The 144,179-nt window shown below is 46.2% G+C and overlaps 1 protein-coding gene and 1 pseudogene across 2 annotated transcripts; one reads left to right on the forward strand and one right to left on the reverse strand.

The window, feature by feature from the left end:
* Window positions 1-54,549: 54,549 nt before the first annotated feature.
* On the reverse strand, window positions 54,550-105,472 carry LOC146856496 (nuclear receptor subfamily 1 group D member 2-like). Of its 2 annotated transcripts, none has more exons than XM_085654662.1 (8): window positions 104,695-105,472; window positions 75,025-75,315; window positions 71,206-71,294; window positions 69,600-69,744; window positions 60,376-60,881; window positions 59,310-59,495; window positions 56,343-56,553; window positions 54,550-55,153 (listed from the first exon to the last, which is right to left on the reverse strand). In XM_085654662.1, the coding sequence occupies exons 1-8, from the start codon at window positions 104,708-104,710 to the stop codon at window positions 54,957-54,959; spliced, it is 1,641 nt and encodes a 546-aa protein (XP_085510788.1). In that variant the 5' UTR covers window positions 104,711-105,472; the 3' UTR covers window positions 54,550-54,956. The 2 variants fall into 2 exon arrangements, with proteins under 2 accessions (XP_085510788.1, XP_085510789.1); XM_085654663.1 differs by lacking the exon at window positions 104,695-105,472 and adding an exon at window positions 79,344-79,728.
* A 3,933-nt stretch (window positions 105,473-109,405) lies between these two features.
* Window positions 109,406-109,562, forward strand: LOC146856497 (U2 spliceosomal RNA; annotated as a pseudogene).
* Window positions 109,563-144,179: the final 34,617 nt, after the last annotated feature.

Below are 144,179 nucleotides of genomic sequence, written 5' to 3' on the forward strand. Positions count from 1 at the left end.
CTCTCTGAGCTGATCTTTACGGTATGGGGTTCCCCATTCAAGCCTAGAGACCTTCTATTAGTCTAATAATACTATTAGTGTTTTAGAGAAAGGAAGGTGGCTTAGATCCACTGTCATTTTAGTATGATTACTCCTTTCATTTTCTATGGTATTGTAACTATGCTGATGGTTTTGATTTTAATCGTTTGTCTGCTAATGTTAGCCAAGCTGCTGCATCTTAGGACACGAGGTTTATAAAATAAACTCTTTAAACTTTTACCGTGTCTCTGTTTATTCTGTTGTGGACTGGTACGAGAATAATTACGAAAAGGTATTTCTGATTCCCACCTTTCCTGAGAAATATACTAAGTCGCTTGTTCTGGGTTGTCTATACATTGGGACCGCCGAGCTAAACCTCGGATAACGAATGGGACACTGATGCTGGCCGGATAAGGGGTTCTGGGTTCTGAGGTGGGTTTTTGGTACACCGCAATTCACTGAGGTCCTGGGTCCCTGTGCATAGTTCTGCGCATAAGCAGAATCCCTGCAACAGCAGCAGTCATACGGACAGCGAGATAACTCCTACTCGCAATCAAGAAAGAAGCCCTCCTACCGTGGACGGGATTCAACTAAAAAATAGTGAGATCCGCCACCTGCCACCATTTCTGCCGTTCCCCCAGTCAGAAGTTGAAGGAAGAATACCCCAATTCTACTCGAACTGGTCCGCAATTACAACAGACAAGTGGGTTCTGGATATAGTGGCCAGAGGCCATGTTCTAGAGTTCATAAAGATTCCCCCAAACTCTCCTCCCAAAGGACCACCTCCTGCTCATCTCAAGGAGCTTTTTTCCCAAATAAATCTGATGATTCAGAAAGGAGCAATTGAAAAGGTCCCTCCTTTACAAAGAGGAACAGGATTTTATTTGAGATTTTTCCTGATACTAAAAAAGTCGCGAGAATGTCGCCCCATTGACCTTCGCGCCCTCAACAAATACCTGAAAAAGTTATCTTTCCGAATGTTAACACTTCAAGAAATCCTTCAACTGCTTTCGGCGGGGGATCACATGGCCACCCTCGACCTCCAAGACGCTTATTTTCAAGTGCCAATCCTACCCAGACACAGAATATTTTTACGGTTCAGAGTGGCTGGCAGGGACTTTCAATTCAGAGTCCTTCCGTTTGGACTACAATCAGCACCCCGTGTGTTTACAAAGGTCCTAGCACCGGTGGCCGCACACCTTCGTCTGGAAGGAATTCAAATTTTCCCATACTTGGACGACTGCCTTATCAAGGCGAATTCTTTTCAAACCACAAAAGCACATGTTCAGAGATGTCTGTCACTGTTCCAATCTCTGGGTCTCTCCATAAACTTTGAAAAATCTCATCTGATTCCATCACAGAGAAAGACATTTTTGGGAGCCACATTGGACACCCAGCTAACTCAGGCCTTCATCTCAAAAGAAAGACAACTCAAGATATGCAAACTAGCTCGCTTATTGCTATCAAAAAGGTGCATTTCAGTCCGACTGTACAAGCCTTTCCTAGGGATGATTTCTTCCTGCATCCCTTTGATACCCAACTGCCGTTTCAGAATGAGACCATTGCAAGAAGGAACTCAACCTTCAATGGTTGTAGATTTCGGGGTCTTTCGACGATATCGTTCCCATCACTCCTCGGATGCGAGAAGCCTTCCTTTGGTGGACTCAAATAAAGAACGTAAGGGAAGGATGTGCATTCCTGGTTGAACTACCAAATTTCACTATAACCACAGATGCTTCCCTCGAGGGATGGGGGCGCACCTTCAAGGGATGACGGTCAACGGCAAGTGGAGCATCCAACAAAAGAAGTGGCATATCAACCTTCTGGAGTTGCGAGCCATTTTCTTGGCCCTGAAGTCATTTTGAATCGTCATTCGGGGAGCCTCAGTACTAATTCGAACAGACAACACTACAAGTGTGCATTACTTAAACAAGCAGGGAGGGACGAAGTCAGCCCTACTGTCTCAACAAGCTCAAGAGATCTGGGACTGGGTGATTCGTCACAAGATCAGCCTTTCAGCTATTCATGTTCCAGGAGTCTTCAATGTTTTAGCGGATTCCCTCAGCAGGTCAACAATATCCAATCACGAGTGGGAGCTACATCAACCAACTTTAAACCGAGTCTTTCAGGAGTGGGGCCACCCCGATCTAGACCTGTTTGTGACCAGCCAGAACCACAAATGCCCATCCTTTGCAAGTTGGGTTCCCGACAACGACTCATGCGGGAATGCGTTTTCGATGAATTGGTTGTAGATATATGCCTACGCCTTTCCTCCGAGTCCGTTGGTTCCCAGAGTTCTCCGCAAGATCAAGAAACAACCTTGCCGCGTGATACTCATTGCTCCCAGATGGCCTCGCCAATACTGGTTCACCAAACTTCTCCTTCTCTCGGAGTGCGATCCCATACAGTTTCAACCAATACCGAACCTTCTGTCCATCCAGAACGGACGGATCTGTCACCCGGACCCAGCATCTTTGAGATTAGCAGCATGGCTCCTCAACACCTTGAATACGCACACCTAAATATTCCTGCGGACTGTCAGGAAGTTTTAGCTAATGTTCGAGCGCCTACTACTATTAAGACATACAAGCTAAAATGGAAGAGATTTTGCATGTGGTGTCAATCTGTCAATATACATCCGATTCATGCAAAACCAGAACAAATTTTACCGTTCTTTCTTCACTTGGCAATATCAGGCCTATCCCATTCTACTTTGAAAGTGTTCTTGGCTGCGATTTCAAGGTTTCAGCAGGATGGATCTAATTCTCTTTATTCAAATAGAGTCATTCAGCAATTCTTCAAGGGATTGTTTCGGATGTTTCCCCCTATTCCGGGCCACCTCCATCCTGGCATCTTAATGTAGTACTTACACAACTTATGCAGCACCCCTTTGAACCTCTTCATAAATTGGACTTAAAGTTCCGTTCATGGAAAGTTTCTTTGTTATTGGCTCTGACATCAGCAAGGAGAGTCAGTGACATTCAAGCTTTCACTAGTAAGCTACCTTTTCTTCAATTCACCTCAAAATCAGTAGTGCTACGCACCAATCCCAGCTTCATTCCAAAAGTACCTGCGGACTTCCACCTTAATGAACCAATAATTTTAAAGACATTCTTCCCAAATCCGCTGACAACTGCCGAAAGGGCCTTGCATTCCCTTAACATCAGAAGATGTCTCAAGTTCTATTTACAATGGACTGCAACAATCCGTAAATCGGACCAACTGTTTGTGGCCTATGGTAGATTACGTCAAGGATATTCTGTTTCCAAACCGACCAGAGCTCGTTGGATTTCTGCTGCAATTTGTCTATGCCATCTACAGACGGGAAGACCTTTGCAGGCAACCCCAAGAGCGCATTCTACGAGAGCAATTTCTTCATCTACTGCTCTCTTTGCCGGTGTGCCTCTTCATCAAATCTGCAGAGCGGCAACTTGGTTCAACAGACACACTTTTACTAAACACTACTATTTAGGGGCCTCAAGCGATGAAGATGCATCAGTGTGACAAGCTGTTCTCCGCAATCTTTTTAAAAAAGGTGAGCCTCTGTTCTCCCTCCTCCACTATGCTCTTTTTTTAGACACTTATTACATACTGTTTCTATGTCTTGAAATTGTTCTGCATATGTTGAACACAAATGTATTTATGTAGGATTATGACAATATTAGTACTTCATTGCATGATATATGTATTTATATACCATTTTTACATATATATATATAGATATATATATACTATGGTACAAAGGGCGTCTTATGAGCATTATGTTCTGTACTGCTATCTACTCTGATTCAGGCATGTGAATCTATGAAAGACACCCTAATACTGGAGAAGAACAATAGTTACTTACCTGTAATCTGTGGTTCTCCAGTATTGGTGTCTTTCATAGATTCACATGCAACCCGCCCACCTCCCCTCAGAGGCTGGTGTAGGCTATCATGCTTTGGTTCACTCCTGTGTGAGAAAATCTGAGCGCCTGAGCCTCTGGGGAGAACATTCTGGTGGGTGCTGTCGCCTGATTGGCTGCAGTTTGGACTATACATAATGACTATGATAGTCATAAGTGTGGAAGTTTTTTCTTGTAGCTTAGGGCTACTTTACTTCCTGGTTTTATGTTACTTGGGGGCATATCAACAACAACCGGCGATAATTATCGCTCAGCGCTCTTAGCGTGAGGATAATTATCGCCGGCTAGCGTGAATTTTAATCGCTGAGATAGCGTGCTATTAGCAACGCTTATCTCAATAGCGATAAAAATCTACACGCTAACAGGCTAACGTGAGATTATCGCTGGAAACCCAGCGATAATCACACGTTACCTTGTTGATAGGGACAGGCAAACTTAGCCATGATATCCTCCTTCCATAGGATATCATGGCTAAGTCTGAAAATTAGCAGACGTAAAAAAGCAGCGTTAACCGCGGTTAGCGCTGCTTTTTTTGTCTCTAACAGGGTTAGCGACATTCTTGATAATAGGAGAAATGTCGCTTAGCGACATTTCTCCTATTATTTTACTCTGGAACGCCCCCTTTGCATCTCATTAGAGATGCAAGGGGAAGCGTAGAGTAAAAGGGTGCTAACATGCAAATTTGCGTGTTAGCACCCTGTTGTTGATAGCGCGCTAGTTTTATCTCTGCTTTTTTGGCTTTTAAAGCCAAAAAAGCAGAGATAAAGCCCTTGTTGATATGCCCCCAAGGTTTTTATGTGCATAATTATTGCTTTTTATGTTCCGTGGGACTCCCACTCAGACGACGGGAATGATTCAGGCATGTGAATCTATGAAAGACACCAATACTGGAGAACCACAATTACAGTTAAGTAACTATTGTTCTTCTCCTTGTTTTTTCCTCTTTCTATGTGTGCTGCATTTTACAGCACACCTAGAAAGAGGAATATGCCTCCCAGGATTGTTTTGTCCAGGAGGGTGTCCCTTCCAGCACAAAAACAATCCTGCATTCAAAGCAGGCACCCTTGTACCTTGGTGATGTGGTGTGTCTGTTTTTTCCGATCTACGAAATGATAGTGAATGGGAATACTTATCTCGTGTAGTGAGTGCTGCTGCATTTACTCACAGGCATTCAGGTGAACATAAAAAATGTGTAAGTGAAAAGCAAGTCGCTATCTATCTGCAGAGGAGCACTATACTATCTAACCCCTATTAAATCTTACGGCCTAATTTAGGGTGTGGTGGACGGAGTAAAGGCAGATAGGGTGGCAGAGGACTTTATATCTGCAACCCTGCCTTTACTCTGCCTGCCAAATTTATAGCTATCCAACAGACCCGTGGACATCTCTGTACATCGACAGGTTCTTGTCAATGCAGGAAATGTTTAACAGATGGCTCTGTCAAACATGACGGCCATCCTGCAAACTTTTCAAGAGTTTTTTTATTTTTAAACCAAATTTGCCAAGCAGGAGTTTGTTTTTGTAAAATAAAAAATGATTGGCACCCACACCATATAGTTTTATCCCATGGTGTGGGTTTTTATTCATTTTTTACTGTCCCATATAGCTAGGATATACCATGTGGTGACGAGCAGTAAACAAAAGTGATTCAACCGCCCACTCTAAATAGTGCTGACAGTCGGATGGCTTGTCTCTGATGACCCTTTCTCCCTTGGACTTAAAGTTTCCACCTTTCCCAGAGAAAAATAATGGCTGCCTTTTAACGTTTAAGACTCTGCAAAGGCCCATATATGATTTTTAAAATAGAACTTTATATGAAGTCGTCTGTATTAATTTTTGACATGGCCTTTCTGTCTTTGTGTACTTTATCAGTTAGAGTCATTAAGACAGCTGCAGAACACATTTTAAAGTGATTTTTTGTAACATTTACTTTTTAAAGAATGTACGGATAAGGGAAAAATGTATCGGTCATAGGAAATCTTTGTTTTGTAATTTCTTGTACTGGCAGGACATTAAAAGACAGTTCATGCCGGCATATAACTGGCTAGACCACGTGGCAAACCTACTTGGGTCCTTGGAGAAAGGTTATCCAAGACTGAGTAAATTTTGTAAGGGTGGGCGTAGTTGGCAGAGTACCACTACACGAAACTCTGCGGAGTTGAACAAATACTCTGTGACCTCTACTCCGCTCCCTCTCTCATCTCAATTAATAAAACTAAAACCTCACATACCTTCAAGTAATTCTATCTTTACATGCAAAAATGCATATAGCTATCTCACAAAAGTGAAAATGGCAATATAGCAAGCAGTGAGAGAGGTGATGATTTTGGGGTCCTCCCTAACCTAGGGAGAGAACCAAGGTTAGGGGGAAACCCCCAAATCATCAGCTCTCTCATTGCCTAATATTTTTCAAAGTTCACTTTTGGGAACTGGTTATATGCTTTTTATCATGTAACGGTTAAGTTGTTTTATCAAAGGAGGGTGGGCACAGTATCTAACTCTGCTACGTGGCGTTTTGCATGAATTAACAAATCTCCGCTAGCAGAGTGGAGTTCATTGTCCTTGCTTCATCGGCATAAAATGTAATGTTGCCAGGTGGACCCTTCCACTGTCGTGGGGGTCCCTGGCCAAAGTAAAAGCATGCCCCCGTGCGAACGTGCCTCCAGTGGACGTGCCTGACGTCCAGGGAGGAGACACGTGGCGTAAAGTAATAAAGAGCCCGGAGCACCGGGCGTGGCAAGCAGTGTTCTAGCCACCAGTTGAAAACACGTGTGTTGTGGCCCCCTTGATTTCTAGGCCCACGGCCCCGACACTACACTGGCGACGAGGTGGTCTCGCCACCCCATCGCGTGCATCGCCTCGCTGCGCTCTGGCCCAAGGAGCGACTTTGATTTCCTCACCTCGTGAGGAGTTGTGCCCCCAGCGTGGCCCCCAGCTGCCCCCGGACCGCCTACCTGGTGCCCAGCCGTGCTGCGCCCATCCTTCGCCTAGCCGGGTCCTCCGCTGCCCCCTCGGCCTCCAGCGCCTGCCTCCTGGCTGCCCGAGAAGCTTCTGAGCCCGCGGAGCCTGCACACGCGGAACACCGGACCCGCCTGCCGTTTCTCACGCATCTCGCGTGCACCGGGTGCTCCAGCCTTGCCGTTTCTCACACATCTCGCGTGAGACGCGTTTTTGACCGTTCTGCAGCCTGGAATTGCCCCTCCTGCCTCCCAGGACGCCCCTGGATGCCGGGAAGGCCCCAGAGGGTCAGTACACGACGCCCGAACGACGAGTGAGCCGGCCCCGAAAGGGTGAAGGTGAGCCTCTCCCCGCTGCTGCGCCCGCCCACGACAACCATGGCCAATGTGCCCCCCCTGGAGCCGTTTGCAGTCACTGGCACACCCCCGTCGCAGGCGGCACGGTGGAGGAAGTGGGTGGAACGACTCGAGAACTACTTTGTGGCGGCGGAAATCGCGGCAGAGCGACGGCGCGTCATGCTGCTACACTTAGGAGGTGAAGCAATCCACGACATATCGAAGGACGTGACGGAGGCTGGCCCGCCCAGGACGTATGCCACGCTGCGCGACGCTGTCACTGGATACTTTGAGCCATTTGCGAGTGCCGACTATGAGCGATTCCTACTGCGACAAGCCCGCCAACTCCCGGAGGAGTCAGTGGACGTCTTTCACGCCAGACTAAAGAAGCTAGCCAGCACATGCACACTCCCCGACGTGGACGACGAGATCCGCGCCCAATTCATACAAGGTTGCGCGTCATCAAAGTTGCGCGAGAGGGTGTTAGAAACGGACAACATGCCCATGAGGGACATCCTCGCGCTCGGGCGGTCAAAGGAGTTGTCTAAAGCACGTGCCGCCCACATGGAGCCAAAGCCGACGGTCGCAATCAAGACAGAGCCAGTGTGCGCCCTCAAGACCGACGCCGGCGAGAACAACTCAAAGCAGCCTCGGCGGAGGAACCCAAGACCGGCGCAAGACCGGCGCAAGCCCCCCCCGGCCGCGCGTGCGCGTGGTGCAGAGGAGCGACACCCCACAGAGGAGCGTGCCCAGCACACGGCAAAGTATGCAGCGCATGCGGAAAGGCCAACCACTTTGCGTGTGTATGTCTGTCGGCACCCCGGAAGAAACAGAGTGGCCCGCCCAGGAGGGTAAGGCAGGTAGAGCCGCTACCTAGCACATCCACCAGCAGCGACATGGATGACGATGAAGCGGACGTGGCCTCCGTCCATGTCGTGAGAGTTCTACACACCCTGGCGACCTCTCCATCCGCAGAACCCATGTGCACAGTCAACGTACAAGACCAAGCCGTGGCGGCCCTGATCGACACAGGCGCATCAATCAACCTGATGGCTGCCAGCGTATACCGGACGTTAGAGAATGCCCCGGCGCTCCATCCCACGAGGGTACAAGTGTACGCCTACGGCACCAGTCGCCCACTCCGCCTGTGCGGGATGTTCCGGACGGACCTGTCCCACGACACCACTCGATTACAAACCAAGATCTATGTGTCGCAAGAGGGATCAGGATTCCTGCTTGGTTGTCGAACAGCCCAAGACCTCGGGTTGATCCATTTCGCACTCACCGTCCAAGCCAGCAGCCTCGACCACCTAGTTCGGAACCACACATCTCTATTCGAAGGGATAGGCTGCCTGAGAGGACCTGCTATTCACCTCCACATAGACAAGTCGGTCGCCCCGGTGGCCCTCCGGCACCGACGCATTGCATTCCACCTGCGACCCAAGGTGGAAGCAGAACTGAGAGTACTCGAGCGGGCTGGCATCATCGAGAGGGTAAGCGGGCCCACCCCGTGGGTGTCACCCATCGTGGTGGCAAAGAAACCGAAGCAGCCGGACGCGGTGCGAATATGCGTGGACATGCGCATCCCCGACCTCGCTATCAAGCGCGAACGCCACCTGACGCCAACTATTGATGAAATAGTCGGAGAGCTGTCCGGCTCAAAGTGGTTCTCCAAGATGGACTTGAGGTCAGGATACCACCAGATTCCCCTGCACCCAGATTCGCGTCCAATCACCACCTTCTCAACGCATGCGGGCCTCTGGCGCTACACCCGACTCAACTTTGGAATATCGAGTGCCGCGGAGGTGTTCCAAAACATCATCCAGAATGTACTACAGGGACTCGAGGGAGTTCTGAATGTCAGTGATGACATTTTGGTTCACGCACCGACTTTGGACGAGCACATCCAACGCCTCCAGGCCGTGTTCACCCGACTCCAGGAGCAAGGGCTGACACTCCACCGAGAAAAATGCGGCTTCCTACGCAAGGACATCAGTTTCTTCGGCTACCGGTTCTCAGACCACGGAATTGGGCCGGACCCAGAAAAGGTCAAGGACATCCACGCTGCTCCAGCCCCCACGTCGGTGACCACGGTCCGCAGTTTCCTGGGGATGGTCACCTACTGCGGGAGGTTCATCAAGGACCTGTCCGACCTCACCGGCCCCCTCCGGGACCTCACCAAGGCGGCCGCCACCTGGGAGTGGGGCCCGGCACAGCAGGAGGCGTTTCAGAAGACCAAGGCGGCGCTCTCGGCCGACACCACCCTGGCCTACTTTGACCCCCGTAATGAGTCGCAACTCGTGGTGGATGCCAGCCCGACAGGCCTAGGGGCCGTGCTAACAACGACAAGCATGCGGGGAATGGGCCCCCATTGCATACGCGAGCAGGACCCTCACACCAACGGAGCAGCGGTACTCGCAAATTGAACGCGAGGCTATCGCCATCCTATGGGGGTGCCGGCATTTCCACATCTACCTGTATGGGCACCCCTTTGTGGTCATCACGGACCACAAACCTCTAGTCCCGCTGTTCCAGGGTTCCTCCACTCGCCCCCCTCCGCGCATCGAGAAATGGGTGCTGCAACTCCAGGAATTCCAGTTCACGGTGGAGTATCGACCAGGCACCCGGAACCCTGCTGACTTTCTGTCGAGGCACGCACGTCCTGCCACGGACTTAGAGGCTGCTGAAGCCACGGCCACGGAGGAATTTGTCAGGATGATCGTGGAAAGGTCACGGCCACTACCAATCTCTTTGGAGGAAGTGGCGCGAGCCACCAAAGATGATGACTGTCTCCAGATCGCCATCCAAGCCGTCACGTCAGGCAACTGGAAAGACCTCCAAAGCCCAGCGTCGTTCCGCACATCGGATGCCCAAGCAACCCTTAAAGCCCTACATCAAGTCCGGAACGAACTGTCCGTATCCCCGGAAGGATGCCTCCTGAGAGGGCCCCGTCTGGTACTACCTAGCTGCCTCACCCAACAGGCAGCCCTTCTGGCACACGGCGCGCACCAAGGCATCGTGAAATCGAAGAACCGCCTCCGGAGCAAGCTCTGGTTCCCCGGCCTCGACAGGGTGGTGGAGACAATCGTCCAGCGGTGTCCCGTGTGCCTAGCGACCAGCCTACCCAACCCTCCAGCACCTATAATCACTGAGGAAGGCCCAACGGCTCCATGGGAGCGAGCCAGCGCAGACTTCGGCAGTCTCCCCGGAGGGAAGCACATGCTGGTAGTGGTGGACGATTTCTCGCGATACCCCGAGGTGGAGCTCCTGTCCTCGACAGCCGCTGCGGAAGTGGTCCCCAAGTTGGAAAAGATACTTGCCACCCACGGCCTCATCGGGGAGCTGCGCACGGACAATGGGCCCCCATTCAATGGCACCGAGCTGGCAGAGTACCTGCAGTCACACAGCAAAAAAACACCGACGCATAACCCCAAGGTGGCCGCAAGCTAATGGAGAAGTCGAGAGACTAATGAGGACTTTAAACAAGACAATTCAAATCGCACTGGCAGACGGCCAGAGCATAGAGCTAGCCCTCTATCAATTTCTACGGGAGTACAGAGTGACGCCCCACTGCACCACGGGAATTTCTCCGAGCCGCCTCTGTTTTGGCAGAACGGTCACCGACACTATTCCACACCATCCCCGGTGGGCGTCAGCACCAACCCCGCCCAACCGGTCGATGGAACAAAGGACAAAAACTAATTGCGAAGCATCACGGAGAAGGAGAGCGGCCGACAGCACTATCCAAGTGGGTGACCGGGTGCTGGTGAAAGACCGCCACCCCGGGGGAAAGTTCCGACTGCCCTTCGAGCTGGACCCTTGGACAGTCACGCGAGTCAGCGGAACCCTGGTCACGGTGGCCAGGAATGGTGAAGAGGTCACAAGAAACGTATCGTTCTTCAAGAAGGTCCCGGATGGTGGAGAGGAAGAGTATCCCGAGCAGGAAGATGACTGGCCAATGGCGCACCCGAGCCCCAGGAGTGCCACGAAGCAAGAACCAGCGGCAGCTGGAGTGACTCCCCGCAGCGCCGAAGAAGAGGTGAGCGCCCCGACCGCCTCAGCCCAAGGAGGTCAGGAGTCGCAAGAGACACAGAACCGCCCACACGGAGCAGGTGCAGACTGTTCGGAGGACATGCGTCTCACCCCTCCCGAAGGGCGCAGCCAGAGCAGGTACCACCTACGCCCATGCCCGCAGCCATCCCAGAGATACCGAGACTTTGTGGCCCGCTGTCATCTCCCGAAGCCGAAGTGAGCTGCGCCAAGACCAAGTAAGACTGTTCTTTGTTGATGTTGTGTCTGGAAACCTGCAGAGACTGTGCTAGAGACTCTAAAAGAAATGTGTGGCCATGGTCGCTGTGTTTATTGTTGTTTTCAGGTTTTTCTATTTGTGGGTAAAGGAGGAATGTAATGTTGCCAGGTGGACCCTTCCACTGTCGTGGGGGTCCCTGGCCAAAGTGAAAGCATGCCCCCCTGCGAACGTGCCTCCGGTGGACGTGCCTGACGTCCAGGGAGGAGACACGTGGTGTAAAGTAATAAAGAGCCCGGAGCACCGGGCGTGGCAAGCAGTGTTCTAGCCACCAGTTGAAAACACGTGTGTTGTGGCCCCCTTGATTTCTAGGCCCATGGCCCCGACACTACATAAACCTAGCAGTCTGCCCATTTCTAAATCGGTCAGGCAGGCAGACCGAGAGTTTGGTGAAGAAGGTACTCGTCGCCATCAGTCCTGCCAAGTGCCACACATGTCGTGTTAGGGTAACACAATTTAATTTAAATTCCTGCATTACTGCATGATCGGTAATTTTTCACTCAAACAGGATAAATAGAAAGCTAAGCGGCATATCTCTTTTTTTGCTGCCTTGTTGTGGGTGTCTCTACTCTGTTAATTAGCTGTCAGACAGTGACATCTAGTGGCAGCCAGCTCTATTGATAAAAACAGCCGTAAGAGCGAGCTGTGCTGGCACATGGCCAACTTACATAAGCACCTGAAAAGAGGTGCCCTTACCCAATCTAGCCAGAGAGTGTCCCAGAACTATGCTGCAGCTGCTGGTAAGAGTATTTAGGTCAAGTAGTTGGGGTGGTTTAACACATGCTGTAGTGCGTGGGTGGCAAAATAAATCCAATATATCGATGTTTACAGGTCCAATTTAAGTAAATGAAAAAGATTTGCATATCTGAAGATCCTGCAAGTTGGAAATGCCATTGAATGAGAAACACCATTTATATTTTGCAGGGTTTGTATTTGTAGGCGAGGCAGTGGTTGCGCAGTTCGGACTTTGCAGTCCAATTTATTACCTATTCACCATATCAGACTAAAGCCCTTTCAGATGGCTACATTAAATGCGTGTTTCACAACGTCCTCACTGCATTAGATCACATGCCTTATTAGCATCATTGAAAATAAACATGGTTTAACAACCTTGTGAATTGCATATATGTGCAGGAGCTGGTAAATCCAACAATACCGTCAATACATTTTGGCCCATCGCAGGCATATCTACACGATTTAGCTGAGCTGCACATATGTTCAGCGTGTGTACCGAGTGGTGCTAGGGTCATGCACTCATTAAATGGACAAAACTGCTTGACTACACTCATCATAAAATATCACTCAAAGTGTCACACATATGCAATCAAATGTCACACATAAACAATGAAATTACAGAAATGTAACACTTATAGAATCAGAAAACATGGCAGATATGCCATGCTACTACTAGGTGTGGGTGACAATATACAATTTCGAGAGAAAATGTCACTCATAGTCGTTGAATGTCACTCACAATTACACTGAATTTATGAAAATGGCACACATAAGCAATCTGAAACCTTAGCAGCTAAACTGTAAATCTGCCTATTAGAAACGAGATGACTGTTCCCTCAAGCTGCCCATGGATGCATTACAGAAATTTGCCCACCAGATGGCAATATTGATGTACGTTTGGCCTCTGACGAAAAAGTTAGCAATCGGACTTCAGCCTAAACCGTATTTCACCTATACTTTTGTTTAGTCCAGGTCAATGATCTGTCAGGGATTTGAGGACGCCTGGCCATTTTTCATCATTTGAGGCCACTAGATCATGAGGCGGATAGATAGCCGGGCCCACTGGTTGCCCTCATGGGGCAGCATCTGCATTGCGCCTCAGAGAGTTGTTTGCAGGCATGGTACCTTGAAGACATGCCAAACTACGTCCTGAGGCTGCTGGGCTCCAGAAGAGCTGTCAGCTGAGAGGATTCCTTTTCTTGTGTCTCTTGAGGCAAGTTCAGCTCAGCTGCTGCTAATCCCGTGAAGGGTGTCTGTGTGAGTATCAGAGTCAATCCATTCTCTGGTCTTTTGGGGATTTTTTGATTTTCTTTTTGATTTTAGAGGATCGTGAATGATAGCCTATTAGCAGTGGGATGTTCACATTCACACATGAACGGCAAACTAAGGGGCATATCAGCAAGGGCCGGCGATAATTATCGCTAAGCGCACTTAGCGCTAGGATAATTATCGCCGGCTATCGTGGAATTTTATCGCTGAGATAGCGTGCTATCAGCAACGCTTATCTCAGAAGCGATAAAATTCCTCGCACTAACAGCCAAAAGTGAGATTATCTCTGGAAATCCAGCGATAATCTCACAGATTTTGGCGTTAGCTTGCTGATAAGGCAGGGCATACTTAGCCATTATATCCACCTTACATTGGATATAATGGCTAATTTAGGGTGAAAGCAGGCGTAAGGAAAGTAGCGTCAACTGTAGTTAGCGCTACTATTCTTATCTCTATGCCTGTTAGCGATTCCCTTGATAATTGGAGAAATGTCGCTTAGCGACATTTCTCCAGTTATTTTGGGACGGAACGCCCACTTTACATCTCATTAGAGATGCAAAGGTGGGTGTTATGGGAAAGGGAGCTAAAGCAAGGAATCACGCGTTAGCGTGACCTTGATGATTAAGCGATAAAATTATCGCCGCTTTTCGTCCGATAAACGGACGCTAAAGCGGCGATAATTTTTCATCGCCAGCTTGCTGATATGCCCCTATGCCTTCTCCCCTAATGGACTATTTAACCTGTAATTGCCTACCAGAAAAAGACAGAAAATCATAAACTGAATTTTATTGTGCTTTTAATAACCCTGGGGCATATTATCAAGCCAGGCGACAAAATTATTGCCGCTTTAGCGGCAGAAAACTGCCGCTAAAAAGGCGATAATGAGCTTGATAATATGCTCTATGGAATTCCAATTGAAGCCCATGTTAGATGTGAAGGACATCTAACATGGGCTTCAATTGGAATTCCATAGAGCATATTATCAAGCTCATTATCGCCGTTTTAGCGGCAGTTTTCTGCCGCTAAAGCGGCGATAATTTTATCGCCTGGCTTGATAATATGCCCCATTGTTTCTGAACCACACCAACGCTTTAAATCTCTTTTTCGTTCATAAGCACTCACATCCTCTCTCACTGAAGCTCTCCCCGCCTCATACACACAAACACAGAATTCCCTTTTTCAAATCCTCCTGTCCTTCACAAACTCCCTTTACTTGCCCTTCTCACACACCATAACCCCTTACACTATGCGCCTTTCTGTTCGCATCTCTCTTTTGCGCCTCCGGTTTGTCACATGCACGTTCACCTTTTGCTCTCCATCTCACACAGATCCATACACGCCAGGGATGACTGTATTTTTTGTGCTTCCCTTGACTAGTGCAAACATTGAATACTAATTTTTCAACCTTTCACTGCTGTAAAATGAGGGGCATATTTACAAGGAGCAAACACCGCAGCGGCGTCACTTTTTTCACGCTGCAGTGTTTTTTTTAAGCGCCATATTTACAAGGTGACGCTAGAGCCCTTTAGTGTCACTTTTCCCCTGCTAGATCCTATTTTTTTAATGCCAGATTTGCTAGCAGCAGTTTTTGGTAATGACATGCAATGTAGGCATTCCCTCGGAAAAACCATCACAAAACTGACGCAACCATATGTACAAGGATTTTCGGAAATGGCACTAATTTTGAAAAACAGGTGCTGAGTCCCATTTCTATCACTAATTAAATACAGGTCTAAAAATGATGCAAGCACACTGGTATTAAAGCAGAACATACCCAAATCACTTTGGAAAGCTCAACTATGCCATGGGTCTGCTATTGCAGCTTGCAGCACCAAGGAGATGTCCACCAGCACCACAAAGGCAGCGCAGGAGAATGGAGTGGACATGCCACCAGAAGATAGCCCTCATTGACCTCATGGAAGAGGAGGTCATTGCCCATTTCAGGCTCAAGAGGGAATCCATTGTCTGACCCATACAGCAGATTGCACCAAGGGTGCAGACAACATCCCAGCGCTGCACCAACATACCTCTGCAAGTCAAGCCACTGCCTGTTCTCCACATGCTGGCGTCTGGAACTTTCCAACCCACCACAGCCCGAGTGGCAGGAGTATCCCAGGCATCCTTTCAAGGTTCCTCCCCTCCATCCTAGATGCAATCACAAACCTCACACCACAGTAACTCTGCTTCCCCAACACAGCGCAGCAACAACAGGAGAACAAGCAAGGCTTTTATGCTATTGCAGGTTTTCCACGTGTTGGGGGCAATGGACTGCAACCATGTGCAACTTGTGCCTACAGCGGCAACATCACACATCTACCGCAACAGGAAGCACGCCTATTCCTTGAACATGCAGGCAATTGTGGACCATCCGGGCCTCTTCATAAATGTCCTTGTGAGGTACCCTGACAGTGCTCATGACTCCTCCATCTTCTGGCATTCCACCATCAATGAGCGCTTCAACAACGGGACCTATAGGAATGGCCTAATGGTTGGTAAGTACTTCTCAAGCACATGACCAACAACATGGCAGTCAATTATGTGGGAATACGCTGACATATCTGTCTTGGTTTGAATGAGACAGTGCATGCATAGTTTTTGTGTGCCTGCATACTTAAGCCATACTACAAGGTATATGCGCAACACAATCCTACAAGTCACACATGTCGAGACCGCCTATGCCACTGTGGGCCACATGTACAAATGAACTGTGCTAATGAAGTATCACTTTTCATGATGCTTTGGTGGAGCAGCTCCCCAAATAATATCAATGTCACAATGCACAGTCTGTCTGCATGACATTGCATGGCCTCATAGGTATACAGTAAGGCAAGCTACAGCAAAGTGCAGCATTCATCCACCCTACGTTAAAGATGTGTACCATGGGCCAATGAAGATCTCACACATTTCCACCCATCCTATGCCCAGGGACCCTGGGAGTGTGTGTGTAAATAGTGTGCCTCCCAAGGGGTAAAAACAATATGGATACATGATTACATGGCTCTATCTCATGTTCAATTACCATGCGTCCTGCATTTCGCAAGACACATAGTAGGAGGGAATTGCATAGATTGTGGGGTTTTGGTGCTGGAATGTGTCACTAAAGCATGATGTCATGTGAGGACACTAAGCTGACACACGCGCATCATTGTGCAAGGGGGGTCAATGGCACTAGTTACTACCATGTGATGGTGCGTATGCAGACAAACAGTGGATGTGCTGTATGTTTGGAATATGGCGCATTCCACCCCTTCACTTTGGATGCAGGTCAGCGCAGCCATATAACATCCATTGCTGCCCAGTGGCAACAACTGCTACATCAGGCCCTGTGTGCGCATGCAATATTGTCAAACAGCCTCACTAATGCAACACCATGTAAAATGCAGCGTCCAGACACCCTGTTGAAGCAAGGCAATCCCTGTCGCACGTTTGTGTGTCCATGTGTAAATCCCATGGTCATGAGGTATGAGATGTATCCCAGACCTATGAAACAGAGAAATATTGTCATATAGGAACCTCACAAGATCATGTCTACCATGCTACATTACATCACTCATCATATCCTATGTGCACACCGTTTTGTAGCGCACATCCACTCTCTGAGTCCTCCAAGGCCACAGACTGTGCAGCAAGGTGCAGCCTCATGCACAAACTACATCTCCCATGACAGCCAACAACACATTCATCTTGGGATTTATCTGCCTCTCTTGGAGCAATGCTGCACATGTTCCCAGAACCCTGTACACTGAATCATGTGGAAAATATAGCCTGCAGTTTTCCAAAGCAGTGTGGCACTGTAGTGTAGTTCGTCTACCATTTGCACTGTGCAGCTCACGATTAACACATATCTCAAACCCCTTGTGCACTGTCACCATAGTGGACACTGTGCACTGCCATGTGTACACTATCAAGTCCCACATTGATATCCTCTCACTATCCTTCCCATGACCGTACACATTTACATTTACTCCAACTCTCAATGCCAAATATATGTGACCGAAGGACCCCACATCACCTGCTCCAGTCACATGTTGTTGAATCAGACAGTTATCAGTTCTGGTATGGCAATAGTATCCAATAATAGACCCATTAAGTGATTGTGAGACGTGTCTATTCAGTGGCGAAATTGACTCTCATTGCTGGTGAAAAATCATCACCTGCATGACATTGGTTCTCACCAGTATGATAAATAGTGAGAGAATTACAGAAGACAGCACAGCTCTATGTGTAGCACAGTGTCAGTCATTTCCAAACCTACATGCATGTATGCCACACAATTTCATAGCATGCCTCTTACAGAAAGCAAGGTACATGAGTCAATCATAACACATAACGGAATGGGCATGAATGTAAGGCCATCTCTTGTCATGGCTCTAGACTAATTGTACACCTCCTCTCTTTGCAGCTGACCAAGGATATGCTTTGATGCCGGGGGCCATGACTCCTCTAAAAAACTCACAAATGGAAGCCCCAGCTGAGTTACAATCATGCCCTAACCTGCACCCGGTCCATCACTGAGCATACATTTGGAGTTCTAAAATCCTGTTTCAGGAGCCTTGACATCTCTGGGGGCTTATTGCTATACTCACCACCTATGGTGTGCAAAATAATATTGGTTTGCTGCATATTGCACAACATATGTGTGAGGACAAATGTGCCATAGGCTGATTACAATAGGCAGCAGGAACTGCCGGACTATGAGGAGGAGGAAGATGAGGCGCCTCATAGGGCTGGACTATAAGTTGCCGCAACACGGTGGAGGGACCACATAATAAACAATTTTTTTAATGAAGCTTGAGTGCTGAACATGAGACCACACAATGATGACAGATATAACATTGTGCATTTGTATATAGTTGTCTGAGCACTACCATTGTGTATTTATTTTGATTACATAGTCACAGTAAACACCTAAACATTCACAGTTGACCTGCTGCTAATTGTCACCTAGATAATGTATGTAGCTATGTGTAACAAACAGCATGGAACATCATCTGGTACAAATAAAATAGTGTGCATGCCAACTACCTGTACCAGATAGTCCTCCACAGCCAGCCACAATTAACATGGGCCCACATGTATGAAAAAAGTATTTTGCGATTACAAATAACGATTTTTACCGAATCGTTATTTGATAATCGCAAAATGCTATGTATGTAAGAAATCGCCAAAGATTTAGCGATTCCTTAATATTACCGAATTGGGATTTGTTAAATAGCTAATCGCTATTAGGTAATACTACTCCATTTGTTTCTATGGGCCCTTAATGGTTTTGCATTAGTTAATTTGCGATGACCTAATTTGTATTCTCAAATTAGGTAATGCAAAGCCAACGGTGCCCGGGGGCCTAAGTAGGAGCGGCCCGTGCAGGTAAGAGCGGCGGGGCGGTGGTGCCGGGGTGGGTGGGGATTCGACAGACGACTACGAGGGGAAATTAAATAAATATTTTTCCGTCATCTGGCGTAATCCCCCCACCCGGCCCATCGTCCCACTGCTCTTACCTGCATGGGCCGCTGCTGGGCCATAGGTCCCCCGGAAGCACCCCAAAAAATATAAATGTGCACATGTAAAGCACACATAAGCTCTTGGGGCATGTGTGCGCTACATGGCACTTTGAAAAATGCATTTTTGTGCATTTTCAAAATTTGCACATGGTTACCATTGACTTGAAGTCAATGGTAATAGCTTTTTCCTAAATGCACAGTTTGCATTTAGAAAATGCTTGGTACATGAAGTAAGGGAATCGCAAATTGTGATTCCCTATATTTAGTCGCAATTTGAGGTAATAGCTATTTTTGCGATTACCTAAAAATTCAACTGCAAAGCCTTTCATACATCTTGCAAGGCTATTTTGCATTCGCAAATGGCCGAAATTACTGATTTGCACCGTTTGCGAATGCATAATTGTTTGATACATGTGGCCTATGTTGTGGTGACATAGATGGTGTGCAATGACTGTGTGTGTGTCTCTCCTGCTGCTAGCCATTTGAACAGCATCATACTTGTGGACAACAGTAGAGGCCACTCATAGTATGATGACTTTGAAGTGTTCCACATAGTATGTCCATGGGAACACAGTCCTAAAACTACAGTCTACATATGTTACATCAACAACAGTATCCACATGTCAAATCCAAAAGGTGATCTCATATCACACATACAATGCTAAATACTGTACTTTGCTTGTGCAAAAATGTTGCATGCGAATACCCTCACCCATGCACAAGCAGCAACGCCTTGATGCTGAGTGTAGGTATGTTGTGATTTACGTAGCCTTACTATCAGCAATATGTGATCTACCATAGCAAAATCACCATGATTTAGGATCATGTTGGCCACAAATGATGACGCTGTAACATTCCTGTGGGGTATGGCCCTTGGATATGAAATCCAAATACTCAAACAATCAAATGGCACCATCCATACATTCCCTTCAGGTGGGTGCAGCCAATCTGTGCACACTCCCAAATTTCCCCACAGGCTGATGCCTCAATTGTGGGACATGGAGCTGTTTGGCAGTAGGCTGAACTGTTGTAGATGTGATTGCATTGTCCCCATGGTAGTGGTAGTCTCTAGCATCCATGGTGGAAGCTATGACAATGTCAGTAGGTGCTAAGAATAATTTAGCACACAGGGCAGCTCTGGTAAGGTGATCCCTTGTGCTACCAGAGTGCTTGGGCACTATGCATAGTGCCCTGAACAGGAGGAACTCATACATACGTTCACTGATAAACACACATATTAAACAAATGTAAAGACTGTAGACAGGTCAGCTCCACTATTCACACCCAACACTGCAATCCCTGTACATTATTACATATATTGCAAATCCCAATAAACCAAAAAACACACTTTTAACCTCTTACATAAAAAATTATGCAACACCATTAATCGTGATATTTGTTAGCCACTGCGTCAGCCAAAAATGATGCTTCCCAGCCGACGCTTACTAAAAACCGCTTTGTCCCATGTCAGGCCTTGTTTGTAATTGACGCATTGACTGGTAGTATAAAAAAAACACATCAGCTGAAACATTACGTCTCCTCCCAGAAAGTGAAGTAATGAATAAATGGAAGTGATGTAATGAATCCTGCATGCTGCAAACCAGGAACTGTTGAGTTACTTTCATTTTCACTTTAAGTCACATTTTTTCTGGCTGTACTTGGGAGTGGTGGTGTTTTCTTTGTGCTGGAGAATGGTTTTTGTGATGTTGGAGCTGGTGTGACATGTCTGCTGTCCCTGTTGTGTCCCTCAAGTCCTTTTTATGCATATTTTTTGTATATTGTTGTTTATTGTCTTGTGTGCTGTTGGGTGTTTGTCTTTTGGGGTATATTTGCAATAGGGGTAGTAGTGGGTAGTAGTGGGTATTTGGGGGGGGGTTCATTTTGTTTGGGTGTTGTTAGTTTGGTGGGATCATGCCGGGGAGGATTCGTTCTCACCCCATGACCAAGAGGAGTTTGGGAGAATCCTGTGGCTGGTCATGCATTACCTGCCTGCCATGGTTGCCAGTGAGGGCCGTGTTATCAAGGGCTACCCCATAAGGGTCTTGAAACAAATCTGGGAGTGTATATGCCTCCAGATGCAGAGGATATATGGAGTTGACCGTGACACTCACTAATTTAAAAATTGCTGGGCCGATGTGGTCGGCATAGAGTCGGACCTCCTGGATTATGTTGGCATATAAGTTGATGGAGCAACTGGTAAGTACACATGATTTGTCTGCTATCCTATGTGTCTCATGTACCTATTTATGAATTGTGGTAACATTAAGTATGGGTCACATGACTTTTGGCTCAAATTAGCCATACCCCCATGCAAAAGCAGCAAATGCCGTGCCTATAGTGCTGACACGATATGTGCACCAGTGCTATATGTGACATTGTGTGGCCCACACAAGTATTTGTGTCCCTGTAGGTGATACAAATGAGTCCCAGGGAAGCACTGAACTGATTTACATGCCCATAGCCCATTCAAACAACTCATATGATGACAGACCTGGTAGTGCAGATCTGCAAATAGGGACCATAGTGATTGCCGATGATCCTCCGTGGCATACCTCCTATGGGCTGTCAAGCACTTATGAGGCCTGTTATGGCTTACACGGCCTAGGAAACCTCTTAATGTGGTTAAGCACATATCACTGGTTTTGAAAAGCATTTTTAATGTAAACGTTACGGCTCCTTGATGTCCACTATAGCTACGCTGTGCTTTGCACTGGTTTTCCTGACTACATACCTCTGAATGCATAGCGAATCCCACATGCTACCTTTGCATGACCTCATGGAGGTGTTTTAGAGGCCAGAGCCACTGGAGCTGTCCTTACATTAGAAACTCACATAGTACATACCTCTAGTATGTGCTGCCCAATGTATGTACAATGGGAGCCCACTCATATGGTCCTGTATCCAAGGGTATGCTAGCATGAATATGACACATCTCAACCTATCCCATAGTGTTATTGTTCAATTGTGCTAGTTCAAACTTAAGGATACATGGAACATGTGTGAACAACATCATGCCCTCAGCACCACTGACAGGTAAAGAACTCACCTAACTTAGGGAACAAGTACACATGATCTGAGATGTATGTAGCGTACTCATTTCCTTGTTTCCGCATTTAAGAGGGCCTGGGTATTGCAGTACCTTGCTGAGTATGGTATGTGATTTATATATGTGCAGAGATTCATCAGAGTCAGCTACCATAGTGAAATTTGGTTCCACAAATTGGCCAACATGTGCATGTTATGGCTCTTCACATGTACGTAGACTTTAGCCGCCTTTACAAATGTGTAACATTCAGGCATGTAAACTGTGTCAAATTATTACTTATGACCTGAAGGGTTACATAGCCAATAGCTATGCATATGTACTTTGCTTCTGTTGCTTATCAAATATGTGTTCTAAGTTTATTAATGTGTTTTACATGTTATGTATTGTAGCTGGACCCCCATCATACACATGTTTATTTATTTATTTATTTTATTTTATTTTTGGAGTTTTATATAGCGCTTACAAGACCCGGGGGTATCAGAGCGCTTTACAGCATACATGAATAGAAAACATAAACATTAGAGTACAGTGAGTATCATCTAGAATACTGGATGCCCAAAAGATTGAGGTCATTGGCCAGATGCACAGAGATGGCGGTTGAGGAGAAATTCTTTTAGTTGTCTCTTGAAGATCGTGAAGGAGGGATTAGTCCTGATGTGGGTAGGGAGAGAGTTCCAGATTTTTGGGGCATTCCCAGAGAAAGAGCGGGAGAGGGCTTTTTGTTTATGTCTTTTTGGGGGGATTAAGAGGAGCGAGTTGGAGCTTCTTATGTTTCTTGATTGCCCAGCTTTTGTGAGTTTGGCAGTGAGGTAGTCCGCTTTGCCTGTGTGTAAGGCTTTATGGGTGAGACAGGTAGTTCTGAAGGCGCAGCGTGCTTCGATGGGTAGCCATTTTAGGGCCTGTAATGCAGGGGTGATGTGGTCGTATTTCTTGATACCTGTGACCATTCTTGCTGCTGCGTTTATTGTGGCTTTCATGGGGGCTGTATGTGTTTTAGCTGTCACGTTAGTGTGGCATTACCATAGTCAAGTCTGGACAGAACTAGAGATTGGGTTGCAATTTTTAGGTCATTGGGGGTGTGAAAGGTTTGATTTTGTTGAGGAGTTTTAGGTTGTAGAGGGCGCCTTTTGCTGTGGATTTGATGTGGGAGCTCATGTTGAGACTTGGGTCTAGAGAGATCACTAGTGATTTAGCTGAGTTTGCTGGAGTGAGTTTACAGTTTAGGGAGTCAAGGTTGTTTATCCATTCTTGGATCTGAGGAGGTTGTTCGTGATTCGGGTTTTTCTTGGTTGAGTTTGAGGTGGTTGAGAGTTAGCCAATTTTCTACTTTTGAAAGAGTGGAGTTGAGACGGAGGATGTAATTGAGGGAGGAGATCTCGAGGTACAGCTGGGTGTCGTCAGCATAGAGGTGGTAGGCGATGCTTGCTTGTTTTAGAATGGTAGTGAGCGGTTCCATGTAAATGTTGAAGAGTGTGGGGGAGAGGACTGAGCCTCGAGTTTTTAAGTTTATTAATTCCCTCATCTCCCCGCAGGTATCTGATCCCTCAGAGCCTTCACAGGAAATCTGTGACAAAATATCAGATTTTTTTCATGCTAAAATCTCCAATATTTATGCTCTGTTGGAAATAGCGAACTCCAGTATTAGGTCTGGAATAAAGACATCTATCCCCTCTTGTGAGGGCCTCCCCTTGGGGGAGACCCCTAGGCTCTTTACTTCCCCCCCATGTCCTTGGAGGTGACGGAGTGGCTCCTGGACCAGGTCAACTCAGGCTCCCCTTCAGATCCTTGCCCGCTCAAGGTGGTAAAAAGCTGTCGGGAGATCGTGATTCCTTTTTTCATGAAGGTCATGAATGTCGCCATTTCTGAAGGAGTTTACCCTTCATTGTGGAAGATAGCGGTAGTTAAACCTCTATTGAAGAAACCTTCTTTAGACCCTGGTGAATTAAAAGAATTCCGGTCGATCTCCCTGCTTCCCGTCCCTGCCAAGCTCTTGGAGGCCTATTTAAATCTCCATCTCAGCACATACTTAAAAGACCATCATCTCCTGGACGGCTCTCAACATGGTTTCAGGAGATATCATAGTACGGAGACAGCCTTGACGGCAGTCTTTAATAATATCCAGACTCAGGTCGATGCTGGCCGTACTACTCTTCTGGTGCTCTTGGATCTCACCGCGGCCTTCGACACCTTATCCCCTCATAGGCTGGTGGCTCGCCTTCGAGAGATGGGTGTCAGGGGTACAGCTCTGAGTCTCCTGGCCTCCTTCCTTGGTGAACGTGAACAGAGGGTGAAGTTAGGCCAGTATTTTTCAGCCCCTAAAGCCCTGCAGTGTGTTGTCCCCCAGGGCTCTTCTTTGAGCCCTACACTCTTTAATATTTATGTGGCCCCACTTGCAAAAATGGTAAGATCTTTTGGGCTGGAGGTGTTGTCCTATGCGGACCACACCCAAATAATGGTTTCTATAACACATACTGTAAAAGACTCGGCCCTTAATTTTTGGAACTGCATGGAGGGAGTTTCCCTCTGGATGGTGGAAAATTTCCTGAAGCTGAATGGAGAGATCTTTGGGAGTGTTCTGGAAGTCTGGTCCAGTGATTGGTGGCCGGCCACGCTGGGGGTCTGTCCGTGTCCAGTTTCTCATGGGAAGAACCTAGGGGTGATCATGGACAATTCTCTCTCCTTGAGGCTGCAGGTAAACAGGACCGTTTCCACCTGTTTTGGTGTCATCAGAATTCTTAGAAAGATCTCTCACTGTCTTTCTTTTGAAGCACGCAAGCAGGCCGTTGTGGCCTTGATAACCTCAAGACTGGCTTATTGTAATGCCCTTTATTTGGGGATTAATAAAGGTTTTATCCATCGGTTGCAGATGGTGCAGAATGCGGCGGCCAGGCTGGTCTTGAACCTTCCTAGATTTCATTCAGTTACAGCCTCGATTAAGCTTCTGCACTGGCTCCCGATGAATGATAGGATCATTTTTAAGATCCTATGCTTGACTCATGAAGCCTTTTATGACTCTGGTCCTGAGGGCATTAAGTCGATCATTTGTCATTATACTCCCTCCAGATCTCTTCGATCCTCGGACAAAAACCTTCTTATTGTTCCCAGGTTTAAGAAGGCTAAATGGGGTGGCAGAGTCTTTTCCACTATGGCGCCCAGATTGTGGAACTCTCTTCCATTGGACATTTCTAGTGAGGCCTCGCTACCTTTATTTTTTAAGGCCTTAAAGACCTGGCTCTTTCGTGGTCCTTCAGTATGAGCATGATCCTTTTTTCTCTCGTCCCCTGATGTTTTGCATCCAGCGCCTTGACGCCCGTGGGCTAAGTTTGCGCTTTTACAAGTCTCTAAAAAAAAAAAAAGGTGTTGGACATTGAATTTTTTATTTTTATGAGTTGGGAGCGGTTATGTAGAAATGAGGAGAACCATTTTAGTACATTGCCATCTGCTCCGACACGTTTTTACAGGGCATCTTAGTGTAGGTTATGATCAACCGTGTCAAAAGAAGCTGATAGGTCGAGGAGGACAAGTAGGCAGCATCTGTTGGAGTCAAGGGAGTTGTGAATGTCGTCGGTAATGCTCAGTATGGCGGTTTCTGTGCTGCATCCCTTCCTGAACCCGGATTGGTGTGAGTCAAGTAGGTTGTTAGATTCCAGGTGTTGGTTCAGTTGGGAGAGAACACATTTCTCCAGGATTTTGGCTAGGAAAGGAAGGTTGGTGATGGGCCTAAAGTTTTTGAGGTCATTCGGGTCAGCATCAGTTGTTTTAAGAAGGGGGGTGACTTGGCCTTGTTTGAGGCAGTCGGGCATCAGTCCCTTGATTAGGGAGCTGTTGATAATCTCTGTCCACAGTGGGGTTAGGGTAAGGTTGAGGTTCTTAGCTAGGGAGGCGGGTAGAGGGTCTGCGTAGTGGTTGGAGGGTTTGAAGTTGGCAATCACATTGGAAATGTCCTCTTCGGAGAGAGGATTGATGTCTTTCCACCGCTTGGGGGAGGATGGGAGACTAGGGTGAGGGGTGATTTTGGGGGTCAACAGAGGAGCGGTCTCAGCTTCCGGGAACATGTTGTGAGCTGGGGATGGGTAAGGTTTCATTGAGGGTGAGGATTTGCCGTGTTGGGATTGAGGGTGGGGGTCTAGGGGGAGCTCGATATTGGAGATTTTGTCATTGAAGAATTTGACCAGGTTGTTACACTGAAGTTTGGAGGCAGAGGGTTTAGCTTTGGTGGGCTTGGAGGTCTTTTTATGGATGATGTTGAAAAGTTCTTTGGAGCGGTTTTTGGCTTTGTCTAGTGCGTTCCGGAAGAAGGAGGCTTTCTCCTTGATTATGTGGTGAGGTGGAAAACTTTAAGGACCCCAACTTTACCGGTGAGTGTCTTCATCCATGTTAATTGTGTAGTGCAAAGATAGAGTGTGATGTCATATGCTGCTTTGTGACTTGCCAGATTCAATGTGTATCCCTATCACAAATGGACTTTTTAGATAATAGGTCAGGAAAAGTTGGCATTATGTGTTGCATGTCTATCAGCCTCTGACTACTGTCAAGGAGAATACTTTGCCAATCTGGGATGGACCACATGATAGAGGCTTGACAGGAGAGCCATGATCACAGCGGCAGATTATGCAAATATATGTGGCAGTGGATACACATCCGAACATGGATGTGGTTGTGAAGATTACGGAATGCATGTCAGTTACACATTCTATGATATTGGGAGCATGTAATGAGCGGTGCATGGTCCAGCATGGATTTACTACAATTCAAATATGAGAGGTTTCATATGCCTCTGTGTGATGTGAGGTACTTATCCTGCATCCATTGTTGTATGTCATACCTGCCAAGTCATCTGTATAGGTAGCAACGTGTCTTGATATGCGTCCTTGCCATATCAGTTATACTAGTTGTGATAAAATACATATACTTTGCAGACATTGCACATTTTACTATGGCAAATGCCTATGGCATGAAGACCACTGCAGGATTCAGAAGGCACACTAATGTACAGTGAAGGTTACATGATTACGATTGAAATGGGTACCAAAGAGCATTGTTCCCAAGCATACATGTGCCATTGTGTTGCAATTGCATTTTGCAACAATTGATCTGCCTTTGTAATTAGAGCTTAGGACATCTGATGTGATAGATAATAGGCATGCGCATGCTCACTCTAAGCTGTAAGAAGAATTTAGGCGGTAGGGTCTACTACCATAGATGTTGTGTAAATAATGATGCTTCATGATGGAGACCTGTTCCTATTCATCCTTTGACTGACAGTTATCCTCATTTCTTCAACAGAGAACATGACCCCAGAGCAGCTGAGGCAACACAACAACTGCAAGAAGCGCTACCACCACCTCCGATGTGTTGCAAAGCCATGAAGTGGAGGTACGAGGAGAAGGATCAGGGCAAGTGGCGAAGCTTTCCGCTTGGACCACCAACACTCCACAAGGGGAGTTCTGGCAGGAAAGGACATTTTGGTACACATACCTCCCAGCCACCAGCCACTAGTACCCACAACCTCCACCAGCAGGCCATCCCAACCACCTGGACCCACACCTAAGGCCACAGGAGGCACTAACTCTTTTCAAATGGACATTAAAAAGGACATCTCCGACCTGAAGATACGTGTGGCAGTATTAGAAAACAAAATGGACTAGGTGTTGACCATGCTCCAAGAGATCAAGCAGGCAGTGGCCAGACCCAAGAGACCATAGCCACAGGGACCCTTTCTTCCATTCCCCCTGCTTATATAGTTTTAAGTTGTACATAGCTTAGTGTAGTCATAGTGATAGTGTAGTGAAGTATTTTAGGGGTTTTGTATGGGTGGGTTCGGGTTTTAGTGGTTAGGGATACTTTTTGTGTTTTTTGGTGTGTGGGATGATGTCTTTCGTATGTATAAAATATTTAAAAAACAATAAAGGGGAATATTCTCAAGGATGTATCGCCGAGTCATCGGCAATTTATCGCAGCCAAAGTCGCGATAAATGTATCGCCCCATTCACAAGCTGGTGCAAACAGCCGATATCACCAGCTTTCCGGCGATAGCATCCTCAAAAAACATTGCCACAGATGACACCTGCAACTATCACTAATGAGATGCAGAGTAGGCGTTCCCGAGCAAAAATCCGTGACAACACCACACCTCGACATTCTCAACGACCAGCCAGATCGGCCATAAGATCATGAAACATGCAATAAGGCACATTAGCAGCGGGAAATTAACACCTGCTCTCACCTGGTGCAAAGTCGGAAGACAACCGGCACCAGACAAGGGAGCCCAGATCACAGCCACACCTGAAGACCAACAGATGCCATGGAGCCACTGATCATGCAGCTCGGAGCCCCAACAGGGCCGCAACACCCACCGCCACCACCCCCAGGACCGCCCCCCCCCCCCCCTATCCTCAGACCACCACAGAGGCAGCGCGGACAAGGATAGCGGAGCCTCAAGAAACACACCAGCCTCACAGACCTAACACCAGACAATGTCAGTGCCCACTACAGGCTCAAAAGGACAACCATCCTACGCATCCTGACCATCATCGCCCAACAGGCTGACGGCACCAACACAGCGGACAACCAACATCCCACCTCAGACAAAGCTGCTGGCTGTGCTGCACCTGTTGGCCTCTGGTACCTCCCAACCAACAACCACCAGAGTCGGAGGAGTCTCACAGCCAGCCCGATCCAAGTCCTTCACACCTATCCTGGATGCCATCATCAGCCTGGTACCACAGTAACTATACGTCCCCCATAATGTGCAGGAACAGCTGGAGACCAAGCAAGGACTATACCCCATAGCTGAATTCACGCACGTGTTGTGGGCAATCGACAGCGCACAAGTCCTACTTGTGCCCCCTGGTGACACTGCACACAATTACCTCAACGGAAAGCATACGCATTCCATCAATGTACAGGCAACAGTTGACCACCGGGAAATCGCCACCAACATCGTTGCCAACTACCCAGGCAGTGTGCATGATTCCACTTCCACCGACAGTCCATCATCAACCAGCGCTACCAGGATGGCACCCATGGAAATGCACTGCTCATTGGGAAGTACCAAATGAACACACTACACACCTCAACTCCACAACCATGCAACTCACAACACTGGGAATGCACACGTTACAAACTCACATACAACATGCCCAACAACATGCCCACCCACCAGACACGACAGCACAACTCACTGTGGCAACCTGGGCTAGCCATGTATATGAGCCTTCAACGGCACATCAGCCACACAATAGCAGATTGTGGGGAGAGGTGGGACCCAGGCATGTGTGAAGGAGGCAAGTGACCCATGAATGAGAATGTACACAATGCCAAGTGTGGCGTAGATATGATGGCCAGACTGCAGTATGCAGACTACACCCATATCAATGTCGACATACACAGCTGATGTATGGAGTGTAGTGGACAGTGGACGCAACCATGTCCCCGCTGGCAGCGGGTAAGACCTTGGACATGTAGCTTTGTCGTCACCCACTCAATACGTAAGAGGACTGGACTGGGCGGTCGTACGGAGGTACGGCATGGGTGTGTGAAAGTTAATTCTGGGGCTCTGGGCATGGTTCATTACAGGACATGTGCAAATGCATGTGTCTCTGTCGCCAGTGTGCGTCTCCTTTGTGGGGTGTAGGTGGTCCCTGATGGGACTTAGACACCAACGTATGTGGTCCCATTCAGCTTCCATGAGCTCTGACCCCACCCGCACCTGTTCGGCCACCTCCTTTTGTCATTCTGACACCTGGCATTGGAATGCGATGTGTGCCTCGGTGGAGTGTTGGGAGCCAGCCGTGGTGGCGGGTGCTTCCTGCTGTGTGGTCTGTGCAGGGACTGGGGTCTCCTCTATGTAGCTTGACTGCCCTGCTCCTGGGGGTGGGTTGCCTAAGATGTCCATGAGCTTTTGTAGGGCGTCGTTGTCGGAGGTGTGGTGGTCCTCTTCTCATCATTGATGAGTTGTACGGTCTGCTCTGCTGGAGGTGTTGTTTGTCCCTCTGCAATGTGAAGGGGAGATGCATGTTGACATTGTGTTGACATGAATGTTGGCGCATTGTTCTTGTTTACATGCAGACTGTAGGACAATGTACATTGTGACTGTTTGGGAGGTGCTGAAATTTGAGGCGGGACAGTGGACATTTGGACTACATGATGGATGTGAGCTTGTAAACGTACATTTCAATCTCACAGTTTACTGCTATGTTAGATGTGATTGGCCTGTTTCTGTGCATGGGTGGACCCAGTTGTGTCCTCTGCTCTACAGTGTCGGTGTTGCACTTTGTACCACATTGTTGTGGGATGTGCTGTGATTGCTATGTGTGTGTGCTGCAGTGTGTCACGGGGATCAGGGACATGATCCAGGGTCATTGTTGGTGTGTGGTGTGCTACACGTCATTGTGCATGTGTGCCATTGTGCCCATCACCCCCGTCCCCCAAGTCCCTGGTCGTTACTCACCCTGTTGATGTTGTGTCAGGTCCGATCCAGCTGTGTCCGGACTCCCAACTCCTTGCGCCGTCTCCACCCTGATGACTGTGGCCTCCATTCGCTCCTGCTCCTCCTGTGGCACACGACTCCCACCTCCAGTCGCAGTTGCTGCCTTCCTTTGGCTTTTCACCTCATGCCAGCGCCTCTTGTCCTCCTCCATAGACCTCCTCGACACTTCGACTGCATTCACGTTTGTCATATTTACTTTCAGTGGATGGTAGTGTTCTGTCACCTCCTTGACGCTGATCTAGTTTTCCTGCGGACTGCACCCTGTCTGCCTCTCCCTCTTCTCCTTGGCCTTCCCCGACCACGAGGTTCCTTGCTGGTGGTCTGTGGGACTTGTGGGGTTTGCGTTGGCCTTTGCACTGGGTCTGGGTGCATCCATGGTGCTACGCAGTTTCTTTTTTTCTCCCTGGGTTTTTTGTTGCTTTTATAGTGCGTTTTCCCGCATGACGTGTGGGAATTGCAGGCCTGACGCTGGTTTTCGCAGATTTTTGTATTGCGATTGGCCTAATCGCAGCTTTATTTGCATTCGTGTTTCGCATTTTTGCAGCGTAGTGTTGACTTTATCGCGGACATTTGACGCGTTATTGAGGGACTATCGCATGGTGCCGCTGGCTTGAGAATACCACGTAACCACTGTGTTATTTTCCCGAGATAGACTGCGTTGTGCAAAGTTGTGTTAAGCTAATTTTGCAATGCTTATCACACATTCTTGAGAATATCCCCCAAAGTTTTTATACGCCACCAGATTCAAGCTAGCTTGGCTGATGAGGGGTGTTATCTTGAAACCGATTTGAGGATGCTTGTTTCTGGTCCAGGGAAGACCTGGCTTGGCAGTTCGGGTTGGACTGTTCCCAGGATGAACAGGGTTAAGACAGATTTGCATATGGCTGGGTCTAGGCGAGGCATGACATGCAAAAATGAGACAGATTTAACCCAGATCTGTAACTGGTGGTGAATGTTTGATTAATTCAGCATTGCGTGCATCATCTGTTCTTTTTGCATTTGTCGCGGGAAGGGTATGCCCAGAAGTGAGTCCCGATCTCACTACACTACCAGATTCAAGCTAGCCTGGCTGAGGGCTATTACTCCGAAACCGGTCCCAGGATACTTGTTTCTGGTCCAGGGAAGACATGGCCTGGCAGTTCAGGCTGTACTGTTCCCATGGGGAACAGGGTCAAGACTGATTTGCATATGGCTGGGTCTAAACTGGAATGGTGTGACGTTCAAAAAAACTATGGATTTAACCCAGATCTGTGACTGAGGGTGAATATTTGATTAATTCAGCATTTCGTCCATCATCTGATCTTTTGGGATTTTTTGCCCTAAGTGGGAAGGCTATGCCCAGACGTAGGTCCCGTAATTGCTACGCCACCAGATTCAAGCTAGCCTGGCTGATGAGGGGTGTCACCCCAAAACTGGTACCATGATGCTTGTTTCTGGTCCAGGTAAGACCTGGCATGCAGTTCAGGCTGGACCGTTACCTGGGGAACAAGATCAAGACTAATTAACATATGGCTGGCTCTAAACTGGAATGGCGTGGAGTGCAAAAAAAGATGAATTTGACCCAGATCTGTGACTTGGGGTGAATGTTTGATTCATTCAGCATTCCGTCCATCATCTGTTCCTTTTGGTTTTGCAACACAGCAACAACATTGCGTTGGTAGGCAGCCATGGAAGCAAAGTGGGAGTTCTGCGCCCGCTTCATGGACTCCAAGATGATCCTTACTGCCCCCAGCTGGTTGGCCACAATGCTGGTGCTCCTTTGGCAGGGCATTTGTTCATTCCTCTGCCTCATGACACCAGCAATGTCAGCCAAGGACTGCTGGAGGACACGGAGCGGAGAATAGGTGCCTCTGTTGGGAATGAGGCACCCACGGACTCCATCTAGGGTGGCCGCCACGGTCTCCATCCTCACCCCCACCTGCTCTTCCAACTCCCGCTGGACTCCTACCTCAGTGCGTTGGAAGGTAATCTGTGGGTTCTCGGAGTCCAGGGGTCTGGGCGGGGTGGCAGGTTGAGCCTGTTGGTTGGTACACTCTTGGTTATGCCCTGTTCCCTCACACAATAGTTGGCAGGATCTCTTTCTTGTTTATTGCGCCTATTCCCAATACACCAAAGGTAAAAGACTGCACCCATGTGAGTGCAGGGTTAAGTAGCCTGTGAGAGAGTGCAGCACATTGAAGCCAGACCTATTGCCAGTGTGTGTGTTTTTTAGTATTCATTCCCAAGCTACCATGGTCAAACCAGGGCTTAATTTGAGCCTGTGATTTCTTCTGCTCGGCACCAACACTTAATTGCTGGCATCTGCACTAATGACAGCTGCCATATGGTGGCGCTGTCTGTGTAATTTAAACAGCATCAACACTGCATTGGTAGGCAGCCATGGAAGCAATGTGGGAGTTCTGCGCCCGCTCCATGGACTCCAAGATGATCCTTACTGCCCCCAGCTGCTTGGCCACATTGCTGGTGCCCCTTTGGCAGGGCATTTGTTCATTCCTCTGCCTCTTGACACCAGCGATGTCAGCCAGGGACTGCTGGAGGCCACGAAGCGGAGAGTAGGTGCCTCTGTTGAGAGTGAGGCACCCACGGACTCCCTCTAGGGTGGCTGCCACGGTCTCCATCCTCACCCCCACCTGCTCTTCCAACTCCTGCTGGACTCCCACCTCAGTGCGTTGGAAGGTAATCTGTGGGTTCTCGGAGTCCAGGGGTCTGGACGGGGTGGCAGGTTGAGCCTGTTGGTTGGTACACTCTTGATTATGACCTGTTCCCTCACACAATAGTAGGCAGGCTCTCTTTCTTGTTTCTTGCTCCTATTCCCAATACACCAAAGGTAAAAGACTGCACCTATGTGAGTGCAGGGTTAAGTAGCCTGTGAGAGAGTGCAGCACATTGAAGCCAGACCTATTGCCATTGCGTGTGTTTTTTAGTATTCATTCCTAAGCTACCATGGTCAAACCAGTGCTTAATTTGAGCCTGTGATTTCTTGTGCTCGGCACCAACACTTAATTGCTGGCAGTTGCACTTATGACAGCTGCCACATGGTGGCGCTCTTTATGTAATTTAAAGATGAGTGGAAAAACATTTGTTTGTTAATTCAATATACATTACAAACAACTAATACCTGCCACCCAAGCCATTCTAAAGGCTTTGGCGGCCTTGAACAGTCTGAATTGTCACACTTGTAGCAGTGTGATGGTTAGTAGTTGTGTAAGTACAGTGGCAATGTGTGTTGCAAACTGCGAGGGCCTCCTGACTCATGTTTTTTTACAAATTAAGCACTGGGTCAAACGTGTTTGTTGCCGGCAGTTTAAAAAAAATGCGCAGTTTAAAAAAATGTCCAAATGGAGGAATTGGAGCCCGTTCGCATCTCTCTTTAACTATTTTCAACAGCAGAAAAGGAGAAATGGCTTTGTTTTGTCTGCTCTCTGTGTCGTCTCAAGGCTTCCTATCTATTTTCATAAACAAGCATGTTATGTTTAAAATGGCTCACCTTACAACATGGTCTTATTTTGAACTTTCCTTTGATATGTTTTGAGTGAGTGATGAGAATTATATTGTTAAATACTGCAAACTGCATCAGCTCCTCCAAGGATTCCAATGTTGTGATTCACAAGGTATAAAAGGGATTTAGAATCCTTTTATTCTGGTTTAATACTAGTACATTTAGCCACCGGGCTCACATCTTGGAAGACAAGCATTGGCATAGCCAATAGGTCTCGCCTTTGGAACTTTATAAGTGTTTAGCCATGCAACAGTTTATGTTGCACCAATGATATTGTGCTGCATAATTAAATACTTATAAGGTCCCAAAGGCGAGACCTATTGGCTATGCCAATGCTTGGTTTTTTTTGTTTCAGCCATGGCATTTGAGAGGGTCTGAGTGGGCCCTTACCCAACACTGCAGCTTCAGTTATGTTCAGGGCAGAAATATGGCAGTGTGCGGCCACAGTAATTTTCCCATAAATATAGATTTGTCGCATTTGCAACATAACCCACCATCTGCTGCATAATCTGCAGATTCTAACAAAAAATTATTTTGTCTCTAGCTCAAACGGTTCAAAAGTTACTAAAAATGTAGCAACACTTGTTGCTGTGCAGTGGAAGGCCTTTGCAAAGCTGGACTGGTCACCTTTCTATTGCTTATTGCTATATTTGGGTTATAAACTGGTACTAATGAAGTGGAACTAATGCCCAGTCGGGGTTAACAAGTTACATTATGCTGCATAATTTTCCCTCTCTTGCCGCATAATTCCATTGCCCTGGTTTTGTTCCTGGGATGGTGAGGTGGGTTAAAAGTCAGAAGTGGGCCTGTCAGTATATTTTCTAACAGGCTTTTGTATTAGCATACATGTGGAAGGCATAGGCAGAGTGTGATGTGCGAAGATATCACCCTAGGGCCAGTAGAAGTGTGGTAAGGACAGGCCTATACTTAGCGAGCCTAACATAATAATAGAGATGTTTGGACTGTAAGTGGAGATTTTGGTAGTCCTTTTCCTGGTTTGAGATATGTTGATTTATCTTGCTTGCTCGCTTCCTTTTTACTTGGCTGGCAGCTCTGAGAGTTAAAGATTAATTTACAGCACATATAAACATTTACTTCCATCCTGGGAGTACTAATTAATTCATTAGTAAATGGATGGGTCCAGCTCGCCCCCTCTCGGGCTGGGCGCCCTGCTCAGGTAAACAACAGCTTGTGCTCCATAAATCTGGCGGTTATTGGCACACTCTGGCCGGCAGGGCAGCCCCTGGGCGCCGCGGGCTGCGCCGGCCATTACCTGACAGATGGCGCAGGCAGGCCTTATATTCGGGCCTTCTTCGAGGGCGGAGTCAAGGGAAAGAGCTTGGCGGGCTCATGCGTGCCTGCGAGCGCCCTCCTCCTACTCGGCTCAGAACGAGGAGCATATGGGTGCCCCCGCCTGCCCCCACCTGCTGTTATTTTTTGACCCTGCTCTTCTAAGCACCCAGCCTCACCTGCCATTGTCCGCTTCAGGAGTTTCTATGGGAGTTGGTGTCTCACCACGTGCCGGACCTTAATCCTATTGTTTATGGGCGTTTACATTTGTTCTAGTTTGGGGTGGGAAGGGGGTGATTGAGCCGTCTGTGCTAGAAGCGCCCTGTCTTTCCTTCAACAGGTTGGGGTGAGGGGAGAGATTTGCCGCGCTCATATGTCCCTGATGCTTGTCATGGGCGCAAAATCTTTGACAGAAGTGAGCCCAGAAAACTATACTTAGTCGTAGGCATGGAGGACTCGGCACTTGTTCCTGGTGAAAAAAAAAAAGATTTGCATGTTTCCAACCCCGATATATGTGGCGTGCGTCTTGTGTTTTCTGAGAGTGATAGATTGGAATCGGATGCCTTACTTTATTGCAAAAAAAGGAAATTTCAACCTTTCACGCGAAGTGTATAGTACGGACAAGCAATAGATGTAGCCTTAGAAGCGCTCTTATTTACATATTGCTATTGTAAACAAAACCAAAAAAAGACAAGCACGGCCGCGAAAGTTAAAGAGTATTTGAGGGGTGGGGGAAGTGCGGCCGAGAGCAGAGACGCGCAGTGTTTACCTTGCGGAAGCGAGCTCGATAATTGCTAACAGATGGCCACTCGCTCCCGCAAGGGAATCGCCAAACGTGCACGTGTTGCCATTGAAAGCACTGCAACGCGTGCACGTTTTTGCCCGAAAAAGTGAATCAATTCCAAGAGGTCTCTTCCTATGCAACGCATGCGTGCTGCGTAGGCGAGACCTAAAAAACTGTAATTTTTACTCTTTTTAACTTTGCATAGCCGTAGCTTAATTTTAAACTTTAGTTTTGGAATTAAATCCAACAATTAATTGCCGAAAAGTGTGCTGATTAACCTGAGGTATGTTTACATATTGCTCTCCTTAGCATTAGTTTGTTCCTGTCATACACGACCTCTGACCCGTCAATTATGGCTAAGTAAATGTTTTAAGTCCTCTATGTGCAATAGAGGATCAGCCTGTTTCGGAGATCTACTTATGCCTACTATGTAATTTAAAAAACTTGTAACAGCAAGGAGTATCTTGCAGTGATTCATGGCCCTTTGAGATTTCCGCTGTGAGTCGGCGAACTCCTAGGTTATTCTGATTGGCTGCCAGCAAATGATAAAGGTCTTAACATAAGGCTTTGTTCTGAAAGGCTAAAAGAGGGGCAAGTTGACTGCATTAACAACATCACTCTGGTTGTCTACCTCTTGAGCCTATAATTTCTGTGGGCAGCTCTCTGTGTCTCCTTCCACCACTTTTTGTGGTTTAGGAAGGCACATACCGCTCACCATATATGCTTTGTTCTGAATCAGTGAACAAAATCTAACCTTTTTCTCTGATCCAATTGAAGAGCAGATTTTTAGATGTATAAACCAAATTCCACTTTTAAACAAGTATTGGCAAAACCACTACTTCTCACCCATGAGAGAGCTATTGGCTTTGCCAATGTCTTTAAGCGATGTTGTACAGCAGCGTGGTTGCTGTTCAGCATGGCTAAAAGTTAGTGGAGGGGCATACAGAAGAGTGGTATAGAGCAGAGTGGTGTAGATGAGAGTGGACTGGCGTAGAGCAGAGTAGAGTTGCATAGAGTAGAGTGCCATAGAGTAGAGAATTCTAACATGGAGCGGACTGGAGTGGAATCGAGTATAGTGGCGATGAGCGGAGTGGCATAGACTGGAGTGGCGTAGAGTGGCATAGAGTACAGTAGCGTAGAGTACAGTGAGGCAGAGTAGAGCAACATATAGTGGAGTGTCATAGAGTAGAGAGGTGTAGAGTAAAGCGGCATAGAGTAGAGTAGTGTGGAGTGGCGTAAAGTATAGTGGTGCAGAGTAGAGGGGAGTGGCATAGATTGGAATGGAGCTGGATAGAATTGAATGGAGTAGCATATAGTGCCATAGGGTGGAGTAGCGTAGAGTGGAGTGGCGAAGAATACAGTGGCATAGAGTAGAATGACATAGATTGGAGAAGCGTAGAGTGGTATGGAGTTGTGTGGAGTGGCGTAAAGTTTATAACCACTTTGTCTCCACTTCAGCTACAACCTCCACAGCTCCCTTCTACTGTTCCCCCAACCCCTTCCTGTTACCTTATACTGCAAGTACTGAACGACCCCCCAACACTCAAGGTACCTGTCACCCCATCAATTTTGGGTATTGCTTATTGCTTACCACTATGTCCAGCTTCCCAAGCAGGGACACAGCTTGGCCAGCCCCACTGGTTCAGGCTCCATCTGGGGCATATCCAACCTGCCAACACCACCCCACAGTCCCAAACACCCCCCAGGAATATTTCTGGCACCCCTACCATCAGCTGGCCAATCAAGCAAGCTCGTCTCCTCATCGTCTGCACTAGAGGCAATCGATCTGTCCAGATGTCCACTTGCCCTCAACCAGCTCCCTCTGGAGACCCTGCACCCTGGGCCAGATGGGGGGTGGCGGGGGGGGGTTCGGGGGGTTGGAGAAGGTTCCTGACCAAGTCTCTTCCAGTCTCACAGAGGGGCCCGTCCCTCCTCTAGGTTAGCCAACAGCTCCAAACCGGGATTCGGACCACCGGATCCTCCCCAAGGCCCACTTCTGTGCGCTGCCACGCCAGCAAAGAATATCACAGGCCTCAACCGTCCCCAGCACCGTTTCTCAGTTCATTCATTGGGGCCCCCATGGGGGGCAGATCTGTGCCAGTCCCTCGACGGGCTCCTCACAGGCTTCTGGGCCCCCTTTGGATTCTCTCTTTAGGGACAGCCCCATGCAGCCCCTAAGGCCTCTCGAGTGCGTCACCACCTGGCTCAACAAAACTCACCAGCCATGGTCCTCACAGTGCACCGAATTGGACCCCTCCAGGCCACGCTGGCTTCTCCATGCTGGCCGGCACTCCTCTGACCCGTCTGCAGTCAGCGGCCACGGCGAGGGCTAGGGCCCCACTACTGACCAGTTCACCACATTGGCCTCCACGATGCCTAAGTCCCGGCACGCGGGGGCTCCTGAAATGTGGCTTCAATGCCCGTCTCGGGCTACTCAGATCCTCATCGGCACCCTCTGTCGACTCCTGATCAAATACAAGGGAAGATGGGCCTGGGGTGGATAGCACAGGATACATGCACCAACAGGCCAGCTGTCTCGGAGCTCCAGGCTATGCGTCTGACTCCATTGCCACCGCGGTCATGCTCTGTTATTACACTTCTTGGAGGAGCATCGCTTGGCGCCAGGCTCCCGGCTGCATCTACAGGCTCCAGGCTTTCAATGATCTCTATGGGTACCAGAGTTTGACCTCTTTTGAACTACATTTCATCTGAATTCTTCCCTGGCTATTTTTCTCTTAGTTAAGGTGTACTCTCTGTGGGTCAGACTCAGGCGACCCATTAGACTAAGAGAAACTGTTACCCAAGTTGCCCAACAGCTCCTAGTTTCCCTCTGACCTTATTGCAGGCTTTTCCTCTATGTTGGCCTCGGCGGTTCAGCTTCCACACCTTCTTATATGCTTCAAGTATGGAAACTAAAAGCCAATGATGCCGATGCAGATTCTTCTCCTCAGCATCCAGTGCTGCCAGTGCTGATGGAGAGTGTACAAGAGCTTATGCAGAATCTGGTGCCAGAGGACCATCCCCATTGCAGGGCAATGATGCAAGGTCATAATCGCTCTAGCCTCTTTCATGCAAAAGACAAAGCATGAGGGATCTGGACAGTGCCCGAGACACCTGAACAAGGGACAACGTGAGTCTGTGGTGACCGAGCACTACTATTGTCTTTGCCAAGGCTTGGGAAGGACTAGAGCCCATAGCAGAGAGTGAGGGCATGTTTACTGAGGTAACAACTATGCTTTGTCACCGAAGGCTGCCATGGCTATTGAGAGCAAGGTCCTCCAACATTCTTAGCAAATCTGAGGAAACTGTTCTATAGGACGACAATCTCAAAGTATTTGGACAGTATGTTCCCAGTTCACACATACAGCAAGGTCTTTACCTCTGGGGCCCACCAGCAAAACCTATGGTGATGAAGGACACTTTCCGAAAGGGCAAGGTGTCCTTCTACCACATTCAAAAAGAGACCAAATGTCACCAAAACTTATGGGAAGAAAATGTAACAGTCTGACAGTATCTACCTAGAAAAGGCTAATAATTCATATTCTCATGACCAGGTACGAGTTGCACCTGTTGTAAAAGTGCAACTGCTGCACCCTTTGTACGCAAACTATGCACAGAAAGGTCACAGGTTTATTTTTAATCTTGGCAAAGAAGTCACTGACCATAAATTTGCTTTGCACCAGAGTCTCATCAGTACTGCCCCTAGGAACTGGAACTATGGTCTGCCTTTTCTTCAACAAGCAAAGTATAAGTCGTGGGACCTTAAGGTAAAGGTCTAATAAAAAGTAATTGACTGGAAGAACCTGCTTGCTCCTTTAGCTGATGATGTCCTGCAGTGCTTCGAAATGGAGGCGGCAGGACCAAATGAATAATGAGCAGCATTCAAGCACAAAGGTGAAGAGCACTGGCATCATTCAAGTCTCCCAGCTTTCAAGATAAGGCCAGGTGCTTTTCCTCAAAGCTCCTGGGTGATATACCTCGACAGGTTCCAACCAGCAATTGTGGAAGAGGAGACCTTTCATGAGAAAGATAAAGCCTACTCCTCCCATCAGAACAAAGGCTAAGGAGTCCCAAGTCCCAATAACTTCCACCAGGCTGCACTGTCATTCTTTGCACCAGCTCAGGAGTCCCACTCCACGGGGAGGCAAGGCTATCTCTCTGCTGTCATCACTGAACCAAGATTACCACTGAGGTGTGAGTCTCCTCAGTAGCCTTGAAAGCCTGTGCTCTACTGGTGCCTCAGACGCCATCACTCACACCATCTCAACCACAGTCAGGGGGATATTCACAAGGACTTATCTACGATTTATCTCCACCTGAACACATCAAAAGTGGAGATAGACCTAACACCTCATTCACAAGCTGGTGCAAACTGCAGACATCGCCAGTATTCCCGCGATAACTGCCCCAAAATTTATCACCATGGCGGACACCACCAACTAACCCTAATGAGATGCAGAGTAGGCGTTCCCGTGCAAAAACACAGGTATTTAACACCTGCCTCAAGCAGGTTTAAAGACGAACGACTACCTGCAGTAGGCGACGAAGCCTCGCACACAGCCACATCCGAACAACAAACAACACCATGGAGATACTCATCATGCAGCTCGGAGCCCCAACAGGGCCACAACACCAACCTCCACCACCCCCAGGACCGCCACCACCCCCAGGACCCGGACCTGCCCCCCCCCAGAACCACCACAGAGGCAGCGCAGAGTAAGACAGCGGACCTACCGAAAACGCACCACTCTCACAGACCTAACGCCCGAGGACGTCATTGCCCACTATAGGCTCAAAAGGGCAACCTTCCTCCGCATCATGACCCACATCGCCCACAGGCTGACGGTCCCAACACAGCGGAGAACCAACATCCCTCCACAGACAAAGCTACTGGCTGTGCTGCACCTGTTGGCCTCTGGTACCTTCCAACCAACAACTGCCAGAGTCAGAGGAGTCTCACAGCCAGCCCTATCAAAGTTCATTAAACCTGTCCTGGATGCCATCCTCAGCTTCATAATCCAGTACCTTCACTTCCCCAACACTGCGTAGGAACAGCTGGAGACAAAGCAAGGCTTCTACACCATAGCCGGATTCCCGGCCGTGTTGGGAGCAACAGACTGCACACATGTCCCACTTGTGCCCCTTGCGGATACTGCACGCCACTACCGCAAGAGAAAGCATCGGCATTCCATCAATGTGCAGGCAATAGTGGACCACCGGGGACTCTTCACCAATGTCGTCGCCAACTACTTAGACAGTGTGCATGATTCCTTAATCTTCCGACAGTCCGTCATCGACCAGCGCTTCCAGGATGGCACATATGAAACGGGTCTACTCGTTGGTAAGTGCCACATCAACACATCACACACCCCACAGCCACCAATACACAACGCACAACTGTGGGAATGCACACGTGACCAAACCACATACAACATGTCACACTACACGACCACCTACCAGACACAGCAACACCACTCCATGGTCATCATGGGCTACCCCTGCACCCAACACAGACATTTCATGGCAGCACAGCCACACAACAGCTGAACGTGTGGAGAAGCGGAATGCAGCCATGTGCGAGGATGCAAGTGACCCGTGAGTGGGAATGTACACAACACGAAGTGAGGCGTGGATGTGCAGGACAGACATGGGAATGCAAACAACTGATATGTCCATGCAGACCACAACTGCTGGTGACTGGAGAGTAGTGTGCAGTGGACACAACCATGTCACCCTAGGCCGTGGGACAAATAGCGGAAGTGTTGCACGCTGCATCCACCCCTGTGTGCGTGAGCATAGTGGGTTGGCCCTGAGTATGCCAGGGCTGCGCAGGGGTGTGGTGACAAACACCGTTGCGCAGGGCGTGGTCCACTCCCAGTAAGGCCACGTCACTGACAGTATAGCGCCGTGTGGCCTGCCACGAGGCTGACGCCGTGAGCAGCGGGGCCTGCGACCCTGAGCGCCTGCTGCACCCCAGGACGCTGATGCACAGACCAGGCCTGCCCACCCCAGCGCACCAGTGCCGCACTGCTCACCTGCCGACACCTTCATGTGTCAAAGAGGGCCCAACACGTGCCAGTGCAAGCCCCAAGCCCCAGTCCCGCGACCTCTGCAGCCTCCACAGATTATCGCTGGCCCCCCGACGCTGGTCCCCATCACTCCTTACTAATTTACATGCTCCACCGGCGTCCTCTTTGGCCCAGTAGGTCCCACATGTGGAACAGTGTCCTGAGTCCTGAATGGCAGTGACCCCAAGTCCGTGGCAGCAGCCAAAGCACAAGACTTCCTTTGATCAGATGATTCCATATCGCAGGCCTGTGACACGTGGTGCCACTAACCCTGTGCGCCATGAGTGACCATCATCTTCCGGCGGAACATCGCTGGGGTCTGAGCCTGTGGCCTGGGGATTGTCATCAGCAACAGACAGGTACGAACTTGGTATCTGGCCTGGGTCTGTGGCATTCCTATCCGTCATGTTTCCGGACACAGCTGGCATTTGCCCCCTGCATCATGCCCTGGAGGTAGGTCTCCCACTCTCCCCCGTGACACTCAGCGGAAGGCACCCATGACACATGTAAGGCCCTGCTCTGCCCTCATGACCCTACCCCACTCTCCTGCAGGTCAGCATCCCGTGGCGGTGGGCCCGGGTCGGCCGCTGTGCATCCGGGGCCACTAGCCCTGGTGACTCAAGTCATTCCCCCTTGTTGTACTGACATTGCATTTCTGTGTGACTGATGACTGTTGGAGTTGTTGCTAGCACCAGCTACTCCCTGAGGGCTGGTATACACTCACCCCACACACAGCCAACACAGGCGTCACTGTATTAGTGGGCCTGCCATCACATCTAGCCGAACCAAGTATTGACGCTTTTCTCCCTGCACTGTCACAGGTGATCAAGGATATGCACACTGCCCTTGGATGATGAAACCCCTCCAAGACCCGGACACACCCACCCAGAGGCAGTACAATGCGGACCACATACGCACCAGGGGCATCGTTTAATGCACATTTGGCAGGTTGAAGTCACGTTTCAAGTGCCTGGATGGCACAGGTGGAAAGCTCCTGTACAGCCCGGACATCGTGTGCAAGATGATCGTTGCATGTTGTGTGTTGCACAACATCTGTGTTCGCACCAATGCCCCATGGATCCCAGTTCCAGAGGTACCGGACGATGATGGTGACGATGGGGCAGGTGGTCCATATCCCAATGCTGCTGTGGCAGGAATGGCCTGTAGGAACTCCATCATTGACACTTACTTCTCATGAGCACATCACATTGTGGCCGTCCATGGCACTCATGGGACAATAGTAGATGTCCAATTGTACTGCATGTATGATAAAAATATATTTGCAGGTTAAAGGTTGTACTTGTACATTGTCATGTTACATTTTCCTGCGGTTTCAGATGTGATTTGCCATGTTGTGCCAATTTGCGCATCCATTTGTGTCCTATGTTCAGTTGTGGAGGGGTTGCTGTTTGTACCAGGATGTTGTCAATGTCGAGGTGACCTTCTGCTTATGTGCGTATGCTGCACGGTGGGTGAGTCACTCCTGCGGCTCTGAATTGTCTGCCACTTGTCACTTTCATGCGGTGTGCCTGTCGGTTCTGTTCTTCCACGGTGCTTGGATGTTGTGGTGTACATGTTGTCCTCTGCAGTCGGTCAGGGTACATCCGTGGTACTCCGCTGTTGATGTATTTTTTTTTGTGACATTATCCGTATGCTGTTCTTGTGCTTTTTCCCGCATTACGCGTGAGTATTGCTGCCCTTGCGCTGGTTGTTTTCTTATCGCGCTTTAGGCCGTCGCAGGTTTTTTGGCGTTGGGGTTTGTGTTTTTATCTCTGTTGAGGTGGTTGTATCGCGGGCATTGCCCGCGGTTTCGGCAAACTATCGCATGGGGCTGCCTTGTTGTGAATTCCACGTTGACACGGGGTTATTTTCTCGTGATGGGCTGCGATGTTGAGAGTTGCGTTAAGCTACTCTTGCGGTAGTTATCACACGTTCTTGTGAATATACCCCTCAGTATCTTAAGGAGACTGAGAGACTCATGTTCATAGGAGGAATAGCATATATTTCACCCACTAAAAGAGGAAAAGAAAATAGTGCTACATGTACATTAAAGCCAGTTTGCAATCCTAATTGATAACTTTTGTGATTCGTAATTACGAAATCACCCATGTACAAATGTCATAGACACATTTTGCGATTCCCAGTGGGTCGCAAATAGACCTACCTCATGAATATTCATGAGGTAGGTCTCGCTTAGCGACCCATTGGGAATGAACTGCACTCACGGGGATGGTGGTGTGCTGGGGTCAGCAAACCACCATGTCTGGGATTGCTTTTTAAATACAGCAATTTATTTTTGTAATGCAGCCCGTTTTCCTTAAAGGCAAACGGGATGCATTTCAAAAATAAAAAGTGAAAAGGTACCTTTTCATTTTTTAAGAGCAGGCAGTGGTCCATGGGACCACTGCCTGCTCTTAAAAAATGTTGGCGTCCACATTTACAACGGGGAAGGAGTCCCTTGGGGAACCTTTCCCATTTGTGAATGGGTGACCACCAACTTGAAGTTGGTGGTAACAGTGAATGTTTTGCGACCGCATTCCCGGTCGCAAAACATTCCTACATACCAGTGCGACTCGCAATTAGGAAGGGACTGCCCTTAACATACCCTTTCCTAATAGTGACTCAAATTTGCGATTCTGAAATAGGTTACCAAATAGCAAATAAGGTTTGGTACATCAGAAAATACTTTTTTCTGGTCGCAAAGCACTCAATTCAGGCCGTTTGCAAGCAGAAAAAACTTTGTACATCTGGCCCAGGGCCATAATACTGTTATGTCATCATAAAGGAAAAGGGTCAAACTCTGTGACTTATTCTTAATTCTGAAGATCTAAACCAATTTCTTCCCCTCCATAGTTCAAGATGCTAAACTTTGCTCAGGTCCTGGCAGCTATCTAAAGCAACAACAGTGTTTGGTGGACTGACAGAAGACTTACCTTCAAGTATTTCCTCTGCAGGAACAAAGCAACTACTTCCAGTTTACAGCTGGAAATACTACCATTAAAAGAATGCTATCTCTTGATGGTAATATGGCCTACTAAGACTTTATTGGCTTCCTTGCCCAAATGGTTGTGTTACCAAGGATGGACTATATCCACTGATATCCTTACTTGGAGGAATATCTCATCAAAGTGGTGGCAAGAAAGAAAGTGTAGTCCTTGCGCACCCACCCTTAGCAACCTGTTCAGTCTTGGGTTCTGTGCGAATAACTCTACCTCCTCTTGAATGCCCTACAGAAGGATTCAGTTCATGAGGACTCCAACATGGTAAAGGCCTTCCTTTCTCCAGACAGGATAACCGTCATCAACAAGTCAATTCAGACTGCTCATTTCAGAGATTCAGGGATTCCGGAGTTGTGCCTTGAGGTGGTCCACATGCTAAGCTTCACATGCATCTAGTGGAGCATAAGGCATTCGTTTTCTGTAGTTACACAGGCAATGCATTCTGAGAATGAGCATTTCCATGAGCATCAATAAGGAGTTACCATTAGAGGTGGGCATAACTCGCGTAATTTGCTGTAGCATAATTATGCAAAATGACAGCAAAATTACGCACGATTACATGGAACTGTGCGAGTAGCGTAAGCCTGCATTTAGAGCTATTTTCTTAGAGCAATATGCACCCTTGCAGCCAACATGGGCCTGAGAATGCATTTTGCAAAAGAACACGAACAGTAGCAGCCAGCAGCCACTCATACTCGTAAAGTTCATTGTTCCTGTGCTTCTGCAGTAGGATTTTTGTGCCAAATTACTCATAAATATGGAACAAGGCTCAATCATGTAATTTTCAATACTTTTATGGCAAAAGAGTAACGCAAAATCACTGAAATTACTCCAATTACTAGTAATTTTCAAAGAACAATAATGTAAGTCTGTAATTTGTGGGATCCACTCCTGTGGGAACCAGCAGACGGATGATGGGCAAGCATTATGTGCCATGGGAATGAATGGCTGTGACCTCTTTTAGGGATGCCAAGGTCACACCTCTATGCCTGCTTGTATGAGCCACAAAAGTAGACGTTCTGGCACCACTGGAAGTAGGGAGGTGGAGTGGACTCTCAATTAGCGCTACCTGGCCCCTGCAGATACTGCATTGCCGTTGTCTTCCCCCTAATCCCCTTAGTGACCTTCAGTTAACGGCACAGTCTCTCTGTGAGAAAAGGGGTGTGGATTGCTGTTCATGACATTACTATGACAAAACAACAGAGGAGGTGGCAGTGACACACCAAGGAGGGGCGCTAAAGAGCATAGGGGCCTCTCTCTCTCTAGAAATAACGCGAGCAACCAAGAGTGAGGAAACCTAGTACTGGCCACCTGAGCCACTCATGAGACATGATCTGGCCTCAAGAACCATGTGGTGGGTCTTCCTCAAACCATGAACAACTAGGGAAGTGAGGGTCAAACCCTTCCTGCTTTCATCTATATCTTCACTTGAAACTTTATTGATTAGGGAGAGGCAAATTTAAAGTCACACTCCAGGCATTTGGGGGAAAGGGAGGCTTCTGCTTTATCTGACCTCTGTGGACCTATGTAATATATGCTAATGAATAATGTAAAAACTAAGAAATGTATTCTTGAAAACCTTTCTAAGAACTCACTGTAGAGAAAAATAAATTTACATCGCATTAGCACTTATGAAGGAAGCAAGCATGAAGAACATTCCGGATACCCAAAAATAATTCTTAGTATAAAACATACTCTTAATTTACCAATATCCCAAACCCTATTTCTAAAGACAGCCATAAAAGCGTGACAGCCCCTCTAACCGGAACCCCAGCACTAACACTAACCTTAAATGATAAACCTAAACCTCACGTTTGTCATAACTCTAAGCTCAACCATTAACATAACACTTTCCCTTCCCCTCATCCTAAACCATACGTGTCAGGAATTGGTTTTTTAATTTGGGAACAGGAGTCTCCTGCCAACTAAGTCAAAATAAGCTGGGTGGGTCTCAATATATCTGAGAGAATCTGATTAACCCCTCGCAGCTACGCCACAAGCAGCAGGCAATTCTCCAGAACAGTGCGGTTTAAGTGAAAGGCAACAGTAAAGTTAAGAACACAGTAACATTTCTAAAGTAATTTAAAAAAACAAGAAAATGAAATAAATAGACATAAAATTGTTCAAATCTGATAAGGGGATTTAAAGGATTGTTAAATTCTCAAGGTTCATAGGAGCAATAGATACATAGTAATTGTGTATTGCACAGAAATGGCCACTAGATGTCCTTCTTTCACCATAAATTAAAATAAGGAGGAGTTAACCCGCAAACTATTAGGTTTCACAAAGGCTGAGGTTCCGAGGCTCTCTCTCCAATCAGGACCCTCTCTGGATGCAGCAGCAATCCCAAGTGGCCAACTGGGCTTTTTTTCACAGCAGTGAACATATCTGCCTTTTTAGGTCTCGTGACCTGCGTTGCACTGCGCAGCAGTGCTCACGCAGGCGAGAGTCCTTTTGTCCGGGGTTCAGAAATGGACCCTGGAATCGCACACGCTTGTGAGTGTTTTTTTTGTCTGCTCTTCTGTGATTGGGCTTTGAGTGCGTGTATTTTGTTCACAGAGCACGCAATAGGCCAAAGGCGGGCGCATTGCTCCGCCCACGGCCTATTGGTGTCTGTTACGCGCACCAAAGCCCATATGTTTTCAATTATCGTGCTCAGACACGGGCGCGATAATTGAAAACATATGCCTCACAGTGGCGCGCGGGCGCGCACCACTCGCGGGCGTTTTTGTTTTTTTTTACATTTCACTACCGCTTGTTTTCTTAGCATGTGCTGCTTCGTATTATGGTACCTGCAGCTCTCTGCATTTGCAATTGGAAACTAAAATTACGTAATAAAAGGCGAAAGAACAGAGTCGCTCTGAGTGAAAGTTTCGAACTGGACACAGGACTCGGGCCATGTTTTTATTTTGTAGCGGAGAAAGCCCAGCTGCCTGTCTTTACTTAAAGTTTTGTATACTGAGGGCTCAGCTCTGGTTTGCAGAGAATGTTCCAGAGCTATGTAACACAAGACCTCTTCTCTCTACCTGCCCCCTCGGGAGTTACTATGAGCGATGTAGCGGTCGACAGACGTCACTTCGTCTTATTACTGACAGATCTGTATCGTAATAGGTTACTCTGCATCTGCCCAGGTTATCAGCACAATGCTTCACATACTTTACGAGACCCGAGGCGCTTCTTTGTGATAGGGTAAGGTTTGTGCATGCTTACATTACTGAGGTTGGTAGAACTGCAGATACAACAGTGCAGGAAAACGGATGGCTATTTGTGGTGTCTCATTTACAACTGGGGGCTAACACGAGCATTTTTAATATTGAGTGTGCTTTATTGCCTTGTAAACTCAAGCGGAGTACTTTTTAATGATTTAACGGTTCGTAGCCTTTGTGATTTTTTTTATGATTACACATTCCTGAGCAACAGATCAAACAATGTGTGATGGATCATTCTTGGCCCGGCCTACAAAGGGATGAAGCGTGGTTAGGAGATAGCTCGCGGCATCGCACACAATACACACATATTCACGCACACACACACACATACAAATGCACACATGCGCACACACATGCACACACACAAATGCGGACTGCAGAGGAGACTCGTTTATGTGGCGTGAAATCTCTCCTCGTGGAGCGACTCTTGGGACCCCAGAGCAGGGGACATGCATTACTGAGGTTGGTAGAACTGCAGATACAACAGTGCAGGAAAACGGATGGCTATTTGTGGTGTCTCATTTACAACTGGGGGCTAAACACGAGCATTTTTAATATTGAGTGTGCTTTATTGCCTTGTAAACTCAAGCGGAGTACTTTTTAATGATTTAACGGTTCGTAGCCTTTGTGATTTTTTTTATGATTACACATTCCTGAGCAACAGATCAAACAATGTGTGATGGATCATTCTTGGCCCGGCCTACAAAGGGATGAAGCGTGGTTAGGAAATAGCTCGCGGCATCGCACACAATACACACATATTCACGCACACACACACACATACAAATGCACACATGCGCACACACACACCCACACTCATACACCCAAGCATGAACACACACAATTCACGCACACACACATGTGCGCACACGTGCATGCACATACTCATACACACACCTACAGACACACTCGCACACACACACACACATGCACACACACATGCACACACACTCATGCACACACACAGATAAGCACAGACACGCGCAAGTGCATGCACATGCATGCACACACACAAATGCGGACACGGACTGCAGAGGAGACCCGTTTATGTGGCGGGAAATCTCTCCTCGTGGAGCGACTCTTGGGACCCCAGAGCAGGGGACCTGCATTACTAAGGTTGGTAGAACTGCAGATACAACAGTGCAGGAAAACGGATGGCTATTTGTGGTGTCTCATTTACAACTGGGGGCTAACACGAGCATTTTTAATATTGAGTGTGCTTTATTGCCTTGTAAACTCAAGCGGAGTAAAACAGTGTGTGATGGATCATTCTTGGCCCGGCCGACAAAGGGATGAAGCGTGGTTAGGAGATAGCTCGTGGCATCGCACACAATACACACATACTCACGCACAGACACACACATACAAATGCACACATGCGCACACACCCACCCAAGCATGAACACACACACTCACGCACTCACACACACGTGCGCACACGTGCATGCAGAAACTCATACACACACCTACACAGACACACTTGCACACACACACACACACATGCACACACACACACAAATGCACAGACACGCGCAAGTGCATGCACATGCATGCACACACTCAAATACGGACACGGACTGCAGAGGAGACTCGTTTATGTGGCATGAAATTTCTCCTCGTGGAGCGACTCTTGGGACCCCAGAGAAGGGGACCTGGATGAAACGGGGCACATTTCTGCATCTTAAATGTAGGGTTTTATTAACCCCCCCTCCGATTTATACAAGCTAAGTGACAGAACACGAGACAGAGGTGGAACGGGTGCTGGCAACTCTGGGGAAGAAGGGGTGGGGAGGTTTAACAGGTGGCGGAAGGGGTGGGGGGGTAGACCAAACTAGTGCCTTGGTTGGTTTAATGCACTGGAATCCGCCCATCTATCTACAGACTGGAAGCTGCTGGCACATTCCCGATACGTGGGTTATGTCAAAGGGAGAGGTGAAAGTGCTTATCTCCCGTTTGTCTGTAGTGCACTCAATGACATATGAGGAACAAGCATTTGCAATGCCATAGGTCTCGCATTTGTGAGAGTTTAAGCTATTGGCATTGTAAATAACAATGCATTTTATTTATGTTTTAAAAATTAACAAGTAAATAAAAGGCATTGTCATTTACAATGCCAATAGTTCAAACTCTAGTAAATGCGAGACCTATTGCATTGAAAATGCTTGTTTCCTCTGGCAGCATCATGAGACAACCACTTAAGAGCAGTTCCAGTCTCTGGGTGACAGCAGGAATGATGACGCATTCATTCTTCTTCACCTAACTTTCAGGAAGCTTATTTTAATTCCGGGCGTTCCTTATCGCGTCCAAGACGTTCTAAGGTGGTGGTGAGGTGCAATAGTATCATGTGCATTATCCAGTGACTGAAGAATTCCAAAACCCAATCCTTGCAGCTTTCCTAGCTAAACGGAGCCTCCTCTTTCAGCACGTCCTTTCTCAATGTACTGCAAACCTTTCGAGAATCCCTCTTCCAAGATGACCCACGCCTTCCTAAGCTATCAGCACCATTATCCTCCCTTCCCGCCAGTCCTAATTAAAGTTGAGGTAGCTCCCCCTCTTCCAGTCCTTCTACTGGCTTTCTCTCCTGCTGAAACACAAGTAGAACGCCTGGTCATGATTGTTTTCTGTTTTTGAGACTGCACAGGAATAACTGTTAAAATGCTCATTGTTGCTGCCCCCTTCCAGATGACTAATCCCTGCTTGGTGGTAACTGCTGATACCACTTCAGCCTTCCTGCTCCCAGAGGCAGGCCCACTGTCCTCCATGAGCACAGTCATTAGCATTCAGTCTGGGGCATGTATTCCAGTCTCTGGGGCCAGGCTACTGCTCAAACTGGTTCTTAACCAGTTTGCTCCAAGGCAGCACAAACTACAGTTGCTTTTCCACTCAACTTTCACACTTGAATTCTTTTTTTCTAAATCAAGAGGAAAATACATTTGAATGAGAGTCTTATGATTTGTTGGTCAAATTGTATTTTATTTACAACCAGACCTGCTCATGAAAACTTTAGCTTTGCCTACAGAGTGATGAACTGCTTTGTGTAACGATCAAATATGGGGGAGTACACTTCAGTGTTATCTAGCATTTCCGACTTCTATAAACTAAGCCCCTAGGCGTGAGCGCAGATTATGAACACTTTATGAGTGATTTAGCTAATCTAGGAAAGTAGGTTTTTCTACATGGCAAAGCACTTTTCACTCTCACATGTCACTGGAGTAATTCTACAATGCAGCCCAGCAACAGCACATTGGTGTTTCCAGGAGCCATTCACTTTGGTCATATATGTGACTGGTGTAAATACACACTGCTGCTCACAAACGATACAACTTTTGCACCACTTGAGCAAGTCCTATGGCAGTGTAACCTGGCCTTACAAGTTAAATAAACCAATTGGCTTTAGCCAGTTTAATGGACAAAACAAATGCGCTGAGGCAATTAATGACCGTGAACAGAATTATAAACCCGACAAAAGTAAGGTTGATAAAAAGTGGAAAATCGGGGAAACCCACAAAGGAAAGGCAAGTTCCTTACAATAGCAAAATCTAAATGCTAGTCTTAACCCTTTACCTAGCCTAATTGTCAGCACTAAATCTAATTATTAAGACAACCCAAAAACAATTCTGGCAACAATTCCTTCCCCACCCTAGCACTGCAATGATGAAATCATTAATATAGAACCAAATATGTTTACAATATTTGATGGAATTTCTTCATTATCACTCTGAAAGGTTTACATTTCATAATTGTTCTTTTTGCATTTGTCAAACCGAGTGGGACGGGTATGCCCAGATGTGGGTCCTGTGCTCTCCATGCCACTGGAGTCAGGCTATCCTGGCTGATGAGGGCTGAAAGACAGAAACCGGTCCTAGAATGCTTGTTTCCAGTCCAGGGAGGACCTGGCCTGGCAGTTCGGGCTGGACTGTTCCCATTGGGTGCAGGGTCAAGACTGATTTGCATATGGCTGGATCCAAACTGGAATGGCATGGTGAGCAAACAAACGATGGATTTAGGCCCAGTTCTTTTTGCATTTGTCACCTCGAGTGGGACGGGTATGCCCAGACGTGGGTCCCATGCTCTCCATGCCACTGGAGTCAAGCTATCCTTGCTGATGAGGGTTGAAAGCCCGAAACCGGCCCTAGGATGCTTGTTTCCAGTCCAGGGAGGACCTGGCCTGGCAGTTCGGGCTGGACTGTTCCCATTGGGCCCAGGGTCAAGACAGATTTGCATATGGCTGGGTCCAAACGGTAATGGCATGGTGAGCAAAATATCGATGATTTAGGCCCAGATGTTTATACTGGGGTAAATGTATGACATTTTTCTGCATTCTGTCTATCAATTGTTCTTTTTGCATCTCTTTTTTAATTGTTTTCTCTACATGATGAGTTTATCCCTAATGTTTTCTTGGCCGTCACAAAATATTGGCCCCAGTTGCTGTCTGTCTATCATGCTATCAAAGCTTCTTTCCTGTCATGGTGTTTCCTAGCTGGCCAGCTGGCTAGACATCACAGGTTAGCTGCCCAAAAACCATGACTTGTTTATCAGATGAAACAGTATTGTTCAGGGAATGACGATTGCATTTGCATGGTTCATTTCTCACTCCTTTTCACTTTTTCTCTCCTTCCACTCCCTTGGTCCACACTTCCTGATGCTTTATCCATAACTAGGGCCTGATTTACAAACAACACATTGTGCTATCACAAAACTACTTTTTGGTATTCACAAACTGCTCTTTTGTAGTAACTTACACTTTCGTAGTAAGTCCCTATCTCCATTATTTTCTATGGGAGCCTGTTGCAATACCAGCGGTTGGCCATGTGTACTGCTACCTACAGCTGCCTCGTGCAACTTTGTAAATTTACATGCTTCCTTCTAATTTGGTCATACATATTTTACTTACTATGAGTACAAAATCTACTACTTTGTGTAACTTTTCTGCATACTCTCATTTATTGTAGTTAAAATTAGTTTTGTTGTATGTCTCTATACCTGAAACACCTTTATTATGGAACGTGGGAAGCATTTTAAGCTTTCAACAACTGAAATACACCTCTTGTTGTACTTTTGTTCTAGACCCTCTGGCCTTCATATGGGCAAACATTTGTGCAAACTCTGAGGCAGATAAGTTAACGATTACTCTTAATTATGTTGTTTTTTCACTTTTCATCACTGATTGTGGTCTTGAACCCAGACCCCATTTTAGGTCAAGATTCAGTCTTTCTAGTGGAGGCCAGCAAGGAAACATTCTTTCAGATTTGCAACACCACTTGAATCCAGACATATGGATTTGAGAAACCAGTAGCCCAGAACCCCCGGAGGGCCTGCAGAGAGGATGGTCTAGATATAATGTGTTGTGGGGGTGCAAAAACCCAGTTGGGGGTAGGTGGGGTTCCCAGTCATGCCTGTCCTCCCCAAACTCACCTTACTGGCAACACTCCTCAGAGGGTCATCTCCACCAATTAAAGGCTGGACCTTCGTACTCTAAGACACATGACCTGCTGGAGCGATGTGTATTGGACTAGCTTTAGTCAATGAACAAGACAGCTCAAGTTCAGTACTGAGTTTACTGGACAGTTCAGTAAAAGTATGAAGAAGAAAAAACGCTGGAGAACTCAATGACACAGAGTAATATTTTCTTAGCTTGTCCATTCTCTTATTGTTCAAACCCATTCCCATGATCCCAGTATTTGGGCTTACGCAAACAAAGAGCACTATGAGATTCCACCTACAGAGCCTCACAAGTTACACCAGAAATATATGCCAGACCTTGGAATGTTAAAGATTATGATGCTTGACCTAGCTCATGGATAAATGCAGACCTACACAGAAACGGAGCTAAAGGCAGTCAACTGAGAGAATGGTGAAGCCTATCATGAAAGTTGAAAGATGCTATAGTAACAAAGAGTTACTATGTTGAGAAATATGCTGATGTGAGGTGTAGCATTGATTTAAATAGTTTCTCGGGTGGCTCAGTTGTGTTTAAAACGTTGTGATTGGAGGCCAGCTCTCCCTCCAGGCCACACAGCCTCTAGTGCCCTACCGTGGAAAGAGTCCATGGTTATTTGTGTATGGATAGTAATAAAGTGCACAGATGAATGCAACATCAAAACCTGTATATTTTGGAAAAAGAAGGCACTCTGGGGATATCAGATACTTAGATAATTTTATTTACAAAGTTTCTCGAGTCAGCAAATATACAAATGAAATTCTAAAGACCATATCCAGGCATTGGGTGTGCGTCTGTGAACACGCAAGCATGTGTCTGCGCACACCAGTTGCATTCCAAGTTCCTTTATCAGTCCATCTCCAGTTTCTGGGCAGGCTGGTCCTACCTTCGCTTGCTTCTATTTTCTATGAGTGATTTTGTCACACATTGGGTCCTTCTCAGAAGGCGCTCAGCGAACACAATCTGTGCATTCCTGTGTTTAGAAGCCTGTCCTCCTTCAAGGAGGCTGTGCCAGGAACCCGTATCAAAGTCCATGCTCAGGCACCCAGACTTCACTCCTACACTGCGACAACCTGTACCTCAGAGGGCAGCCGCCGGCCCCCCTTCAAGGGTCAATGCGGAAGGCCAACAGTTTCTCAGAGTGCTGGTTGTTGAGGGTACGGAGGTCAGGAAGCCGAAGTAAGAGTTTTGGGAAGAGTGTGGAATCGTTGGGATGCTTCTTGTTCACTAGCATCCTCAAGGCCCTTATGAGGGTCTCTTGCAGAGTCTCCACTGCATCCACGTCGGAGATCCCTGAGCGATCTGGCAAAAATAAATGAGAGAGAGAAAATATGTTAATGCAAGCTCAGTACAATCTAGTCCAACCCCAGCAAAGGGCAGGAGAAAATATATTGAGCATCCTACACTAGCTGTGTAACCCGGCAACAGCGCGCAACTATCCGTAAAATGATGCTAAACTAGATTAACACAAAGCGAGCAAGACTTTTCAAAGAGAGAAGAGCCAGGCTTTCTTTAGATGCATTTTGAGTACTACGGTTTAACTCTCCCAGGGCCGGCTTTAGCGCTGGTGGCGCCCGGTGCAACAATCTATTTTGGCCCACCCTTTATGGGAGTAAAACTGCCACTAGACAAAACTCAGATCTCTCTCTGTAGCAGAAACATTAACCACATGAGTTATCTTGACATATTTATTGCTGCCTGAAAACTGGATGCACAAGGAACTCTGATGCAAGTGCCTTTAAATCATAAGTTATTGCTCAACACAGCACCACCCCCTGAGGTCAGTGCCCCCCTCCAGGTCAGCGCCCAGTGCAGCCGCACCGCTGGCACTACCCTAAAGCCATCCCTGAACACCCGATACACTGTGTGCCATCAGTCACTAACAATGGACATCAGTATTAAGGAAGGACAGTTCATTGGGTTTGTAAATGTGTGTGTATATATATATATATATATATATATATATATATATATATATATATATATATATATATATATATATATATATATATATGTATATATATATATATATATATATATATATATATATATATATATATATATATATATATATATATATATATACACATATATATCTCAATCACAAAGTCTGGTAGTACGGGGCTCAACTACGCGGCGGTTATGCACGGATCCCGGAAATCCTTTATATCACCTCCATTTATTCTTCGCTTGAAAGAATACTGTTCAGGACACTCCACAGTGCTTAAATGCTATTTATTGCAGACAGAATAGCCTCCAACCGACGTGTTTCGCCTTTACAGCTTTGTCACGTGACAAAGCTGTAAAGGCGAAACGCTTCGGTTGGAGGCTAGTCTGTCTGCAATAAATAGCATTTAAGCACTGTGGAGAGTCCTGAACTGTATTCTTTCAAGCGAAGAATAAATGGAGGTGATATATATATATATATATATATCTGATGAATGGGATGGGAGGAGTCCACTACCAAGCACAAGGCTTGCTCTGAACCCACCTGCAGACACGAGGACCACAGCCATGAAGAGTGCCATCTCTTGGGCATCCAGACCCAGCGAACTCATCTTTTCACTGAACTCGGACATGGAATCGAGTAGCGAGCCCATCCCAACAGAGCGCAAGCTGCCCACTGAGTATGACTGCCCGCTCAAGAAGGTAACCGCCTTGTCCTTGGCATTGAAAAGTGTAGAGAAGCGGACCATCAGCACCTGCAAGAGGAAAGAAAGTGTGCACAACTCATTAGTTGTCAGCCGTCCCACCCACAAGCATTGAATACTGCCAGTGCTACAGATAAGCTCTTTTTAACCCATCCCAAATCACTCCACATATAAAGTAACACAAGAGTCAAAGAGACAGTGTAGGTTCTGAAAAGACAGACAGAAAGAACTGGCACAAACAACTCCAAGGACAGACTGCTGGTCAACCAGCGAGACATATGAGACAAACCAGGGAGAGAGTAATTGGCAGATATAGAGAACAAATTTACCAACGTACAGGACACAGAGTCACGGAAAAAATGAAAATTGAACTGTGAAAATGAAATAAAATAACCGTCAGCAGGTAAGAGACAGACTGAGAAAAGGAGAATTCGGGAAAAGTACAGGGTACCAGCGAGCGAAAAAGGGTCTGGGAGAAAGAAAGAAAGACCTGACAGAGGAAAAAAGAAGGAGGTATGAAAAGGTTGGAGAGTTGAGAAGGAACAGAGAACGATGCAGGAAGACAGATGGCAGGTAGTCCTTGAGAAGAAGCCGCAGAAAGAAAGCGTGCAAGGTACATGGATAAACAGAAAGAATGACTTAAAGAGACAATAACATATTGTGTTTGAGATTGCGATACCAGACGAAAACACTGGGGCAGCATTGAGAAAAAGAGGCTGACAGAAACCGAGACTTACACAGATGTCAGCAACAAAGTACAGTTCGAGAAATATAGACCTGGGCACAGAGAGAAACACTGACAAGCAAAATACTGAAAGAGAGGCAGAGTGAACTAAGCAAGCAAATGAAGCAAGTGGTACTTCAAGAAAAACACTTCCATTGGTGGGGTCATTCATTGTCTAACTGATAAAAATACTTCTCTCCAAAGTTAGGAGAAAAATAATACCAATTCTTAAATGTTATCGAGATCATGGACTTTCACCCATGAAGGGAAAGAAAACTCCGCATGATGGAATCACACAAGGCAGTGGCAGGGGACGGCTTCTTTCTTCCTTTACTGCAGAGGCCTGGACTGAGGATAACGTTCAGTAATGTACCTCACAGCAAGCTCCGCCATTGGCCACTCAAGGACTCCCGCTCCCTAGATGAGCCAGGAACGATATCTAAGGAGTAAGGGAGTGGTGACCAAAAGGATGACCCTCTCTTAGGTATCTAACGCCCCACATTCAGACACTTCATAGAGCAGAGCACAGGTCTCCCCCTCTCACACGCACAAAGGAAGACAATTCACACCAACAACGCAAATAGGGGCATATCAACAAGGGCTGGCGATGTAATTATCGCCGCTTTAGCGTCCGTTTTTGGGCCAAAAGCGGCGATAATTATATCGCATTATTTACAAGGACACGCTATCGCATGTTTCCTTGAATCAGCTCCTGTTTAGTTCACGCCTCGCTTTGCATCTCTAATGAGATGCAAAGTAGGCGTTCCCTGCAAAAACTAAGGGAAAATGATCTCTAACTGCCCTACTCCATATTTACAATACGGTCCTGGACACCCATAGCGATGTAAAATACAGCCTTTACCGCTGTTATCGCCGGTATTTTAAGTCTGCTATTTTTCATGACTACCCTATCTATGACATGGGAGGTGGATTCAGTGGCTGAATCCACATCTCCCTATCATCAATGTTTTTTCTATCGCTGTGGGAATATCACTGGTTTAACAGCGATATTCCCACATAACGCCGCTTTTGATGTAAAATGTATCGCCCTGGAGTAACGCGTTGTTAATAACGCGTTATCCGGGCGATAAATTACAGCGATAGGCGGCGATAAATATAAAAGCGCTAAGCGCGCTTTGTGATATTTATCGCCGTCTGTTGCTGATATGCCCCATAGTTCTTTACCACACATGGGCAGACTCCCCTGCCATACGGCATGGCTGGTGCACCAACAAGTTATGCTTACGTGTCACATCCCTCACACTGTTCCCCCTCAAATTCACAGCGACAAAAAAGGAGCAGAACTCCAGTGCTAATGCATGGATTCAGAACACTATCCACACAGGCTCCAAGACAAAGTTTTAAATCCACAGTACTCCCGCGAAGTAGCATGTTCTCACCCACAAATGAGCTTCGGCACATATAAGTGACACTGCAATGCAGTGCAATGCACAAGCACAGAGATGTGTAGCTTGGAAAAGTCCTGCTCTGACCTGCTGAGCGACAATAATACAACGTGCTAATGGCAGGCCTAGCTAGATGTCTAGATGCTGCCAAAGCTAGAGTTGTTTACAAAATGCCTTTGGGTGTTCGCGAGACTATACATTATATACTGAATTAAAAAGGTAAAGAAAAAAATAAAAGAGCAAAAAAAGACACCGATTCTATGCTGTGTAGAGATAACAAGCTTTCTGGCCTGGGCAGCGTCAAGCTTTCTTCTTCGTCGATTGCTTTCGGAAGCCTTCGTTATCACACTGCTAGGCATTTAGCAGCTTTTTCTGCCATCTCAGTAGCCACCTAGCCGGATGCATGTGTGTTTTATCTCCACTGAGCGTTTAAAGGCGAGCGTTTTTCATTTCAAATTCTCTGGGTCTCACAGTGGATAAGAACATGGGCTTGATCCATGCTGCACAGCACTGCTTTCAAATCCTTTCTCCCTCAAGCAAGGTTCCATGCCTGTCTCTGCGTCTGCAGTCTGGAAACAGCCGCAGAGGATACTCTGAAGCACACACATACACAGGGGAGCACTCAGAGGACAGACGCGCCGAGACATCTACATTAATGCGTCTACTTCCGCTCTTACCTGGAATGTGCCTGCTTTCAGCAGCATGACCTGGTCCTGCTGGCACAGCGTCTGGAAGCCCGGGATGCTCTTGGCAAACTCCACCACCTCTTTGACGGCGGGGGTGAAGCACTGTGAAAATTCCTCCCAGATCTGCTGGCTGGTCTTCGAGCTGCTGCAGTAGGGACTGGAGTTCAACGGGCAGGCCTAGGAAACAAACATAGAACAGCGTTAAGACCCAAATGAACTGCAAAAAAACAAAACTGCAAGGAGCCATGTAGCTGCTCTGCAGAGAGGCAAAGTGAGCCCCTGCACTGGGTGCAGATGCTGGGGCTTTCACAAGAGCACGAGCAGCACTGACAACCAATGGCAGAGCGGGGCCCACAGCCCTGCAGGAGGCCAAGGCTGCAGCCAGCTGTTATGCTGCTGGATCCCTGAACACAGCAGCCAGCCACCAAAAGAGATGCAACTGCAAGCAAACATTTCAGCCAATAGAAGCACATCCAAGTCCCGAAAGAGTGACGTGCTTTACTCCATGATATGGACCAATTAAAAATGTTCTTGAACCTGCCACTTGCATGAAGTCAAAATAATCTGCTCCCTCCGTGAATCTGAGTATGGAACCTTGTTTATTCTCGAGACAGAAAACAATTGCTTACTTGAAATCCGTCAATGGAAGTCAGTCAATATCTGAATTTTGAAAATTGAATGATTTTTACTCTTTTAATCGGGCGATGTATAGATTAAACATGCTTCCCTTTAGAGATTTGAATTGGGGATATATTTCCTTATCCTAATGTGGTTTGCTAATCTTTTTAAAAGAATAAGAACGTCCGAATCAAAAACATCAAAACTTTATGATTACCACAAGACAGTACCTGGAGCACAAGGAATATCTTAAATTTAGCATCACCTTGGACTAACGCAAAAGGTATCAGAACACATACATTGCACCCACATATAAACAGAGCATGTCTCCAATGACTTCCCCTGCACCCACAGATGAACTAAGCAGGTCTAGCATTACACTCATCCCCAGTGGATAAACACATTAAGTCTCAGTGCATCTCCTCTATTTCCCACTTACAATGCCTTTGTTGGTGAGTGGTCTCCAGGAACAAGATCTCTGACTTGTGGATTCTGCAGCACGGCTCTCGAATGGTGGATAGCAGCCAGAACGTTGGTGGAAGCCCCCATGGTGTGTGTGATAGACATCTTTGCCAAAAACATGTTGGCCATTATTTACAAAACCTGGCGAGTCCTGTGGGCAAACATAGCCAGAGAGACGAAGAGAAGCCTGGTTGTATGTCTCAAAGCCTGGCCAGTTGCTAAGCTGGTGATCCACAGGCTGGGGTGAGGAGTAGCTGTCGGCCTTGCAGCATTTGCCTATGTGGTCCTGGTTGGTCACAAAGATGTCCCGGTAGGCACGAGAGACTGCTCCAATTGCTTCCTCTGCCTGGGAGTCAGGACTTGGGGGGGTGTCAGGTCCCAAGTCTAGGTCCATGGGTGACTCGTTGAGGCTACTCATGTAACTTTGCATCTCATCCAGGAGCCTCTGCTTTTCACGCTTGGGTATGCGCCCAAATCGCACGGCTGCAGAAAGCAAGAAAAATTATGAGTTAAAAGGTGTTGCATGGAGAAAAATAGTGCTAAGACCAAAGAAACGCACAATATAGCCTTATAGTCTGTTACCGAGGACTATACTTGTTGTTGAAGGCCCTAAACTCAAGTTGTAGGCCCAAGCCGCAGACTTGTACCCATTCAAAACCGCACTCACTCCTACCAGCAAAAGGGATGTCCCTGTCAGCCCATTTTCACAATCTCCCTTCCTTTAGGCAAACTCACATACACAGAAAGGGTCCGCACCTAAGTGGTGATAGTTCAAGTAAATGCCAAAGCACTGCAATGCAACATAAAGCAACTAACTCTGTATGAATTTCTTATCAATCAGCAAAGCGTTGGAATGCTGCAAGGTTTTTAGATATGCATGCTTATTTTAATCAACCACAATCGATGCACAATTCAAAAAGTTTGTACTTCTGTTTTTTGTATTTTCTAACACTAACTTTTTAAATCAACGCCATTGTGTACTACCTGAAAGTAATTTAAAACTGTGTAATACCCCTTCGCCCACTTTAAGCTTTCAGTTCACAAGAGTGAGCACAGCAGTGCTAACAACACATAGAATGGTCTGTCGTAGTGTGTAGAAAGTAAATCATTTAGTACACGGCTATCTTTTATTCAGGCTTCCTCTGGAAACTACAATTTGAGTCATGTAATACAAAGACCAGCGTCTACCTCACAAAACAGCAAATTGTGCACTCCTTGTCGCATTCATCTAGGCTCACTCCTAGGCCCTTGAATTGTCTGAGGCTTTTTAAATTTCGGAAAAGAAAGAAAGTTGCTTGTGCCATGACAGGATGCTTATGCAGAGGGTTACAGAATGATCTTGGATCAGAAGAACACCTTTCATCTTCTGAAGGAGAATGTACTTGTAAGACGGAGAAAGAGGACTGAGACACCACAAGTTCTAAATCTCAGGGATGCAACTTATTATTTATTTATTTTTACAGAATTTTATATAGCATGAACTTGACCTGAAGGTATCAGGTATCAGAGCGCTTTACACGAGCACCAGTTACATTACACGAGGACACATTCATTGTTAGGCACGAGGAGATTAAGTGATTTGCCCAGAATCACAGGCTGTTGCACGTCTTTGCCGAGACTCGAACCGGGTTCCCTAGATTTGAGGTCGACTGCCCTATTCTTTGGCCATCTCCTCTCCCCTTCTAATAAAATATATTTATTGTTTAGGTTTGTTCAATGAGGTCTTAAAGTAGATGCGTGCAGAAAGCCAAGTATGTTTGTGTGGTTTAATATTTCTACACAAAGGTGAATTATTTTGCGCACAGCTCAAATGAATACGATGGATTTCAGGACGACACAGAATAATGAGTTGTTAACTTCTAGTCATAACTCATTCGATCCCTAGAAAAACTAAATTTCGTTGTTTTTCACTTCAGTTGGTGTGGCTAACTTTTTAACAGTTCCTGACTATTACTGTAATGTCTTTTACGAACATTTTCAACTATCAACTTCCGGAGACCTGCAACTGAGGAGATAAATATCCTATTAGTGTGTCGCTTAAGAATACTGGGCAACCCTCCTTTAAAATGAAGTTGTTGAGTTATCAACTTCGGTGGTATTGAATGTGTGTGACACGTCACCGAAGACCAGTATTCTCTGGGACGGCTTTTTCCACATTTGTTGATTTCAGAAGGAGTCATTATTAAAGTCACCCTGCTTTTGAAGCAATTCACCACGTATATTTTGGATGAATTTCAAGGCTATATTTACTTTCACGCACAGACCCAAATATGCATACGGATACATATCAGTTTTGGTCCTTCTTTCCACAAGAATACTGTTAAGAGTCCCCTTTCCATGCAATACCAGCTGTCTACCACTGTAAATCCTTTTTGACCGGTGAACTAGGTGAGATGTGCAATTCTCAACCTTATATCGTAAAAATGTTGCCAGATGATTGATATCCCCAAAGACTTCTGCAGGAGTGGGTGTCTTGGCTATCAAGTGATCTCAGGTCACTTAGGACACAGTCACATGGCTTTGTAGCCAACAGCACTTTTCATTTCGAGACATTTAGTATTGTACAGCACCGGATGCACAAAAAGTGCTTGTGTAATATGACTATGTGTGCACAATTGCGTGATTAGGTGCTTCATGCAGAGCTCAAGCACTGGGTGTGCGTAATACTTGTGCTGTCTGCTGCACATGTAGCACTGGGTACGTGTGATGCATGTTCCGCATAGAGATATGCATTAGCTTGTAGCACAAGTTGTGCATGAATGATGCATATGCACAGTTTGTGTATGTGCAACACAGGGGCCATGAATGGTACACGTCTTAAATATAGGGACATGACTGGTGTCCGCAGCACTGGTGTGTGTGATATTGATGCAGTGCTTCTTGCAAAACTACTTACTATCACTCATGTGCAATTCCTGTTGAATTATTTGGGCCGCCTCAGATAAATGAGCTGGTCTGGATGTTTCAATGCTCTAGGTATAGAAGTGGAGCATGTACAGTGCCCAGTGCTGAGTCGAACTTATTTAGCATCTGGTGTCTGAGTGAAGCATGTGCAGTCCTGGTGCATTATGGTGCTTTTGCAGCTGCAGGGGTATCAGTTGCGTGTGCAGTGCCTTCTGTGTGTGTAGCAAAAGGAGAATAAGTAGTCCATGTTCAGCGCTTGGTGCAGTTCTAAATAGTATGTGAGTGGTGTTGAACAGCACTGGTACACTTCTTCAGCTATTTGCAATGGTAAGTGCATGCCTACTGTGAGTGTAGTGCTTTATCACAAGTGGTCACTATCCGGTTCTGCCCATGAGTTGTGTTTTAGCTGCATACGGTGTGTAAGTTGTGCATTTGTACAACCAGTTACACAAGTTTTGTATTTGCTGCACATTGGACATTTGCAGGGATATCCAACTTGTGTGCTCATGCAGTTTAAGGTGTTTTTTCTGCTGCTCGTGCAGTGCTGGTTGATTCTGTTATGGACGTTCAGTGCCATGTGTTTCTCTTTTTCCTTCTGCAGCTCAGGGTGTGCCTGGTCCAGGTGATGTCCCATGTGCGTCTCTGGTAATTGTACAAGGCTAGGTTTGTTTGTAATGCTCTACAATGCCTGGAATGTTTATAGTGCAGATGCAGAAAAAAATGCATCTAGTGCGTGTACTTTGGCAAGTGTTCCTTTGTGCTTATAAAAGGACCCGGTCCCTTGGACAACTGAGGATGTGTATGATACACGCAACTCAGTTGAAGGATAGACTGCAATAACAAGTCGTTGTTGAGCACGTTTTCATAGTCAGGTCAAGTCCATATTATCGTTTGCTGCCTATCTGCTTGTTGCGTTAGTGGCAAAATGACTGCTATTCAAACTACTGAGGCATATGTGCCTTTTAGGGTTTATAATTAAAGACTATAAATGTGTTTTACAGAATATTCTGTTAATCAAATGGAGGAGTGTAGCCAAATGCTGTTGTGCTGGATAAAAAGTAGGTGCCTGGCCATGAAAATCAATATGTTGCATTTTTTTTGTCAATTTCTTCTACTTCTTGTTTTCCAAGGTGGTTAAGTCCGCAGGTAGTAAAATATGGTTTGCATGGAATTTCTAGCAAGCATAGAATATAACAACTGGATTATATAAACGTTGCAGAAAGTTGCTTAATTAGCTGCAGGACATCATAAAATGGTTACCTGTCCAAGGTTTCAGATATAGCCACGTATGTCTCATAGGTGAGACATCTAGGCTCAAGCCACAACTTTGGCAGATGACCAAACGTGTGATTCTGGGCAAATTATTTAATCTCTGGCTCTCTTAAATTGTAAGCCTGGGTAATGAAAAAGTAGCTTGAACGGGCACCACATAAATAATGTTCATATACTGTCATTGCCTGGTCCCATTTATCATCAATGAGCTCTACCACTGGTCCATGCATCTATTCTCCTCCCTTCTATCGACTGCCCCCCCCCCCCTCGTTACTATGTCATGGGTTTCTGCTAGAATTTGTTTGCTCATAAATATATTCAATACGTTGGAACAAATATACATATGATAGGACTCATATTAAAAACACATTCTTTTGACTTTAATTCCTCTGGGAGCTAAAGAAGTGATACGCTTTATTGTAAGTGCCTGCATTTAAACCATATACGATTCTTGACACTTTATTTTAGGCATAGTTTCTTAATTTTAGTTCCTATGTAGGAATCATTTTGTGTTCTTTTTAGGTATGACCCAGTAACTTTAGCTGTCTTGTCAGCCTCATGCTTCCCAAAAACATCCCAATATTATATTTATATATATAATATTATTATGTTCGCCGAAAAAAAACAAAGGTTAAAGTGACATTATAGTTAGGTCCTTTTGTTTAGGGCCTATAGTTAGGTGCATTCGGGTATTCAGTCCAGCCTACTCAATTAGAAGCTTTTGTTTGGTTGAATTACTATAAGTATACCAAAATTGAAAAGTGTGTATTTGATACGAAAATGTGTGTATACATGGCTAAAAGACATTGACAACAGCAATAACTCCAGCATTGGCAAGCCCTATTGGCTTTGCCAATGCTTGTTTTTAATGCTACTAAGCTGCCGATGAATATCCTGAAAAGGGGAGCAGGAAATATTCCGCAATGGCATTCATGTTGGGGAAATGCATAGTGGCCATGGCTTGGGTTAGAGGCGCCCCCTGCCCCTAGGTCTGATGACTACCTACAAGATATAATACAATGTAACACGCATTTAGAGATATATGCTACATTACTGCGAGTACATCTAGAGCAAGAGACAGCTGGGTCTACTGAACATGTTGAGAGAGTAATGAACAAGATGGACTAATCTCCAAGTGAATCACAAATTGGAATGGGTTAAAGCGGGCTGTCACGCGAGGGGAATGTATTGTGAATACTACAAGATCATTTATTGTGGAGATGCACTGTGCATGCAGGATTAACAAATTCTGAAACTCAACCTGTGATATACAATATGTATGAACTATTGATCCCAGGCGATATTATCTGAATGCCTTTCTATAGTGTTTGCCCAAAACTGAAAATAACTTTTAAAAAACGGTTATGACTAATAACCGATCAATTAAGCCACACACAGTCAACCCGACCACAATGTGGTGCTGGCCAGAGCTTCAGTGCACAGTTTCAGAGAGGAAATCCTTTATCAGAAAGCTAAATACGTCTATACTTCAAACACTGGAAATAAATACGTCTGATCGCAGAAACTGAGGTCAATCATTATTTGAAGTGTCAAGCGGACTCCGCCTTCTTTACGCTCTTTAAGTGTAGCAAAAAATGAAGGCACAACATACGAGTCAAAGCTTCTGTGAAATGTGAAAACATTGAGTGAAAAAAACTGAATTCAAAACATTTAAAAATGAAAGCCCGCCAAAATGTGTGCCACACAAAGATGTCTCTCTTTAAAAATGTCACCCTGCACCTAAACCCTCTATCTGGTACATACCTGCAAATGCCATAGAAAAATAATTATGTACAGCCAAGAATGTGGTATTGTATGGTTTTAAGTAGATGTTTTTGTCCACTTTGCTTTCAGTATACGTTTTCACGCGGCTCCTCAGCCTAGAAGGAGAGAATGGACTTAGACCAGTGTAAATACAGAAAATGACCAGTCGTCAGCAAGTTTACGAATGTTTCTGAGGCTCCTCATTCCAAGGTGAAGCTTTAAACTCTGTAAACTGTGGATGATTTGTCTTAAATGGGCCCTGCCGATGATGAAGCATGTCACAATTTGTGAGTGAGCACATGCCACTACTAACCCCATAGTACACATTCCTACCTCTCTGTTGTGTGAGTTATATTTTGATTGGGGGGGTCGGGTAGGAATGCAACCTCTCCCCCTTCTTTGTGTGTATTAAATGAGTTTGAGAAACCCTTTATAAAAGTGAGATTGTAAGGTAATTGTATCTGATGAGGAGAAACTTGAGGGTGCTGGTGAGCACCAGGGTGTTTGCCAGCAGTCTTTCTTAAGATCTTAACGACCTACTCTCATTTATTAGGCAAGTTTGCATGGGTTTCCTCTGGTCAATATGCTCTTCCGCCCTCCAGGGGGGCCCCACACACCGTGCCGAGCCCCGCTGCCCTGACATCTGCTCTGTCTGATGACGCAGGAAGGAAGGGGTTGTAGACTTTGACAGATGCGGCCGCAAGCCAGCAAGTGTTACTGAAAGTTACTCCATCCGGCGGCCCGGAGCTGATAACCCACAAACCGCCCATGCCGTCTGGGACAGGAAACCCCGTATGACAGCGAAGGTAGATGAATGAAGTGGGAGGGCCGTGTCCGGCGCGCGAAGGAGCCGACTTGCGGCTGCATGTCGCACGATGGCTACTGTAAGAGAAGATATTAAGTTATTTAAAAAGGCAATGGCCGAGAGAGGGTGACAGCGGATGTGGTCACTGTAAGTGAGCTTTTTTTGCGCGCATTTTCCTGGCTCAAGTCTGTCTGGTTTTGCAGGCTCCGTCTGTCTGCCTGTGGACCAGTGACGTGGTTCTGTTTCAAGGTCAGACGCCCTTGAGGGTATATAGCTCATGTGTGTGAGAGCACAAAAGTCATAGCTGCAGGAGAGTGTGCGTGAGTGGGTGTCAGGGGCATTCATGCGTGTGTGGGAGCACACGCAAGGCTTAAAGTCACTTAGAAAATGCTCTCAACCACAGTAGATACATCTAGAATGTGGTGAAAGTGTGCACAGGTGTGCGTGTGCTGTAGGGAGGGACTAGGCAAAATGTTCTTGAGCTCATGGTACCTGCTCTGAAACCAGGCCCTGCTGGTGTTGCATCTGCTTTGTCTATACGAACTGAACTACTTCACTTCCTCCAGACCCGCCTCCTGCTGCTGCACCACCTTTCACTGTGCACCACCATCCACTGAGCACCACCTTCCACTGTGCATCACCTTCCACTGTGCACCACCTTTTACTGTGCACCACCTTCCACCGTACACCACCTTTCACTGCACACCACCTTCCACTGTGCATCACCCTCTACTGTGCGTCAGCTTTCACTGGGCACCACCTTCCACTGTGCATAACCTTCTACTGTGCACCACCTTTCACTGTGCACAACCTCCCACTGTGCACCATATGAACCACCTTTTAACTGTGCACCACCTTTGACTGTACACCACCTTCCACTGTACACCACCTTCCACTGTGCATCACCTTCCACTGTGCATCACCTTTCACTGTGCACCATGTGCACCACCTTTAACTGTGCACCACCTTTTATTTGTGCACCACCTTCCACTGTGTGCCACCTTCCACTATGCACCACCTTTCACTGTGCACCATGTGCACCACCTTTAACTGTGCACCACCTTTTATTTGTGCACCACCTTCCACTGTGCGCCACCTTCCACTATGCACCACCTTTCACTGTGCACCACCTTCCACTGTGCACCATGTCCACCACCTTTAACTGTGCACCACCTTTTATTTGTGCACCACCTTCCACTGTGCGCCACCTTCCACTATGCACCACCTTCCACTGTCTGCCACCTTTCACTCTGCACCACCTTCCACACTACACCACCTTCCATTCTGCGCCACCTTCCACTGTGCGCCACCTCCCACTATGCACCACCTTCCACGGTGCACCACCTTTCACTCTGCACCACCTTCCACACTACATCACCTTCCATTCTGCACCATTCTCTTCCACTTCCGCTGAAACACTGCATGGTGCTCTCGCAGCATTGATCCATACTCCTTATGCAGCTGCTGGTGTTCTACCCCTGAAACCACTAGCGTCCAAAGTAAGGCTTAGGTGGAGCCCGCGCACACTTATCAAAACCATTAGAAATGTGCTCCTGGGTTCGGTGTGTTTATTTTAATGAATCATTTCCAGCATTCATTTAACTTCCGAGGGTTTCCATGGAGCAGCATCAGAACAAGGAGAGCCACCATGTCATTTGAGGACTTTCCCACCACCTGAAACCCTTTGTCCCTGGCCATGCATCTGGAGAAGAGTGGAGGTGGTCTGACAAGCGAGTATAGTAGTGCATATAAGGCTAGTGCTCAGTATCTCGTTATTAGTAGAAGCTTACTCATATTTGATTCAAATTATGTAAACAATGTATCCTTGCGATACAATACACAACTCACGCAATTATTAACTTTAACACATACACACCCTGTCCATTAAAGAGACATTTTCATCCATTAGTTAACAAAAAAAATCCTGTAGAATACCGTGAAAATAACCTGACCATGAGGGCATATCCTATTTATATGCGCCTATAAGCTAAACTCAACACGACACTTTCCAACCACGATCCCACCTAGTCAAGCCGGATCTATTACTTAGCACATGGTGTCGATTTAATTGGACCCTCTGGCTAACAATCTGGTCTTGATTTAGTTCTCTGCACAGAAGACAGCCCGGGGCCCTGTGGCGTGACTGCTCTGTCCAGAACTGCAGCTTCCCTCTCTGCAGGCGCCTCAGAGATGAGGAGTTTTGTGTGACGTAGATCATGCACACTTGTTCCAGAAGAGGTTTGTGGGCGCCTGCCAGCATGGCCCACCAGATGCCATGTTTACATTTCCAGAGGAGGTTTACAGTCCCATCAGTGCAGGACTAGGTGGCTCGGTGCTCTAGCAGACCCCGAGGAAGTCCTGCTTACCATGGCCTGTCTGTGTCGTATGTCCCTAGTCCCCGGGTAGTCATTCCTCTAAGCCTCGTTACAAAGGCACATCCTGGTATTACAACTTACCATCGCGGGACATTCCAACGGCCAGGCATTTCTTGAAGCGGCAGTGCTGGCAGCGATTGCGGTTCATGCGCATGATCATGCAGTTCTCATTTTTCACACACGTCTTGTAATGAATGTTCTGTTGGATGCTACGTCGAAAGAAGCCCTATGGAGTTTAAGAGGTAGAAAGAGGTTTGCACTGGTAGCTCACAGCAAAGTGATCATCATCCCTATAGCCCAGCACAGGAGGCACTGCACTGCCATCACAAAGTCACTGGAGGTGAGTGCACACACAGGATAACTGCAGACCAGCAAGCAGTGCCCAAGCAGAGCCACTGGAGGAAAGGAATCCCGGGACAACTGTAATCCAAAACCCATCCCTATACCACCACATCCAAACATGAATTGTCCACATGGCATCAGAGGATGGGGATTGGAGCCCAAATTCAACTGTGCACAAAAACCTTGCCCCTTAAAGCAATAAGACGGGGATCAGATCCCCGTCATCACTGGAGACCAGCAGGCACTGCCAACACAGCCATAAGAGGGACAGCAACCTCAGGATAACTGCAAGAATTGGCCGCACCACCACCAGAGAAGCATGAAACCCCAGGATAACTGAAAGCATTGGATGCCCAACCACCAGAGCAGCATGAAACCCCAGGATGACTGCAAGCAATGGCCGCACCACCACCAGAGCAGCATGAAACCCCAGGATAACAGAAAGCATTGGCCGCACCACCACCAGAGAAGCATAAAACCCCAGGATAACTGCAAGCATTGGCCGCACCACCACCAGAGAAGCATGAAACCCCAGGATAACAGCAAGCATTGGCCGCACCACCACCAGAGAAGCATAAAACCCCAGGATAACTGCAAGCATTGGCCGCACCACCCTCAGAGCAGAATAAAACCCCAGGATAACTGCAAGCATTGGTCGCACAACCACCAGAGCCCCATAAAACCCCAGGATAACTCTTATCACAGAAGTACTTCTCGCAGAGACACATACATTGAACGAGAACCCCATGACAACTGCCACCCAATAAGCACTGCCCACATGACCTTACGAGTCATATGAGTATCCCAGGATGACTTCATTCCTGCAGAGGGATGGGCATCTGAACTGGGGCCCAGATGCACGGACTGCACACAAGCACAGCAACGACATGTCTAGAGACAAAGCTGCTGACATAGACCTGGAGACCTGGCTCCTAATCACTACTTTTGACTTTACCAAACAAGTGTGTGATTCTAATCAAATCATGTTAACTCAGATTGCCTCAAACTAAAAATGTGAATGACGCAAATTTGCAAAGACTCCGCTGTACATTACACACTATCTAGTACAGACAGCAATACATTTAAACCACCCATCCCCTGCTCCGCATATCCTGGTTTCTGTTAACATTGCATATGCTGCCTAGTGGGTGCAGGACCCTCTCAGCACATGTGGCTGATATTCACACATTCATCTTGTAAACTGAAAGCCCTACATGGTTACTCCCATCATTCCCAGTTCTGCCTCTTTAATGGAAAGGACCCCTTCATCAGTCTCTATACCCCTGCCACCAAACTTGGAGAAATCCTTGGTCACCCAGTACGTCCACTCAAGACTATCACTCACCTTGCAGCCTTCACAGGCATGCACCCCGTAATGGAAGCCCGATGCGATGTCACCACAGACCTTGCATAGTAAGACCATCCCACCAGCCTCTGAAAAGGAAGACAGGACATCATTATTACAGGAACATGACAGCAGAGCCATACCCTCATCCAGATGCACAACTACAAGCCACTCTTACACGGTCAATCTTTTAAAATACCTCAAACGCGAGGATAACCACGAAATTTTCAAAGCAACAGCCTACTGTTCAGGAGATCATTATTCGACTCTACTAGCCAAAGTTAACCCCAAACCAAATTCTCACTGCTCTCCTTTCACTCAGTAGATTTCAGTGCTTAGTGGTGTCCCCAAAGCCCTGCACCTCCCTCTATGAGTCTAGGACAATAAGATCCCCTCTCAGAGGCCAGCAATGTCCTTTTGCTCCTCCCCACTTGCCCGCACCTTTCTGTCTGCCAGGTTCTCTCTCGGGTTCCCTCCTTGGTCCTTAAGGCTTCCCAAGCATTTTTAATCAAGACTGTACATCAGCAACAACCAAATTCATCTAGTGTGAGCAATATATGGCTAATGACCAGCCCCCCTTTTCACAATTTCAAAATATGTGTACACCAGCATTTCAAATCGTCATCCTGCTGGAGTGTAGGACCTTCGAATTTGTTTCACATCCCATGAAATCGAACAAACGTCAGTGACTATTTGCTGGTGAATACCGCCCACAGATGGAGACCAGCAGAACGTCATTCTTACTTCAAAGTTTTTTATAACACTTTATTTTTATATGAGCGAAATAAAACTTCCATGGTAGATATTTCATTGTGCGAATTCTTTTAAACATGAAATTCATCCACCCGCAATGCACTGAGCACATACAGATGAAACTAATGTTTGTAGACTGCACATAATAGGATTTTTGGGGCCAGGTGACATTGTGCAACCCAGTGTGCAAATTTCCTTGGAACTCTGTAAAGACTGCAGAATTGTTTTAAACGGAATGTGCTGCAGAAGTCTGCATTCTCCTTCCAGCACAGAATTACAAAACCGTATCCGTGTAATGGGCAGTGCAGCAGAAATGTAAAGAATTGCCCCGGCTCTTCCACTTGGAGCTGAACATGCCCTAAAGAAGTATTTTTGCAGAAATGATAAAAAACATCCTGTCCGGTTCTAAACTTTAGTCTGTCCTTGAGTGCCTTGGATTCATGTTTTCTCCTTGTGTTCGCCGTTTCGAAAGCCAGTTAGGGAGACTCAACCTTTCCTGTTCCATTCATACTCTAGTTTTCACCGCGAGTTCATGTCAACATTCCTTCTATTCATGGTAGAGAGAGCTCCTACTTACACGTCAATAGGTCATTTCAATGTACACATAGGCTATCAGGTTTTAAGGCTGCTAGTCGGCCCTAATTTACGGACTTTATTTACAAAAAAGCACCTTTCAAACGTCTAAGCCACATCCTGATTTAAGGAATCCAATGTTCTTATTTACAGGACTGCTGCAGGCACAATTTTTGGGCAAGAGACTGGATTGTGGGCGTATTAGTGCGGCGTTCTACCAAAGTGAACACCAACAACCCCGTAAGTAACCTGTTAAAGGCATATCCCCACCCTGTAAAATCAAGCAAGTTTGACACCAGCGACACAAACTGGTACCTTTCTATGGTAGGGAAGAGAGGGAATAACCCTAAACAAGGTGCAGAGGAGAAAAATTCTTCAAGGCTAAACCTACTTTTCATCCTAGGAATGAGATATGCTTGCTAACAAGAGTTTTTTGCATAATTTTCAGCTGCAGACATTTCTTACTGGATATTCCGCTTACGTAACTTTTGAACATCTAAGTATTCCTGGACATTAATGACTTCATTTCTATAAGTATTTCGAAGATGACACCCTCTTGACCACAAATGAAGAGGAACCCTGACTCCCAGTATTGCTCGACCTCTCAGCTGACACCATCAGCCATCCCCTGCTGATCCGTATCTTGAAGTCACAAATGAGAGTCATTGGTAACATCCTTCAATGGTTCTCCTCCAACGTTTCCAACTGACATCAGTTCATTCTTATGCACACCATTTGGTCCAAGAAAATCAGTGGCAGAGTACACCTGGGGTCCATACTGTCCCTGTCGTCTTTTACCTCTTGATAGAGCCCCTTTGGCCTCCTCTACTCACTGATAACAGCATCATAATTTACCAATATATGCAACTCTTCTTGAAAATCTCCTCCATTCCAGACATCCAATGCTTTAAACGCTGTCTACGCCTCATCCTCAGACGTGAGTCCCGTGCTCTCCATGCCACTGGAATCAAGCTATCCTGGCTGAAGAGGGGTGAAACCCCGAAACCGGTCCTAGGATGCTTGGTTCCAGTTCAGGGAGGACCTGGCTTGGCAGTTCGGGCTGGACTGTTCCCATGAGGCACAGGGTAAAGACTGATTTGCATATGGCTGGGTTCAAACTGGAAGGGCATGGTGAGCAAAAAACAGATGGATTTAGGCCCAGATCTCTGTACTGGGGTGAATGTATGACATTGTTCTGCATTCTGTCCATCAACTGTTGTTTTTGCATACGCCTCAACCTGACCTGGATGTCCAGCACCTACCTTAAGGTCAGTCCCACCAAAACACAATTCCTGGTATTTGCCAAGAAAACAAGCAAGAAATAGTACAAAGCTGACTCATAGACAAGAACCATGATGGCTTTGAACACCAACTTTCACCCAATATCAAGTCACTTGGATTCACCCAGGGTAAAAACCTTTCAAAGATCCCATTGCCAAACAAAGAAAGCCTGATATCAACACTCTCTCTACTGAAGAAAGTAAAACTAATCCTCCTAAAAGCAATTTCAGAAAGGATCTGTACTCTTGCATCGAGATGATGGAACCATCCTGCTCCAAGGCCCCCCAGACACCATTCTAGCCTCCCTTAAGGGCATCCTAGATGCCTCACGACCTCTCATACAGTCTCTTAAGAAATGCCAAATGCGATGCTGCGCGCGCAACGAAATTCGTTTTCTTTACTTTTTTCGTAACTTACCTGCAATCGGCCGTATGCCGCATTTTGCAACCCCCCACCCTGCCCCTTCTCTGCCCCACGTCACCGCCCTGGTAACACGCCCTATACGGGCCGTCGCTGCTCTGCATATCTGCCTGACAAGCTCACAATCTCCCTGGGGGCTTGCCGCACACCCACAACGAGGTCACCATCAGATTGGAGACAAAGAGGTGTAAAAAAAAATAAGGTGACCTGGCCTTTTTCTGCTCCAATTCAGGAAAGAGTTGAAGGCACACCTCTTTGAAGCACACTATATCATACTGTAATAACATTCAACAAACCAGCTACCTCTAAAATCACTTGTTGACCCTACAAAGTACTCTATTGCCTTTTGGCTAGGTTCGCCTAATACAAATACCACAAACATACAATTAGTCCTAGATTGCTTTATGAACCATTAAAAAGTCAGAAATCTTATCCATACATTGGACTAACAGCAGAGGAGCAGATTTCCAACTATTCTCCAATGGGGTTTGTTGTTCAATTTTTACATTTTAAAGGTATTATTACATATTGATTGTACATCTGGGTTTTAATGCATAGTAACAGAATTATAGACTATTGATTACAATAGCAGAAATAATATTGCAATTGCTTTTAGTTGCTATAAACTTAACCTCAATCCAGGCTACCCCAACACTGCTGCCAGAGCATTTTTTTACTTGCTCCATGTTAATAAAGAATGACAAGCAGAGTCACATGGCCCATGTCGGAGATTCAGATGGCCCGTCAGTGACCTGTTAGTCTCACAGACAGTAGCACAAGAACGTCACTTACTAGTAAAGCTGCCACTGATTGCATTGTGCTTGTTGCCTGTCAGACGACCAGGGGTAGAGGACGCTTGTCCCTTGATTGGATACCTCGTCACGCCATCTGAAAACTGAAATCCAGCTTTAGGCGAAGGTGGGGTGGCAGCCTCCTGTGGCTTCACTGCGCCGATCTCCATCAGTGTCATCTCTTCAGGCGAGGAGGGCAGCGAGCCAGGAGAGGGCACGAGGTACCCATTGGTTGGGCTGTCGGGGGACGGGGAGGAACAGGCCGTTGAGCCCACATATAAAATGACGCCACCTAAAAAGAGACAACAAGAACAGTCAGTCAGATGGCCCTCACAAACAGATCTGTACGATTTTAGGGACCATACTGTCTTCATTAGCCCCAAATAATGTAGGAGCCCTCAAAGACAAGGTTGATCCATAAATTGGAACAAGGAACATTATCTCTGTGACTCAATGCCTGGTTGATTGCTACCTGATAAAAAATGAAGCCTAAACATTGCTGCTATCAGAAAGCGCTACTTTCCAATTCCCGACACCAATACATATTCCTATATTTATTGCTGCATTTAATTTTACCCCTTCACCTCTTGGTCTCTTTGGTATTCGTCTTACTGTCTAAGTTCTTAATTAAGTAGTAGATCAGCCGCTGTTAAATATGGCCAAACTTTTTTAATCCAAATCCTAGGGTTTGGAGAGAAGCTTGAGTAGCAAGACTTACACTTCCTACTCGTCTCAGTGGCGTAAAACAGTTGATAGTATCACTCAATAATGTTAACCAAGACTGCCTTCATCTTCTTGCCCATGATTGTGGTAGCTGTGGCAGAGGATTTGAGAAACTCTATTATAGTATTTGGTGTGGACGTTGGTTTTCCAGCATTCCAAAACATTCCTCCACATAAAGCTAGGAACCCTCTGACAAAAAACATGGAAAATAGGGTGGGTCATGTTCTAAGACCTAAGGCAGGAGATTGCAATACTTCTTGTGCTTTGAACTTGTCCAAGCCTGATTCTTTATTGTGTCTGCAATGCATTTGGTTCTTTCAAAGAAATCGCTCTATTTGACATTTCTATGCAGAAGAAATGAGGTTTTAACAGTCAAACCAGCACTATTGGGAGAGAGTGCTTATGCACAGTCCTGTACAGTGGCCAGTTAGACTTCCTTTGATCCAAAAAAAAATGCCTATGGCTAGTGTTGTAAGAAGAACACTTCTGTAGACGACCTTCCTCGTCAACAAAGGTATTGCTTCTTTCCATGATGTCCCAAGTGTGACACAGGTCAAAGGATCTTAAACAAAGATTGGACAATGGATGTAGTATATTTCAAATCGGGGCATGGATCTGAAGAAAGGTTCAATTTCTTGCAGGTTATGAAATTGTCATTGAACCTTGCAGACATGACTTCCATCATATGTGCATAACAAAGGTCTGATGAAGTGCTTCTTGCTCTGGTTTGTACAGATGTCTAGGCCAGACTATTTTACATGACATTTAAAGGTGAAGACCTATTTAACAATTATGTTGGCCAAGGCCTACAAAGCTGAAAACAGATAAAGCAATAGGCCTTTTAGTGAGAAGGCCATGGCTCTTAACATAATTGCACACATTTTCACCTCAGCAGCTCATCTATACAGGCAGCTGATACACATTTAATCATGCAGCTGCACCCCCTGTCTAGTTGCAAAGGTCCCCTGCACCAGCACTTCCTCCCAATGCATGCACTACTGTAGTACGCCCTCCAGGATGTGTCAGCGTTGCCTCCTTTCACACTCTTCACCGCACTCACCCCCACCATGGCCCTGCAGCCCTCCCACTTGTCTCCAAGTCTGCTGGGCATTGCCCTTCTTTCAGGATGTGGCAGCATTCACTCCTCTTGGGCACTAGCAGCATTCCTTGCACCAATAGTCGGACAGAATCCCCCCTCGATGGGCTCCAGCAGTTGGACCAACATCACGAAGCATGCTGTGGCTTGTAAAGTGAAACTACAAGTCCAAGGATGCTTAGTGCTATTGGCAAAACAATATCTGCTGAAAGTGACTCCTGTGAGTCAGCTGCCAGCTACGCTGGGTCTCTTAGAGCACACTCATTGTTCTCGCTCCTGAGGTCTGTATGAGTGTGTGTCCTCCCTTCAGGCTACTGCTGAATTGTGTCACCCAGTTAATAGACCTTAGATGTCATCATTTCTGTTATATGACTGTGTCTCCTCTGTAGCTCATGGCGCTTTAAAAACATTATATTGTATTGTAATTGCCTTTATATAGTGCTCACTACGTCACAGGGCATTAAAGCACTTTACGCCACATTGAAATGAACAGCAGAAACTTTGCTTCACTACTGCCATTGAACATCATGACAGGATCAATTTGTTACACTTATTCCAGCCTCTCTCGTTTCCACAGTTTTGTGTATTTTCTCACACGCAGCTCTCCCACGCATAGGTCTGTACTTCAGAGTATTAAAGTTGTGTACACTGGCTTGTCTAACCCAAGCGTCTCCAACGAATAGCTTGTGATCCACTGGACGATGAAGACAATGACTCAGAGTAATGAAGCTTACCAGTAAGTCAGGTAAGCACAGGGCACAAGTCCTAAAAAAAGAAGTGGGGGGACGCTGTCACCGGAAGTGACGAGAAGTGGGGGGGACGCTGTCACCGGAAGTGACGTCACAACAGGAATCTCATGGGTATTCATATGCCTTTAGATGAAAGGTGGTCTGCACCCTACCTCGCGGAGGCTGCGTTTAATCCCCCCGCAGTGAATGCAGGTAGACAGACGTTCTGAATAAGCTCTGATCTCGCTCCAGAGAGGCCAAAGAGTGAAGTCCAGCTTTTGGGCAGGGGGGACGGCATCCACCCGTTAAAACCTGGTAAAATAAGTGGGGGGACGCCGTCCACCCGTGTGGTACCCCGACTCGAGCCCTGGGTAAGCATTACCGATAAGTAATCTGAGTATTACCTCATCATCTGTCTTCCTTAGCAACCATTCTATCCCTACTCAAAGCACTAATAAACACATAAGAACTCAAGAACACAAACTCAACAAACTTAGCACAACTAATCCACAGCGAAAAAAGAAAACATATATACTAATGTACTAACTATTTAACTCTAATTTTGGGTTCCAGAGTACTCGTCATAAAGTGCTTCAATGCCTCATCAGGAGTAGTAAGCGCTATCTAAATGCAATTTGCAATCCTAGTATTTCACCGACCATGTACCCCGGCTGGATAAAACTGCTTTAGAAAAAAAATTAACATATATATACACACAGTTAATGCAACACCCAGTGATATTTATTAGGCAGCACTAAAGTATTCATGTGACTTCTGATTACAACAACTTACCCAAAAGAATATTAGATATTGTCTCCCATTCCCCACTCGGAGTCTCTAGTGGGAAATGAAAGGAATGGGGCAAGTCCCTCAATGAAGCACCCTTGAAAGCTGCCCAAGTTGAGGAAATACCCCTGGTGGAACTGCCTTGAGCTGAAGAAGGTAAAGGAACCCTCAGGTAAGTGAGATAGTGGTTTTTATCCACCAACGGAACGAAAAAGTACAGGGTTTATGGCCTTTACCCGAAAGAGTAAACATAACAAATAGAGCATCTGTTCTATTTAGGTAAACAGAAAGAGCCCCACTGAGATTTAGTTTGTGCCACAGGCTCTCTTGCTGTGAAGATGGAGAGGGTAAAAACGGGGAGAACCATATCTTGGGTCAAATGAAAAGGGGGTGCAAAGGAGGTGTCCGGCCTGAGAACCACCTTATAGTTTGGTATCAAAAGAAGTAGGCCAGGGGGGACGACTTAGCACTGTGCTAAGGGGCAACAACCCATATCCTTTGGGAAGCAGCTTTCCAGATTGCTCACGTTGGTACCCAAGGGATGAGGATACTCCTCTGTCGCATGTTTACATGTTTTTTGTAAAGTTCATATACGTTATGGAGTACATTTTAGTATTAAGAAGAGTGCATTCTTGGAACCAGATCCTCTCAGTCCATCTCATGTGTAAAACCTACGGCCAATTCTGGTATTTTAGCCCACAGCTCTAGGTGTGCTGAGGATTTAAGCCCATAAAACAGTGTTTACACAAAACTTTTAGCTCCACAATGCAACACGCCAGGAATGGCTGACACTATAAATCCTCATAGTGCCACTGGGTTGACTTGTGAAATGCAAAATAGACCTTCCTTCCTGACATTCTGCCTTCTTGTAGGCAATCAAGGGTTGTGGGAGGGCGGTGGTAGTCTTTCCAATGCAAATGCGAACCTCTCACTGGCAATGAGTTAAGATTCACACTCTTTGGTAAACCGGCAGGCGAAGATATTTACCAGACCTCTGGGAGCTGCAGCAGCCAAACGTGTATGAAGAGGCACTGAACGGATAAACAGTGTGCAGGCACCGCTCTTCCCGGCTAGAGAGCCTGCAACTCCACTGGGATGCTTTCTGCCTTAAACAGAGGCAGCGCGTGCTGCTCGTGAAGGAATGCCACCTTACAGTCTCTGAACCAGTCTGTAATGGCTGCGTCAGTTCCGCCACTGCCCGCTTCACCTGGCATCCACTTCCTCCCCCCGCCCTGTCACACGGAGCAGGTGGCCCAGATTCCGCCAGGACTGGGGCTTCACGCCGTTACCCCAGCATCCTCCCTGCCTCTCCCCTCCCCTGGGCCCCCGTGCACGGACGTGCTGCCGTCCCCGGCCCACAATCCATCACACTGCTCCACTTCTGACACCAGAGAAGCCGAGCTCAGCAAGAACTGGGAATGTAGGGCAGCCGTGAGCACACTGTGCCAGGCCGCTAACCCCTTCCTGCCCGCGCGAGGCCGCCCCTCCTCCCTCCTGCCTCGTGCCCGGCGCGCGCGCAGAGCAGGGCGGCAGCAGGTAGTCGCTTGGCGGGGGATAGGTAAGTCTTGAAGGGGCTGTCGCAGAGCAGGTAGGGTTGGAGGCAGGCGCGTGGGCTACCTTACAGGTTTACAGAGATATAATCTGAAGTGAAACGCTTCCACTGGTTAAAGAAGTACATTTGTTAACATTGAAGACGCCATATCATATTCCAACATGATCTACATGTCAAATATTCTAAGGCTTGGCTCCTGCACTAGCTTAAAGCAGAGCCAGGCCCCTAGCTCTGCCCCCCATGTTAATTTGTTGGCTCGCCGCCTAATTCCCAGGAGTGACCAGAGGTGTATTCTTAAAAGTGCTCCAGGATTTTTCACCATTTTGAGATCTATATAGAGACATCATTCCTTGTAGTGAGGGGGTGGGGGTCATTCACATGAGTAAGAGGAGAATCACATCTCAGCGGACATGAACAGCAGAACATCCTTCACATTTCCCAGAAGTAAGTGGCGAACATTCTCAGCAGTCCTACACCCTTCCAGGAAGTGTGTAAAGGAGCAGTTTTAGGACTGAGGAAAGAATTCTATGCTTTGCGCCTTGCAAATTGTATAAAAGCGCTAGAAGTGAACAAGGACACATTCACCACCAATACCAAAACTGAGCAGAGGAGCGTGGGAAAGAGCGAAGAAGCATTCTACAGTACTCCATCCCAAGGGCTGCACTCTATTACACCCTGAACCAACGCCAAGAGACAAAGCAATTTGGAAACTAGGCGCTATACAAAAACGGCGTAAAGCAGCTCAACACGGACCGTGAGGCTGAGCGGATTCTACCCTGTTACCAGGAGTGGGCGGAGGCGATGCGCACGAGACCGAGCCGAGGAGGACGAGCACTGGGGAAGAGGGCGGGGGCGGAGGGAGACGGAAGAAGGATGGAAAAATCGATAGAATGTGTTTATAAAGTAATGTTAAAGAACTGAAGCGTCGACAACCTGTCTGGGCCAGGAAATATGGGCCTCGAAAGAGTGCATGAGCAACGGGCGAGCGACTCCCGCAATCCGAGGTTTCTCGTCCTCTCAATCATTCCAGCGTTCTCGATCCGCTCTCACTCCTTCCTACATCCTTTTATAATCTCTTTTCTTTCGAATTTGGGCAACGAAGGCAGGCCTTGGGGGTGTAGAGAGGATGCAGCTTTCTAGGTAGGCGGTTGGGGCGAGTGAGCAGCGAGGCGGCCACCCCCGTCCCCTCTCCATCTTGTTAGTGCGCGGTCGAAGCAGCAGCCCTGGGGTCTTCTCACTTCAGCATTGTCGCACAGGGTGCCACAGGCACTAAAGCCGGCGCTGTGTGCGTCGAAGGTGCTGTACAAAACACTGCTGGGGCAGCTGAAGCAGCAGAGCAGAAGCGGACACTATTTTCCTTCTCTAAGTAAGAAGGAAAAGACAGAGTCCTGTTACTTCTCTGCCGCCCGTGAACCATGTGTAATGCAAGCAGGAACAACATTGTTACCTCAACGCTTTTACTCACATCCCGCTCCGACCGCGCACAAATACTCGAATCTTCCGAGGCTAAAAAAAAAAACACGCCCACCACGTGTAAAAGGGGCGGAAAGGGGCGGGGCTTCAAAAAAGCGAACGAATCGCAAAAACACGCCCACAAATCCGAAAAAGACGGGGCTTGTTTGGAGAGACCAAGCTCTTCTCCAATGGCTGAACAGCATTTAAGAGGCCAGCCAATGGAGAAGAGGGAAAAAAAGGGGCGGGTTAAAGCCCCACTCTTGAAAACGTTAAATCTTGCGAGCGAGACTGCGCAAGCGCAGCCTTCGCTAGCCGAGACCTAAAAAGGGGCTTCACACTACTTTTGTTTACATTTTTTTTACCTACCGATCCATCTTCAATCTGTAAATCTAAAAAATAGCTCCTGCTTCTTTTCACAGACACATATGTGCTTGTACATCATACGAATGCACGTGACTACAAAATGACAATGCCACCTCTCGTCGCTGTGCTATTGTGCCTTTTATATACTTTTTTTTGTTTTTTAGGTATGTTGCATAGAGTCTTCTGCTGATGCTGTATAGGATCGCGAAAAGGCATTGGCAAAGCCAGTAGGTCCCAAAGGCGAGACCTATTGGCTTTGACAATGCCTGTTAGGTCTAGGTGTTAGGCCATTTGTATCTATAAACTCTCTCAGCTTCATTTGCCAAAAAGTCCTTTGCTTTTTTTAAAGATGACTACTGATAAATTCTGCTTTGTCCAGGAGAGGCAGTAATTTCATAGTGATACAGGTTACTTTGTCAAGGTCCTTTTTGCCAATATCAAATTGTGATGTTCGATTTCATATATTACTCTTAACAAAATAAAAAGAGAATCACTTAGGAGTAAACCACTATTTTTTAAATCAATTTTGATATTACTTACCCAAATTTTGTTTTTCTCCCCCATTCCATCAATACACGTATCAACTCACCGTTTCAGATTTATGACGCAAAATGGAGAAATATGGATTTATTAGCATAAAGGATGGAGTGAGAGATACCATCTGTAGCTGATCTGTTCAGACTAATTTTTAGATGTTAGAAAGGCAGAAGCCATTGTTTTATCTTAAGTGTCCCCACAGGGATTTTGAAACAGCTCTATGCATTCACTATTCTCGCATTTCCGAAAGGTTTGTCATATATCATCAGTTATGGAAAGTCAAATCCCATCTCCCACATTCAGATCACTTTGGATGCTTGTGTCCACTCTGCATTATTATGAAGGACTGCACTCTTAAATGGACTTCCTTATTGTTCTTTGCTGTCTTTATAATCCGCTTTTCAGGCTCTTGCCTGGATGATGGTGTCTGTGAGGAGGTTTGACCATCTCCTAGCAGCACCTCTGGATGGTACATGGACCCTCTACTTAGATGTTTGTAGTAATTCCGCCTCCACCGCTTCTGGATGGTTCACCTAGCCTCTGCTGAGGTGTGTGTGTGTGGTAACCTTTGGTTGTGCTACCACCTCCTCAGCGTGGATGCCAGAGACCATTTATTGATGTGCCAGCAATAATCCTTGTCTTTTCCCTCCTTTGCATCTGGGTGAACTCTAGAGGACCACTACTGTAGCACCTATGATAGCCCTAGGGCTTTGTCTTCATCACTAGTTGACGCCCCACCGTCCCCCCATAGGGGAGAACGACATTTGTATGAGTTGGACATTAGGTCATAGCCTTCTTGTGCAGTGACCTGCCAAATTTGTTAGTCTCAATTGTACAGACTGTTTATGGGCCTGCATACCTGACTAGGGCCCTGGCTAGCTGTAACAAGTGCAATCCTGTGCATTGCCATTCTGTCACTCCTATGCAGCCTTTATAGGCATCACTGCGGCTCCTTGTCTGTACCTTATTCTTTTAGACTCTTGTACAGTCTCTTTAAATCCTTTACAATGGCTTCCTGTATCCAATGTAGGCCCTTGGGTATCTTTATTGCCCTCGCTCTGTGGGCCCTTAAGAGCATCTACTGTGGCTGCCGGTAACCAGGGCACCTCTGTTGGCCTCTCATCTGTTGTGCCTTGGTGTCTTCAATAGGGTATTTATTCTGGCCGCTTTTCAGCAGTGCACTTGTGAGAGGCACTCCTCTGTGCTTTCTGGGTAGCCCGTAAAGTGTATGATTATGGCTGCGTTGCTTCTGTACATGTCTGTGGGTTTGTCCTCATTGCTATTAGATGGGCTCAGACCTTGTAGCATGGCTGGCTGTACACAGTGATATCTGCAGGCTGCTCATCCATTGGTCAGTGGGAACGTAAAGCATCCACATGACTTCCTGTATCCAGAGCATGTCGAGAGCTGCTCCTTTGTCACTCGTGGGCGGATTCCTTAGAGACCAGCTCACTTAGGAACAATAAGGAAGTAATGTAAAATGCCTAAATCCTGTCTGTCACTCCTCTACCAGCAATCACACACCTAGGAGCAGTGACCTAAGACAAGATAAGAGCACCACTCTTGTCCCTCAAGCACACCATCGAAGTTCTTTCCACACAGTACTCTTCCAACTAAGCATCCCACCACAGTACAGGGCACTATGGGCCTTATTTATGAGGCCTTGCAACACTTTTGTGCCGCCGTTGCATCACTTATTTTGACGCACAGGCGGCGTACAAAATACACCATGTTGCCCCGTATTTGCAAAGTGACGCATCTGAGCAGATGCCTCACTTTGTAAAGCCTGCATCAGGTATAATGTACGCAGGGTGGGCGTTCCCACTTCAAAAAGCCCTGTAGAAGTGGCGCAGTGAAAACTATCAGATACAGTAAATATGACGCATCCATCAAGTTGCAAGGAGGACGCATGGAAAACTGTTGCATCGCTGTTTTCACGCAGCGATGCAACAGTTTTCATAAATAAGGCCCAATGTATCTCCTAATGCTATTGACTACTTGCCATGATTATGGATCTCTATATAAACTGCAGTTACCATACAATGATGATCTTCCTCTCGCTACACTGCTTTTCACGTAGCCTGAGGATTCTGTTCAAGCCTGGCCGCACTTTTTAAAACACTGTCAGTTTCAGCATCCAAATGTTCGCCCTCCGTGTATCCCACTCACCATTGTTGAGTGGGCTCTTCTGGGCACATTTGCATGGATTTTGCTAAAATGTATTTGCAGCAAACGCTCCAGATGTCAATTAACACTGCATCTTAGAACACACTGGTTTGCATTTTTAGATGCGTGTGTTTGCCTTGCAATAGCAACTCGTTTAACAAGATAAAGAGTGTATTTTCAAATATCCTGGAGGTGTCTTACTCAATACCTCCTTGTCCATCTTCTGTCTCATTTCTCACCTTATGAGCATTCTATACCTATCTACCTAACCAGGCCAAACATACACGTTGCCCTCTCTTCCAGTATTTCCAGCATGTTAATCTGTTTTTTATTGTTATTGATTACATAGATTCATAATTGTATTTTTGCATACTGTCTTTCTTTATTCACTACATCATTTCCTGGCTTTTCATAAATACATATTAAGTAATAAATAAAGTAACATACTTATTTCTGTCGAAGTAAGAACTGAAGTTTTTTGCTGAACCACTGTCTGATAAGAAAGTGCCAGTCCTTTTATTTCCATAAACCATTGGTGTCCTTGGAGACTGACGTGAGAACCTATAATACTATTAACACGGAAAGCGCCACAACAACTATAGTAGCCCATCATGGAGCGGGCATTGATTACTGTCGAGTGATTTCTCTTCGCCAGTCACATCAGTGCTCTCAGGGTAAACTCACTCTCTCTTGATTGAATTACGTTTTTTGTTTCGAAATATAAATCAATCGCTGTTTTTTGTGTGCATTTTTTACAATACTGTTCCACATCGAATCTACCTTTAGTGAATCACAGTTTTTTCTGCATTCTTAGAAGGTATGACAGCCCCATAACACACATTAATCTTCATTTCATAGGATGCAGTGTCTTATTTTAGACAAAATGTAAAACAGGTGGTTTATGAAGCTCCCCTTTTTTCCCTCTGCATGAAAATGTGTTTGCATCATAAGAAGAAATTTAACGAAGCCCAAAGATTTTACTTTCTTTTAAGCTTATCTAAAAATGCATTGCAGTTCGAATAGGCACATGATCTATTATGATATGGTGCAGTGCAACGGTTTTCATTACCTTTAAATCTCTTAACATCTCAAATACTTTAGTTAGTTCAGAAAGAAACTGCTCTTTGTAAGAAATAGTTAATTGGAACTACATAAACAAATAGAAATATTTTAAGATCCTGCTACCTACCTTGATTCTCACTTAATGCATTGTTTCCTCTCACTTTGTACACAAATATAGTTCATTTTTAAATGGATTAAATAAAGGAAAGCAGATAGTGCTATTGCATCATGCCTTTTGGTATCATATAGGGCTGCGGAAAATCAATTGAACCTACCCAAGCTATTTGTTGAATGTAATCTGATGTTACAGTTTAGCAGGTATCAGAAACCAGGCACACTGACAAGAACCAAACGATTTATGTCCATCTAGTGTAGCAACAGAAATGATGCTTCTGCGCAATGATCGCTAATTTTATTCCTTTTCAAATTGTTGAGTGATTGACGCAAGCTTGAACTGAGCCCAAACTCTAATCAATAGAATCTTCTCAGAGATTATTCACCATCATTCAGTGAGATAATCTTTCTAAAACATGCTTTTTCACTTTAGTATTTATTTGACCAGCCTTGGTATATCATGGCTTCGCTCTGCAAATGATTTGTTACTTGTACACCCAGCCCAGAGAATTGCCTATTGTGTGTTACATTAGTTAATGCAGTTCCAGTTTCTGATGGGCTGAAATGATCCATCGGCCACGGAAATCTCTCAAGGGGCGATTTCCTCCTCTGTTTCATTCCTTGTCTCCTGGATTCTGCCAAGTTATTGACTGTAGGTAATCTGTCTAGTCTAGGTTACTCCTTTTCTTAATTGTGTATTTGTTGATGAAACAACAGCTGAGAATAATCAAGGACTTCAGTCCAAAACCTTTGGCTGTCTTTCTCTTTCTATACTTTTCGTGTATCTACTTGAGTTTGTTGTTCATTAGGAATCGATTTAATCTTGAGAAGGAAAAACATTGAGTAGAGACCTGATATCGTTCCTAGAACTAGGGGATTCTCTGACTTCAATACTAAGGCCTTTTTACCTCCTGTTTCTTGTGCTTCGAGCACTGGCTCCAGTTTATGTAACAGGTTATTATAAGCATCTGACAGGCCAGCATCAAGCCCAATATACATACGTCTAACCACGCTTTACATTCTGTCTGCTCAGTTTCTAATATGGTACATGCTGTGCCAGTCGAATGAAGACATATGCATCTATGCTTTGGTCCTGCTGTGTTTCAGATGGGTGTTCAGTGGCTAATTTCCACTTCTTCTTCTTTTCGGGTCCGGGCATCAGAGCCGCAGTTATAGATCCATGTTCAGAGAATGTCTTGGTTTCTTTGTCTTTCCGTGCTGTATTTTTCAGAAAATCAAAACATATTAAAATGTAACTTGTTATAGCAACCCCTGACTGAGCACGAGGCAAAAAAGTGCACAATCATGAGATGTAGAGATGCCCTAACATGAATCCAAGCCACGCCCTTCAAGCTCTTCTCCACTGAATGGGCCACTGTTGGTGAGGAGGTACCAGTAGTTTTGTGCGCTTTCTACCTTAGACTCCAGTCTTGTCAGTTCCTCTTCCAAGAGTCACTCCTCTTTCAAAAGTCAAAAACAGTTTTCCAGATCCTCAGAAGAACACGAGCAGTACGCATTTCTGTATTCTATCAAACATGCATGCATCCCCCCTCTTTCTTGCTCTCTCTGTATATGTGGAGGATAATATAGCAGTGACTTCATCAATATTAGGAAATTGCAAAGAGAAACGATTTGAATCTAGAAGAGTCGAAAATGCACTAGTGAGAATTGGTATGAAAAGCCACTGGAGGCTTTTCGGGAATAACCACGCATGCAAACTGTGTTTTCATCTCAGTTCCTGCTACAAGGTGCCTTGTATAATAAAGACAGCCTACTACATCAGTCTAGTCGTCGGCACATTGGTTATGTGGCACATGCTTCTGTAACGTGCATGTTATGGCCTGCATCACCTCACACACCCATGCCTCAGGCCCGCCCAGCCCTGCACGGGACAGGAAGTAGGTGAGGTCAGCCCATCTTTTTGTGTCTGTGCCTTGCACGTGAGTTGGCAGAGCTGTGTCATGTGCACACATTGTTCTTCACTCTTCCCTAGGCTTTTCCTTTTTCAAAATATGTTTGCTGCCTGAAACCAGTGTGGTAGAATCTAAAGGGAAGCATAGAGATCGGTAGCCCAAGTTCTCAATTGTACTGTAAAAGCAGATGCTCATTGCGAGCAGAGGTCTTCCCAAAGTCAAAGTAACGAGAAATCAGCCCCCAACAAAATCAACTCGAAAAAAAGAGTTTTCAGAACCGTCGTTTTCTGAAAGATGTGTTTGTTCAAACCTGAAGGTAGTCGAAGTTGTACTGTAGCAAAACATGTTTTCTTCTAAACGCAGGAGTATTCTATGGCAGTTCTTACAAGGTCACGGTTACATGGAACTGAGTTCTAACAAACCCACTGGGACAAAAAGGCATGGGTAATTCCAAAATTAAAATGAACAGGGGGATTCCCAAGGTAAAGTAAACAACACATGGATTCTACATACCAAAAGTACTCCAAGAAATGGATTAAAAGTCCCCCAATATTGAAAGCTAACACAAGAAAATCATAATTACAAAGGCAATGGCACTGTAAGAGACGGCTTCTTCCAAATTCAGATGCACAAAAGTAAGAAAAAGATTCCTGTAAGCGCAAAGTAAATATAAAACCCAGGCATATCATAACTCGTTGGTACCCCAAGTTTTGAGTTCCTCTGAATTAAAGTATACCATAGGCATGATCTCCCCAAAACTTGCATATAAGATAAGATATGGTTTCTTCTAAACTCCAGGATACTTTAAAACATAGCTCACAGCTAAAAGCGTAGGTAAAACCAGAATTTCATGTTTTTCTTAATTCATTGGTTCATTGCAATACCTGACTGCCATTGGAGATGATCCCCACAAACTCGATACTACAGTAGCCCATGGATTCCTCTACACTAAAGGCTATCCCGTGACAAGCATTCACACAAGCAAAATGGACAGTGGATACATGCTTTTTTCCACTCTTAACTGTGAGATGTGGACCCCAAAACTCAACAGTATAGTAAGACTGGTGTGATTACAGATTGAATGGGGACACAAGATTCGGCTTCTTCCAAGCGCAAGGATACGATTATAAGACATGGATTTACACAATCCCAAGGTTACATAAGACATGGATTCTTTCCAACTCAAACATACTGTAAGACTTCAATTCCCAAAATGTGAAGGCAGCAATATGACCTGAGTTTTTCTTAAGAGCAGTACGAGATTTAGATTCTCCAAAATCAATGCTACTCCAGGACAAGAAATACTTAAATCTCCAGAGTACCTTATGACATTGGTTCTTTCACTGTCACGAGTGCCAAAATACATTGGTTCCTTTATTACCAAGGTACCAACAAACATGCTTCTCAAACACAAGGGGCAAGACATGGGTTCCCCCTATTTTAAGACATACGTTATTGAAAACTCAGAGGTAAATTAAGATATGGGTTCTTTGCGAATCTAAGCCTTTTAACACATGGATTCTTTCAAATCCTAGAGTACCCTAAAACTCTGCGTAGATCATAAATTCTTCCAAAAACTACAAGCACTCTGAAGATCAAAGGTACAGCAAATCATGAATTCCTCCAACTCACAGGTACCCTAAAATATGGTTTCTTCACATTTGAAGGGTATCATCAGAAATGTCTTCCCATAATTGAACTTTAGTGTAAGTCGAGTTCCCCAACAATTTGGTTTTTCCACATTTAAGGTCAGAGTAAAAACATGGTTAACGTAAACCAGGAGACTCCCATAAAACCGGGCTGTGCACGCAATCCATGTGGTCTGCTAATATAAGTGTCTGCATCCTCTAGGGCCCCTTAAGTCGTGCATAACTATGACAGCATCGAAAACCAAGAGACGCTGAGCTTGAGGGCACATTTAGCATTGAGGTAAATTCGTATGCTTTGGGATATCTCTCTGGCGATCTCGAGTTTCCATCATCAGGGAGGATAATAAATTTGCAAACTACAATTTAAATTTAGCCGGTGATTGGTGAATAGCAAAATCACCCAAGAGAGCTTGCTCAGATCAGCCTCCTCAAATATATTTTGTAAAGTGGCAGAATTTCCCCATCGACAATTAAAATCACTCAATCAATTGAAAGATTATTCCTTTATTCTCAGACCATAATTTTCTAAGATGTAACCTTTCTTTTCTGCAAACTTCACAAGTCTGTTGGGAGAGGAGTCGGTGGTTTCAATAGTTACTTTCATTCACTCTGGAGTGAATTATTAATTCCCAGAGATGATGCGGTGGACAGCAGATGAAACCCAAGTCCAGGAGACTCGTTATTCCTCATTGGACGCTGAATCATGGACTTCTGGGAATGGGAACACGTCACATCCTTTATTCTTTAATCCTCTGCATTCCTCCACAGAGCATCTTATTAGAGTGTATTGTACTGTCATATTTTCATAGCGCGTCATAACCACCTACGGTTTGCCTTTTGAATAGCTGGATAATACTGTCAAATGGGGGAGCCGGAGAATGGCGTCAAGGGCATTGCAGAAATCATTGTGTGCCTGGGAGGGGCATCTGCATGGGCAGCACCAAAGAAAGATGCGAGGGTCTGCCACATGCCCTAATGCACTGGCAGCAGTGAGGATAAATGTCTCTGGCAGAAGTCACCTCATGTGCAGGGCCCACTGCATCTGCAGCACTACAGGAATATGTGTGGCTGAAGCTGGATGTGCAGCATGGAGCCAGTGTATCGAAGAGCAAGGAGCACGGACAGCACTTCAAGAACCTGCATGTCTACGGCAGGACATCGTTTCTGGAGACCACTGCATGCGTCAGTGTCCCTGCAGCACAGGCAACTGCAGACGCAACACTGCAGGAATCGTGTGTGCCCGTAACAGGGCCTACTGCATGTGCAACACTACAGAGATCACTGTGGCTGTGAAGAAACCTGCGGCCTAGGAACAGCGCGTGCCTATGTGTGTCCTACTGTATGGACAACACTGCCGGAATGAATGTGTCTGCGGCATGGTCTGCTGCATGAGGAGAACTGCAGAAATCAGTGTGTCTGACGCTGCAGGAATGGGTGTGCCTGCAGCACACGTGGAATATGTCTTCCAGCAGTGGGGCTTAAGCACTGGCAAGAACGAAGGAATTGTCGAATCTGTGGCAAACCTACTGCCTGGGGAGCACTGCAGATCTCACTGCCAGCGCTGCAGAGAGTTTGTGCAGCAGCACCACGGAATCATGAATGCACTGCAGAACGCATAGGCAATGCAGATAGCACGGACATCAATGCAGAGAGCAAGAGCTCCACTCCACATGGGACAGGCTGCACTTCAGACAACTAAGCAGCACTGCCCGTGGAGTGCAGAGGTACCCCGGCACCACTGTATAAGTCACGGGGTGCACTGCAGGTGGTATATAGGCAACACTTGAGACATCACGGGCACCCCTGCAGATTTAGAATGTGCGGTAGCACTATAGACATCATGGCAACACTATACACTGCACTGCACGAGATTTATACTAGCACTGCAGATTTCACAGGAGTTGGCACTGTCAATGTCACAGGCAGCGTTACAGGTATTATTATGAGCAGCAGCTTGTATGAGCAGCACTCCAGACAGTAAGCACAGCACTGCTGGTCTGGCATGCATCTTAATGTAGTACGGACAGCACTGCAGATATCACGGGCAGCACTGCAGGTTCTACTGGCAGTACTTCAGACATCGAGGACAGCACTGCTGACGTGAAGACATGCACTTATTATGAACAGCACTGCAGGTATCCTGGCTGCACTGCGATGATATGGACACTACTACACAGACAATTCAAATGGAATTCTGCAGGCACTATGGACAGCACTGCCGGGTTCAAATGTAGCACTGCGAGTATTAAAGCAGTATTAAGGGTTACACATGCAGCATTGCAGGTGTATGAGCACAGCATGGGCAGATCGGCAGAACAGTAAATTCGACATGCAGTACTGCAGGTCGGACTGTGCACATCATGGGCAGCGCAACAGATTGTAGTGTGTGGCTTTGACATACTACCATTCTATACTAAGATTCCACTTAGTTAAAGGAACAGTAAAGGAATAAACAGTACGATACAGTATACTACACAGATCTCACGGACAGCTCTGCGCACATCATGGGCAGTGCAGCAGATCGCACGTGCAGCACTGTCTGCACTGCAGGTCAACATACAGCACTGCGCTTGTCATGGGCAGAGGACAGAGCCCGCATGCAGACCCGCAGGTCGGACAGGCAGCACTGCCCACCGCACGGGAAGTGCGACAGACCCCACGTGCAGCACTGCAGATATCGGCGCCTCTGCGGCAGAGCCTCCCACCCGCCCGCCCGCCCGGCTGCAGGTCGGGTCGGATTCTTTCGCTTCCACCCACCCACGCGCCGAGCCGTGCGTGCGTGGGGCTGCAGCCTCACGTGTCGCCAGCCGCAGCCCTGCAGCGGAATAGGCGGCAGCCTGGCGGTCGGCCAGCCTCCCGTGGCACCTGATTCACTCCTCACGTGGCAGCTCCGGTGACACACTTCCACAGATCTGAGGGCAGAGCCCCCGCGCGCGCACACCTCTCCCTCACACACCCTCCGCCCCCTGCTGCCAGGGAACACGCTGGCGCTCAGAGAAAGCGCGCTCACTCACTCGCAACGGAATCCGTCCTTTACACACCGTGGCAGACAGCGGGCGCGGGCCCCGGCCTATCCGCTCTCAGTCATTTAGGGACTCGCCGTCCCAAGAGTCTCCGCTGCTCTGCTCGCCCAACTTTAAATATCATGGGGCAGGCGAGTGGGTATGTGGAAGGGAGAGGAATGAGCAGTTCTACGGGCGTCAGTGGGCAGAAAAAAATATTTTTGAAAATAAAAATAATTCTCAGAGGTTTTAAGATCTCTTTCACTATCTGCGTTGTTTCTTTCCTCCCTTCTCTTTATGCCTTTTTCGTGTTTCTTTCCACCTGTCTCTTTTCTTTCCTTTTTCTTTGCATCTTTTTCATCTTTCTATGCTTTTATCCAACCTTCTTTTATTGTTTTCAATCATTCCTTCCTTCTCTTCATATTTCTGTTTCCATCAGTTCATTTATCCATCTCCCACCAACCCTTTCTTCCCTCATCCTTCTTTCTCTCGTTTTTCTTCATTTCTTGTACCCAACCATTCACCCACCCTCCCCTCCTCTCTCCATCTCTTCTTTTCTCTTCCCTTCTCTCTTTCTCTCCTTCTTTCCCTCCCTCACATCAAAGGCGCTGTAAACAACACCTTTAATGTTTTATGCTACACAGAACTGCTCAGTGGCAGCCACCTCACTCAAGCTTGTAGAGAAGATGGCAAGGGAGAGGGTTCATAACGCCCCAGAGCCACACAACTACTCACACAAACTCAGATACTAGTAACAAACACTTAAGAAGTGACCTTCACAGAGGAGGTCCCACCGAATTAGAAGCAACACGGTACTGGAGGCCACCAAGCTGGGAACAATGGTCTAAATTAGAACTCTAGAACTAGGCGGAATGTTCCAGAGGGCCCCCCAGAATGGAGAGTGTATCAAAGAGCATACCTTCAGAACCGGGTATATTGCTACACATTAGACCTTCAAAACTGGACCCATTGCTGTAGCCGAGATTAATACAATTGTCCAAAGGAGGCCTTCAGAACAGAACAGGTGGCAGTCAGTGTATTTGGAAACAAAAGCATTTCACAGAACACAGCCTGAAAAAACACAACACATAAAACCAAAAACTATGATTGCTGTATCACTTCTCGTGCTCCATGTGTTTACTTTGGTAAGATGTTTGTGTTGTGTTGCAGCGCCATGCTCTCCTATATTGTCTCAGCAGTGCATTAGACATATTAGGGGCTGAACCCACAACTCTGTGTGCTGTTCTTGCCTTAGAAATCCTGAGGCTAATAGGTAGAGGTCTGCATCCTTTATTCCAGGCGTATGCCTGGCGTGCCCCAAATATGGGCACCATACTTCATTGGGCACCTCACACGGCCCTCACTGGAGCAGTAAGCAAGGCACTCCGGTCAAACCACAAAAGGCTACAAGAGTACTACAGCTTTCAGTGCTCTGCGGACCACTTTTCCTGAATACTTTATCCAAAAGGAAGCTCGTGCTCCTAAGGATATGAGGACCTCAAAGTCTGCCACCCTCTCCCCAACTCCCTTTTCTGCCATGAGATAACACATAAATGTATCAGTTTGAGAAAGGCTACACTGGCGGTTGAACTGTAGATACTGTGTGGAGTGGGGGGGTCACCTTCTCCAATGACCTAGTTAGTGGTTCGTAAACAATGTGCCGTATTTCCAAACTCACTGTCACCCTCAGTGTTTTCGAATTCACCACTCACACCCTTGAATTCCACCTCCTTTCCTCTCTTGTTCCCTCATGCCCTCCGCTGCTCTCCCTTTAATTCTCCTGCTCTGTCGCTAACTGCAGACAGATTGCCAAGGCAGGCTGGCTACCCAAAACACACACTGTCGTACAAGAAGATATTTGGCATGCAAAGGAGCACTCGGGGCACTTTAATATGTATGGAATTCAATCTAGCATGCATGGATGTAGTATGCAAAAAGGACATAATTAACTATTATCTTCAGGTGAGCTGGGCTGATCCTGAGTCCCTGTGGGTTGCCCTTATGGATGGCAATGTTCCTGGACAAGATAAACGCCTGGGCGAAGTACCTGGAACTAGCTTGATCATCATTAAACTTGGATCCAGTTCTCTTGTTAGCACTCCCAATCAGCAAAGTACAACTAAAAAGCAAACTAAAGGCACAAACCAATAATGCCTCGAGGGATCTGGACTTGAACAGGGCAAGAGGCATCAGAGGTGCGGAGGAGCTTGCAGCATCCCATGAAGCCTCTCTCTGCCAACCATACTTGAGAGCAGCAATTGGAAAGTACGCATTCAATAACATTCTATCAGTTAGGCTGCTAACACCACCCATTTGGAGTTCAGGGCAGGAGCAATGTAGGCTGTGTAAATACCACTCTGAACTTTGAATCAGTTGTCTATGTCGTATGCTGCTGCACAAGTTTATTACAACAGAGATGCAGGTATTTGAGGCCTATCTTCATGCAACGAGATAAGATCATGTAAGGAAGCACTATTACTCATATACACATCCGTTACTCCAAAGGTCCTAGCACAGTCCGGCAAATTCTTCGCGGAAGCGGGTAGAATACTAAGAGAGTCTGAATCAACAACGACGGCCTCTCACCAGGGGGAACTGGAAAAACGATAAAACTCTAATGGAGTCCCCACCCGCCCGCATGTCTGAACTCAATAAAACTACAGGACTTCGAGGCAATACTCCCATAAGCATGCGCACTCGAACAAGCTTGCACATGCTGTTCTGACATTTATTTAAACACTCGGGCATTAGCCTTTTTAAACATTCGCGCACTTGCACAGATTTTACATTTTTGATACATTCATATCTGTAACATCCCTGCTTGCACCTGCCATTCTAATGGATAGAATGACCTAGACTAGATAATCAAACAAACACAACCACTTTAATATAAAGCTCCACACTGGGTTCAGTGAAAGAGTTATTCAAACATTGATGACAGTCAATCAACCGCAGATCAAACGTATTACTTTTCTTGTTCAATTTTCTATTTTTTGTTAAGAATGAAGTTTGCGGTCAGAGCTACGACCGGCCAGAAGTCAAATAACGTACCTAAACAATGCACAATGCCTGGTCTACATCCGCACATGGATCTAACACTCTTAAGCTTCTTCCAACAACAAACTCTGCTGTATTATGTATTATGTTTTAATTGTGATAAAAGATTGTTATGTTTTTAACTAACTAAACAATATGGTCCGGTACGGCCTACCGCCCCCTCCTCCCTTGACTGAGACAAAAACCAATATAACCTTTGTTTGGAATAGGGGGTCGTTGACCCCCGATCGTATTTATTAACAAACAAAACAGAAGTGGTATTGTACTGTACCCACAACACACTGAGATCCTGGCATTTTATAAAGACTTTTTCTATATTTCATCTCTCTTGTACTCTCCTTTCATCTCCCTAGTCCTCCTTCAGCACTCTTCGACCACCCTCGCATGACATAGAACATATACAAATGACTAAGGTAGCCAAGCATAACATAGTCTAGATCCGCACCATAAATCTCCAATTTCACTATATCTCCACCTGTGTCTGGCTATGTCCCAGCATTATTTTCTCAGAAAAGCACCATCTTGTCCTAAACTTTCTCCATTTCCCCATAGGTCGAAATGTATTCGACTTTGCCTAAGTCCTATCAACCCCATATTCTAAAATCTTACCATTGCTACTGCACATCTACTTCTGTCTGACTCAATGCCCGCTTCCCTGTTTATTCAGCAGTCCTTGCATGCCACCAACAAGACCATCAATTCGATGCAGTAGGCAAAGTACATTTTATCCTCTCAAGCCCCATTTGTTTCCACCACCTCTAAACATATGCCACTCTAGCCTACAGCACGCCCTCTAATGCATAGATAATGATGTAGGATAGATTTAGGAGCAACTTTGATGAAGTCGATGGAAATCTTCTAAAAAGCATTTAAATGTGATATGAATCAATAAAGCTATAAAAGAGAGCCAAGTGACAATTCAGTTTGCGATGGAGGTTATAACAGCAATCATTATCTCTATTATTAGCACCATGTATGGGATAGCACTATGGCTAATTCTACCATATATGAGTGATGCTTTTGTTTGTAGTGCGCTCAGTTTTTCACATACGAAAAATGTGACGCTGATAACTAAAGTGATCTGCCCAGGGTGATATAGTTCGGTCAAGTGGACGAAGCTACGATTTCTGCTCATGCTTCCAGTTAAAAAATTGGCTCATATCTTCTCTAGTTGTTTTACTCATGTTTAAAACACTTTGAGCAATCACACTCGTCCTTTCTAAAACTAAGTTAATCTCTTAGTAGAAAATGAAATGAAGCTAACGTATCTCCTGAATGCTCCTAACGGTAGTATGCTATGACACAGTAACGAAAACGGATCATCATAAAAACAGACTTATTTCCAAGGCTTAGAAAAAGCAAATGCACAGTGGGGGCTGCCACATAAAAAACGTATATTTTATTACTATCTTCTCTGGAATCAAAAGGTTAGGGGAATGAAAGTATTCCCCTAAAATTAGAATTCCGATTTGCAACCCAATGTTCCCTCTGGAATCAGAGCTCCTATTTACTATCAGATCTTCACTCTGGAATCAGAAAGTCTTCTGGAATCAGGGCTCATATTTGCATTTAGAGCTTCACTCCAGAAACAGGGGTTCTCCTGGAATCAGAGCTCCCAGTTACAGTTTGGGCATCCCTCCAGAATCAGAGGTCCTCTGGAATCAGGGCTCCTATGTACAAATAGAGCTTCCCTCCGAAATCAGGGGTTCCTGGAACCAGCACTCCCATTTACAAGTTGTTCTTCCCTCTGGAATTAGAGGCTCCCCCGGAATCAGGGCTCCCAATAGGCATTATAGTTTTTTTCCGGATTCAGAGCGTCTGCTTGGTGTTAGAGCTATCTTGAGGAATGAAAGGTTCCTCTGGAATCAGGCCTTCCATGTGGGACCGGTGCTCTCATCTGGACTCATATATAGCTGCTGGTTTAGCACTTATTCATGCAACCAGCAGACTGCTCTAGAACCAGCACTCCCCTGTGGAACCAGCGCGCCCATCTAGAATAAAAGCTCTCCTCTAGAACCAGTACCATCCATCTCCCCTTTGGAGCAGGCACTCCGTTCTAGAACCAGTGCTCTTCTAGAAGCATCAGTCCTCTCTGAAGCCAGTGTTCCCATCTAGAACCATATCTTCCTTCTAGAGCCAGTGCCCTCTGCCCCCCCTCTCATTTGGACTGCAGGCCTTTACTTCTTTCCGTCACCCATGTGATGGGTGCCTCTGACTTCTCCTCCCCCGTCCATTCATCTTTTGCTGCTTTGTGATAATCCCCACCTACACCATCTGAGTCGCCTTAAGCCCTCATTACCGACTGATTAGTGAATTGGATAAACATTCCCCTCATGGCGGGTCGACTTTCCAATCCCCCAGCGTAATCTTGTGAATAGCAAAGGTTGATTCCAAAAATAAGCCACGAAGGGGCGCTGCTGTCCACCCCGACCTGACCCCACTATTATAGGGTATCTTTCAGCGAGCCCCAACTAACAAACCCCATTCCAGGGTTCTGACACGAGGCCTTCAGTGTACCGTGGCCACTGGTAGAAGAACATTGATGGAGGCATCAGTAATCTCCTTCTAAAGAGAGATCCGTCACTTCCTGCTAAAGGGGGCATGGGTCACTCAGGTCCTGCTAAAGGGAGCATGGGTGAGCTCCTGCTAAAGGGGAATCAATCAGGTCCTTCTGTCAGAGAGAATATCCGCCACCCTCTGCTAAAAGCTTGTAATCGATCTTCTGCGAAAGAGGATTCCTTGTATCATGCAGGTCCTGAAAACGGACTACCAGTAAGCTGGCAGGCCAACAAAGAGCATTGTAATATTAGCATTGGCAGCCGGCTAAATCATTGTGTTTATTTATTTCAAGATTTTCCAAAGCACCGGTTACCAGACTCTGGTAACCGGTGCTTTGGAAAATCTTGAAATAGGCAAGTGAGTCGTGCACAACTGAACAAAAGAAATCAGCACAGTTTGTCCCTGCTGACACCATTCTACCCTAGAGCTTGTTCTACAGCTTCGTAACTCCCATCCCAGTGGCCATGGCTGTCTTTAGGAGCTGTTCATCAAAAGTTGCCAAGTGTCCAGTCGCTAGGAAGATTAAGCCGGCGCACAATCAGGCCATATCAAACCAAGTTCCATAAGGAAGGTACCACGCAAGAGAGAAGGGGCGGCTACTCAACACCCCACAAAGGTAAAAGAGGTCCCAAGTTAAACTGATGCCCACGAGCACATAACACACATATCAGTCCAGGATAGAAGTGTCAATCGTTGTTGGTATTCTGATTGTACTTTATTCAGTTATTCCAGTCAAGTCATTCAGTTGTTTCGGTTTAGCCAACACGTGTTTCGTCACCAGACTCCATCAGGGCTATACAAGTCTAAGAGCAAGTTATACAAGCACGTAGGATGTTTATCATTCTGCAAAATCACGATATATCATCAAACTCTAATTCCAATTGCAGTCTTGTTTTCTAAAATGTCTTGTTAAAAGAGTGTACTCAAATTCAGCTATGCCCACAATCAGACACGTACATTCACAACAATTATAACAATTGTACATTTGAGGTCCGATTGTGTGTAGCTGAATTTGAGCACTCTCTTTCAACATGAGATTATAGAGAATGACTACTCTACACTACAGCTACACCAGACCTGAAATGTACAATTGTTGTAATTATACATTTCAGGTATGATTGTGGGTGTAGCTGAATTTGAGCACACTCTTTCAACTAGACATTGTAGAGAGCCACTACTGTAATTTGAACATGGATATGATGATATGTCGTGACATTGGAAGTGATCAACAATCTCAGAGTTTGGATAACTTGAGTTGAGAATTAGACAGCTCTGATGGAGGCTGTTGACGAAACATGTGTTGGCTAAACCCAAACAACTGAATGGCTAGACGGGGATAATTGCGTAACGAAAAATCAGAATACCAACAACGATTGGAACTTCTCCCCTTGGACTCGTGTGTGTTATGTGCTTGAGGGCATCTGTTTACGAGAGATTAAGAGTGACGCCAAAAGTTCGCTTTGAACCCTAAAAATGTCTTCATGGTGAGGACAATAATAATAATAATATCTTGCTTCATACCACAGTTTGTGCTACTTTATGCGACACAGATCGTCGGCGTCACTATTACCCAGTTTAATAGTATGAAAGCTATTTATATTGCGCCACTGAAGTGGCCGTAGGGCGCAAAAAAAACTGAGCACTAGATTGAACTGCTGTGTTCAACACCCTGGAAGTCAGAAGGTTTTTACGAAGGATCAAATGATCCTCAGCTGCTGCCAGGTCCATGGGAGTGCCTGAGATCTGGAGCGAATGATGGGAAGGCTGCCACTCACTTGCTAAGCATTAAAGTTGTTGTCCTGCAGTAGTCGCAGTGAAGCTGGCTGCATGGCACACTTCAAGCTGAAATGGGAGAATTGCTTCACTACACGCTCGAGGCTAATCCCATGAAAACTTTCGATGTGAAGCAGAGCATTTTGAACTGAAGTTTTGTGTGTACTAGAATACAGTATCCATTGTCTACATGTGCTCTCATGTCTGCCATCACGGTATCAGGAGCAGGGGAAGTTGCCTCCTCAAAACTGTTAATGCCCAAAGAACATGTGCAATAGGAGATTGGGCTAAATTATTTTCCCGTGCCCGCACAACTCAATATATACAGAAATAAAACATTTCCTTGGCGAGTTGGGTGCTCCTGCTATCCAGAGCACCATGATAATCAGAATTGAAAACATTTACAGACTGGTAACGGAAGACGTTCAAACATCTCTTGACGACTGCTGTGATCAAGCAAGTTGTAAATCCAAAAAGGGTGAAAACCCAAAGGATGACATGAGTTTGGGTCCCCATATTATCTCAGGAGGACATTTCTCTTAGTGTGCATAATTATACTCTGAAGAACCCAATTGCCACTACTTTCAAATAAGTGTACACACACCTTAAAGTGACACACACACACACACACAATTCCAAATGCTCCATAAAGTCCCAAGAATTCATAGACCACCAAAATTTGACTTGACTTCCATAACAAAACTCACAAAAGGTGATGAAAAGAATGCTTGCCAATAATATAAAACACTGGCAATCGCTCTGAGTACCATCCAACTCTTATCATATTTTTTTCGCCCACTGTGCCACTCTAGACAGAGACCCGCCTTATGAAAATCAGTACTAACTCTGCTTTTCATGGGAAGAGACCATCCCGACCTGCCAGGTGAGGTACATAACATATCCCCCAAACATCCAGGATTTTATCCTAGGACTCCATGTATTGCAAAAAGTCCTAATTTCCTCGTACATCCCATAAGACAGCTCCCTTACTTCCCAAAGTCACTACCACTGGTAAATATCAAAAGCACTGTCTGCTGTCCAGAGACATGTAGTGCCCGGAACAGTATTAAGTTCCTCCAGTCCCCCAAATGTCATGGATGCCTCTGGCATTTACTATCTCCTGCTGTGTCTCTGGTAGTTGCTGTCTATTTGCCGTCCCTCTTGTATTCTCAATGCCCTGCAGTAATTTGTGTAGTTACTTTCTCGCAGCAGTGTCTCTGGCAGTCACTACTGCCCTGCAGTGCTCAGGTAGTTGCCCTCTCCTTGCAGTGTCTCTTGAAGGTTCTAACTCTATGCTGTGCCTCCTGGAGGTGATGTCTCCTCGCAGTGTCTCTAGGAGTTACTCAGTCCTCGCAGTGTCTCTTGCATTTACTCTCTCTCTGCATTGTCTCTTGTAGTTAATCTCGACATGCAGTGTCTCTTGTAGTTACTCTCTCTATGCAGTGTCTCTTGTAGTTACTCTCTCCCTGCAGCATCTCTTCCACTTTCTCTCTCCATGCAGTGTCTCTTATACTCTCTCCTTGCAGTGTCTCTTTCAGTTGTTCTATCCTTGTTGTATCTCTTCCAGTTACTCTCTCCGTGCAGTGCCTCTGATGGTTACTCTCTCCCTGCGGTGTATCTTCCAGTTACACTCTCCTTGCAGTGTCTCTTCAGTTACTCTTCATCCAGTGCCTTTTGTAGTTTATCTCTCCCTGCAGCACCCTAGGTAGTTACTCTCTCCCTGCAGTCTCTCTTCCAGTTACTCTCTCCCTGCAGCACCTCAGGTAGTTACTCTCTCCCTGCAGCGCCTCCAGTAGTTACGATCTCCCTGCAGTATCTCTTCCAGTTACTCTCTCCATGCAGTGCCTCTGGTAGTTACTCTCTCCCGGAAGTATCTCTTCCAGTTACTCTCTCCCTGCAGTATCTCTTCCAGTTATTCTCTCCATGCAGTGCCTCTGGTAGTTACTCTCTCCCAGTAGTATCTCTTCCAGTTACTCTCTTCCTGCAGTATCTCTTCCAGTTACTCTCTCCCTACAGTGTCTCTTCCAGTTACTCTACCTTCAGCGCCTCTGGTAGTTACTCTCTCCCTGCAGTGCTCCGGTAGTTAATCTCCCTGAAGTATCTCTTCCAGTTACTCTCTCCCTGCAGGGTCTCTTCCAGTTACTCTCTCCCTGCAGTATCTCTTCCAGTTACTCTCTCCATGCAGTATCTCTTCCAGTTACTCTACCTGCAGCGCCTCTGGTAGTTACTCTCTCCCTGCAGCGCCTCCAGTAGTTACGATCTCCCTGCAGTATCTCTTCCAGTTACTCTCTCCATGCAGTGCCTCTGGTAGTTACTCTCTCCCAGTAGTATCTCTTCCAGTTACTCTCTTCCTGCAGTATCTCTTCCAGTTACTCTCTCCCTGCAGTATCTCTTCCAGTCACTCTCTCCCTGCAGTGTCTCTTCCAGTTACTCTACCTGCAGCGCCTCTGGTAGTTACTCTCTCCCTGCAGTGCTCCGGTAGTTAATCTCCCTGAAGTATCTCTTCCAGTTACTCTCTCCCTGCAGTGTCTCTTCCAGTTACTCTCTCCCTGCAGTATCTCTTCCAGTTACTCTCTCCATGCAGTATCTCTTCCAGTTACTCTCTCCATGCAGTGTCTCTTCCAGTTACTCTCTCCATGCAGTGCCTCTGGTAGTTACTCTCTCCCGGCACTATCCCTTCCAGTTACTCTCCCTGTATCGCCTCTAGTAGTTACTCTCTCCATGCAGCGCCTCTGTTAGTTACTCTCTCCCTGCAGTGTCTCTTCCAGTTACTCTTCCTGCAGCGCCTCCGGTAGTTATTCTCTCCCTGCAGCACCTTCAGTACTTACTCTCTCCCTGCAGTATCTCTTCCAGTCACTCTCTCCCTGCAGTGTCTCTTCCAGTTACTCTACCTGCAGCGCCTCTGGTAGTTACTCTCTCCCTGCAGTGCTCCGGTAGTTAATCTCCCTGAAGTATCTCTTCCAGTTACTCTCTCCCTGCAGTGTCTCTTCCAGTTACTCTCTCCCTGCAGTATCTCTTCCAGTTACTCTCTCCATGCAGTATCTCTTCCAGTTACTCTCTCCATGCAGTGTCTCTTCCAGTTACTCTCTCCATGCAGTGCCTCTGGTAGTTACTCTCTCCCGGCACTATCCCTTCCAGTTACTCTCCCTGTATCGCCTCTAGTAGTTACTCTCTCCATGCAGCGCCTCTGTTAGTTACTCTCTCCCTGCAGTGTCTCTTCCAGTTACTCTTCCTGCAGCGCCTCCGGTAGTTATTCTCTCCCTGCAGCACCTTCAGTACTTACTCTCTCCCTGCAGTATCTCTTCCAGTTACTCTATCCATGCAGTGCCTCTGGTAGTTACTCTCTCCTTGCAGTATCTCTTCCAATTACTCTCTCCCTGCAGCTCCTCTGGTAGTTACTCTCTCCTTGCAGTATCTCTTCCAATTACTCTCACCCTGTAGTGTCTCTTCCAGTTACTTTCCCTGCAGCGCCTCCGGTAGTTACTCTCTCCCTGCAGTATCTTTCAAGTTACTCTCTCCATGGAGTGTCTCTTGTAGTAACTCTCTCCCTGCAGTATCTCTTCCAGTTACTGTCTCCATGCAGTGTCTCCTGTAGTTACTCTCTCCATGCAGTATCTCTTCCAGTTACTGTCTCCATGCAGTGTCTCTTGTAGCTACTCTCTCCTTGCAGTGCCTCTGGTAGTTACTCTCTCCATGCAGCGCCTCTAGTAGTTACTCTCTCCCTGCAGCGCCTCCGGTACTTAGTCTCTCCCTGCAGTATCTCTTCCAGTTACTCTCTCCCTGCAGTGTCTCTTCCAGTTGCTCTCCCTGCGGCGCCTTCGGTAGTTACTCTCTCCCTGCAGCGCCTCCGGTAGTTACTCTCTCCCTGCAGTATCTCTTCCAGTTACTCTCTCCCAGCAGCACCTACGGTACGCTCCCCCAGCAGTCACTGTCTCCCTGCAGCGTCTCCGGTAGCCGCTGCATCCTTGCAGTTTCCCAGCAGTCACTGCTGCCCTGCACTGCTAGTGTCAGCTGCCCTCGCTGTACAGTGCCCTTCTTCCCTGTGCGCGCTCTCTAGGAACCGCGAGGGCAGGATGCTTTCACAAGAATCACACGTACGGCTGCGGCTGCTGACACCGCCGCCAGGGGCGCGTCCTACCCCTGCCCACTCCTCGGCTGTCTGCTGCCGTGCCGCCTGCACCCCAAGCGGGTCCGCCCGGCTCCAGCTGCAGTGAGACCTTGTACCCAGCTCCCTCCGGGTGTACATCCCTCTGCCAACAGGAATGCCCTTTACAAAGACTTCCCCTGCCCTTTGCGGGCACGCCGCTCCCATCTCTCCTCACACCCTGGCTAAAACCAATTGTACCCCTCAGTGCCCATAATGAACTCCATTTGATACATTTTCCCTCATGCCAGCCATCGGTGCCCTACGCAGCCCGAGCAGTGGACGTGGGTTGGGGAGCTAGAAGGAGCCCCAGTCTCCATTTAAGGAAGGCGCATAGCTAACCCCAGACATGTACAGGCCCCCCGGGGAGTGACCAGTTCTTTATCACTCCATTTTATATGTCAAAAGAAGCTCCCGCTGGTGGCGAGCACCCGCGAGGCGCTGGGTTTCCAAGGCTACCTGTCTGTAACCTGTCACATGCCCAGGGCATCGCAGAGCCCTCGCCAGGCACCGCCGAGGAGGCCGCCTTACGCAGGATCTGGCGCACCCTGGTACCAGACGCGCCCTGCCACAGGGCGCCCAGTGTCAGGACAGCACGCATGGCTTGCTGCCATCCGTGGCATCTTGGAGGGCCCTGGGGCACCGAGGACTCCCTGCCAGTCATGACTCTCGAGCCCTATGCTTAAACCTCTGTGTTTAATAAAAGAGGCAGTTCAGCTGGCACAGGATCGCAACGTGATGCAGACCGTCTGTTCTATTTTCAGATCTTGTCATCTGGGTGTTTTAAAAAGCGCCTGCGTGCTGCTTTATGCTTCGTCTTAGCGCTCCTATATGTTATAAAATACAATATACGTTATCATAAACTGCCGTCACTAACAGCACTACGCCGGCCACTGGCGTGCCACGATGCCCATCGTAAAACGAGTGCAGAGAAGCCTGTTACTGCGGGGTCGCCCACTCTCGACCAAGCCCAGCTGCAGTGACATCCTTACCTGGGCTGCTGTCCATCGTCTCCTTGCTGGCACCGACGGGTTGGTGACCCAGGGAACTCCCGGTAGCTCCGGCTCGAATAGATGGATGGTGCTGGAGAGCCGGGTCCAGTGGTGGCACGGTGGCTCCGGAGGGTGGTTGGACACACGTTAGAGGCCAGGGGTTCTTCTATCCCGGTGCCACGGCAGGAAGTGCAGCGCTACACCCACGTGCCACTGCTTAGGCGCCGAGCCTAATGTAACCACAATTGATCGCTACGGGTTGACGCCGGATAGCGAGTAGGAAGGCTTGAAACCATACAGCAGAATACAATCTCTTTGGGGGGCACAAGGGCCTGCAGGTAATTCGATATGAACTGGGGTGCCTCTTGCAGATGCCCTGCCCTCTGTGCCAGGTGCCCGAGCTTGTAGGATGCCAGTATACGAGGTCGGTGCAAGCACTCCAAGGGTCCAAGCTGGTTGGATGCGCAACGATGGTGGTAGTGGGCAGGCTGGGCGGGGGTCTGTGCGCCCACAGTGCGTGGCCAGGCTGGTGTGGGAGCGCAACTTGGAGCAAAGCACAGTCCGTGTCCTGGACGGCGTCGAGGCGCTGGCTGCAGCACCGGCCCGTGTCTGACGCGGCGGCGCACAGCGCTGTGTATATATGCGGCGCCCTGCCTTCCTTCCTCCCTGCGTGCCCGCGGGCAGCGAGCGGCGGCGGCGCTGGCAGCGGCTGCAGTATCAGCTCGCTCGTGTCGGCGGCATGTGACCGCCTGGCCCACTGACACACATTTCACACGGGAGCGATGAGCTCAGCTTGCACAGGCACATGTGCCGGGGGAGGGGCGGCAGCGAGTAAATACAGCGCACCCTCCCGCTCGTGCTGAGGAAATGCAAAGATGAGCCGCTCGGCGGCAGCCAGGGTGTGGAGCGAGCTGTGGGGTTTGTCTCGCGCCAGAGATGCCCATAGGGGGCGGCAGGGATCCTGGTGGGGGTGCATAGAGGTAGAGGCGTAACTGCCCCGTCCTCCAACGATTTACTTCTGTATGCCCGTAAGCTCGGCTCCCGTCATGTTATTAAAATATGGACCGTCGGGTGATGTTACGGCGCCGGCGTGAGGGAAGGGCTGACCTGCCGCCTCATGCGGCTTTTCTGTTATGTGATGTTACTGAGAGCTTAGCATGGCCTATTTACGCACCAGGACGCCCACGACAAGGCAGAATGAGGCTTGCACCGGGCTGAGGCCCCACCGGTTCTACACAGCGTGTCTCGTCGTCACACAGTTGTTGGTGCAAAAAGCAGCTGCCTCTGGTGCGAAGAGACCCGTGGTAGGTTCAGAGCACTAGGGATGGTACTGCAGGGTCAGGCCTGGGGACCACGCGTGTTTAAAACATGTTTTAGAGAATCGTGCAGAAACTGAATGTGAGAAAGTGGCTCTGTATATACTGTTCCCAAATAGGTACAGTGTGGACAGAGTTCACAGTCCCCAGAGGTTTGGCAGAGGTTAAAGTTAGATACAACCTTACTCTCTAAAGTGGTAGCTTGGTCGAGCAGTAAGGCAGTATCCGAGGACAGTGAAGCATTTGTTGTACACTCTCAGCCAGCAAATGGTCTCACACACTCAATAACTGAACTCCAGGCCAATGGTTTATATAAAAAATATATGTTTTTATTTTATTTTACAACCAACAGTAGGTATTAAAATATACTTTCTCAGAATGAGAGGCTTTAGGTAAATACTTTTGCAATATGCAATTGGCTTTTGTAAATACTGTATACAGGTTGTTGCAATAGGCAACACAATTTCAAACACAATAATGCATTGAGTTCAATGTAAGTTTTAAGTTATTTGCAATAGATTACTTTCAGGATTACTTTTGTAACTCCAGGACTGGATCCTAGATTCAGTCCTGGGACAGTTCTTAGAAACATGTGATAAAAGTCGACTTGGTTGCTGTTGTGATTTTTAGACAATATTTTGCTATTTTAAAAGTGGACAGAAGAAATTTCATAGAAAAACAGTCAATGATTCCCTATGGGAGAAAATTCAAGTTGCAGGTAAGTATGTTCTCGTTACTTTTGTAATCCAGTACTGGGTTCCTAGACTCAGTACTGGGACCTCTATCTAAAACAGGTAAGTAATTAAGTTTTCACAGTTGGTACGATTTTTAAAGAATATTTGAAGTTTGCAAAAATAGACACAGAAGAAATTTCACAGAAAAACAGTCAATGATTTCCTATGGAAGAAAATTGGGTTACTGGTAAGTACGGTTGAGAATATTTTTCAGGGTCAGTGCTGGGCACCAAGATCCAGCACTGGGATCTCTCCTAATAGCAGGTGAGTATTTTCGTTTTCGTTACTCGGTTGATTTTTGGTGAATATTTTAAGTTTTAGAAACTCCACACTTAGAAGAAATTTCAGAAGAAACCAGTCAATGTTACCCTATGGAGGAAAATTGGGTTATCGGCTTTTGGGTAAGTACTCGACTGGCAGAGTTAAGGTTCTGGGCACAGACTCAGGGGTCTCCCAGGGTCAGGTAAGTACAGTTGTTACACCCTCAGCGGCACAGGGGCAGCCGGGTGCAGAGTGAGTTAGGCCCAATGTTATCCTATGGGAAGCAGGGGGGCCTTGGTTGGTGGCTCCTGACTAGCAGGCTACGCAGCTGTGGGAGCTGGGCTCCTGGTCACTTGCTCAGGGCAAATGGGGAAGTAGATAGGTGTAGAGGTTACACTGCCAGGGCCACTCGGGCGGCTGGGTGCAGGGTGCTTTTGAGCCTTTGGACTCTAAATGGATTTCAATGGGAAAGTTCCTGGTTGAAAAAAGGCTGCAAGCTCGGGGACGAAGATTCTTCAGGTGCCACCACCACTTCGAGAGGTAAGTTGGGTAGTTGGAGGATAGGTAGGTACCCAGGAGTTGGGCACAGGGGGCCGCAGGGCGCCGGGTGCAGGGGTGCCTTTTGGTGTCTGGAAATCTTACCCTCTGTTGATCGCGGTTGGGGGGGGGGTACCTGGTTCTGAGGCTGCAGGCGTTGTCAGGCGTGTCGAGGTGAGTCCTTGGGTGCCGGATTCGGGGTCACAGTCACCAGGGGGATGTCCTCGGGGTCTTTGTTCACTCCGGCACAGGCCAGGCTTGGCGGGTGCAGAGTGTTAAGGGTTCGCGGTTCCGGGCTGATGCCTGGGGTTAGAAGCTGGTTTTGCGCACAGCCTCTGTTCATGGGAGTCCCAGGTGCTTAGAGCCAAAAGGTAGCCAGGTCCTCCGGGGTTTGTGAGGTTGCTGGCCACAAGAGGTGCCGGGATGGAGCAGGTTCGAGGGTCGACAGGCCGGTAGGGCTGAGGCCAAAGCAGTTGGTGTCTTCCTCTTCTTAGCAGCTGCACTGCAGGTCTTCTTTCTTCTTGCTATTCTTAGTTTTTCAGAATCTGGAATCTAAGGAAGGAAGGTTCAGGGTGCACCTAAATGCTAGATTTAGGGACGTTACAGGTAGGTAAAGGGCAGGGACCAATGAGTCCCTGTCCTGGGGTGGGTACACCCCCTATCCTGCCACCCTCCTGTGGGAGGGGGGCAGTAGCCTAGTCCTTCAAGATGGCGAGCGCCCGGAGATGTGCTTCACCTCGCCTCCCCCACCTGAGGGGTGGGGTTGGCAGGCTGGCACATCCCCTGTCCTTATTTGGGGTTTCCGGCCAGGCTTCCTGCCAAAGTAGGGGTAGCAAGTGGCCTGGGGAAGCTCACAGAGGCGGCATGCCTTTGAAGCTTCCCCCTGTCCATCCTGGGGGAGGAGACCTAGCACCTCGCCCAGGATGTGCATTGTTGCAGGCCCAGGAGAGCGGGGGCTCTCCTTCCCAGGGGTCCAGCAACATGTCTGCTGTGTGGCAGCCTAGGCAGCCTCCCAGACCAGACGTGGATTGTAGGTAAGGTTTCAGGGGGCATCTCTAAGATGCCCTCTGGGGTGCTTGGTACATTAAATCCCACACTGGCATCAGTGCGGGTTTAAAGTGCTGAGAAGTTTGATACCAAACTTCTCAGTCTTCAGTGTTGCTATTATGGTGCTGTGGAGTTCATGTTTGACGAGCTCTCAGCACCATGTAATCTTAAATGGCAGCACTGGACTTACAGTGCCCAGGAATGGACCTTGGTACCGTAGAGGCACAGGACTCATGCTCCTGTGCCCACACCACTGGCATAGGGCACCCAGCTAGAGAGGTGGCTGATGTATGCCAGGGCAGTGTAGGTGGTGGGCATGGCACACAGGGATGTGTGCAATGTCGACTCTTTGTTTTGTCTTGTACCCAGACACTCAGCCTGCCAGGGCAGTGTGTGTGTGTTAGGGTACAGGGCTTCTAAGGGTGGCACAATGAGTGCTGCAGCCATTAGAGGCCTTCCATGGTCACAAGGCCCTGGGTACCTAGGGTACCATTTACCAGGGGCTGGCATGTGGCCAGGGCTTGCCAATTTGGGTTTGAGGTTTTTAGGGAAGGAACATAGGCCCTGGGCACCTGATTGGCAGGAGTCCAGGGCACACTCAGTCAAAGTACATTCAGCAATTCAGCAAAGAGTGGGGGCATACCATGCAAGAAAGATGGCACTTTCTCACACTGAAGTGAAGAGTTTAGTGTCACTGTTAAAACTACCATACATGCCCACAGAAGGTCCTAGCAACTTCTGTGGACAAGAGACATTTTTTTTCTCTTCTGGGAGGTGAATAGCCAGTTTCTGCTTACTTGAGATCCAGGGCCCTGACTGGCTTCTCGGCCTTTTAGCTAAGATCAAGTGTATAATCTGTTCTTATCAGTTGAAATCACTGTTAAGTGGAAGTAAATTTGATAATTTCTGGATCTACGACCTTGACTTTTGAGCGGAGTAAATCTGCATCATATTTGCAAATTATGCACATTTTCGGAAAAAGGCCCACCTGCCTTTGAAGAAGGTAGAGGAAGGACACCAGCGTGCTGGTCCCAGTTTGCTGACTAAGGGGGCAAAGTAGAAACCCAGAGGACCGTGCGGTGAGATCCTAGAGCTTGGTAACGTTGCGCTCCCTAACTCAGCGTGGAGGGGACTAGACAGGGGAACGCCTCCAAACCGTTCAGTGGGTACAATCTCACCCGTAGACACGCCCAGGTTATGCCATGGGAATTGAAAGTCAAGCAGGGGCCCAAGCTAGGTAGAGACCTATTCCTATATAAGGTCATCAAACCAACAGGGATTCCAGAAGGAGAGGTGCTAACCTGCCAAGCTTCAACCTCAGGATGCATTTTCCTTTTAACCTTCGTCACCCAAGCCCTGTACAGAAAGTACCGGGAGTTCTTCCAATGGAAGAAGATGGAAGAAGCATACAGAACCTTCAATCTAATGGCAGCGTGTGAGTCAAGGTCAGCACAGAAGAGGGTAACAGCGGTGATGACATACCCCCACATCCCAGATCTAGGCATCGTGTTACTACTCCAGAGATACGGCACCGTCGTGAAAGGACCCAGCAAGGCCAGAGGCAAAAGAGGCATAAGGAACACGACCTGGAAAGTAATCATCAACCTCCACAAGGACTTTGCAGTAAGGGGCGACTGAGCAAGGGAATCTTTACTCTGCGATGCCAGATGTAATTGACCCCATGCGTCTTTCCTGATCTCCATCTTACGATTCTTCAGCGCGCGCTTATAGTCTAAGCGCATCTGTCTTACTGCCACCTTGTCACTTGGTTTAATTTTTAAAGTCTTCATTAATTTATTATGGAGCTGAGAACATTCACTGTTAAACCACCTTTTATTTTTCTGTATTCTATCAAGCTTACTCTTAGTTGAGAGTACCTTAATTGTCTCGGTTATTGCATTATATGATTCGAGCATGACAGGAATATTTTAATTAGCTTCCAGACAATCCAAAACCTGCTCAAGGTTACGCTTTATAATCTCCAGAACAAGGTCTGGATTAACAGTAGACTACTTCCTGATTAACCCCTTGTTTTTAGTAGGAGAAAAAGTGGTACTCTTTCTGGCGTGATTAACTCATCAGATGGAACCACCAAGTTTAATATTAGTGGATAATGATCACTAAAATATACTTTAGTTATCTTAAAAATAACTGATTGTAAATTAAAATAATCAGACAAAATATTAAAATCAATCCGAGTGCCTTGGCTTCTACCCACGTATGATACCACATAGGTTTTTGTCAGCTCTATAAAATCTAAGGTTAAAAATAGTGAAAATTTCACCAACAAAGAATTAAAAATATTCCCACATGGGCTATGTTCAAAATGATAGCCACCATCCATGTTATCTGAATACAATAATTTGAGCGGCTTCTACAAGGTGGGCAGCAGCGAGTATAAAGTGGAGGCATGAAGGGAGCCCTGCTGCTACAGGGTCTCAAGCAGAGGAATAGTACCATACTGGCTTTTTCTGATCACCAAGATGTTGCACCAGTACTTCAAGGAAAAATTCATCTCATTTGTGACAATACGGGGTCAATGGGTTTGCCTAATTGAAGGTACAGCTATGAGGAATAGATTTCTTCCCTTCCTAGATAGTGAGTCCCACTCACTGTTTGAGAAATGTGCACATGCTTTTACTGCACTGGTGGTAGAGGGTGTGGGCAGGAGTCCCTATCGGTGGGAGTTAATTAGCTTAAATTTCTCTGCCTCCATCATGTGTCCTTCACTTATACACAAAACAAGAAGGTCTTCTCAGGACTTTTGGGGCTTGATCAACAGAGTCTGAAGACCATACCCCCCACTCTTCAGACTGCAGCTCTGCCCATGCGTGAGTGAGCATGAATAGCAGTAATAAATGCTTGAGAGGAATGGGAGTGACTGAGAGAAGAGACAATTGGAGTGTTGCAATCTCATGAACCACACATCCCTCATATTTCAGGGAATACACTATAAGGTTTTCAAAGGTGAATGCTAAACGTATGCTAAAGGTATGAACAACAAACAAGGTTTAAGGTGATGCAAATACATAAGAATTATCTTAGCAAAGAAGATATTGTTAATAGTGCTTACCAGCTTTGTAAAGTTGGGCTACAGCAAGATTAAACCACAGCGGAAGGACATCTGTAACATCAAGCCTTAGTAATCTCCCGATTAGATTACTGCAGCGCTTCTCTTGCAGGCTTACCTAAAGCAAGGCTGGCGCTACTAAGGGATACCTACGCTGAATTCAGCTGCTAGACTTATCACAGGATCCAGAAAATTCAACCACATCACACCAGGCCTAAAACTGCTAAAATGGCTTTCATTTGAAGTGAAGATCCAGCTGAAGATAGCATGCATGACTCATAAGCCCCTCCACCACAACACTCCTGTCTACCTGGCCATAAAACTCAAACTATCTGGTGGTAGCCGCACCACAAGGAGCGACAATTCCCTAGTGCTGAAACCACAGAAGTTCAACAACAAAAAACTATATAACCGTGCCTTCTCTGATCTAGCCCCAATAATATGGAACGATCAAACTTCAGAAATCAGTACAAACGCCTCGACTGGCTCCTTCAAAAAAGAAGTAAAAATGCTCTTTCTGAGCAGATTCCTCCAGTAGCAAACCTGAAGTCACCTAGCTTGGCTATTTTAAGGCTTACACCCTTGGATCTTGATTCTACCAGGCTGTTTGTTCATACTTTAACTGTAATTATGTTTGTTTATTCCTTTTTTGCAGTTTTTCCCTTCATGTAAGTCTGGACTGCTATCTGTACAGCGCTCTGATACCCTGATGGGTCATGTTCGCGCTATATAAAACTCTTCAAATAAATAATAAATAAATAAATCCATGGTGGAATTTCAAGTCCAAAGCAAACTAAGGATTTAGGAAGGAAATGGGAGAACAAACACAGCAACCAATACCAAAGAGTAGCCCTGTTCTGTATTATGGATTTCACACACCGCCTGTTCTGTGGCATTCTCCCTATTCCCGCTAGGGATTTGCGTAATTTGCTTTCACGTAATTACAGCGAAATTGCACGAAATTACTAGAAATGCAAATCTGGGTTTGGGCTGTTTTTTAACATGAAATGCATCTTCGCCAACAGTTTTTGGAGCAAGGATGCATTTCAACAAAAGCACTGCAAACAACAGCCAGTCGAGTTTTAAAGGAAGGCACTGAGTTGTCACACCGCCCTGAGGTAATGGAATCCAGAGGAGATGAGGGCCAATGTACAAACCTTTTTGGGGTCTCCAATCCCTGATACACAAAATCTCAGGGATTGAGACCGCAAATATGTGTTTTTTAGGTTTCACCTGGCGCTGGAGCGTGCATGCGCTCCTCGCCTGCGAGAGCTATAGTAATGAAGTCAGTTTCAACAAGGGGACTCGAAGCCCCGCCCCTCATTTTCATTGGGTAACGTCAGCGTTTATGTTAAACGCTGGCTTCCGATTGAAAAGGAGGGTTTTCAGTTGCCTCCCTTTGGCTTTTTGTTCCGGCCCACTTGGACTGGCTCTCCTGCATTACGGCTGTCGTGACAACGTTTCTTATCCGAAGCTTCGTCATGCTGCCTTGCACGCGCCAGTCCGGCCCTCTAATTGGGCCGGACAAAAAAGGAGACATGACGCAGGTGACTGAGAGGGAGGGGCATCTCTTCAGATGCAAACAGCCCTGGATGCGTCATGTCTCTGCGATTTAGAGTGGCCTCACACATTCCCTTCCTGCCCAGGGCCCCAAACATCATAGAACCGGCCCTGATTACACCGATGCAGCACGTGGTTCTCTTCACAGAGCTTAATTACTGTCACTAAATTGTAAGCAAACCTCGGTTCTTCAAACATGCAGTCTATAATGTAATAAAATAAAGAAATGGCACAATCACACCCACACTGATTAACAAAGTATGGAGGACAATCAGTTAAATCAGTTCTCTTGGAGTATCTCCTTTAAGTACTGTACATCACAGTGGGGGATGGCAAAACTAACATTTTGGAAAGAGAGCCTGTCCTCTCATTGTCTTGTCTTGTCTTGTCCAGGAGGGGGTGAGGAGCCCTACCCTACCCTGGAGGGGCCACGATACTTGAATACTGCATGCCCACCCCTGTGCCCACCCTGGTGGATTCCTCCCCCCCCAGTGATGGCTCCTGTCCCCCCATGTGGTGGCTCCTGCCACCCCCCCCCCACCTGTGATTGCTCCTGTCCCCCCTGTGGCGGATCCTGTCTCCGCCCTGGGTGGCTTCTGTCCCAGTCCTGGAATAGCTCCTGCAGCGAGGGTGAAGTTCTTGATGGGCCTCTTCTCAAAAAGGCTTGGCACAAAAATTAATATGAAAAGGTGGGCGAGTAAGTAAGTGAAGGGATGGGTGGATGGCTGGATGAATTAGTGAAAGGGTGAATTGATGAACGAATGATTGAATAGATGGATAATGAGAGGATGGATGGATTGATGAGTGAGTGGGAGGATGAATGAGAGAAAAGGTAAATAGCTGGATGTATGGGTGGAAGGGTAGCTGGATGGGTAAAAGGGTGGATGGATGAGTGAAAGGATGGATGAGTGAAAGGATGGATGAGTGAAAAGGTGGATGATGAGTGAGTGAGTGGGTGGATGGATGAGTGAAATGATGGATTGATGAATTGATAAGTGAAAGGGGAAATGGATGGACCGAGGAATGAAAGGGTGGATGTAAGGATGGATGAGTGAGTGAAAGGGAGGGTAGATGGACAAAAGGATGAATAGATGAGTGAAGGAGTGAAAGGATAGATGGATGAGAGAAAGGATGGATGAGTGATAGGGTCAATGGATGGATTCATGAGTGGATGAGTAGATGGATGGGTGGGTGGATGGATGGAAGGAAGGATGGCTAAGTGAAAGGTTCGATGGAGAGAGAAAGGGAGGATGGATGGATGACTGTAAGGGTGGCTGGGTGGAAGGATGAGTGACTGGGTGGATGGATGAGTAAGTGAAAGGATGGCTAGATGGGTGAAAGGGTAAATAGCTGCATGGATGAGTGAATGGATGGATGGATGGATGAGTGTACAGATGGATAGGATGAAAGGGTGGATGGATGATGGATGGATGAGTGAAAGGATGGATGAAGGGATGGATGAGTGAATTGATAGTTGGAAGGATACATGATGGATAGGTTTGCAAATGGTTGAATATGTGGGTTTACTTATATACTATTGCAGGACCTCCTCTGATGTGTCTGTAAAACGTATCTATTGTCCTGAAGTTTTGTCCTGAATTTTGACCTCCTGTCCTGAATTTGTGTCCTGAATGTTGACCCTTTGTCCTGAATTTTTACACTCACCGTCCTGAATTTGCACCAATGCCAGTTGGTCACCCTAGACGCTGCGTGTTTGTTTTTGCATCGCGCTTTCACAAAGCGAGATGCAAAAATAAACACGCAGTGCTTCCCTCGCGCTCACTCTGCGTTCAAGCTTGTTTCTCTTGGTCTTTCTTAGTTCCAACAGTCGCAGTCATGGCTTACCGTGGGCAAGGTGCCGAAGGTGATGGTACAGCCCATTGTATTCGGAAACCGTTATCGTGCGTTCGGGTAAAGAGGGGGGCTCTTTTGTATGGTTGTCCCAAAATATTAGTGTCTCCCAATACGATGCTTGATGAAGGCGGGGGATAAGGAGTTATTGAATGGCGAGTGAACCACGTAACCTATTTGAAAATGTTGCCCTGTGCTTGTTATACTTTTACTATATAAACTATAAAAGAAACCCTGATAAGTAAAAAAGAAATTAGTGTAGATACCAAGAAAAAACGTTTAATAAAAAACTGACAACAAGAGTATAAATACCAACAGGTGCACCAGTTTACTAAAAAAAAAAAACTCCACAAATAAAATACAGAAGGCAAATTTCCAGATCCAGTTGATTACAGGAGATAATTCAAAAGGTAAGGAATCTGTGGCTAGAAGTCTCTATCAGATCCTCAGAATAAAAGTCGGCAACCAGCTTGCTATGCCATGCCAAGTGTACACAGTCTCTCCACATCCTGTTTCACACACTCAAGATGTTCAAGATTTTCAAATGGCTTTCCTTCAACACCTGCAGAACTGTCACTTAGACCTCCATCACCAGCAAGCTGGATTATGGCACACACTCTAAGTGGGAATCTACACACAACTGACCAGAAGACTCCAGACCACACAAAATGTAGCTGCCAGACTTACACTCAGACTCCCCCCTCCCTTGCACCCACATCACCCTGCACCCCAAGGATCTCCACTAGCTCCCCATCCACAAACAAGCCCTCTTCAAACTCTGCATGCACATAAACAAACCCTTGCACTTCAACCCAATATTCCTCAATAATCGAATTAACTTTCACACACCTACCCCACACATCCACTCAGCCTGACTGACTCCTACACACATACCCACATATGCACAAACGGATCCAGCAGCCAGGCCGTTTCCTACCTCGCTCTCAAAACCTGGAACAAACTACCCTTGCACATTAGAGTCACTTCCTCAGTTCCTGAATTTTGCAAGACACTAAAGACATGTCTCTTCACCTGCTTTTCAGTGCCAAGATATCCTCCTGAGTGAGTAGTGAGCTCTACAAACGCACATTAATAATATATATATAAAAAGTGCAGGAATTAGTTTACATGTTTTAAGCCACTTTTGGAAAGGATTCCTTGTTATGCCTACTGGACTATGTCCCATTTAGAGACCTCCAACCTTTTTCATCCCACTTAAATCACTTGTTCTAGCAAAGATGGATCTATATTTCTCCTGCTAAAAAAGAACTTACAGTGTCTAAGGAGAAGATTCTTGTCATAACTGTGGCCGCTCATGGCATGTTGGTGTAAATCACTGGCTAAAGATAGTGATACATTAACAATCAAACCAGAATCTGTTCATGGGCGAGAACGTAAAAAAAGACATGCTGAGCTTTGGGAACCATATATGTTACTTAAGATGAAAAGCTTGTATTTCAGGAAAAAATCTTTCATTTTGAGCAAATAAAAAGCTTTTGTTTGGAAAGATGAGTTTAATTATTCAAAATAAAAGCTTATATCCGATATCAAAATTCACATTTTCAAAAACGGACAAACTAATGTTGGGGTGCAAAATGATTGGTTGGCATCTGAAGTTGCAGTGGGTAAAAAATGATGGGCTGGTATGCAGCTCAGAGAGATTGCCAGTGGCTGAGACTTTAGATAAATTCCAGTTATTATCTTGGTGGCTTTCTCAGTGATGCCATGATTGTGACAGGTGTGCCTAAACGTGGACCCCGTGCTGACTCTGACACAAGGCTCAAGCTACACCTTACAAATGATGCCCAATTAGGCTGAAGCCAGTCTAGGGTTGCTTGCGTGTCTATTCAAATGGGACATGGCCTGGCAGTCTGGGCTGGACTGCTTATATTGAAGCAAGGCCAAACTTTACTCGCATAAGGCAATTTTTGTCTGATGTGGCATAGTAGGAGATAAGACAGAGAAAAAAAGGTTTTTCAGTTATTCCACACTTCATGACAGTGTTTTTCTCGCATTCATTTTGCAAAAAAATGATAGGCTATATGAAACTACAATTAAAAAAAAAAATCCATGACACATCTGTTTTCAAGTTCAACTCGAAGGTAATTGTGCTAAAAAAGCACTGTTTGTTTTTTTGTTTTTAAAGGTTTTCTATGGAACGGTGAATCTCCCACAAACTTGGAGAGATTCAGGCTCAACAGGCAGACCACAAAAGTATTGTAAAACGTCATGACAACCCTCTTATGAAACGGTTTGTGTTTTTTGCACGTTTCTGTTAACTAAGGTTTGCCAAAAAGTCTAATTTGGTCCAATTTTTACAAAATACCCCAAACCCTTTGGAGGAAATCGAGTTTGTTGAATGTTGCAATTCAGGCAAGTATACACCTCATCACTTTCAAGGGCCATCATCTGTCGCTTCGGACAACCACCACTGAAAGATCAATAGACACCACTGACCACAGCCCCTCTTCTGGATAAAACGTGATTCTGGTACAGAGCACTGAAGGAGCTTTGGAACTTGTCAGAAGCAGGAAGGAAACCGCACTTCCGGACATACTTGAACAATTAAGAGAGGGAAAAATAACAAAAGAGAGCGCTAATTTAAATATACAAAATGTAAAGAATTATGCATATCAATTGACATGTGACACCAGGAATTGATGTGATTTTGTGGCCATTCAGCGCTGAAGCCAGTGCTTACCTTGTAAATGAATGAGTGCAGGTACCAGATCTTTTTCTTGGAAGTCCAAAGCTTTCGCTGAAAAATGTCAGGACTGTCAAATATCAAGTTTGCATAGTCTTGATTCCACCTCATGCCTCTTCCTTCTACCGCCATACAATCTGTGCACCTGTATTTCAATCTTTCAGGTTCTTTTTCATGCATGCTTTCTCTATGTGTCCCTGCTGTTTTTGTCTTCTTCCTTCTTTAGTATTTTTCACTCTTTGGCTTTGGGTCAAAGTCTGGTGACGAAAAGTGAGTGCAGGCACCCAAAAATAAGTGCTGGTGGGCCCCATCTGCAACAACCGGCTCAAATTAAGCACTGGCTAAAACCATTAAATGGCTTTTACGGTTCTTCTAACTGCAACTCACAGTTTTTAGCATCGCTGGTACTGCATGTTTGGAGATGTTCCTTCCACTCTGCGTCACGGAGATGTAGCTACACCTTTTTTGAGATGCTGCAATAAGGGCAAAGTCTAGAATTTGCATGTTATCCAGTTCGCGGGAACTGATCAGCACTTGAAGTTTCGGAATGTCCATTCCTTGTTATGGTGACAAAAGTGAAAGAGGCATAGGTGCCCTGGCAATATTTTCTTACCTCTTAACTCACTTTCATTTGAAGGGTCTCCCCTCCTTGGACCCATCTCCTAACCAGAGCACTAACTTCCCACAGACTTCAATGGGATCACCAGTCCGGAAAACACTCTTCACCTGCCAAAAAACATGTTTGCATCGCCATTAATTTTAGAAGAACACATATCCCTCCAAAGCCATTTACACTCACCCTCCTAGGAGAGTCAAAGGTTGAGAGGCACGTCCATTGAACTAAGTAGCTCCTCCTATTGTTTGTATACACAGCCTCGTGCTTGTTTTTCCGATTTGCCATACTGCCGAATATGCATATCTGACGCCATTGCTCCTTCCTCCCAACAGTGTTACACAATACCACGCCGCACTAAATTAATGCATCAGGCCTCCCTCCGCACATAAGAGAAGGAACAGAAGTGTTTTCTACCCAGATGTACAAATTACTGTGGCACAAAAACACCTTTCTGTCTCCGAGGACATACCAGCTGCCCGCCTTTTAAATAAGAAAGTACATGTGGGGAACTGATAAAGGTGCTGACAGTGTGACAGAGTCTGAACTTCGTAAGCGCTACACCTCGCACACACGTCTTAATATCCTAGAAGAGGCCGCCCCCTTCTGCTGAAATTAAGACCTCGGCTGGAATGGCAAAAGAATCATAAGAGAATTGGGCAGAGGCGCTAACGTGGGTGCTAATTTATATCTCTGAACCGCATATTACCTGCAACCTTCAAAGAAATTCTTTCACTTATAGACAAAGTCTGCACTGCACATTATTAGTCTGTTCTCTTTTACTGAAGCCCTGACAATAAAATGCGGCGTAGGACGGAAGGTGGTGGTGGATTGGACGGTCTGGAGAAATGCGATAGTGTAAATTGCCCATACCACTGCGAACCTCTATCCAACCTGTGCACACAACTAAAGCTTCCAGCCAGGATTTAAAGGCGCAGGCACTTCTAAGAAATGTTCGATGTAAATAAGTGCACTTTGAAGTGAACGCGCTCCCTTAGCCCGAGGCAGGGTTCATGGCTGCCACAAGGTTTACTCTTAAGGGAAAACAAGGAGAAACACGAGCGCCATCTGTTTCCAATTAACACGAACGCGATAATTGGAAACAAATGGCATTGATGCTCGCTCCCAAGAACCCTAGGCCAGGGAACAAAGAAGGCGGGACATGCACCCGCCTTGGACCAATTGCGTGCTGTCTTTTTTAGAAAGACGCATGCACAGGTCAATTGCAGGTTAATAAAAAAAAAGCACATGCACGAGCGTGTGTTCAGAGTTCAAAAGCCCTTACTAAATGCCTCACAGAGCAGCGCCTGTGCTCTGGCTCAGGCGAGACCTAAAAAAGGGCTATGATGCTGTCAAAGCTGGCCGGGCCATCGTTTTTTTTAAATTTACATTTTTACAATACGGCACAGAAGCCATGGTGCTGTAGAACATGGCTAAAAAACATTGCGAAAGCCGATAGCTCTCTCATAGGCGCGACATACTGGCTTTGCCTGTGCTAATTTGTTTGTCTAAATCTGTTCTGTCTGTGGTCTGAAATAATTGGACATTCCTTTAAAATGGCACAGCTTATGCCTTACAGTTCAGCTTCAGACCTGCTGCTTTTTGACAGGCCGGGAAGCTGGCACTGAAATGTGCCAGAAACCTATAAATTAACAATTTTAAGCTAACCACAGAGAAGCAAGATTTCTGATTACTGATGTATTGTTGAAAATCTGGGTTTTCACGTGGTTGCCGTCCTTTTTCTCTTTTAGATACTGCTGATATTTTGATCAGCGCATTGAGAAACTAATAACTGGCTCTGAATGCATGTGTTTTCTATATAGTGTATCAGTTAATTTAATTTCGTTTCTTAGCCGCAGGATCACAACCTATCTGTTCTTTGCACGAGAAACCTGCTGAAAGGCAGATTCCCTTTCCACAACCTCAGTCTGAAGTCTTAAGCTGGAGTAGTGGCTGGCAGCCACCCTCTTAGGAAGACCTGAGAGACAGTAATAAATTAGGAATATGTATAGGCTGGACTAGCTCCACGTTTGCAGTAAAGCTTCAGAGGACACAGAGAGAAATATAGTTCTGGCCTGTTCTTTAATGGAAGTTTAGGGGTCACCAATCAGGGTGACACCAGCCTTGGTTTTCCATGGGAGGGCAGCAATTTAAATTGGGTATTGGCAGTACATTTTAAGATTCTAAAGTAATCTTTTGAATGTTTTGAACTGGCTACTCATTTAACTGAGTTTTCACTGTAAGTCAGACACTGCAGTGAACTGTGGGTGGAAGATAACAGTAGGATTGTTCACTCCCACAGTTTCTAGGCCAGGGCACACAGACGTTCTGTCCAGACAATAGTATTGGAATTTTGTGTGTGGCCTAGTAGCAACCAAGCCCAGCCTTATTTGACTGGCAAGAGAATGGACCCCAAGTGGAAGTCTGAACACAAAGGAAAGACAGAGACCCACAAACATATATGGTGTGGGACTTGAAAGTGGACGAAAGACTGCTGAACTGTGGGGGGTAATGTCCTCCCAAGCCAAGGCTTTGCCGGAAAAAGGATCAAGGAAGACTGATCCCCTGGAGCTCACAAGGACACTACAGAGACTCTTCTTCTGAAGCAGACCAGTTAAACAGATGTAACGGGTCTGCCAGTAAACATGGTGAAGATTCTTTGATGAAACTGGAAAGTGAGTGGTAGAGCCAGTTTACACTCACTGCGAGCTGATATCTGATAGAGACTTCTAATCGTAGTCTCATTACATATGAATAATCCCCAGGCATCAGACTGGATTGGGAAACTTTTTTAGCAATACCTCTGCACACCAGTAGCTGGTGTTATTTGGCTCTATGTTGTCCACGCCAGAAGTGAAGTGTGCAGTGCCTATATAAGAGCCACCCCAGCGTGATGATATCAATTATTTTCTTTCTGTGCCAGTCAGTGCAGATCCAGAGAGAGCTACCTCCAGTCATTTATTGACTGACTTTTTTGACGTTTTGTCGAGATTCTTTTTTTGAGATTTGTCACTCCGTTGTGTGTATGGATGTCCCCCAAGGAACCAGTGTGGTTAAGCCCTATGCATCATATCACTGACGGGCGTCTGTGACAGACCCCATCTGGTTTGTCAGTGTTGTGTGAATTCAGACCACGACTCCAAGACTTTTGAGGACTGCTGCACCCTGAAACCCAAGGCTCTGAGGGACCGCTCTTTCAGGCACCTAGTTGCCCGACGCCGGTCCTCTCCATGATGCTCCAGGTCCCAGTCGCGAGGAAGGTCAATGAGCTATATGAGCACCGTTCGCGGAGTCATTCCAGGTGCTCATTATAGCGCCCGAAGTAATCTGATAAGTCCCACGAAAAGTCAAAGAAATCAAATAAGTCAAAGTGCTCATCGACTTCACCGCGCCGGTCCAAATCTTCAGACGAGGTGGGGGACCGATGTCACTCTAGGCCCACTCCCACACAGAGACTGCTTCTGGGTCTGCTCCCCTCCTCCCTGAGTTTCCTTGAGCAAGAGCAACCCCTGCCCAACTTCATGAGTTTTATGAGGCCACGCACTTTATTTTTGGGCGGGCCAACCCCTCTGAGGGCCTTTTGGTCTCATAGGTTTGGTGGGTGCCCCACTGAATTTCTGCTTGCTGGTTCGCCCTCTGGGCCAGTTGGGATCCATGGATCCATTTCAAAATCCATAATGGCTCAGAAAACTGTGACCTTCCCCAGAGCCCATTCCAATGAGGTATTCCCCAGTGCCACCAACGCCTCATAGCAGCACTGACATCATCATCATACCTGACTCCAATATGGAGCCAGACCGGCATTGCCGAATCTGGACCCGACCAGAACTCAACCTAAGTTAAAGCCAGGTTCTCCTTCTTGAACAGACCTGGAGAGGAGTATGATTGGGAAGGATCTGAGGATGCTTATAGCTACAAACCCCTTGAGGAAGTCGATGATGACTGTTATGAGGAACTGGCAGGTGCTTCACCTGGGAGTCACCCCTCAGAACCTCTTTTCTGTTTTAATGAAGTCCTCACTGATGTCCTGCTCGGGGCCTGGGCCAAGCCCTGCACAGGGGCACCTGTGCACCTGTGGGGATCCACATTTCCTCACCTAGCCCTGACGCCACAGATTATGGCCACCCTGACCTCCACCAACAAAGTCAACCCAGGCGCATTCCCTACCACACCACTGGAGAGGGAATTCAAGAGGCTGGACAACTTTGGCAGGAAGATGTTCTATTTCACCAGCCTTGCACTGTGGTCAGTGAACACCGTGTGCCTTTTGGGCCGAGGGTCTTGGAGGTAGCCCGAGCCATACTGTCACAGGCTATTGCAGATGGCAGAAATGTAGCAAAGTTCACCATTCACTGTGGACGAGAAACAACTGACTCCCTAGGCAGATAAATTGCATTGTCAGTGGCACTCAGGCGCCACTCCTTGCTGAGATCGACTGGCTTTTTGGGGATGTCCAGGCATCCCACATGGACATTCCTTTCAATGTTACCCCTCTCTTCAGAGACAAGGCAGGTTCAGCTCTGAAGCGCTTTAAGGACAGCTTAACCCCTGCCAGGTTGTTGAGCCTACCCATGGCCCCACGCTAACCTCATTCTGCCTTTTACCTCTTCTGTGGCTATAGTAGGGGCTACCAACAGCATCCTTTCCTACTCAGCCACCACTGCCAACGGACTCCTCTGTCCTTTTGTGGCTGTGGGCACAATTCCCACAAGCCTTGTGGAACAATCAGCCAGAGGTCAACCCAGTCAGCTAACCCCCCTGGCAGCCGCAGCCTCAAAACCACTTTAGTTTGCCCACGCACTATCCGGGCACCCAGTTGGTGGCAGGATCAGCCATCACTTGCCCCACTGGCAGTCCATAACATCGGATATGTGAGTACTTCAGATCATTCAGCAGGGCTACTCCATCCCTTTTCTAGACACCCCATGCATGGCCCATGCCACCATCTTCAGACTGGCTCATGGAGGACCGTCTCTCCTTGCTCCATCAGCCTATCAGTCCTACCGAACAAGCTAGCTTCTACATGTATCAGTTATTGCACTACGAACCAGAGTAAGATGTCTGCTCAGTGGAAAATGTTCCATAATCATATTTCTAGGTTTTAAGACTGATAGCTCACACTTAAGACTTCTGTCATAGAGGTGTAAAATGTAATTGTTGCATCTCGTTTTTCTTTCCCTGATATGTGCAGTTGGTGAGATTTGGCTCATGTACCAGTATGCAATTTTGCTTGGGGGAAGACAGAATTAAAGACAGATTACATATGTTATTTTACCATTTATCTTAACCTTATTTGGAAGCTAAGAATGGATTGAGTGAATTTATCTTTCTGTCTGAAAAATTAAACTTAGTTTCCTTTATTATTTGTTTACACACATGCTACAATTGGAACATTTGCCCTCTCCAGGAAGACCAACAGGCTAACGGTCTGCCAGGGTAAGTGAAAGAGGCCTAGTAAGTGTTCTGCTTACTGGATACCCTGCCTTTTCCATTCATACTGAAGGCCCAATCCAGATCTTGGTTCTCCAACTACATACCATGGGTCCTGAAACGAGATGTCAATGACATGCATAGATTCCCTTTGATATCTGGAGGTTTCAGATAAGCAAATAGGGGAAGCACTTGAGGCCTTTTCCAAAGGGAAGCAACTATGCTGTATGTATAAATCTTCCGCAGCCTCCAAGCATAATGGGGTGGGGCTCTTCTTTCATAACTCTGTGCAGTTCTCTCTGACAGGCTCTAAAACTGACAGAGAAGGTTGGAGGGTTATGGTAAAGTGTCACTTGCGGGAACATTTATGTACCATTGCCACACTCTACACTCCCAATACAAATTAAGCTCACTTTACAGGGGCTTTTCTAGATATGTTGGGGGGCTTTGCGGAAGGAGAAATCACGATCCTGGGTGACCTTAATTTGACGTGGGACCCTAGGGTGGACAGCACACCCCCTACCCAACACACTATGGGAAGCTCTTCTAGAGCATTGAAAGGAAAGTTTGAGGAATTGAGACTGGTGAATACAAGGCGAGCACCACATCCACATGGCAGAGATTACACCTTTTTCTCGCATTCACATAGGAGTTACTCCCGCATATAGATTACATTTTTGTGCGCAATGCATTGGTTCAAGCCCTCCATGCAGCAACCATTCACCCCATAACGGTGCTGGACCATGCCCCATTAGCAGTAACAATGGACTGGGAGCCTCCGATGCTGAAATATCGATGTTGGTTATTTCCTAACTCATTAACTTGAAATGGACTATTGAGAAATGAGCTTCGACTATCTATTTAGGCAGTGGTTCCCAAACTTTTTCGACCACGGCTCCCTTGAGCTACTGGTCGTTGGCCGTTGCTCCCTATTATGTTACTTGTTTTTGGCGTGTGGGGGATGTAAGCCCAGCCTCGGGGTACTTTCATTTTACTTCCTGAAAATAATTGGGATGAAGCCGATGAAGGTATTATAATCATGGAGTCTGTGAAAGTGTGTCGATGGTAGGCTATGATGTGTGTGTGAGACAGGTCATGGTAAGACCTTTTAGGTAGTACTTGCATGTAGTCATTTCACTCACAAATGAGTTTTGAGAACTATTGCTTTTACACCAGACTTTGCGTGCATGTGTGCGTGGTGCTCTGTCACTAACATATGTTGCGCTATGCAACAAACTGCATTGTTTGCAAAGATGGGGGAAATGTGGCATCCCTGCTGAATAGTGTGCTGGTGCAGGTTGTATGATGAGGCATGTGAAATTATGGAAGCATGGAATGTAGTGGTGGCAATCAGAAAAGGGATTCAAGTGGAGGTGCCATGCAGATAAATATGAATGCCCAGACTCTACTAGTGAGTCTTCCTTGAGTGATAGTAGGACTGCCACCACCAGCACTGATATTAGAACCACACCTAGGAACAACAATATTGCCTAAAAACTATCCACGACCTTCCCACCCTCTTCTCACACTTTGAGTCCATTAGATGAGCTAGCCACAATTAAAAAAGTCACTTCTGCTGCTTTCCAGAGTAGCATGTGAAAACAAACTTTTCAAAAGCAGATTACAAAACAGACTACCTAAATCAAAAATGTACCCTTGCACCTCAAATGCATGTTGATTTTGCTGAGAAATCACTTTACTTACGGCCCAGATTTTTGCAGAATTTATTTCTAAGACTCCACAAAAGATATTTAAACAGATTACATTTTCACATGGGACCAACACTGGTCTTTGCAGCCATACCACACTATGGAAAGGTTGGTGGCCATAAAATAGTTTTCTCGAACATTCAGCATGATGCGTGTAAGCGGCGGGCCAACTAAACATCTGTTTATCTATTGCAAGTGCATACATAAGAGCATGTGACATCTGAACACAAAAGCAGGAAAGAGCAAAAAGCATCAGCGTTTTAATGGTTTGTGCATATGTTATTTAATCGCCGAAACTTCATAGATTTCTCACCTCACAAAAACACAGGTCAATAGTGCAGTGCTGTACCCTGAAGGCTTCCGGTTCCCAATCTGTGTGCTTGGTGCATGGCGCCCCTGGCTAGTTTCCACGGTGCACTGGGGTGCCACGGGGCACAGATTGGAAACCACTGTATTAAGGAATACTTTCAAAATAACAATACAGGGGAGACCTCCACCTCAATCACCTGGGATGCGTTCAAGGCGGTGCTAAGAGGACAATGTATTGCCTTAAATTCCTCCCTCAATAAACAGAGAATCATAGAGAGGCAGACACTAGATTCTGAACTTACAGAGGCAGTAAAATCCCATAAAGACAACCCGATACTGGCCCAACAACGTAAAGTGACTGCTCTGCGAGGGAAACTTAACACCATTTAAACCTAACTGAGCAGAAATAACTCTTGTGCGCCTTCAGCGGATAGGGTATGACCAGAGGACTAAAGTAGGTTCTCATTTAGCAAGACAATTACGAGTCAAGAGAGAAAGAGAATATATAGGTGATATCAGGGATGACATATGAAGAATTACGGGGTCCGAAATAGACAAGGCACACATATTTGGACATTTTTATGAAACCCTGTACGCAGAGGAGGTCGCGGCCGACCACGTCCAATTGGACTACTTACAGCTCTTAACTCATTCCTCAGTGGCTCTATTTAACTATATGGCAAGCGCTGGGGCGGTAACACCTTCAATGAGAAATGCAATTATCTTGGTATTGCCAAAACAGGGTAAGGACTTGAGACAGTGTGAATCATATAGACCGATTGCTCTTCTAAATCTCGATGCAAAAGTTATTCAAAGATTTTAGCCACAAGATTGGACTCCATTCTTCCCAATTTGATCCACCCAGACCAATTGAGATTTATTAAGAGTCGCCAAACCCACGATAACATCCGCAGGGTCATCCACTTCGTGGAGAAACCAACAAAAAGGCATTCCCAGCAGTTCTAGTGGGACTTGATGCTGAAAAAGCTTTTGATCAGGTGGATTGGAAATTTCTATTTACTACTCTGAAAAAATTCAGCTTTGGCAACCAATTCATTTACATGTTTCAGGCTAATTATGCAAACCCAAATTGAGAGTGTTGGTTAACGGAGTGAGCTCGAGGGCCTTCCCACTAAGTCAAACAACTAGACGGGGATGTCTCCTGTCACCCCTGCTGTTTGCGCTGAGCATTGAGCCCCCAGCGGCTAAAATCCACTCCACAGAGCAGATACAGGCGGGGTTTTTTGCATAAGCATAAGGAGCATAAGGTCTCCTTGTTTGCATAAGGGAGTTGGGCAGGTTCGAGCAGGTGGCAGGCTTCCGAATCAATATAACATAGTCCTTTATACTAAACTTAACATTAGCACATGTATAGAGGGAAGCATTAGAGTAAACTTTTCCTTTCCAATGGGCCGGGAAGGACCTAACTTATCTAGGCTTAAAAATAACTCCATGCCTGGAGGGGCTATACAAAGCCAATAACCCCAGCTGTTGCAGCAACTAAAAGTGGATTTGAAAAGATGGGCACCGCTATACTTTTCCTAGATAGCTGGCATTCAGGCAGTGAAGATGACGGTGCTGCTCAAGCTCCTCTATCTGTTTCAGGGTCTGCCTATTGAGATAGATAGGGTTTTTTCTCTGAATTACGCTAGTTGGTGACTCGGTTTATATGGCAAGGAAAATGCGCTCGACTCTCATACAAAGTACTGCAAGCATCTAAATCATCTGACGGTATGGCGTTATCAGACTTCCGGCTCTATTATAGGGCAACCCAACTTCGAGTGATCCCTGAATGGTCTGCAAGGATATCCAATAAACCTTGGTTACACATGGATATGGAGGTGGCAGGGAAATACATCTAGGATTTGATCTGGAAGCCTAAGAGTGACCGACAGGTAAATGTGTACCTTAGCACCCCTACGAGGACCACACTGAAAGTATGGGATAACACCAGTAGCCAAAAGAGATGGACAACCTTTACACCCCTACACCTTAATCCAGCATTTCCACCAGCAGAACGCCTGGGGCCATATGAGACGTGGAGACTGGGAGACTGCCTGATAATCACAGACTTGTTTCGTGATGGGGACATTAAAAGTTTTGAGCAGAGTAAGTGAGACTTTAACCTTGCGGACATAGAATTCTTTCACTACACTCAATTTAAACACTGGATCATGCACAAGGCAATAAGGAAAGCCACCACTAGTGAATTAACCCCACTCGAAGAATTTGCAAAAAGAGGATGTGGGTCCTGGGGCTGCATCTCCTTTCTGTACGCACACTTACTAGAAACACAGGCTCCATTTAAGCCATGTCATATGACCCATTGGGAGCAAATATTTGGGGAACAAATCCCAGACTTAGCTGGTCACGTTTATGGCACGACATTCCACAGTGCAACCACTCCATGGGACTGAAGGAAGCACATTACAAATTATTGTACGACTGGTACCTGTACCCCACAAAACTCAACAAGATCTTTCCCCAGACTTCAGATATGTGCTGTAGAGGTTGCGGAATGCTGGGAGACTGCAAACACATATGGTGAGAGTGTCCGAACATACATCCCTTCTGGGCGGAGATATTTGCCCAAGTGAAAGGTATATTGGGTTACCCCCTACTAGGGCTGCATAGCTACAATCTACGACACCAGATGAGGGGAGACAAAGCAGTGGTATGGCTGTGTTTGGGAGCTGCAAAAATGGCGATAGCGGCGGCATGGAAGCGTGCCAACGCGCCATCAATATGACAATGGCATGCCAGGTTATGGCAGGCATTCACAATGGAACGAATGGCCGACATTGCCACAGATTCTTACAAAAACTTTTAATACACTTGGGGTTCACTAGTTAACTTTCTCTCTACTGGTCTGCCTTTGTGTAGATGCCCCACCCATACAAGGGCATTGCACTTATTCCAATTCTAAGTGACCTGAGCGTTGGGGGGGGGAAACAGGGGTGGAGCAGCCCTTGCTGTCTCCAGATTTAGTCGAATAGCGGGGCGAGCTACACTGTTATCGCTCAAATACACCAATATTATTATTTCATGTACCACAGTTTTGTTTTAAGGGGTTTAGAGGGTAGAGGGGGAGGAGGGAAGGGTGAAGGGGTTTCCCATATGTTTGTGTGGGGGCACGACGCAAGGACAACACTGTACTGAGTGGCTCTTGAAATATGCAAGCTGTGTATTCTATTAGCTATGTAATAACCAGAGAGACCATCACAGTGTACTTTGCAATGTTTGAATGCATGTTTGAAAACTAATAAAAACAGTTTTGAGGGAAAAAAGGGGGCAATGCAGGCTCTCAAACAGGCATAGTCATTTGATGGTCCAACCACATCTTCATCACTCACCTTGTATGAACCAGATGACTTAGGAATCCCATGACTGGTCCATTGGAGTGTCCTATGGCTTTGAGGCAAACTATGGAGCATATTATCAAGGACGGTATTAAAATTATCGCCCGTTTAGCGGCAGGAAAATGCTGCTAAAAGCGGCGATAATGGGCTTGATAATATGCCGCAGAGAATTCCAATAGAAGCCCATGTTCTGGTGTGAACATGGACTTCTATTGGAATTCTCTGCGGCATATTATCAAGCCCATTATCACCGCTTTAGCGGCAATTTCCTGCCGCTAAAGCGGCGATAACGTTAACGCCGTCCTTGATAATATGCCCCTTAGTTCCTTGAATTTTCCTCCATGATGTAGCTAAACCTTACTCTTGTCCGCCTCTTCAGGATAGCTGATCTATCCTGAAGAGGTGGTCCTGGAGCTTGTGTTCCAATTATGGGTTAATCAGCACATTTTCTTGATGCTTAGTGCCATCCTCAGTGGGGACAGAAGCTTAAGGGGTTTTGCTCGTGGGTAGGCGTCTGTCAGAGCTGGTGTTACTGCAGAAAGTCCTCTGAAGTCCAGCCAGATAGAAGAACATTTGCAAGGTTTTCCCCTATGGGATACCGGGCATGCACGAAATGGTCAAAGGAGCATATATTCTAGGAGATATATATGTAGGGTCTTGACATTTTCAAATTGTGCCCATCTCAGAACAAAGAGTAAGGCTGTAGAGATGACTCAGGGAATGTACATAAGGGAGGACAGAGTGCAGGAACTCCAAGAACGAGACCAGGTCCAGATCAATGAAAGACTACAAAGGCAGGTTGATAGTTTATGGTCAGAACATTGCTCTCACTGGCCTGGAGCACCTTCCAGAGTTGAATAGGTCTGTAGGGAGAGGATGAGGGACTTACTTTGGCTTCTTCGCCCTTCTCACACACATGGATCAGGAAAATGCAGTTTGAGCTAGGCCGATACAAAAGAGCATAGAGGAAAGTCAATGATTCATTGGATTTTCAATTTTTTTGCAAATTTATTCAAGATGTCTCAAGCACTGTATGTTCCATTTCTTAGTCAATTGGAATGTCAAGCACCACAATTCAAACTCATTCTGGAGAAAGGTGAACAACATAACCAACCCTCGAAATGTTCACTAGTCTTCAACTTCTCCAAGCAAATCTGGTGCTACTTTCTATACACTCACTTCAATACAAGCTGTGTCAGTATCCCAGAGAATTCTAGCCCGAAGATACTAGGCGCTAGTCGAGGAGGGTTCAGCCAAGCTCCAATAGAGCACACAAATTGCACGACAAGATGCAGAAAACTCCTATCCTTTATTTCAGAATCAACCAAATATCAGTATTGGCTCCATTTAAAGACATATCACTAAAGGCCCCGGCAATATGCAAAGCACATGGCCCCTCTGTTTAACACACAGTAATAGAACATGGAATTCCATTGTCCTGGAAAGGGTCAATCATACCTCAAATCTTCAAAGGGGTAGACAAATCCTGTTAGGAGCACTACAGGCTAATTGCCCACATTGACGACGAGGTAAAGTACTACTCTGGTGTACTACTGGAACACCTGATGGATCAGGCAGCCGTAAACTCCATAATCCCAATCAACCGAACAGGTTTCACAAAAAATGGGGACATCAACTAACATCATGGCACTGTCACTACTAATTGACTCTTCTCCAAAGCCTACCATTCCCCTACACCTTTGTTATATAGACTACAAAGCTGCATTTGATTGCGTTGTTTGGAAAAGGTTGTAGCAAGCTACCTGACTGGATTATTTCTTTTCCACTATTGAGAACAACTGAAAACCTGCACAATTGTCACGTGGTTGTTAGAGTCATTGTGGACATCTTTAAGTTAGCATGATCCCGGTAGCCATGATGCTGCTTTTGCGCACGACACTACATGTCTTTATTTTTACAAAGCTCTGTTTATGCTTTTCACATGAGAACTCTGCTGTGATTGTTCTCTGCCTGTTCCTGGAGTTTAGTCCGAATGTTGTGAGCAAGGTCGATAAACACTGACTCTTGTTATTCTGTTCTGGTCAGGCGCTAGCACTTAGACAAAACATACCAAGGCAGCTGTTTTTGTTGGAAGCTCATACTTTGATATTATGGGATACACATTTAGGTAACACACACTTGAAGGGGGACTTTTCCAGGGAGAAGAGCAACACACACCTGTAATGTAGAAATACGATCTATGGCCTGAGGTATGGGGTCTGCTAACAAAGCCCAGAGATCTTTTATTTTATAATATTACTTCTGCTTACCAAGGGGAGGATGGTTAGGCTTTATAGTCCTTTATCCACTGTCTTTATAAAATGACATCTCCTTTTATGGTATATGGCCTTGCTGCAATGCTAACTGCATTGATATTATGAATTTTGCTGCGGGTTGTGGCACGTATACTGCATTTTAGAGCACGTTAGTGAAATTAAATATTTGAAACTATCTTCGTGTCTCTGTCAGATCTTATTGTGGACAAGTACGAGAGTGTGAGCGAAAAGGTGTGTCTTGTTACTGCGATTCCTCAGAGATACGGGAGTGTTGTGTTCTGGGTTGTCTAATCATTGGTTTCTTCGTTTGTGAGTAGGACAGCGACTGAGACACTTTAGCTAGTAGGTCCTAGGCTTGTGGGCACTACGGCGGTAAGAAGGCTTAGACCCTATACATCGAGGTCCCATAATCCTGCGCATAGTTCTGTGTATGTGCAGAATCCCTGAAACACAATAACATGTGGGTCTAGAATAACATTTGGAAATGGCACCAACCTGTTAAGGGCAATACCCCCAATGGAGGGACTCAAACGGGTGTGATCTAGCACCTACCCTTTTCAACTTGTTTCATGCCGATCTATCACCAGCCCTAAAGAAGATCAAGTCTCATGCTCCGAACATCAGCGCTGTTGGACTTGGCCCTTTTTGCAGGGTCATCCCTGAACTTTTTGCCTTCCTCCTGTATTTTGTCTGACCTGTTTTTGTTGGTTTTATGACTCTGGGCACTTTACAACTGCTGATCAGTGCTAAAGTGCATATGCTAAATTGATGTATTAATTAGTGACTCCATGATTGGGTTATTTGATTTACTTGTCAGATCCTAGTACAGTGCACCATGTGTGCCCAGGGCTTGTAAGTCAAATGCTGCTGGTGGGCTTGCAGCACTGGTTGTGCCACCCACAGAAGCAGCTTGTAAAGTGTGTCTCAGGCCTGCCACTGCAGAGCCTGTGTGCAGTCTCTGACTGGCATGTTGACTGGCCAAGTGCACCCACTTGCCAGTCCCTAAACCTTCCCTTTTCTTCATATCAGACACCCCTATGGTAGGCCCAAGGGCAGGGTGCATTGTAAGTATAAGGTAGGACATGCCCTGGTGTGTGTGGCATGTCCTAATAGTGAATTACAGCCATTTTCGTTTTTCACTATTGCAAGGCTACCTTTTCCCCATAGGCCAGAATAGGCAGTTTGATTATTACATCCTATAATCCTAACTGACTCAGGAAACTAGGTAGAAATTCGAGTTTAGAATGCCTGAACTCAGAATGATAAAATACATCTTTTAGTGAAGTTGGTTTTAACATTCTGTGTTTGAAAATACCACTTTTAGAAAGTAGGTATTTTCTTGCTTAAGGCCTTAAGGCAAGCCTTCCTCTGCTAGGTTGTGCATTGTGTGTCTGGTTCTGTGAGTGACAGGGGCTGGGGGATTCCAGGAGAGAGGGTGAGTCAGCACAGGGCTGAATAGAGAGATCTGCATGTAGATGGATGGGAGGAGCTGCACCTGTGCCTTCCCTCCACAATGCTGGGTCCACCTCCTGTGGTGTGTCTGATGTGCCTGTCCTGCACTGTGAAAGGAAAAAAGGAGTCTTGTCAACAAAGTGCTCCAGGACTGACCAGAACTGGTTTGGAATAGGCAAAGGCCTCTCTGCCTTCAGAGAACAAAGAGAAAAGTAGTATAGTTATGGGGACCCAGACCCCAAGACTTTAGATCACTTCTGGAACAACAAGACGAACCTTTGCCAAGGAGAAGAACCAAAGGAAGCTGTAGGAGTTGTACTGCCCCCCTGCCAGTGTGCTGTGTTGCTGGGTTAGCCTACAGTGGTGTCTTCAGTGCCAAGGAGAGAAGGAACTTTCAAAGGACTTTCATCATCTTGCAGAATATTACTCCAGGGGCTTGAACTTTTGCTTGCCTCCTGCTGAAGTCTCAGGGACAAAATACTTCACCACCAGCTCCCCTCTGAATTTCCTTGCTGGGAATTCTATCTGCAGAAGCATGCATGTCGCTAGGAGCTGGAAGCGCGACACAACAAGAAGAAGCGTGTCGCCGCCGCAGCTGAAGTCATCGCATTGCCGGAGAAGCGTGCCACCACCGCATCTCCCCAGAAGCGTGTCTTCGTCACAGTTGTCTGCTGTCGCATCCCGGAGAAGCATGTCGCCACCGTGAGGGTCGCCGTCGCATCTCCGGAGAAGCGTGTCGCAGGGCCTGTCGTGGCTCCAAAGTACAGAGTCGCCGCAAGGCTGCCAGGACGTGCATGCATCATCTCAACATCGTTGCATCAAGGGCGCCATCTTATCGCACCGGATTGTCGCATCGCATCGAGGTGCCATCTTGCCGCATCGCAACCGGGCCGCAGTACGAGAATCTACGCATTACCTCCTCTCCGGTAAGGATCAAGACGCATCCCCTACTCTGCGCAAGCATTGAGGCGCGACGCATTGTCTCCCCCGAAGCAAGGAATCGACGCATCTCCAACGCTGCAAGCCTTATGTTTATTTTGCGTTACGCATCCAGGTACTTTTGTGAGAACTGTGTCGCATTTACCATCAACTTAAACTAAGTTAATTCTACCATCTTTAAGTCAATTTGCAGAACAGTATTGTGGATTTTTGTTGTTTGTGGTCGTGTGTTAAGTCTATATAAAGAATACTTCTTTTTATAAAACCTGTGTGGTGTCCATCTATAGTGTTTTCACTGTATTACTGTATGTGTTCACAAATGCTTAACACACTGCCTCTGAGATAAGCCTGTCTGCTCGTGCCAAGCTACCAAGGGGGTGAGCAGGGGTTATCCAGTAGTGTAATCCCCTTTCCCTGACTTAGAAGCAAGGGTCCCTATTTGGCCAAAGGGACCTACCTCTGCCAACTAGAGACCCCCAGTTCTAACAAGCGCAATACAGTTATCTAAACTTTTCATACGCCGACGACCTAACACTGATTAGCAGGACCAAGGTCGGTCTGCAGAGTCTGAAAATAACCTTGGGCTACTCGGGGAAAAATAGCATGATGGTAAACATGGAGAAAACAAATGCTATGTCCCTCATGAGAAGGGGTTTATCGCAAGTCCATTGGTTCCTTGAGAACGCAAAACTCGCAATAGCCAGGGAGTACAGATACTTTGGCCTACTTTTTGACAGCAAAAGAACGTATCAATTTCACAAAGAGGAAATAAAAATAAAATGGATCGCACTGGCAATTGCACTCTGGACCCTGTTTAAAAAACTAAAAGGGGAGGGCTTTGCGCTCCCAGTTTGACTTCAACTGGGTTGAGAAAGACCTGCCATACCTCGGCCTGGTGCTTAGTAGTAATTTGACGAAGACAGATGAATCCAACTATTCCAAACTGTTTGATCTTATTCACAAGGATTTGCTCCACTGGCAGCGACTTCCGCTGTCATGGTTTGGCATGCTTGCCACAGCAAAGTTGAACATCCTCCCTAGAGCCCTATATATTTTTTAGACGCTTCCGCTAAAACCACCCCTTGGCCTCCTACTCAAGCTTCAAGGGGAGATTGAGCATTTTATTTGGGGAACATAAAACCCAGATTGCAGAAACACCTCCTGCAATGATGAAAACGGGACGGAGGTCTCGCGATACCCAATGTGACTTGATACTATCAGGCCGCTCAGTTGCGTTTCCTGGTGGAGTGGAATCGACCACTCAAGGAAAAGCATTGGGTCTTTATGGACCAGACGGTGGCGGGAAGACACATCTGGAGAGATGTGTGGTTGTCTAGACCTTATAGAGCTTGGGGGCTATATTCCTCCCCTGTCACCAGCCCGGCATTTTGGGTCTGGGATAAGGTAGCAATCCCCGCTGGCCTCACAACGTTTCCTTCTCCCCAAGGGGCCCCATATTCTTGAATCCGGACTTTCCTCCAGGCATGGCTAAGGGTGCTGATAGGCAATGGGCGGCAGGTGGGTGTAAGTGGCTCGGATTTCTTTTCGACCACGATAACCCTATTCCCTTTGCCCAACTTAAGGAGGATTATGGCTTGCTTGATCGGGACCAATACCTCCACGCGCCGCAAATACTACATTGGTTGCTTGGTGCTGCGAGTAGACCTCAGGCAAGAAGACCTATGTCCCCCTTCAAAAAATGGTTGTTTCTTAAGAAAGATGACAAAAGAATCATTTCAGAAATTTACTCTCATCTCTCATTGCAGCTGCACAAAGGAAAATCCTCAGGCCAGATACGATGGGAGGAGGAACTGGACCAAACACTGTCCGAGAAGGAATGGAACGACATCTTTTACAGAGCACATCATACAGCATACACCATGGGGCACATAGAGACTTCTTATAAGATCATTTCCTATTGGTATTACGCTCCCTCCCGAATGCAGAAATGGAACCCTCAGTGTGATGGCCTATGTTGGCGGGGTTGTGGTAGCCCAGGCACACTACTTCACCTGCTATGGAACTGCCCAAAACTCACTAGATATTGGGAGTATTAGGAGCGAATTTTGGACGAGGTTAACTGGGCCTTTGACACTAACATCCCCAGATTCCCCGCATATACACTCTTTGGTCAACCGAATGCTCTAAGATTCCCGCTTCATTCTATAAAGGGTAGACAGATAGCCCTGGCACTTAACGCCGCCCATCGGGTATTATTGTCCAACTGGAACACAGACAGGGTTCCAGACCATAAACAGTGGCTTCATCAACTGTGGAGCTTACTGGGAATGGAACGTTTGTCAATGTCAACTTTAGGGGACAAGTCTGACTACGCTAGAGTATGGGCCCCTTTCATTTCCAACCTCTCATGGGAGTTTAGAGAATTGACTTGTCCGAAATACTTGTGATATTGAGATTGACCATGTCTGGTCAGGAGGAGGAAGATCCTGTTGGGGGCACCTGATCATTGTGATCTGGCTATTTTCCCTTGAGTGCACTTCATCTTAGACCGCAGGCTCGCTGAGAGGGGGTTGGGGTGTGGGTGGGAGGTTTTGTGGATTCGTATTCTTTATTTGTTAGGTTTTCTTTGTTGTTTGATGTAATAAGGCGATGCCCAGCGACGGCTAGCAGCTACCTTGATATGATGAAGATTATAGGGATGGTCCAGCCAGACTTTTGGCGGTGTCTGCTACACTTGAATTTTTTAGATATGTCTGACTCCCATGATCTCTAGATGATGCGGCCGGCCCTGGATGGGTTGTAGAAGGCTTGCTGTGTAACCTGTAGTCGCACTCTAAACTTTAATGACTTGTTACTTGCATTTACTCTGTCTCTCCTACAATTGCGGCCGGCCCAACAGGGTTGTAGGCAGCTTGCTGTGTATAGCTTTACTAAGTGTATTGTCAATAAAAACGATTTAATTTTAAAAAACTAAAAGGGCCCGATCAACACCCCCATATTGGAAGTTGCCCGGGCAAAGATAACCCGCACCCTGGCCTGTGGGAGCGAGGTGCCGCTGGGGCGAGATGAGGAGCCCCTGGACAAAGCCTTAGTGATGACGTATACGCAAACTGTACTGTTACCCAGTCACACATCCCCAGCACAGATCAGACTGGAACTCGGACAGTCAAACAGATGCTAGCGAGGAGAGTGACCTTCACCATCTGCTGCTACAAATTCTAAACGTTTGATAAAAACCCTATAAATTATAACATTTGGCTGGAGATAAAAGACAAATTACGTTCACCTGCCAGAAAATATCTCAATAAAAAAAATCTCCATGTTTGGTCTAGAAGACGTCTGGGTCTCCTCTGCCAGCTACAACTCCTTCAGGAAAATGTGTCAAAATAACAAAAAAACTATTGCTCCTGGAGGACAAAGCCACATTAGCCAAAAGACAGCATGCTTGGATGGTCCTGAATAGCTACAAGACCTTGAAGGCGCAGCAATATTTGGGAGATGTCTTCAATAGTTAACTTAAAGCAAAGTACCTGAAAGACCAAGTGGGCCTCCTACCATCAACTTTGCATGCACCGTCAAGGCTAAGAAGGGATGACACAGGCAGCTGCAGGTTGTGTGGTTACATAAGGGAGGGCATCATTTATGTCCTGTACCTCTGTAAAGGGACGCTCTGCCTCCATCACACGCATTGCCCGACAGCACAACCTCAACATAATCTCCTGCGCCGACGACACGCAGCTGATCCTCTCCCTCACCAAGGACCCTCTCACTGCCAAATCCAACCTCCACCAGGGAATGAAGGCAATCGCCGACTGGATGAAGGAAAGCCGACTCAAGCTTAACTCTGACAAGACGGAGATCCTCATCCTCGGGTCCAACCCCTCAGCATGGGACGACTCATGGTGGCCCGCAGCACTGGGGACCCTCCCCTTGCCCCCCCCCAGACCACGCACGCAACTTGGGAATCACCCTCGACTCAAACTCACCATGACCAAACAAGTCAACGCAGTCTCCTCCACCTGCTTCAACACCCTCCGCATGCTTCGCAAGATCTACGGATGGATCCCGACAAAAACGAGGAAAACAGTCACCCAGGCCCTAGTCAGCAGCAGGCTCGACTACGGAAACGCCCTCTACGCCGGAGCCTCGTCCAAGCTCATCAACAGACTATAGAGAATCCAGAACGCCTCTGCACGCCTGATCCTCGACGTCCCGCGTCGCGACCACATCAACCCCACCTGAGGAATCTGCACTGGCTCCCCGTCGACAGGAGAATCTCCTTCAAGCTCCTGATCCACGCACACAAGGCACTCCACAAGACCGGACCAGCCTATCTCAACAATCGACTCTCCTTCTACGTACCCAACAGGAAACTCCGCTCTGCTGACCACGCGCTGGCCACGGTCCCGCGCATCCGTAGAACAACTTCTGGAGGCAGGTCCTTCTCCCACCGCACCACCAGGACCTGGAACACCCTCCCCCTCTACCTACGACAAACTGAAGACCTGCTGACCTTCAGGAGACAACTCAAGACCTGGCTCTTCAACCAGTAGCAGCAGCACCCCCCGCCCCCCCCCCCCCCACACCGCCTTGAAACCCTTACGGGTATGTAGTGTGCTTTACAAATTACATGATTGATTGATTGATTGAGCCTTGCTTTGCCAAATCTGGACCCAAAAAGGCCTACGTTCCTGCAGACAAGCAGTAATCACCTGTCTCCGCTCAGCAGATCCACAGCTGATATGCCGGACTGCGAAATACTATCAGGGAATGGTAAACAAATTAATGAAAGTGACGGGCCACACTGATAAAATATTTTTTACCTAACTGGTCATGAACCTTGTAAAAAGACTTTTATTCTAACTGGCTGCCATGAACTGCACTATGCACTTTAATCGGCACTTCTTCCGCACTTTAACCACCTTAATGGTTCTTGACCCCAATATCTCAACCCATTTTATGGCCGTGCATCACAGCACAATGTCACAGTCTTGTAAACACTTTGAGGGGCAAGAGTGGCTTTGTGCACTTACCTCAGGTCGTCGCTTGCACGTGATACTTCCGATGCCAATGCCCTTACAGTCTGTAACCTGTCTCGATCTATATTTAAACCCTTTCTCTAATCCGCTTTGTATGGATATGTACAATGTCTTGTATATGCAAATGTTTTTATTAATCATGCATAATAAACTTACATTACACAATCAGCCATACACTTGGGTACTGAAGAAGACACAGTCTTAAGAATAAAGGAAGCACTCGCTGTAGCACCCATCTTGAAACATCCGGATTTTGCTCATTCTTTTATATTGTAAATTTAGATTTTCTCATTTGATATTGTAGTTATTCTCTCTCAAAAGGATCCTGAGACCAATGCAGTTAATTCCTTTGCTTACAATTCCACAAACCTGACTACGTAGAAGGTCAGCTATACCATTTTCGACAAAGAGCTATTAGCAATACAGCAGGCTCTGGCGCACTGGAGTCTTTACTTAGAAAGGGCTCGAGTCGACATTGTATCATCATCTGGATGGTTCATAAGAATCTGGGTTATCTGAAATCAATGAAACGTGTGAACTCCAGACATGCTCAGTGGTCTCTTAATCAGGTTACCTACCATCCAGGCAATACTGCTAGAAAGGTGAGTGCCTTGAAGCATAATGATGAAGAACTAAAACCAGGAGTTTCCCTGCTATTTTAGCTATCAAGCATCAATCTGTGCTCAAGTCAAGATCCCATGAAAGAAGCAAGTTGCCATATTGAAACCTATACCTACACTACAGCAATCGTGGTCTCAAATCTTCATGGACTTCATCACTGATTTTCCCCAAACTTAAAACAGTATTGCTGTTAGATGTGAACTATTTTACTAAGACTGCTCACTTGCTTCCTCTGTGAAATATCCCTACAGCCCTCACATTGGTACTGACCTTTCTAAAGGAGGTTTCTTGTCTCCAAGGGTTACCAGCAATTATCAACAAGAACAAGGGATCCCAAAACTAGGATCCGTGCTATAGTTATCCAGCAGAACCCATCGTAGACAGATGGACAGGCCGATAGGCTCAACCAGACTTAGAAACAATACTTATGTTGATTCCTTATGCATTATCCAGATGCATTGGCTCATTGATACACATAGTGAGTTTTCATACAATAAAGGTTTGCATATTTCTTTAGGCTACATGCCTTTCTTTGGTTCCTCAGGGTTTCACCCTTTCATTTGGACTCCAGACTGTTTTAGCTCTGCTATCCCATCAGTGCAGCCACTTACTCAAGACTACTGAAAAATACAGAGCTCTACCCTGAGACATTTATAGACTTGCAAATGCCAGCTTAAGACCATTGCAGACTTCCATCATAGTCAGAGGCTGGCTCCTAATGTGGGAGATGCAGTATGGCTTTCTACAGATTACCTCTCCGTCACTGTGATTCATCAAAAAAATGCCCCTTGTGAAGTGAATCCTTTTCGAATAGCAAAATAAGTAGGGTCCTGCTGGTGTCAAGGTGATCCTGCCTGGTCAAAGAAAATCCATCCAGTTTTGCACGTGTTTCGTGTTAAGAAGGCAGTGCCACCCAGTCTCTCAGTCCTTCCTACCTCAGTTGATGGGAATCCTGAATACAAGGCGAGGTTATACTAGATTGTAGATAGAATAGAGAGCATTTACAGGGTTGGTGAATGGAACAGATAAAATGTGCCGGACTACTCATGGGAACTAGCGTCTTTTTCATGCCTTGCAGTTGGTCTCTGCCTTTCACAGGCCCAGACCTTGCCATAGGGGAGGGGTTTCCTTAGGGTATGCTACTGTCACGTTGGCCTATACTACCATGAGCGATTGAACACATTTAAGTGCCTATTCACCAAAGTAAATATACTTCTGTATATTTACTCATGTGTATATTTTGTACTGCATCTAGGAGTAAAGCTGCACTTTTTGCTATTCCCAGTTTCTGAGAGTAGATTTACACCTAAATGCAGATTTTCATTACTTCACCCGCTCAGTTCTGGGCGATCAGATATCCAAGACTGAAGTTATAAGTGTAAAGTTGCGACTAGTAACTTTCCACACATAGGTGTAGCTATCTGCCTTCTTGGCGGAGAGATCCCTCTGGAAAAGTAAAGGGAAGATTAATAAAGTTTATTAATTAAAAACAAATTATTTTAATGGAAACTTTAAATGTAACATTTTTCTAAATATTAATTAATATTAACCTAGAGATAAAAAAAGTTACAGCATATTAATCCTTCAAAATAAGTTGGTTAAATAATTTAACTATATTGTTTTTTAATTAATATTTTTCTAAAGAAAATAATTAAAACAAGATTGCTCACTTTCATTTTTATTTAATATGTAGTGCATGTAATTAAAAGTTATACATTAAAATAACAGAAATTATTTTTTGTTGTATCATTTGTTTGTTAATCATAAAATTTATTTTTTGGAATACTTTATTATTATTACATTTTAAAATAATAACAAATGTAATTATTATTTTCAAAATAATTTTTAAATAATTACAAATGTATATATTTGTTTAAGTTAAAAGTAAAAAAGATACATTAAATTTTAACATTATTTTCTACTGTTTGTTATTTTAATTCCCTGGCTCCATTGTTTTCTATGAAAGTGTGTTGCAGTACGTACTTCAGTACCCATGTGTGGTGATTGACTTACTCCAAGGCTGAGCTGTAATCCATTTACAAGTATATATTATTCAAAACATTAGCTCTATCAGGACAACATATAATCAATCCAAAAACATTGTGCATAAATATTATCAAAAATCTTTTTATTTTCTTGATGTTTTATCGTTTTTTAGTATCAAAAATATTTATATTTCTCTATAATTTTCAATGCATCAAGCAATTTGTAATAATGTGAAACATAGTTATACTGTTAAAAAAGGAAGACATACAATACAGTACAATTTTGTATCTAGTACAACATTTGTCATGTATTTAAAACAGGGTCCAGATGGTTCATGGACAGAAAGGAGGGTCGGCGTTAGTAACTTTAGAAGTGCAGTTTGTGAACAGCAATGTTCTTACTTTGGGGGTGTGTTTGCATTAACTTGTACTGAAGCCCTCCTTACATCTCCCTAAACACTTCCCTTATAGGAGTAGATATAACCCATTTACCTACCACTCCCCAGTCAATCCCACATTTACACCTAACTCCTATTCTTACGCGTAAAGAGATTTCCGCAATGTCAGTAGAGCTCACCCCATAGAAAAGATCGGAGAGGTGGAGGTAGAAGGAGAGATCTCTGCAGGTAGTTAACTGAAAAGCATTTTGTAGTGTGTGAAGTAGTAGTAGCTCCCTACTACTTCATGTTATGCAAGGTGCAGTTTGTGACCCAACAGAACCCAAAGTGTTTAGACAAATGAGACATTCACCCAGAAAAGGCCTGAAAAAATGGAGATGACATCAGGAATGGAAAAGGTATTGAACAGGCAGATGAAAGATACATATTTCATGCACTTGGACAAGAAGATTACTTCCAATTGTTTCTTTTTCTCAACTCGCGCTCTTGAGTTCTGTCCATACTCATGGAACTCTTTTCTTCATGGAAAGTGATCAGATGCGTTTTGGGTCTTCCTTCGTGTGCTGTGCCAAAACTCTTGGTACTGCTGTTCCATCCCAGAGCATCTGTACAATCACTTGCAGGAATGAGTTCCCTCTCCTGACCCTCTTTCCACTGTTTACAGGTTCCCTCAGAGGCCTGGAGTCTAGTACGTGGGGTTAACAGACCTGTAGGGGGAGGAGCCACTGACTTCCGTATCTTTTCCTGCTGGTACTGTGGTTGTACAGGACAATTAGAGATGCATGTAAAACACATTGCAATGAGGAAAAAGGGAGACTCAGACCAAATTTTTGACTAGTGCACTTGGCATCATATATTTACAAAACGCAATAAAGTACAGTTGTAGCAGCACTGTAGGCATGAAATGCGAAAAAACATCCCGAATTGGACTTGGTGCTCAATTGTGTAAGTGACACAAAAAGTGGCGACGCAAGTGACAATGTGTAATCAGCGGAAGACGGTGCAACATAAAATTGGTGGATAGATATATACAGTGAGTGTTGGTGGTTATAGCAATTAATTAACAAATTTGTTCAATGAAGACAATTATTTGGTTGAACCACAGAGAGTGATGCGCTATTATTTGCGCTGAACGGTCGACGACGTTTTGATCCTTTAATTCAGGATCATCTTCAGGACCGGGTTGTTGAAATTAGAGCGGTGCTGTGGCGGACACGGTCCCGTGTCTCTGGAGGACGAGATGGCAGTTACCAAAACGCTGAGGGTCGGATTCCCGGTCAGGATATCCTGCAATGGAAACACGGTGTTGGTAGCGTGTAGAACAAGGTGCCGTTTCAAGGAGGTAACATCGGCAGGTATGAAGGATTGGATGGTGGAAACTCTTTGTTGTGCCGCGGGTCGGTAACCGTGCTGTGTCATGAGGGGAACATCGGCAAAGTACGAATGTCGGAACTTCTTGGTAGTACCGCAAATCGGTACCGGTAGAGGAGCTTTCGTCAAATTGGAGTGAAACCAGGTAGCGCGGGGGCGTCGGGGGTGACTGCTCCTAGCTGCAGGCGTGTGTCGGTGTTTTTTTCGCATTTCATGCCTACAGTGCTGCTACAACTGTACTTTATTGCGTTTTGTAAATATATGATGCCAGGTGCACTATTCAAAAATTTGGTCTGAGTCTCCCTTTTTCCTCCTTGAAATGTGTTTTGCATGCATCTCTAATTGTCCTGTATAATCATACCAGTTGAGAATTGTTGTTCTTTACCTCTCGTACCAACCCACATCTCAACGGGGTCTATGGGTTATACTCCTGTTGTTACATACAAGGTACTGTGGTTGTGACAGTGTTTGAAGCATGTTTGGGTAGTGGGGGCGATGGCCAAAGCTGGGGAGCACCTCGAGACATTGCAGGTAGCAGGGAACACAGAAGTAGATACAGGTTACAGTGGTGGGGAGTAGTGAGATCTTTCTTCTGTTCCTTATATATTACTAGCAACGCATGTTGGTGGTCCATGAAGCTAATGTAGTTATGGACTTCAAACGAAATTGCACCTTTTATTGTATTTTTAGCAAACCATAGACATGCTATAATACTGATACCTGTCTCATGCTGATCCTTTTTGAGGGCTGAAGAACCCTCCGAGATGGCTGAAGCATTAACAGAAGGGGAGAAAAGGAGGAACCCCATTAATCACAACCCACTTCTGATATAATTCTAACTTGAAGATTCTGAATAAGTATTTAATGAATTCCTTATCTTTCCCACATTAATGCTTTCGAGCCTTCTTACTCTAAGACAGATTGTTTTACTATTCTAAGTTTA

The sequence above is a fragment of the Triturus cristatus genome, chromosome 4_1 (assembly GCF_964204655.1).
Source record: "Triturus cristatus chromosome 4_1, aTriCri1.1, whole genome shotgun sequence".
NCBI classification, from domain to species: domain Eukaryota; kingdom Metazoa; phylum Chordata; class Amphibia; order Caudata; family Salamandridae; genus Triturus; species Triturus cristatus.

Coding starts and splice junctions, on each gene's coding strand:
- LOC146856496 (XM_085654662.1), bottom strand. Junction 69,745..71,205: donor ATGCCTGTGAAGGCTGCAAG/GTGAGTGATAGT, acceptor TAAACTCCATAG/GGCTTCTTTCGACGTAGCAT. Junction 59,496..60,375: donor CACTCACCAACAAAGGCATT/GTAAGTGGGAAA, acceptor TTTGTTTCCTAG/GCCTGCCCGTTGAACTCCAG.